General features: G+C 46.3%; 1 protein-coding gene and 1 long non-coding RNA gene across 2 annotated transcripts; both read right to left on the bottom strand.

The window, feature by feature from the left end:
- Window positions 1–32,423: 32,423 nt before the first annotated feature.
- Window positions 32,424–43,458, bottom strand: LOC128329337 (uncharacterized). The gene is made up of 3 exons (XR_008309620.1): window positions 43,367–43,458; window positions 39,110–39,320; window positions 32,424–32,633 (listed from the first exon to the last, which is right to left on the bottom strand). It is a non-coding gene; the product is annotated as an uncharacterized LOC128329337 (long non-coding RNA).
- Window positions 43,459–45,264: 1,806 nt separating this feature from the next.
- On the bottom strand, window positions 45,265–106,025 carry LOC128331346 (uncharacterized). Its single transcript, XM_053264688.1, has 11 exons — window positions 105,426–106,025; window positions 105,201–105,323; window positions 105,065–105,097; window positions 104,812–104,868; window positions 104,650–104,709; window positions 104,455–104,562; window positions 103,570–104,065; window positions 98,059–98,300; window positions 49,474–49,712; window positions 47,939–48,043; window positions 45,265–45,402 (listed from the first exon to the last, which is right to left on the bottom strand). Exons 1-11 carry the CDS (start codon window positions 105,556–105,558, stop codon window positions 45,265–45,267), a joined length of 1,734 nt encoding a protein of 577 aa, XP_053120663.1. The 5' UTR covers window positions 105,559–106,025.
- Window positions 106,026–130,782: the final 24,757 nt, after the last annotated feature.

Raw genomic sequence — 130,782 nt, 5'->3', positions numbered from 1 at the left:
AGAGGGCGCCACCTGCCATCTCTTCCCCAGTTGCTCAGTCTCTCTCTCAACAGCATAGTGGGGAAGACGGTTTTCTCTCCGGGAAAAGAGAGGGCAGGAGTGTGGTCAAAGGAACCTACTCTTACTCTCTGCAGTACAATTCCTGGTTTGGCAATCAAAGCTGAAAAATAATGAGAGTCCCAGGAAGCTGACCCCCCCCCGAAAAGGATAGTAAGGGCCTCTAGAAAGTATTACCCTTACACTTTCAGAGGTCACTCTGCACAAAGTAGAATCATGGAGGAAGGATACATATTTTGGACCAAGGGAAGGACTCCAGAAATCAAAGCAAAGGTCCAAAAATCACTTTATCCCCAAAAGGAGACATTTGCAGACCTACTTTGATTTCTGTGCAGTTTGCATCATTGCCATTTGAGGTCTTCTTTCTTAGTACATTCTGCCGATGAGCTCATTTTGCAACAGGTTTTCCCCTGCTTAGAGGGGAAATCGTGAAATGCTCTTTAACATTCAAAACAATACAGAATTTCATCAACTACTACTAGCCTACCGCAGAGAGTTTCCTTTGTGGTACACGTGTCGGTGCAGTCCAACTTCATCGTATCAGACAAAACTTCAATGTCATCCTTCAGATGGCAAAGACAGCAGAACACCTTGTTAGGCAAGATGCTGTGAAGGAAAAAGACAGAACTCCTCACAGCTTCTTGGCATTTCTTGCAGGAGAGGACAGTAACTGGCAACCCCCACAACCAATCCAGTCCTTTCAGGAGGGTGCCATGCCGACCCACACTTTGGGGGCTCTCCACATATCCCCCACATCTCTTCAGAAAATGTTTCTAACTCAAAACTGCCCTATGAAGGGATATTCCCATCTCCATATACTGAGGAAGATTGAGCTGACTTTGCTGTGAGGGAGATAATGGAGATTATCTTCCTCCCTTTGCTGTGAGGGATATCATAGTCTCCCTTTGCTGTGAGGGATAATAATTTCTGATGAAATTATTACTTGCCGAAGAAGTAGGAAGCTGCTTGATACTGTGGCAAATCCTTGGCCCCTTGAGTTCAGTGCTTTCTAACTCTTACTGGCAATGGTTTTTCAGTGCTTCAGAGGGAGGTCTTTCCTAGCTCTGTTCCCTGAGGTTATTTTAACTGGAAATGCCAGAGAGTGAATCTGGGAGCCTGCATGTGCAGAGCACTGTCATTAAGCTATGGCCCCACTCCATTTGTGTTTGAGTGCTGGTGAGGGAAAGCATACAGCCTGTGAAGGAAAAGAAGGAAGAAAGAAAACCTTTTTTTAATGAAGGGCTATTTCCGGAGAAGATGGAACTGGGAGATGTCTCAAAATGATGCCCAAAGATACTCATGACTCTAGCTAAGTGTTTTTCAGACTTTTTACCATCAGGGAATCTTTTCCGTGTTTTTTGTCTCCTGCAGACTCCCTGCATATCTGCCACTTCCTGTCTCTTGCAGAGGATTCTGGGGAATGTTCCTGCACTCCTTCAACCCACACAGGGGGCATGCCCTCACCATTGGTCCACACGAACTGAGCGTACAGCTTGGAACACACCCAACAGTCCTGTAGCTCCATATTTCAGTGGGAAGTTGGGTAGTGGTAGACAAGCTTCAGGCAGTGATGTCACTGCAAATGCAGAAGTGCAGCCACTCTCCATGGCAGCCCCCATGGCCATGCACACCCCAACAGTCAGAGAAGCCGAGAAGTACCTGCGCTCCGTCCCTGCGCTCCGTCCCCTCCTTGTCTGTCATTTCTGACCACCTCGCTGAGAAGCCCCTGTAACGGGTCTGAGGAATGCCTGTTCCCTCAACCACCACTCTAGCATGACTTCCATTCCCACAGCAAAGCCTGATAGCATGTTGGGCAAGAAGTGTGGGTTGGCTAGCAACTTGGTAGCAGTGTGAGTATTGGTCAACCGTCCTCCTGTCCTCCTCGCAGGGAAAACTACAGCCTCTGAAGTTGCCCCTATCGACCTACTTAGAGGGCTGAGGAGGAGGAGGGGGTTAGAACAAGGCTGACTCCCCGTTTCCACTTGTCTCTTTTCTTCTCTCCTTTGGCAACCAGCAAAAGGAAAAGGGTGTACATAGTACTTACAGAGTCTTCAATTGCAGGGAGGTCTGGATCAGGTCCTCCAATATCTTTGGGGTCATTTCTGTAGAACTAAGGTTTCTGAAATAAGGAGAGAGACTTTTTGCAATGCAGGATACCAAAGAGAAAGAGAAAGCCAGTGTGGTGTAGCAGAAATAATGTCTAGGGAGACCCGATTTCATGAAGCTTGTTGGGTTTGCTGCTTTCGAACCACACAACTCCACATCAGGCAGAATAGAAAAGGGAGAAAGCATCATGGCTTAGCTCTGGAGTCTTAGCTCTGGAGTACTGTTTATGTTGGAAAGTTAAAGGACTTTGCGCTGTCTCTTGCCTCAGACAGTGGAGGACAGACTAGTAAGTCAGAGGTCTAGAGGGTCAAGACATTTGTCATCACTTCTCCACTGCTCTGATGCTATCCCTTTGATGTGTAGATTGCTAATCTCAGGGACTTCCTCCTTCCTCTCTCTCTTGCTACCTGCCCGCCTACCTTGCAACATGGCAAGGTTCTCTCCCTGCACCATTTGTGCAGAGAGGATGCAGAATCCATTTGCATCTAGTTAGATAGATAGATTAGAGATCCTAAATCCTCACTTTCCTATCTAGATTGGAGTTCCTTAATAAATGCCTTTTATATTAATTTGAAACTATGAATTGGCTCCAAGTTACTTTACTCTCAGCACATACGCATGCCTAACTAATCTACCGCTGTGTTGTGCCTCTGTGCACTCTGCTATATTGAGAAAGGGATTCTCTCACCACAAGAGAATCTCCAACAGTTTAGTCAACAGTACAGTTTAGTCAACAGTGTATTTTTCTCACCACTGAGTAACTAGCTTCAGCCTGCCCTGAAATCATGCCTCCAACCAGCAAGCTGGACCTCCAGTACCAAATGCATGAGAACTGATCAAGTTTATTCAGTGATGACACAAAAGCAGCCTGCACATGATCAAAGGAGCTTAATTCGTTATCATTCATTCTTATCTTGCAGGCACAAAATCTTGGCTCAAAACACACTTGGCAATCTGCACATACTCCAAGAAATTCTCTTCTTCTTCTTCTAATTCTATCATGCATTTTAGAGTTGAAGCCCTGCATTAAAAACAGGATACAGGGAAATGCCCTATACTCTGCATATACTCAGAGGCACTTTCACATAGTCAGAAACGTACCCTCAGAGTTTACCATCACCAAAAAAAAAAAAAAAGAAGAAGAAAAAGACGAAGAAGAGGAAGAAGAGGAAGAAGAAAAGGGGAAAGTCTGATGAGTTCTTCTGGACCACCCAGTGGCCCTGAAGAAGAGTGTCCGTCTAAGATGCAGAAAAACCAGTGATCACGGTAATAACTAATTCATTTCAGGTACTTATAGAAGCTTCAGTGAGGGAAGCCTGTAAAAACTGGCATCATCAGTGACTTTCAGCGGATGATGGTTGAGAAGCCTGCCGTGGGGAGGAATTAGACCCACTGGTTACAAGCTGAGCAAAATGCAGGAAGAAGCTCCAGGAGGCAGGGGCGGATTAAGCTATTTGCCACCCCCTCCTTCCGCGCAGGAGAGAGGAAGAAAGCACCCAGCTGACAAAGAAAGTGCAGCCTGGGAGCAGGCAAGGCACCACATGCCCCCCCCCCCAGCCACATGCCCCCGCCCTTCCCAGAGCTAGCATGGTCCCTGTGTCAGTGTGCATCTGACGCTGATACAGGGGGCAGGGCTGGCACATGTGCAAGGGCAGCAGCCTGTCCCTGAGCCACCAGCAAGCTTCCAGCTCTACTGATCGTCCCAATCTGGATTGCACTATACACACACAAACACACACATGGTATTTGCCTCCCAGTGTCTCTGAAGACACTGAGGAGAGATGTTTGACCTGCACAGTGCATCAAATTTCCAGCCCTGGCATCAGCGGTTAATAACTTCTCAAAAGAGAGAAGCACTGGAGGAAGCCTCCTTTAAAGCCGTAGCTTCTTTTCATTACACACCACCTAGAGATAGACATATCTCTATCTTATCTATCTATCTATCTAATATCTGTATACCTGGAGATATACATATCAGGCAGTATAAAAATATGATAGATGAATGAATGGATGGATGGATGAATGAATGAATGAATGAATGAATGAATGAATGAATATAACCATATGCTACATCTTCTAGGGTTGAACTCTGCCATTCAAAAGAGTTGGGGGGTGGGTTGAACCTTCCCGGGGGTCAAAGAAAGTACCTTACTCTGCAATAACAGGTTGACTCTTTTCACATTTGCATTCACTTACGTCTTGATAAACTGTGTTCCATTCCTGACCTCGAATGACCCATGAGTGAGATTCTCAGTGAGATTGCTGCTGAGGTCTCTGGAAACAAGCATTGTGCACAGGATTTTGCATGGTACAAAATAATTTTTTCATGTCCAAAGACTCTTTCCTAACTCCCTCATCTAGTGGTGCTAATTCATCTCTTGTCTGAAGCTCCAGTGCCTATTTCTAAGATGAAGAAGAGTGCCATTGTTTAAGCTGGCCTGGAAGCCACGCTCTCAGACTCTGGCAATCTTGGGCTCACGCCACGCTCTTTCAACCCTATCTTGGAGATGCCAGGGAGGGAACTTGGAAGCTTCTGCTCTTCCCAGAGCGGCTCCATCCCCTGAGGGGAATCTCTTACAGTGCACACACTTCTAGTCTCCCATGCATATCCAACCCTGCTTAGCTAAAGGGGACAGGTCATGCTTGCTACCACGAGACCAGGTACCAAGTGAGCCTTCTTGCAGAGAGATTTCTAGAAACAAGGCATCACATATGAGAATCGATTCCAGGACTGAGATCTGGCTCAGCCTTGCTTTGAGAACTCTGTGTGCAGTCCAGAAAAATGGAAAACAGTTCTAAAGAAGCACATGCACAGTACACATCGCTCAGCAATGAATAACCCAACCCCATACAGACCCGGAATTATGGGTCAAAGCTCCCACAATCAGAAACGGTGGCCCCTAGCAGCAGGCCTGACTCCCAGAACCCTCTTGGAGGGAAACTGCTTCTAGGGCAGAAGCTTGGGAGATATAGGACCAGAACCACAGGGTGGAAACTTAACCCATCCGTGCTCCCCCACCCCATCCCCATTGATGGTTTTGATGCTTAATGACTTACATAAACTGCACAAACAGGACAGCTTCACATGAATTCGTCTCAATGGTCTGGATTGTATTACTTGACAAGTCCCTGTTTAAAAGAGCACATAGCAATGATGAAATTAGGGAGACTACAAAGGTGTGTCCAACCCCACCTTTCTCTCTCAGCTTATCTGTTTTGTCTTTTCTCAAGCTTGGGAGATGTAGGGCCAGAACCACAGGGTGGAAACCGAATCCATCTGTGCTCCCCCACCCCATCCCCATTTATGGTTTTTATCATGGACGTAATTGGGGGCGGGGGCAGCCAGGGCACGTGCCCTAGGCGCCACTGGGGTGTGCCATGCCAGTGCCCGCAACCCCCACCCCATTGCCCACCTGCCCCGCCCCAAGGCCCCTCAGCCACTGGCCATCTTGCTTGCCTTGCCCTCCGGCCTAGGATCGGCCATAGGGCTTGGATATAGGAGGTGGGGGGGAGACTGAGAAGTCTCTGAATATTTAATTTTTTAAAGATTGGAAAATTTGCTGGCTTTGAAAACAAAAACTATCTAAAAAGGCCTATAAGTGGCTTGTTTCAGGGCAGAGAATTACAAAAGCTTCTGGAACAATACTACATTCATTTATTCATTCATGCATGCATGCATTCATTCATAAATGCATTTATGTTCGAGTTGTTTTGCAACCCTGGAAGGGGCGGAGCCACCACTGGGCCAACGGGTTCAAAGGAGGCAGGGAAGAGTCGCTCCTGGCTGCGCGCTGCAAACGCAGGGCCAGCATCACTAGCTCCCGAAGGGGCTGCGCGGCCCTTTCAGGAGCTAAGACTGGTGCTGCGTTCGCAACACAGCCCAGGAGCAGCTCTTCCCTGCAGGGAAAGAGAAAGCAGCACCAGCCTTCTTCTAACTGCCAAAGGGGCCGCGCGGCCCCTTCGGCAGTTACAACTGAGCGGACTCCCAGGCCACGCCCCCTACGTCTGACGTCAGACGCGGGGGGGGGGGGGTGGCTATTCCCTGGGTCTGACGTCAGACGCAGAGTGCGGGGCTATTGGGGCGTCCCCACGGCCGCACATGGGCCGCCGGCAGGCTAGCTACGCCCCTGAACCCAGGAGGTCTGAGTGAGAACTGTGAAGCATGTGTTGTGCTTCTATTTTATTTTATTTTACTTGCATATTAACTGCTGCCCAATAACTCTCAGGGACTGAAGGGTAAATCTGGCCAACATGTGAATGCAGCACCTCTATTCCAGAGGAGATGTGTGTTAAAGGGCTTTAAAAGCCTGGTGTGAACAACCTCCTGGAATCAAACTTGACTGAATTTGTTCAGAATTCTGAGAAAACATACATAGGCTCATACTGCATGGCTGAAAGTCTCCTTGGCAGCGACGGGGCCATTTTAATCATTAGTGTTCCTAGTGTGTTCTAGGCATTAAAAGTAGCACAAATATATAGTACTCCATGTATATCACTATATATTGTGAAGTGTGCGTGTGTGTGTTCAGTGAAATGCATTTCCAGGCAGCATACTTATTTTGAAAGATCTGACTTAAATCCTTGGGGGCCTGTGGTGTGTGGAGGCCCTGGACTTTGAGGGGCTGGGGGCCCATTGTGAAATTTTGTCTCTGGACCCATTCCAACCTCGCTATGCCCCTGGAGGAATAGTTACATATCTATTGATCACTACACATGGGTTTCTGCACAACACCTGCACAGAAGAAACTTCCATGTAGAAAATGTGTCTCTTGTAAACTGACCCTGAATTTTCCATCCATGACTGGGATATCTGAGAGTTAGAGTCAATAATAGAGTCAACAGCACACTGCTTGTGACAGGAAGGGGCAAATTACAAGGATTTCTTAGTCTGGCAGGGGCTGGTTTGGGCCCTGGCAGAACTTGTCTGTCTGCTCCTGTTGCAAATTCCTCTGTCTAGTGTGGCAAACTAATGTATCCTCCTCCCTCCTGGTGTCAAAGTAAGCACTAGAATGGTGAGGGCACATATACCCCATGTTGGAAGTGAAGGACTTTGCACAGTCTCTTGTCTCAAAGACAGTGGAGGACGGACTAGTGAGTTAGAGGGCAAGAGGGTCAAGACATTGGTCATCCCTTCTCTACTGCTCTGACGCTATCCCTTTGGAATGTAGATTGCTAATCTCAGGGACACTTCCTCTCTCTTCTCTTCCTGTTCCTTCTGCCTTGCAACATGCAAGCCAGCTCCTCTTCCTGCACCATGTGTGCAGAGAAGGTGCAGAATCCATCTGCATCCAGCTAGATAGCTAGATTAGAGATCCTAACTCCACACTTTCCTATCTAGAATGGTCTAATCAATGCCTTATATATTGATTTAAATCTATGAACTGGCTCCAAGTTACTTTACTCTCAGCATACACGTATGTCTAACTAAATCCGCTGTGTTGTGCCTCTGTGCACTCTGCTAGAATGAAAAAGAGTTTCTCTACCAGAGAGAATTCCCAACACCCCATCATAAGCCCACAGTCATCACAAGACAAAGACTGACAGGAATCATTCACTGGTTTATAGGCTCCCCCACCCCCTCCCTGTCACCTTCTTCTCTCCCTCCCCACCCCTCATTTTGCTAGTGCCTATTTGAACAGGTGATCCTCTAGGACAAAGTCATGTTTTTTAAAAAGCATGAGTTAAGAGGGAGAAAATGACACTTGGAATCTTCACATAACTCCTGACTGTTGTTCTAAGTCTTGAATAGAGATGGCTCATGTTTTCAGGTTTGGATCAACAACCATGTCTAGATGGTACAGTGTTCCTTTTCAGAGGGATTTCCAGATATTGTTGACTACAAGTCCCATCATCCCTGATTGGATAGGGGCACAATTTCAGTGCTTGCCCTAGGCGCCATTTTCCCTAGATACGCCTCTGGTTTGGATGCTTAGTGACTTACATAAACTGCACAAACAGGACAGCTTCACATGAATTCGTCTCAATGGTCTGGATTGCATTACTTGACAAGTCCCTGTTTAAAAGAGCACATAGCAATGATGAAACTAGGGAGACTACAAAGGTGTGTCCAACTCCACCGTTCTCAATCAGCTTCTCTGTTTTGTCTTTTCTCATCCAGTGCCCCTGGCCTGGCCTGGTCAGCTTGAAGAGAGGACAAGAATCTACCAGCAGTGGCTAGTGAAGCGCCATTGGGGGGAAGGCGGGAGGCGTCTTTAAGGGGAAAGAAAGTCACTTCTTACCTCCACAGTGTGTCTCCCAGCAGCCCCTGCGGCAGGGAATCGCCACCACCACTCACCTGGCTGCTGGCGGGGGCTCGGCTCCATTTACACCAGGTGAGTGGCGACGGCGATTACCCTGCTGGGAGGCACGCTGCCGAGGTAAGCAGCAACTTTCTTTCCCCTTAAAGATGCCTCCCGCCCCCCTCCCAGGGGCGCATTCACGAGCCGCTACTGGAATCTACACAACCCCAAACGGAACAGATCTTCCATGCTCCTGCTCAGAACTGCATGTATGGGTGTCCAGTTTGGCTCTGAGGCTCAGCAAACAAGGCATTGCTGGAAACTTGGGAGCTTGGTGTGAGAATGTAATTCTCCCTGAGTTTGTTTCAATTCTGCTCTGTAGCCTCAATCCAAATAAAACGATTTGCACACCTCAGTAGTGTTGAAATCCTCACTGCCAACTGACCTTGGCCTCCTCTCATACTCTCAATAGCAGCTTGGTCTGCAGAAATTAGCAGGTGAAGCATTTAATGGCATGGGGACAAACAGCATTACCTGCAAGGTCAGCAGTGCAAGCACTGAGGCTCTTCACACGGGCTGGTGAGTTCGGGGGCCACGTGGCCCCTGGAAGCTCCAGCATGCCCGGCGCGAGCTGGCAGGGCATGCTGGCGGGACCCCCAAGCCGGGAGGCTGCTTTTCAGCTTCCCGGTCAGGGGTCTACTCATGATTTTAAAATCTGGGTTTGCGGAGCACTCGCTCCGCAAACTCGCTTGAAGGGGAGGCTTGTTTTGGTGGGTTAACCGCCTGGAGGCCACCGGGCTCGCCTGCCAACCTGGTGGTTCTCGCGGTCAGGAGAAATCGGGCTAAGTTCCCCTAGCCCGATTTCTCCTGATCCTGGGAATAGCCTCACTGTTCAAGGCATAGGAGCAAGGGCCACTAAGAAAGCTGTGCACTCTCTCAGATATCATTTGGAGTAGAGTTAGACCCACTGATTTCAAACAGAGCTAGGCATGACTGTCAGGAGGGTTGATGTTAGCAGTTACAAAGGAACTAAAGGGAAGGGGCTGTAATTCAGATTCTGACGAGAATCTATTCACCCTTGTTTCTGTTCCTCAAAAAACAAAACAATTCCATGAGTTATGTTAAAATAAATAAGACCAGTAAGAGATAATAATCTCTCTTGGCCTCCCACAATTAGCCAGCTCCCCAACAGGACATCCAACACAGGACATCCCCAACAGCTCACAATTCTTCCATTGGTTCTTGTCAATTGTAATCATATATGTTTGGGTTGAAATCTTAACCTCTGAAACATTTTGGCTCGGGGGATCGTTTCGGCGCTTTAGCACCGGGGGGGGGGTAGTCCTTTAAGGGCGGGGGAGGGTCCACTCACCCCTCCCGCCGCATTTCCCCCACCGGCAGCGTTCCTCCCTGCCATCCCGTTGTCGTTGTCGGCCGGAACAGGCACACGTACGCTTGCTACTTTGGGCCACTTCCGGCCAATGACGACAATGGGCCGGCAGGGAGGAACGCTGCTGCCCCGATGGGATTAAAAATAACAGAGCGCCAGTGGGGGAAATGCAGCGGGAGGGGTGAGTGCACCCTCCCCCGCCCTTAAAGGATTACCCCCGCCGGTGCCGAAGCAACTTTGTGCACAAGCCTTGTATGTATGGTCTCATTTACCCTCATGATGACCATGTCAGGGTGGGTCACTGGCAATCCCATTTGCTGACTTCATTGAACTAGCAGGAAAGCCAAGCCAAGAGTAACTTGCCCAAGGTCAAACAGTTCATTTGTGCCAGAGCTGCATTTTCTAGATGGAAATCCAGAGTTCTACAATGCAGGATTACCCTGTCTAAGCGGGAAGGGACCAACTTCTATATTCTCAAGGGCCAATCTATTCTCCAGGTGGCAGTCAGTATGGTCGGGGAAAATATGAAAGTGGGAGTGTATTTTCCTGCACAACCTGATCCCATCATGAGTGGGCAGACTCCAAAATAAAGCTGATGTATCTATCAGAAGAGGCTCCCTAGTTATGAAACCGATGCATTCAGACACAATCTTGCAATCTAACACCTTGCAATGTAACATTCATGCACACAAGAACTGCACAAAGGTAGTTGCACAAAGTGGAAAGAATGGTTGTCAATTGCACAACCGTGTTTGCACAATTCATGCATTTAGTGCTCAAGTGCTCTTGTGAAACTGCTCAAACATTACACAGGAAAAGCACATAAATCAAAATAATAATAATAATAATAATAATAATATAACCTTGTGCAGTATGTCAACTACTAACGTGTTCTAGACATGCTACATCCAAGATCAGAGACAGATGTAATTGCATAGAAGAATTCTGTTCCTTATGAGTTGGAAATATTGTTATTTTCGTTATACACGAAACTGTCAGCAAACCTTTTATCACCCATTGATTAAAATATTGTAAGGCCACATAAAAATTGCCCTGGGAACTGGCAAGAGTTCCAGTTGGCCATCCTTGGTCTAATAAGTATAGTCAACATATTAGCCACTTTACATGACATTTTGAAATAGCTGTGTCCTGAGCTGGATCAAGACCACAGTAAGGGAGGGGGCTTAGCCCATTCCCCCTATGCTGACAAAGATCTGCCCCGCCGCCATTCACCCCGGGGAGAAAATCACATATGGGTGCGCAGATTTGACCCAGAGAGTCAGCAATCACCGTACTCCTAGAAACGAGAACTTACCGCCGATGCGTAAGTGAAAGTGAGCCCTCCTGAAGTTTGCTCAAACTGTTGCCATGGAAAGTCCTGGAGAGGTGAAGGGAAGTTTGAGAACATCGCACAGCCAGGATCACAGCCTCTCTTTCTGTCTTAATGGATTGGGCATAAGCATGATACTTTCATCCTGCACTCCAATTCCAGTCCAGCTGCAGTCATGAGCAACAAGTCTGGACAGAGATGTGCATCCCCTTCCACAGACAACAAAAGGCATCTAACCAGTACCAGTTCAATATCCAGCCTGAGTAAGTGTCACAGTGTGAATGCACACCTCCTTCCATGTCAGTTGCGCATGCAGAAGGCTGCTTACAGGGATCAATCTCCTTTGCTGAATTGTGATGACAATCTTTACCACCCATCCATATATCTGAGGTCTTGGAAATTGCATGCTTACATAATAACACCCCATACAAAACCTGAGATTTAAGCTTCTCCATCTCATCTTGAAGTCCCTACCCCTGTCCCATTTTGAATGTATATCTAATTCAAAATGAACAAAGATATTTAAGAATCGGCATTCATTCTTAAGGTATTACCAAATGTATCCCCCACCCCAAGCTCAAACTCTCTGTCTTGCCCATGCTTTGAAAACTTTATCAATCTACTTGGCAGATGCAGATCTAGTCATCTCCTCAGCATTCTGGCAAGAAAATATTAGTTCTGAGCTATCTGCCCACTTAGGTTTAGCAAAAGTTATCATGGTGAACTTACAAAATTGTTGATAATATAAAAGGAGTTCTCCCAGCAGTCCAGCTTTGTTTTCCAATCGAAACAAGGTTCCCAGTGGAATCCCTAGGGGGGAGAAACAGATGGGGGCAAGGGAATGATGTTGAAATCGATATTTCTAAGTGGGATGCCTTCAAGTGGTGATTCCCAAGAGTCAGACAAAGTTTGATTTTGTGCTTCTGTGCATCTTATGTGTTTCCACCAGCCTCTAACAGCCCCGGATTCCTCTTGAGGAAGGTCATCTGTGCCAAGGGTCTCCACCCTTAGGTCTCTAGATGTTGTTTGACTACAACTCCATTGTGTTGGCCATAATGGCCTTCACCATGGTGGCCTGGGGACGATGGGAGACAACATCTGGGGACCCAAGGGTGGGAACCCCTCGATTTAGGCTGCCCTGGTTTGTTTTCTCTTGGAGGATTCTGGGAAGGAAGCCCTCATAAGGCACGGACGCCATAAGCCAGGGCTCTTCAATTTTGGCCCTCCAGCAGATGCTGGCCTACAATTCCCATAACCCTTGGATATTGGCCACTGTGCCTGGGGATGATGGGAACTGTAGTCCAAAAACAACGGGCGGGGGGTGGGGCCCTAAGGCCTACCATAAGCCAAGCGGCCACCACAAGGTTGAGGGATGAGAGTGCTGAAGTAACATCTGAGAGACTCCCTCCCTCCCCACCATCTCCAGCAACTGCAACTGCCAGCACCAGCTTCTCAGTGTCCCCCCCCCCCCCAGGCCCTAACAGCCACACAATCCCTCTTGAGAGGAATGATCTGTGCTGCCTAGTTCATTTTGTGTAGCAGTGTGTGTGACCCCAAAGGGCAAAGCAGCTAGCACCCACCACCAGCTAGAAGACTGGCACGAGAGTGGTGGACTAAAATGTGTAGACCAAACAAGTCAAGGCATTCAATGTGTCTTCATCAAGTTAGGGGCTTACATCTATTCACAAAGAGCAGCTTTGTGGAGCTGCAAATTGTATCAGGACCATGGCTCAGAGCTAGGGGTGTTTCACCTATTCTTTCTGCACTAACAAAAATGCACCCCCATGGCTATCTAACTCTGAAAACAGCCACTGAGATATATCATTTTAGACCAGAAAAGGGCACAGAAAGGGTTAAACACCCTCTACATCCACATCCTGGTCCCAATACACATTATGGCCCTGCAGAGCTGCTACTTGTGAGTAAATTCAAGCCCCTATCTAGACAACGATGCCTTAAAGGACATCAAGCTGATAAAGTCCTGAACGTTGCCCCCTCCCCTCACCGCACGCGCGCGCGCGCGCACACACACACACACACACAATTACAATGACTTATGTTGTATCTTCTGATGGATTTTTCACATTAAGCTGTTTTTGCAGGGTAAAAAATAAAAAATAAAATGAAAATGAAAACAAGCCTAGGGCTACAGTAATGCAAAAAAGTTCCCGTCAAGATTTCTACCAGTTGCAGCTGTTAAAAGGCAGAGGACTCCTGCCGGGGGTGGGGGACAAAACACACGGCAACCCTACTGTGCAGCCTCCCCAAAGTTCTGCAAAGGTTGCCTGGTTTCTCTGTGCTGGTCCGGATAGGGGGTGCCAGAGAGCCTAAGCGACACACGGAGCAGCAGCACCAGCTCCATCGGTTGTCATTCCAGGCAGGGCAAGGCAGGACATCTTGATGTGGCAGCGTATTCGGGGTCATGCTGCTCTCACTCTGTGCAGGAGGCTGGCCACCTCAGAAACAAGACAAGAGCCCTGGTTTGTACACTTCTTCCTGTGCAGGCACAATGCAAGTCGTGCTGCTCTAGGTGCATAGGCAGAACGGGGGGGGGCAGGCAGGGCAGGTGCCCTGGGTGCCACTGAGGTGGGGGCGCCACACCAGTTCCTGCCACCCCCACCCCATTGCCCCCCTGCCCAGCCCCAGGGCCCCCCAGCCACTTGCCTCCAGCTCCGGCCTAGGATCGGCAAGGCCTGCAAACTGCAGAGCTCTTCTCTCCCCGCCTCTCAGCTGATTGGTGGGTGGGCGGGGCTTCCAGAGAGGCCTCCCAGTAGGCCTCCCTGAAGCCTGAACTCAAGTAGGCTCCAAGCAAGGAAGGAAGGAAGGAAGGAAGCAGGCAGAGCTCTACAAAGCAGCAGCAGCAGCAGCCCCCCTGCCCAGACCATCCAGAACAGCTATTGCTAGGTAGGCTGTGAATTCCTTTTTGGGGTCCCCCCACCCCTATAGGAATCTGCTTGCCATAGGGCTTTGATATGGGGGTGGGTGGGGGGGCGAGACAGAGAAGTCTCTGAATATTTAATTGAAAACAGACTGGAAAATGTGCTGGCTTTAAAAACAAAAACTATCTAAAAAGGCCTATAAGTGGCTTGTTTCAGGGCAGAAAATTACAAAAACTTCTGGAACAAGTATATTTTATTTATTTTCATTCAACCATTCATAAATGCACTTATGTTCAAGTTGTTTTGCAACCCAGAAGGTCTGAGTGAGAACTGTGAAGCATGTGTTGTGCTTTTATTTTATTTTATTTTATTTTATTTTATTTTATTTTATTTTTCTTGTGTGTGAACTGCTCCCCAATAACTTGCAGCAACTTCAGGGTAAATCTGGACAACATGTGAATGCAGCACCTCTATTCCAGAGGAGATGTGTGTTAAAGGGCTTTAAAAGCCTGGTGTGAAAAATCTCCTTGTATCAAACTTTTCTGAATTTGTTCAGAATTCTGAGAAAACAAACATTGGCTGACCCTGCAGGGTTGAAAGTCTCCTTTGCTAATCCGCAGAGAGGGGGCCATTTTAATCATTAGCGTTGCTAGTGTGTTCTAGGCATTAAAAGTAGCACAAATATCTAGTACTCCATGTATATCACTATATACTGTGAAGTGTGCATGTGTGTATTCAGTGAAATGTATTTCCAGGCAGCATACGTATTTTGAAAGATCCGACTTAAATCCTTGGGGGCCTGTGGTGTGTGGAGGCCCTGGACTTTGAGGGGCTCTGGGCCCATTTTGAAATCTCATCTTGTCCCATTCCAACCTTGCTATGCCCCTGGTGGTCACTACACATGGGTTTCTGCACAGCACCTGCACAGAAGAAACTTCCATGTAGAAAATGTGTCTCTTGTAAATTGACCCTGAATTTTCCATCCATGACTGGGATATCTGAGAGTTAGAGTCAATAATAGAGTCAACAGCACACTGCTTGTGACAGGAAGGGGCAAATTACAAGGATTTCTTAGTCTGGCAGGGGCTGGTTTGGGCCCTGGCAGAACTTGGCTGTCTGCTCCTGTTGCACATTCCTCTGTCTAGTGTGGCAAACTAATGTATCCTCCTCCCTCTTGGTGTCAAAGTAAGCACTAGTGTGGTGAATGCACATATACCCCATCATGAGCCAACACACACACACACACACACCACCACCAGCTTCTTCTTCCCCTATTTTGCTAGTGGCTATTTGGGCAGGTGATCCTCTAGGACAAAGTCATGTTTTTTAAAAAGCATGAGATGAGACAGAGAAAATGACACTTGGAATCCTCGCATAACTCCCGACTGTTGTTTGAAGTCTTTTCCTGAGATGGCTCATGTTTTCAGGTTTGGATCAACAACCATGTCTAGATGGTACAGTGTTCCTTTTCAGAGGGATTTCCAGATATTGTTGACTACAAGTCCCATCATCCCTGTTTGGATAGGGGCGCAATTTCAGTGCTTGCCCTAGGCGCCATTTTCCCTAGTTACGCCTCTGTCTAGGCGAGTGCCTAGTCAACGTGTATGCCTGAATCAACCTGGGCAAAGGAAGGGGTGACGTTACTTGTTGGAATCCCTGTTGTACCTTTTCCTCCATTGCCTGCTCGTTTGGCTATATGGTTCTGCTGAATGCTCTTTCGGGAAACATCTGAAGTGCCTGTTCAGTGGCTATGAAACACTCTAGGCATTGGGTCCTTTCCCCCCTTTTTAAACAGAGCAGTGGGATCCCTGTTTCCTTCACCCCTTTGGCTCCTCTTCCCCATCTATGGCCCTTTTTGTGCTTCATACCATTTATAAGGCTGTTCCCATTTCTTTCTTTTTCGAAATTGTTATTATTGAGTTGTAAACTGCTCTGGTTCCTTTGGATGAAAAGAGGGGTATCAAATCTTTTTTTAAAAGGGATCAGCTAAGCTACCTCGAAATAAGAAGTATCTTATCCCACCTACATCACTCCTAATGAAAGGCTCTCCCTAAAAGGGTTCGATCCTCCGAGTTCTGGAAGTGAGGTTGAAGTACTCACAGGTGGAAAGCCGCACTGGGAGGTGGCACACGGTGGAGTCTAGGAGGTCTGGTGACTTTCCAAAGCTTGAGGACTTCTACGGTGCTACGGCACGGGTTGGAGTAATTCCCTATGGCTGCTGCACCCAACCTATGGCTGCGGTGCCCAACTCCCATAAATAAGTCCAAAAAGATCATGAGCAGCAAATTGCAGTTGCTGTTGCTGTTGCTTGCAACAGGGACCATACTACAGAGCTGAACCATTCCTGCCATCTTTTGATCTCCAACGTCGGTTGGACATCAGAGTCTGCACCCTGAGCATTCCACGGCAGTGACATCATTTTTGCAGAACTCCGAGCATGACTGCTATGGCAACAATGTAGGCCCAAACGCACAGACAATCAGTTGATGGGCTTGAGATGTTTGGAGCTGTTGGCTCTGTGGAGAACTGAATGTGAAACTAATACTTGTTGACTGACATACAGGGATCTGGATTGCATAAAGTGATTAGTGCGGTTGCCATAAAGTGATTAGTATGGTTGCCTGTGGAGCTGGTTTTGAGAATGCAGATTTCCTAGGCAATTCTGGTCAACCCACTGTGGTTAACTCACATTGAACCAGGATCTGACAGCGGGAGACCAGTGAGTCCTCTCTCTGTGGCTCCAAGCATCTAACATTCAGCCCAGCTATCTCTGGCTATCTTCAGTCTACCCGCCCCCGAGGAACCTGTCCGTCCTTGGTCTAAGCACCTGACGGGAGAGGAGAGCTGGTCTTGTGGTAGCAAGCATGACTTGTCTTCATAGCTAAGCCGGGTCTGCTCTGGTTGCATCTGAATGGGAGACTAGAAGTGTAAAGCACTGTAAGGTATTCCCCTCAGGGGATGGAGCCGCTCTGGGAAGAGCAGAAGGTTTCAAGTTCCCTCCCTGGCTTCTCCAAGATAGGGCTGAGAGAGGCTCCTGCCTGCAACCTTGGAGAAGCCGCTGCCAGTCTGTGAAGACAATACTGAGATAGATAGACCAATGGTCTGACTCAGTATATGGCTGTTTCCTATGTTTCCTATAAACATACAGGTAGCCCATTGAATTTAAAAGTCCATGCATTGAAATGAGAGAGAATGCTCATTCCCTACTCACTCCTCCCAACTCATGAAGCTAAGATGTTCAAGAGCTGAGCTTGCTAGGTCATAGCAAGATGAGGCTCATCTGCGAATGATGAGATGAGGCTTCAATTTACCTGGATGAGACCTTTCAGTTCCTCTTCTGTTAAACTGTCAATGGGGTCTTCCTGGGGAGAGCTATACTCCACTGCCACTTTCCCATTCTCTGAAACAGACAAGTTAACAAGGCCAAGTTTTAACAAAGGAATAATTAGAAGTAAAATCCTTTTGTCTATTATTTTGTAACATTCCTCACCTTTATTCAAGGTTTGGAATGAAATGATGATTTTAATGTTAGTCTTTCTAAAGAGTCCATGACAGCTATTTGGTGTTCTACATGCAGCAAAAAGAAGACACGTGCCCTGATCTCAGGCTTACAATCCAGAGTCCAACTAGATAGGACACAAGAGATCTGGCAGCAGGAACTCCTATATCACATCTGGCTTGGCCCTCAGGAAGGCTAGGCACACAAGGGAAGGGGAGTGGAGGAGGGCAAAGGCAAACGTGCAACAACCATTACAAAATGTCGGTGTAGTCAAGAGTTTTTATTAGGAAGAAGGGCAGTCAGGAGGGCAGGAGTTTGAATAATAGGGTAGAACACAAGTTGATGGGCAGAGTCCTAGGAACATAGGGAGCTGCCTCTACCCGACCATTCTCCATCTAGCTCAATATTTTCTACACTGACTTGCAGCCACTTTCCAAGGTTCCAGGCAGGAGTCTTACCCACTTCTACCTGGAGATGCCAGGGATTCAACTTGGGAACTTGTACATTTAAATTCTTCCTTTAAATGGGAAAGCATTTCTACAGAGCAGATGCTCTGTAGAGATGTAGACGGATGATCTACCACAGGACTACAGCCCCAACCCAAAGGGGAGTATTTGACCCTTACTAGGAAGCTGCCATATACTGAGTCAGACCATTGCTCTATCTAGCTCATTATTGTCTTTGCAGTCTGGCAGCGGCTTCTGCAAGGTTGCAGGCAGGAATCTCTCTCAGACCTATCTTGGAGAAGCCAGGGAGGGAACTGGGAACCTTCTGCTCTTCCCAGAGCGGCTCCATCCCCTGAGGGGAATATCTTACAGTGCTCACACTTCTAGTCTCCCATTCATATGCGACCAGGGTGGACACTGCTTAGCTAAGGGGACAAGTCATGCTTGCTACCACAAGACCAGTTCTCCTCTCATAATGCTCACTCATCCAAATACAAACCAAGGTCAACCCTGCTTAGCAAACAGGACAATTCATGCACGCTACCACAGGACCAGCTTTCTACCCCAAAGAGTTGGGGCATGGGGGATTTTATGGAGACTGAAGGTATCAGATGAGTGAAGAGAGCATGGAGGGGCATGGAGGGAGAACAAGCAACTGAAGGCATCTGAAAGTCAAGTCAATGTTCGTTTGTTTCCCCCCCCCCAGACAGTTTAGAACATCATCTCTTGTCACTTCTATCTGACTCAGTTCTTTAGCCTCCATCCCCGAAAAGCCTGGTTCAAGAACAGCCATATGGTCAGTATCCTCTGCCATGAAGACAGACGCAAAGAACTCATTGAGCTTCTCTGAAACCTCAATATCCTCCTTAATAATTCTTTTCACTCCCTCATTGTCTAATGGGCCAACCGCCTCCCTGGCAGGTTTCCTGCTTCTGATGTATTGAAAGACGTTTTTCCTATCCCCCTTGATACTTCTAGCTAAATGTTCCTCAAACTCTCTTTTTGCCTCCCTTATTGTCACCTTGCATCTCTTTTGCCAGAGTTTGTGTTCCTTTCTGTCCTCTTCGTTTGGACAGGCCTTCCAATTTCAAAAGGAAGTCTTCTTCCCTTTGATGGCTTCCTTGACAGTACCTGTTAGCCATGCTGGCATCCTCCTGGACTTAGTGGTACCTTTCCTCCTTTGGGATATACAATCTAACTGGGCTTCAAGTATTGTGGATTTCAGTAAACTCCATGCATTCTGGAGCAAAGTGACTCTCCTGATTTTCCCTTTCAGTTTTCTTTTCACCATACTCCTCATTTGGGAGAAGTTTCCTCTTCTGAAACGCAAAATGTCTGTGTTAGACTTCCTTGGTGATTCTCTCCCAGCACGTAGGCTGAATTTGATGGCACTATGGTCACTGTTCCCTAAAGGGTCGATGACACTGACATCACGCACCAGGTCCTGGGTGCCACTCAGGATTAAGTCCAAGGTCGCCTTCTCTCTGATTGGTTTCAAGACCAACTGTTCTAGGGCACAGTCATTGAGTGTATCTAGAAATTTGACCTCTCTGTCATTACCTGACTGAATTTAGCCAGTCTATGTGTGGGTAATTGAAGTCACCCATTATTACAGCCCTGCCTTTTCTTGACACCTCCCTGATTTCCCCCTGCAACTCCCAGTCACTGTCAGCGTTTTGATCCGGAGGGCAATAGCATGTCCCCAGTAGCACGTTTCCTTTCATGCCTTGTATTGTCACCCACAGGGTTTTGTGGAGGACTCCAGTCCACCTCGGTTTTCTAGCTTGTTAGATTCTATCCCTAACATACAGTGCTACTTCACCTCCAAGGCGCCCCTTCCTGTCCTTTCTATCGAGGATGGGATGGCATTTGCCAAACCAGATACTGCCCAGCTCCCGTCAGCATCACGATGTGTGATGTACGCAACCTTCACACCAGGCAGGCAAGTCACCGTGCAGTCAACACATGGTCACAAACCCATCTATCTATACCTCTAATGATTGAATCACCCACTACAAAGAGGCCCCGCCCCGCAGGAGTATCCCCTGTGCAAAAGGATATGAGCTCACTTTCCAATGAAGGGGTCCGTTCTAAAGGAGCATTTCCCTCTTCCTCAGACCAATGTCTTCCTTGCCAGAGACCTTCATTCTCCCTGACAGCAGAGGAGCTATCAGCCCTGGAGTGGGATGCCTCTACCGTGTCCCTGAAGGTCTCGTCCACATGCCTCTCTGTCTCTCGGAGCTTCTCCAGATTCACCACCTTGGTCTCAAGGGAATAAATTTGTTCCCTGAGAGCCAGGAGCTCATTGCACCGAGCACACACCCATGACTTCGGCCCATGGGGCAAATAGTCATACATGTGGCACTCTGTGCAATACACTGAGAAGTGCCCACTCCCCTGCTGACTTTCTGTCTCCGTACCGCTTTTGTTGGCTGTTTGCAGTATTTAGAGATAGTTTATTAGGATAGGTCGCAGCTCTACTGGTCAGATATTTAACTGTCCAAACAGCCTTTCTCAAGAATATGATGGAGGGATTCGTACTTACATTCCCTTCTCCTCTGCGCTTCTTGTGATCACGGGGGCTTGTTCCAGCCTCCTCCGCACACTTCCTGCTAAACAACTGCAAAATGCCAACGTCCTGTTTGCTATCCCTGTTCACTATGCTCTGTTCGCTATGTTCTTGGGCCTTCACTTCTTATGTCGGGAGTAGGCTTCCAACTGAGGCACAGGATGTGGGTCCAAGAAATGTCAAAGGAATGTGGGGTCTCCCACAGCCCTAGCTGACTATGCCCCCTCCAGGTCGGGACAAACAAAAACACTGGGGTTTGCTAGCCTTGGCAAATGCTAGCTCTGGCAAATCACACACACACACACACACACACAGAGTCCTTAAAGAGAAACCAGCCCCTCAAAATCTCCCCTCCTCCTGTTAGTTGGTTTGAAGGGGGGAAGGCTAGTTGTTCTGTTTAGAAAAGCCTGCTCACCTCCTCAAGCTGTGTCTGCTCCTCACAGAGTAGGCTTCTGACTCTTTGTTGCCACTGCTTCTCTTGCTCCAGTAGCTGGATCTGTTTCCTTCTTGTTCTCTTCTTCGTATGCACAAGTCTCCCCTGCTGATGGAGTTGGTGGGAGAGAAGCAGCTACTGTAGCTAGCAAAGCAGAAGCAATGAGGAGAGGCCACCACTCTATGCTAGAAGCACCATTTTCTCTGTCTCCACTGCTGACTTGCAGTTTCATACAGTGACATGCCCAGAAGAGCCAGCATAGTGTAGTGTTTAGAGTGTTGGACTAGGACCAGGAAGACCCGAGTTTGAATCCCCTTTCCACCATGAAACTCACTGGGTGACTCTGGGCCAGTCATATATCTCTCAGCCTAAACTACCTCACAGGGTTGTTGTGAGGATAAAAAAAGGCATGTACACCACGCTGAGCTGCTTGGAGGAAGAGCGGGATCTAAATGTCAAAATCAATTAAAATAGATTAAATAAATTTTCTAAAGATAAGGCACCTGGGCAATGGAGAAGAGGTAGAGACCACTGTCTGCATCAGGAGCGGGGCCAGGATAAAGGGGAGGACACCTGAAAGGAGGGTGACAGAGTGTAGAGGAGCTGGTGGGAGGCGGTGGTAGCAGGCAGGTGAGACTACACCTCCAGAGGGGCAGGGTGCCTACACTTGCCATCCTAGGGCATAAGTGCCGCCTGAGACTGTCACCTCACCTTGCCTCATGGGGGAGCCATTTCATCTGGATGAAGAATGCCTTAGCCCACTCTTTGCTGCCCTTGGCCTTCGTCACCATGCATTTCTGGATGGCGAGTCTCCTCCTCCACAATTCCCACCATCGTTGGAGAAGATCCCAAGCTTTAAAGCCAGTAACTCGTGTCTCTGCTCTTCCACCTAGGACTCAGAAAATGGTCTGGGAGAAACTCCGCTAAGCAGGTGAGGATCTGATCCGTCCTGTGGATGGAAACCACTTGGAACCCCAGGTAAGAGTGGGACAGAAGCAGGATTTTAAAAATGTGTTTTTATTTTTAAAAGGAAAAGGCCTTGCCTAGAACAACAAGCAGGATCTTTCGAAATGCGTCCGAGAGTGCTTGATGTGCTGCAAGCTTTTGGATTTCTTGGCGGCCATAAGAAACTCTGAAAGACAATACCTTTCTGTTATAAGAAAAAGAGATTGGTCTGAGATATATAGGCATGTCTTAGTTTTAGTTGAGTTGAGTTTATTACTGTCAATGCATATAAAGATAGCTGTTATCCAACATCCTAACCGAGCCAAGAATCTAGAAGACTGGACAGGATGATCTAGGCATGTCAATTTGTTGCTGAAAATGATTGAGCTAATAATCAATGCTAGCTGGGTGAATGTCTAAAGAATGCTGTATCTTGGGCCTGAAAATCAATGGGACTGTTCTCATGACCAGCCTAAAGCGGGCAAGGGCAGCCCAGCTGATGTTAGGCCGGGATCTCCATGGATCCCGATGCTTCTCACCTACCTAACCCTTCAAACCAACCCAGCTGTTAGCTAAGATTTTGCAAGCGCACCCTTAACCTGGCTGCCGGTTATTGTGTGTCTCGTTGGGCTGAGTTCAGCCCTAGGAGATACAGAATCTGACAGGCAAATCCCCCATTGCATTGTGCATGTAGTGCATTGTAGAATATTTATTTATTTATTTATTTAACATGCATCCTCCCAAAATAGCAAATAAGCATGTATCTATTCTTTATATGCGGATGATATGGAAATCATGTCCCAAACCCCAATTGGTTTGAGACGTGCTTTGTGCCTCCTTTCAAAATTTTGTTCCCAAGAGTTCATTGAGATAAATTATGGAAAAACTAAAGTCCTAGTCTTTGCAAAACGACCTAGGCAATATTGTTGGTCCATCAATGGTCATAGGATTGCACAGGTCCAGGGATTAAGCTAGTGCGGGGCCTGTAGCATATGTTATAAAGGGGCCCTAAATTTAAAAAATGCACATAAATATTAAAACAAATTATTTACTATTTTATGCAAAGTAAAATAATTCCATATTTGCATTTGCTATAATAGTCGACTTTCTTTTAAAAAGCCCACCCCTTGGCTTTTTCATGAGAACCAACCCGCCCTAAAACAACTGACTTGAAGTAATGCCTATTTATTTCGCTCCAACCTTTCCCAAATTGAGGATTTGGAGACAATCACCTTACCGACTCCAGCCTGGAATCCCCTCCAGCCTATTGGTGTCAAGATGGTCATTTTCCGCTCACAAGATAGTATAAGACAGAGTTAGAACCTCTCCCTTTGCCTCGTGGTTTTCTGCAAATCTCCATGAATCTCCTTGTTATGCCACACCCATGTTTGTCCTTATAGAGACCTTTTATAGAGAATTTGGACCAGGGAAGGAACAGCCTGAAAGGATACCTATTGCTAGCATCCCATGAGAGTACAAAACTCCCTCCCCCCGGTCTGAGCCGGCCTGCAGCTGGAGCGTGGTGAGCAGCGCTGCTAGAGCTCCTATGAGCTGCTGCTGCTGCCCATACCAGACGGAGCTGGGAAGCTCCAAGGGTGCCGCGAGAGGGAGGAGGGAAGTCACGCAGCACCTCCTTAGGAGCTAGGCATGTTTGCTTGCTGCGAGAGAATATGACCCGACAGCAAAAGTCAGGCTCCGAGTGCCAAACAGGGCACAGAATTTCCTTCCCGGTGGGGTTTGGCTGACTGCAGAGGGAGGCATGTGTGCAAAAAGTGCGTACAAGCGGCGGCAACCCGCTCCGTGTTTGCTGCCAAGCAGAACCTCCCATCTCGCACCACTCAGCTGCGCTCACATTACAGCGCAGACTGAAAAGCAGTCCCGGTGCATCTAGCTAAACGCCCAGTTCTCCTTCACTCCACGCCACCGTCAGGCAGACAAACGCCCTGCTCTTGGCTGTTTGATCTGCTGTCGCCCCCCGCCCCCCTTCCTTCCTTCCTTAGTTCCTTCCAAAAGGCAAACATTTGCATCTCTTTTGCAAGGGAAACAGACTTTTGGCAGCAGCAGGCAGCGAGGACGGAGAAGCGGCACCAACTCAGTCGAGAGCAGAAAGAAGAAGGGGCAGTTCAAGCTGGGCATGCGGGGCCCTCAGAAACGCGGGGCCCGTAGCAAATGCTACATTTGCTACTCCGTTAATCCGGCTCTGCACAGGTCCACTCCTTTAAATACCTAGGAGTGGTTTTCCATTCATCAGGCTCACGCAATGCCCACCTCAAATCTACTTTGTTGACGGCACAGCTAACTACGAACCTTATGACATCTTTTCATTTCTCGAGGGGGGCTTCTTATATCCCCGCTGCAGTTAAACTATTTGTATCCAAAGTCCACTCTCAAGTGCTGTACGGAGCCCAAATAGGACCTGTTAGCAACTTCACGGCTTTAGAAGCCCTGCAGTCTACATTTCTGAGATCTATATTGTTAGTCCCCCAATGCGTGCCTAATGTTGTGTTAAGACGAGAGGTGGGTATGATTAGATTGGAAACTTGTTATTGGAGGAATATCATATTATTCTGGTTAAAATTTGTCTTCTCTTGTCTAGGATTGGCCCCCCTTATTAAGACTGATTGTTTCAGATTGAAGTGGAAGACCCAAATTATTGACAAATTGGCTCATTGTGGTTTCTCTCAGGATGAGATGATCAAAATGGGATATGATCGAGCCAGGATTGAGATCAAACAACGTATCATGGACATGGAACTGCAGGAAGAAGTTGATTCCTTGCCTAAGAATGTCTTTTTGGGGGATCAAATGTTTAACATTCAACCAGCTAGCTTTTTGAGTCTAATTACCATTCCTAAATTTAGACGTGCTTTGACGCTCGCCTGTCTAAATGCACTTCCATCTGCTGTTATGGAGGGAAGATTTAAAGGTACCCCTTTCTCTACTCGACTTTGCCCTTGCGGGTCTGGTCAAGTGGAGACAAGTGCGCATGCCATTTTATAATGTCATTTCTATAGGGACGCCCGCTTAAGATTAGTGTCCCCTTTGCTGCAACGTTTCCCTGGGCATTTGGATGACTTCTATTTGAAGTATTTACTGTCCAGTCTTGATGACGACCTAATTTGCAAAATGGCAAGGTACTGTTATATCATTTGTAACATCCGCTTAGGTTTTCATTAATGTTTTGCCTTCTGTTTTCCGTGATTCCTGTTTTATGATTGTAATGGTGGGTGCTCTGCTCTCTTGGGCTTTCAGTAAGATCTATCTGGAGTTCACCACAACTGTCTTAATTTTAACCTGTCAATATTACAATCTGTTTGATTTATTATGCTGAGTTTTTTGTAAGTATGTATGTTTTACTAAGTATTGGTCTATGACCGCAATAAAGGATGACTGACTGACTGACTGACTGAAACTGTTCAAATTGGGATTTTGAGAGCAATAGAGGGAAAGGCAGAGCCAGCATGGTGTAGTGGTTAGAGTGCTGGACTAGGACCGGGGAGACCCGTGTTCAAATCCCCATTCAGCCATGAGACTTGCTGGGTGACTCTGGGCCAGTCACTTCTCTCTCAGCCAAACCTACTTCACAGGGTTGTTGTGAAAGAGAAACTCAAGTATGTAGTACACCGCTCTGGGCTCCTTGGAGGAAGAGCAGGATATAAGTGTAATAATAATAATAATAATAATAATAATAATAATGATAATAGAAGTCCCACTACTTCCATCCATCCCATCCTTCCTTTCCCACCCTCATCCCCCTCAAGGTACTCTGTGAGGCAGGTCACATGGCTGTGATTAGAACAGACATATGTTTCTTCCTGCCTGGGTAAAGTGCTGGGTATGAGAGCTGGGTAGGAAGGCACTCTCTGACTCGGCTCCTCTCCCCCAGAAATCACTTCTCTCTCTCCAGCCTTTTACTTTCACACAATCCTAAAACAGGAGCATTGTGTGAACTGCCTTTATATCTCAACGTTTTGCAGGTCACCATGAGTGACTAGGAATATTTCCGGCAACAATACTGTAGGCGATCACAAAATGAGAGCCTCCTCTCAACTCCTGAGTTCTCCACACACTGGGAATTTGGAGGGGGGAGGAGTCTGGCTTTGTGTCGGGCAAGCAGAGATCCCTGGGGAGGAAGTTGGCAACTATGAAGAGCTGGCTACCAAAGCCAATCCACATCTGTAGACACAATACATTTACAGTGGAGAGCTGCTTACATATTAGATCAAACTAGTTCATCACTTCTCCGAGGTAGTGAATTCGCAGACCATTTGGTTATAGAAGTGATTAGCAATTGGCAGACTTCTGTCTACGCTCAGCACACAATGAGCTACTGGCTTGCTCTCTCACCTACCCATGGAGGTAGGTCATGACACTTAAATGAAGCATACCTGCAGACTTGGTATGAAAGCTTCTTTTCACTGAAATGACAGTGAAAACAGCAGGTCATCCTTACCGTAATGAGGCAACTAGACCAGCCATTGAAGCCAAGATAGTGATTGGTTACGTTTTGCCATTGGTAGCTGTGCAGACTTGCTGTGGAAAGGGCCTCTCTCTGGTACAGATGGAAACCTGGATATGAATTAAAAAAGAACTCTCTGTATATGGAACAGGAGTTCCCAACAGGGGGTACTAGTACCTCTAGTGGTACTTGAAGGGCTCTCGGGGCTATGCAGAGACCTCCTGCCACGCGATGTGTTCCTCATCTGAGGACTGCCGGCTGGAAGCCAACATGTTCTCAGCGATGTATCTATTGTAGAAGGGGAGGGAGGAGGGTGAAGCCTCTCTTCCTGTGCTTCTGACTGGCTGGCTACGTGCAGAAGCTCAGCGTACTCCATCCCTCATCCTGACCGACGGAATATCAGCGCCAGGTTTTAATGCTACAGTCATGAGGCAGGCTATTCCAGCCACAGACTTACATCCAGAGCAAGTTAGTCATCAGCAGTCTTCTTGAAATTAGTGGGACAAGTTGATTAATTTCAGTGGGAATACTCTTGAGTAACTGAGTCTGGATGTAAAGCCAGTGACTGGAGTAAGCTGTTTCATAACTGTAACTTTTAGATTTGTGTGTGCATAGATACACAATAGACTGCGCTACACTGATGACACCACTCTGAGAGCTGAGAATGGGGCTCTAGTAATGAAAGTGAAGGAGCACAGTGAAAAAATGGGACTACAATTACATGTAAAGAAGACTAAACTAAAGACAAGAAAGGGGTACAGCAACCAGCCTCAGAATAGACACTGAAGACACTGAAGTGGTGGATAGCTTCTCCCTTTTAGGATCGACTGTCAACGGTAAAGGATTCAGCAGTCAAGAAATACGCCGCAGACAAGCACTTGGTAGGGTTGCAATGAAGGCCTCAGAAAGGATATTTAGATGCCTTGAGGAGTCTACACCTACAAAGATTAGAATCGTTTGGACAATGGTTTCCCCATGACACTCTGTGGATGTGAAAGGCGGACTCTGAAGAAACAAGATAGAAAAAGCATTGACGCTTTTGAACTTTGGTGCGGGAGTAGACTCTTGAGGATACCATGGTCAGCCAGGAAAACAAACCAATGGATCATAGAACAAATCAATCCAGAATTTTCACTCGAGACACAAATGACGAGACTCAAACTATCGTACTTCAGACAGATTACGCGAAGACCCAGCTCCCTTGAGAAGTCTATAATTCTGGGGGGAGTTGAAGGAAAGAGAAGAGGACAACCAGCAACAAGGTGGATGGACTCAATTATGACAGCAATGAATGCATCACTGAGAGACCTGAGAGATCACCCTGGAGAGAATCTATCTATGTGGTGGCTAAGAGTTGACACCTACTTGACGGCACTTAATCAATCAGTCAATCCATCCACACACACACACACACACACACACACACACACACACACACAATCTCTACAGGGTATCTGAATTGAAGGACTGGTCTGTGAGCAGAAAAGGTATGCTTTTCTGGTTGGGAATCCTGTATTAGAAGATTAGAAGTAAAAAGGTTGGGAATCCTGTATTAGAAGATTTGCACAAACTTCTTCTCCCAGGGGTGGGGATGGAAGGTGAGCTTCAATCCTGCCTGGAACATGGCATGGATGTGGGTGTGCTTGGGCACACCCATCGGAGATGCTTTGCTGGCATGATTGGAGCTACTGGAGTGTGGCTCCATCTTGTTCTACAGAGGTCATATGAGGCATTACATCAAAGCTGTGTTTGGATCCAGCAGGCCAACGGCTCCACTGCCAGAAGTCTATGTACTCCCTGATTCTACCGTTGCATTGCACAAGCACAGTATTTTGAAAGAAATTCAGCGTCCTGAGACATTTTCCTCCAAAAGAAGATCTACAGTCCTCAAGGCTGTAATAATAGTCTTGAAAGGTATGTCTAGTACCTGGTGAAATCTCAGAAATGTGGGGAGGAAACTGGGGGTGCTGAATAGTAGAGGCTGGCAGGGATGCTGGTGTTATTTCTGTTTGTAAGTGCTTTTGTTTTGCATCTGAAGATTGGATTGTAGATTAAATTTTCTGTAATTTGAAATTGTAGACTAGGTAGAGAGGCAGGTGGCCAAATGATAAAGAGACCATTTTCATCATCTTAACACAAATGTAAGAATTGCTTTGCTGGATTGCATAGATGCATCTAGTCCAGCATCCTGTTTCCAACAGTGGTAAGCCAGGTGATTCATGAAAGCCCACAAGCAGGACATTAAGACCGCAGGCCTGCCCTGTTGTTTGTCCCCAGGACTTGCTATTCAGGCTCATCCGGGGAGATATTACTCAATGGCTTTCACTCTTATACAGTTGGAGCTGTACCTGGGGCAGGCTGTGGCAGATGCAAAGGTGGCCTAGGTGTGCTTGTTGCCACCTCTCTACACGCATCCTCGAAGCTGCTTCCACCGCTCAAACAATATGCTATGACAGTTTTGATTCAATTCGGCTGCTGCAGTCTGCTGAAAATTAACATCTATCTCTCTCCGATACGGAGGAAGCCTCTGGTCAGATCAATGTGGACTGAACTGGAAAACTACGTAGGAGATCTCCTCCTCTCCATTCCGAATACATTTGTGGTAATGGGTGGTGATTTAAACGCTAGGCTGGGCCCTGATGACCATACTTCATACACTCAACAGAGGACTTATCCACCCAGTCCCGAGGCAGACGGGCTCCTTCTTATCCATCTTTCAAAGGACCAAAGGTCAAGTTATGCAGGTCTCTGCTTGAGTCTAATGACCACCAGACTTAATCTCTGCATTCTGAAGGACTCGCTTGAAAACGACCATCCTGCCAACTTCACCTATCTGGCCTTCTCTGGGATGTGTCTGATTGACTACTTTATCGCCTCAGGGAACCTTCTCCCTCTGGTGGAGGGTTTTGAGGGTTGTCTCCAAATTTGACAGTGATCATCTCCCCATCTCGCTCCTTCTAAAGCCTTTCATCTATCAGTCCCATATGGAGAACCATGATCATCCCACCATATCCTTGGTGGGAGGAGCATATTGCCGTGCTAATGGGTCTCCACAACTGGATCAAGCACTAAGTGAGCTACTCGCCTCTGACCACCTGCAGTGTATTCAATCAACCTCTCTAACTAACAACCCTACTTCTGCACCTTTTGAGTCCTACAATGCCCTCGTCCAGGAATAACAGCAGCTCTTCTCTCGCAAGATCTGTGAGCTACGTGCACAGTGGCAACAGGCCTCCAAGCAGTGGTTGGATAAGGACTGTGCTAAAGCCCCAAAAGCCCATCCCTACACCTATCAAGTCTATAAAGCTAGTTCTGGACAGTTGGCTGCACAGAATCTCCTTCTGCAGAAAAGACAGCACAAACTTCTGCTGCTTCGTAAGAAAAGAGATGCCATGAAAGATGCCTGGATGGGTCTCATTCAGGCCATTAGAGCCAAAGATTCTGCCATGTTCTGGCTTCTTTACAAAGCACTCTCCCACTTATGATCCAAATCACCTGAACTGTCATCTTCATCCAGAGATCTGGGAGAACTATTTTCATGACCTATACAAAGAGCCTGCTGCTGTTTGCAGAAGTTCCACCTGTGCCATTGAAGACACTCCAGCGTGGGCACCAGTGTCAACCTCAGAGATTCACAGTCTAGTCACCCAGTTAAGACTGGGGAAGGCTCCAGGCGAGGACCTTATTCCACCAGAGGCCGTAAAAAATAAGCTAGACTGGTGGGCCCCTGTCCTGGCTTCTCACTTCGCCTATGTTGACACGAGTGGCCAAATTCCCAAGAACTGGGGGGGGCAGTGATCATTGCCTTATATTTAAAAGGGGCAAGAAGGATGACCCTGCCAATTACAGACCCATCACTTTGCTGAATACAATCAGCAATGAGAGACACCTATCTGGGAAGCTTAAAGATGGATTGGAACAGGAAAATCATCTTGCTGAGGAACAAGCAGGATTCAGGGAATGGCGCTCGACCATCGACCAGTGCCTAGTTCTACAGCACCTTATCGGGAAATACTCTTCCTGCCGGGTGACCTCCCTCTATGCCGCCTTCATAGACCTTAAGGCAGCATTCAACTCCATCTCACGTGTCAAATGAAGGGAGAAGCTGGAAGCCTCCTGCATTGACCGGCGCCTGCTATACCTTCATTGCACCCTGCACATGAACACATCACTCCAGGTGAGATGTAGCCCCTGAGGCCACCTCACAAGAGCTGAAGGGCATCAAGCACGCTGGGAGATACATTGCCATCCTGTTCTACGTGGCTGATACAGCCATTCTCTCAAGGACCCCCATTGGCCTTAGAAGAACACTGAGGGCCCTGACGCTGCACTGCAGGGAGAACTGCCTGGAAATCAATGATAAGAAAACTAAAATTATGGCCTTTGTCAGGAGGCCCAAGATCCACTCTTGGCACATTGAGGGGCATAAGATTGAGCAAGCTGCACACTTCAAAGACTTGGGAGTACTTTTCCATTCTGGTGGCCAAGTCACTAGCTAGCTTCTCGATGGTGCCCAATTGGGCCCCTTCCCCAACATTGTGGCTCTGGAACTTGTACAATCTAAATTCCTGCGGGCAGCGCTCTAAGTACCGAGATGTGTCTCCAGTGCCTCTCTGTTATGCTCCAGTTAGTCACTCAGTGGGCCAGAAACTGGGAAGAAACAAAGCCCTGGTAACAGACAGTCTATTACTGACTTGGCATCAGAAAGTCCTATACAACTAGCACGAGAAAGCATGTTTCATGTTTAGCATGTGCCAGGCTCTCCTTTTGATCCTGTGGCAGCAGGGCAAGTCAAGGCATGGCGCTAGGGGATAACTCTGAGGGACAAATTACTCTGCCAGTGGTCAGAGGTGTTGTGAACACTTGATACCTCTAAGGCAGACCTGCTCAACTTAGGCCCCCCAGCTGTTTTGGGATAAGAACTCTCATAATCCCCAGGCACAGTAGCCAATAGACAGGGATTATGGGAGCTGGAAGCCAACATCTGCAGGAGGACCAGAGTTGAGCATCCCTGATCTAAACTCAGCTTACTCTTCCGGGACTTTCTCCCTGCCAAGTAGGAGCAGACCCAGCTTCTTGCTCACCTGAGGAAAGCTATGACAGCCTCACACCTTCCACAGCATTTAAAGGGGCACAGATTGAGGAGACTGTTTCCTAGTTGGCAGCCTTTTCTCATTACCTTGGCCACCTTTCTGCTGGAAGTGAAGGACTTTGCACAGTCTCTTGTCTCAAAGACAGTGGAGGACAGACTAGTGAGTCAGAAGGCTAGAGGGTCAAGACACTGGTCATCCCTTCTCTACCGCTCTGACACTATCCCATTGGAATGTAGATTGCTACTCTCAGGGACACTTCTTTCCTTCCAGCCACTTCCTTTCTCTCCCCCTTCTCTTCCTTTTCCTTCTACCTTGCAACATGCAAGCTCTTCTCCCTGCACCATGTGTGTAGAGATGCAGAATCCATCTGTATCCAGCTAGCTAGCTAGATTAGAGAGCCTAACTCCTCACTTTCCTATCTAGAATGGAGTTCTTTAATAAATGACTTTTATATTGATTTGAAACTATGAACTGGCTCCAAGTTACTTTACTCTCAGCATACACGCATGCCTAACCAAATTCCGCTGTGTTGTGCCTCTGTGCACTCTGCTGTAATGAAAAAGGGATTCTCTTACCAGAGAGAATTCCCAACACTTTCAAGACTGGCAACTGTGGGCTGGGCAAGAAACTGCTGCCACCAAGCAGCCTCCTCCCCTTAAGCCCGTACACCAAAGCCTTTCACAAGTTACTACCAGAGGCAGTAGGTGGTGGGGTCAGTGGGGGGCCTGCAGCAGAGGCAGCAAATGGTGGGTGAGCAAGTCCTCAGCCGAATCTGCCCCTGCTGCTGCTAGAGTTATGATAGTCAAGTAACTGAGGGAGAGGAGTATTCTTCCTACCCTAGAGGCACGCACGGTGCACAGGTCTCCCGATTTCAGAGCAGGAACCAGAATGCTCTACAAAACCTCTGAAGCTTCCAAATGTTGTTCTGTACATAAGCAGAACTCTTGCTGTAGAGACCATGGAGGAGGAGCAGAGGTGTGTCTTTCAGAAGAATATATTTATTATCAATAATAATAATAATAATAGTAATAATAAATAATAATAATAATAATAATAGTAGCAATAATAAAAAATAACACTATTTACAAAAATAACCAAGGTTGGTCTTCTCCAGATCCACTTCCTCCCCGCTCAGTTGCTCTTCTTCCACCTTCGCTTTCTCCCCCCTCGCTTCCTGCACCCGAACTTCTGAAAATATGAAGTAGATACAATCATTAAATTAAAATGCTCTCAGTAAATTGGGTTTCCCCCAGTGAATCTGGGAGACATTTCTTTGTTGCCATTACAATGGCAAACTAGAAACTGTGGGCTGGTTTCCACAATTGCTTTTCCATAACCTTCAAACCTTGCTTTGTGGTTTGCCAGCACAGCCCAATTCTGGCTCTCACAGATCTTTGACAGGATTGCAGGTACACAGACAAGGTGTCTTGCAGCATTCCCGCTCTAAACCTGGTCTTCTACGGACTGAAATGGTTGCAAAACCGTAATTCCTCATAGTGGGCTGGTTTATACAATTCTAATGAGAGTAGGAGACGGGTCCTACCCAGGTTTGGGAGCTGTGTGCGCTCCCGTTTCCCTTCATAACTAAAGACATGTCAGAAAAATATTTTGCAAAAGCAGATGTCTCCTTCAGATCCCTTCCTAGATCTGGTGCTCAGGTCTGAAAAACGGAAGGCTGTTCAGGTGCTAGAAATGCAGCTCTGGATTCCACCCCACAAATTTTGTTTGAGAATCCCATCACAGAGACCAGGTGTGTAGGGATGAAATGGAGTAGGGGGGACTGCCCCTCGGCCGTGGGCCCCACCTGGGTGCAGCCACCCCCCAGGGAACCCTTCCCCCCCCAACTGCTACCTGATGATGCACCTGTCTCCTTCCCTGTTGTGACATTGCCCCAGAGGCGTAGCTAGGGCAAATAGCGCCTAGGGCAAGCACTGAAATTGCGCCCCACCCCCAAATATCTGACACTCATCTTTCAGATAACTTCACCAGAATATCACCTCAAAAATAAAAGTCAAGCTTGTTCATCTTTTAATTAACAAATGATGGCACTAACTGAACATTAAAACTGCACCTTACATGCTTTCAGTGATTCAAATTGCTGAGGCAGCACAGATACAGCCTTCTTCAGAAAGCAGGAATCACCACAGCTATCAGCTATTCAGAGAGGTACTGGAGACTGGATGGAGTCCTTACATTCCCTGATCAGCATGTTCATTGCATTCCAAATCCAGCAGTGTGTATTAGCAACCCCCCTGCCCTCCCCGCCCCGCCAGCTGCTATCTGCCAGCAAGCAGCAGCATTCACATTTTTTCTATCCCGCTCTTCCTCCAAAGAGCCCAGAGCAGTGTACATACTTCAGTTTCTCCTCACAGCAACCCTGTGGAGTAGGTTAGGCTGAGAGAGAAGTGACTGGCCCAGAGTCACCCAGCAAGTCTCATGGCTGAATGGGGACTTGAACCCGGGTCTCCCCAGTCCTGGTCCAGCACTCTAACCACTCTCAAGGCAGTGTGCGCACACCTGCATTCAGAGTGGGGCCTTACAGCCTCAGTGCCTCCTCCAAAACACAAGTCAGCCTACATGCACATACAGCTACAACATGCAATAAAACAAACAAAAAACCCACTCCATCTTCAGAGTAAGATACACAAAATGAGCAGGCAGGGCTACTGCTGGGCAATCTCAAGGTTAGGGCAAGGAAGAGAGAGAAACTAATACATTAATTCATAAGGGGTACACTTAGGAACAATTCTGGAATGTTAATCCAACTGTCCCCTCCTTTCCCCTTCCAATCAATCAGAGCAAACAGCATAGGAAGAGAGATTTTGTTCATCCATGTGCCTATTTTTTTAAATTTATATTTACACTTATATCCCGCTCTTCTTCCAAGGAGCTCAGAGTGGTGTACATGGGGTTTTTTTATCCTCACAACAGCCCTGTGAGGTAGGTTAGGCCGAGAGATACATGACTGGCCCAAAGTCACCCAGTGAGATTCATGGTTGAATGAGGATTCAAACTCAGGTCTTCCCAGGCCTAGTCCAACACTCTAACCACTACACTATGCTAGCTCTCAGGAAAAGTCACAAAGAAATCCATCAATTACACTTGTACTCATCAGCCTCATAGAAGCAGTCTCTGCATATTAAGCTTTTTCAGGTTTCTTTTGGTGACTGCATTGTTTATGCACCTTAATACAAGTCTGTTTCTACATTGGTGTGCATGCCTGGCAGTAAATAAAAAACTTATTGTAAATTCTAGAAAGTGTCTTCAACTTTCAGATGTAGAACCACCTTTTGCACTTACGTTTACAATTACAACCCTTTTTCAATTACACATGATTTACTGCACATTTTAATAGTCAACTCTTTTCAAAGACAAGACTTAAATCACAAAATCCATTTTTAACAAACTAAAAGTGCTATCATTAGCTTCCAGCATATTTCCTTTTTATGACCTTTATATTTAAATATATTTATTCTTCTCAACTTACCATATTTTGATTTTGCATTTATTTTCATAAACATGCACCACCACAGGCTACTGCCAATTACTGAATAAGCCTCCCCTCCTTGATGGAATGGGGGCTGCCTTAATAAAGCACATAAAGAAATGAAGTTGCGGACAAGGTGCAGAACCCCAGAAAGCCATCTGTAGTCCATATGCCCCCCTCAGGGGCGTAACTATTATTAGGCAAGGGTAGGCAGCTGCCTGGGGGCCCCCACGCCTTGAGGGGCACCCCAGAGGCAAGTCACATGACTATCTATTGTGAAGTGTGTGTGTGTGTGTGTGTGTGTGTGTGTGTGTGTGTGTGTGTATCAGTGAGGGGCCCATTTTAAAATGTTGTCTCTGGGCCCACTCCAGCCTTCTTACGCCCCTGCCCCCCCTCATGGTTTTACCTTGTAGGAGAAGCCTTAGCCCTTTCTAATTACCTCAGAGATCTGGTGGAGTGGTAAACTACCCACTCAACACCCCCTGGAGTGTTGGGGCACATGTACCCCAACCTTAGACTCAGAGGTACCAACCCAGAAATATATGGAATTCAGGCCTGTGTCTGATTTCATTTTATATTAAGAGTTCAATTAAATGCCTGAACTTGAGGTGAAGCCCAGATCTCATGACTGCCCGGTAAATGATTTGTAAAGGCAGGGGTAATCTAGCATTGGTTAACAGTGTTTGTGGAACTCACAAGAGACTCAATGGGTCAGGCTTAATGACCAGTCTCACACTGCTGAAATTATCCCTTTTCCTCACTGACAGGATGCTTCTGCCTCAGTCAAATATATTGATTAACTCATCTCACTCATGTACCCCTTTTTATGTTACTTTAAATATTCTCTTGTTATAATTACACACTAGATAGAGGTACACAAGAAATAATGTCATTGCTGTCTCACACAAATAGAACTAATTCTCTCACTAACTCCTGACCTTTAACACCTTTTGGGATCAGGCTAGCAAATCTGGGACAAGAGAAGGGGCCCATTTGCAACTCAGAGATGCAGATTTGATTTGGGCAATGTCCCCTCCTCAAGATAGCAGTTAACAGAAGATGAGCTTGAGATCTCTCTGGACTGGCTGAATAATTAAAAGATGATATCCAGAAGATAACAGCAAGTTGTCACCTTTTTGGGGACCCAGGGAAAGATGAGGAGATTTGAATAGACTCTATGAGAGATCAAAGGAAAATACCACTATAAAGAACAGGCTTACTGGAAAGAGAACTAGCAGTCTTTTGCCTACAGGCAGTCTTGTGCCTACACGCAATCTTGTGCCTACAAGCAAGATCTGCTCATGAGCAATCCAAGGGTTTTGCTGCCCAAGCCGCGGGACTAGAGGCAGGAACTCTGTCCATGGGCAGGAACTGTCTGTGACTTCCACTGCGCAGTGAGAAGTCAAGACTTCCCCAGCCATGGTGCTCTGACTATCAGCCGTGCTCTGAGCAAACTGCATGCTTGATCCAAAAGCTCTTGTCTCCAGCCAACAGCTTCTCTCCTTCAGCTGAAAGATCCATCGCTCTCAAGCCTCTGATCCTGGTAATATGTTGCCTCTACAAGCCTTGGATCCTTCCATCCTTTCCCCTTCTTCTCCATTCCCCTCGTCCCTCTAATTCCTGATGTCCCCAAACCATGCCAGTCCTCAGCCTTCCTTACCCCCCCCCTTTTTCCATCTCTATCTGAGTTGTATTAGGCTCTAGGAAGATTTAATACACACACATGTGTTAGTTAGGAACACTGGGTGAATATTGTTGCTGGTTAGGGTTGAAATACTGTTAGTAATATTGATAGAATGTTCTGCTTTCTGCTCAGTTAGATTGATGTTGTTATTCTTTTATACTCAATAAAGCCCATTGAATCATTTAGGTTTGGTTTGATCTCTTTTCTTCCTTGCGTCCAGATCCTACATGGTCACTATATAAAAGAACTTGGTCACTTGGTGACACTATGAGACAGGCCTCATTTTGTATGCTAGCTAATGAGCATATTCAGTATATAAATCAGGCCTGGACCACAACAGGAGGAAGCAGAACACAGTGCTACAATCCAAAAGGAAAAAAGAAAGCGTTGCAGAGCATCTATAAGTGTCAACAGTTGCACGCTGAGAACGGTTAGTTGCACTAACAGCACTACAGTGGAACAGGGAGGCAAATCAACATTATGCAATAGATGCAGGTACCAGTCACCTCAACTGTTTTGCTTTTTTAATTAAAATCAGCTGGTGAAAAACTATACGTCTGAGCAAAGGGACAAAAAGCAAAGGATCATGATATTTCCCCCCAGCAGTTATTTTTTTCCTCCTTAATGTTGCCCTCTCAAGGCTCCTTTTCCATCCATGTGAGAAAAAAGCAGCCAGAGGTAAAAAACACTCCACCCATTTCTCTGCTGAAACTCGCAACTGCCAGTGGCCATGTGTAATTCGAATCACAACCACCCACACCCGAGAGAGTATTACATGTGTCTATTGTAGAAGGCACATCTTAGCCCTGAGACTGCTTCTACAGCTAATCTGTGGAATGAAGAAGAAAAAAGCCCACTAGCATGTCACCATCAACTGTTGACTGTCTGGACAAACACAGAAAAAACCCAGTGCAAAAAACTAAATACAGTTTTATAATACATCACTAAAGATGAACCATGACCACTACTGGCATAAGAGTTATGCCTTCTACAAAATAATTCAAAGCAATTTATTTTTGCAATTCCCTATTCCACGAAAGCAGACAGCAAAGCTATTACCCATGAGCTGCTGGAAGGGCAAACCAGCACAGCTAAGTACCTACTCTCTTCTGCCCCCCTCCCCTCTAACCCCCTCCAACAACAGAGCACAGAGAAAAGCCCACCCAAAGAAAGGAAGATAGGATTTGAGCTGGATGTGGAGAGGGGTTGCCTGCAAAATTTTGTTTACTGAATAAGGAGCACACCTTGGAGTGAAGAGGTGCTTTCACGCAGCAAGCCTACCCTGAAATGAGACTGAAGAGCTCCCTCCGGCTCTTTAGAGCTCTAGGCCACGCCCTTTTGCATGTGAAGTATCACATGATGACATCACATGCAAAGGAGTGTGGCCTCGAGCTCTAAAGAGCTGAAGAGAGCTCTTCAGTCTCATTTCAGGGCAGGCTTGCTGCCTGAAAGCATCTATTTTCCCCCTCTGGAGGAAGAGAAAGGGGAATAGATGCTTTCAGGTAGCAAACGCTCCCTAAAAATAATCGGAAAGTCAGTTCTCTGTGGGGGTAGGGGCGGGGGCGCAGGCTCTCTGCCGGGACTCAGATCTCTGTTGTGCGACTTTCGCGGCTGCGTGAGTGGGGGTGGCAGCAGGCACCCAGCAGGGGGGGATTTTCCAAAACAAACAAACCAACCCTGAAAAAAAACCACACAACTGTGATGGTTGGGTGCGGGGCATGGCAAGCACTTGGCGCTCCCCTGCAACTGGCGCCTAGGGCACGTGCCCTGCCTGCCCCACCCTGATTATGTGTCTGCATGGCCCATTCAGTCGGCGAGTGCTTTCTGCACTGGCCCAGTAGGGTTCTTCCTTCATCTCCCTGGCAAGCAGGGCAAAGAAGCCCCCAGCTGGGCCAACACAGAATGCACTCTCCAGTTGGATGCGCTACACATGCTGCTCAGCCCCAGAAACGCCTCCAGCATTGGTGTCCTGACTCAGGGTGGAAGGGGTATGGCTGGCCGGGGACAGCACAGCCGGGGACAAGCCTGCCATCAGAGGAGGAGGCAGCGGCAGTAGCAGTATGTGTGTAGGGAGACCCAGTGCTGGCAGAGGAGACCTCGTTGCGTGGCGGGGGGTCCGGCCTGGCAGCATTGGCAGGAAAAGGGCAGGCACCTGCCTGTCCAGGGTTGCTGCCAGCCATCCTACGCCCCGGACAGAGACCGGGAGTGGGTGAAGTACTCCAAACAGGGAACTGATTCATTTGTGATTGTTTTAAGCCTAAGTATATAGCAATGCATGCAGAGCATCCTATATTAAGTCTGCTCAAAGGGGGAGTGGATGGTTCATGTAGGGTAGAGTCAACTGGTATGAGTAAAAGGTTGTGCAAATTAGCTACCATGAAAAAAATGTATCTGACAATCGTACTTTGTACTAGGCTGTCTTACAGACCAGCTCTAATATGACGAGGTTAATGAAAGGAAGAAGCAGGCGCAGATTACTCTACATTTACTTACCCCATGTAAAGGCAGAGGTGCAGATGGAGGTACGGACTGATGTACGGATGGAAGTGCGGATGGAGGTACAGACCGATGTCCGGATGGAGGTGAGGATGGAGGTGCAGATAGAGGTACAGGTGGAGGTGCAGATGGAGGTATAGACTGATGTACGGATGGAGGTGAGGATGGAGGTGCAGATGGAGGTGCAAACAGGGTTGGTGTTGTGGACCTGACAGAATGAAAACAGACATTAAAGAGAATCTGCTGCATCTAGGCCAGCCTGAGCACATTTGCTTACAGCACTACACAAACCAACCACATACACCTTTACTCCAAACAGTCTGTGCTCTATCAGAGGCAAAGTTGCACCTAGGTAATTTTGGAGCCTGGACCTAAAGGTTTCTGGAGCACCCCACCCTGCAACTTAAGCATCATGCCCCTACACACACACACACACACACACACACACGAAATATTTTTAATAGGTGGGTTCTTGAGGGCACAAACAGCAACTGAACTCACAAGAATGTAAGAATATAAAACAGTTACACTTATGCAGATATGCACTAGCAGAAATGTTTCAACACACAACTTAACATATTCCCATCCCACATATCTCCCCCCCACTCCCCCCTCTGTCTCTAAAGCACCTGAAACAGGTCACAGTTATACTTGAGTGCCTGGTCCATTGAGGGCCAGTAGAGACCACACCACCCAAAACAAACTAAAAAGGATTTGGGGGCCCCCAAGGGGTTTGGAGGCCAGTGTTGCCTCTAGCAGGGATTTCCAGATACTGTTCACTACAACTCCCAGCAATAGCCTTTGGCTGCAATGGCCTTTGGCTGGGGATTCTGGGAGCTGTGGTCAACAACATCTGCGAATCACTGTTTGAGAGAACACTGGTGGAGGCCCTGGACTTCGGCCCCAAAGTTCAAAGTGCCTTGCTCCATATGTCCCAACCAGGACCTTAAGTTCTTCTTCAGAGGCCCTCCTCTGAGTGCCCTTGCCAAAGGAGGTGAAGTGGGTGGCTACTAGGGAGAGGGCCTTTTGGGTGCTGACACCCCATTTATGGAATAGCTTCCTGAGTGAGCTTCGACTGGCTTCCTCACTTTGTTCTTTTAGATGCCACCTAAAGACCTTTTTGTTCTGTCGGACTTTTAAAATTTTGATTTTCAAATTTGATTTTTTAAAACTGATTTTTAAAGAGTTTTAAAATGTCTTTGTATTGCATTTTGTATTTCCTCTCCCCACTCCCACCCCTGCCCCTTTTGGTCTCTTATGATTTAATGTGTTGTATGTTTTCATTTCATGTTTTAATTTCATGTTGTCAGCCGCCCAGACAACAATTTGTTATGGGATAGCTAACAAAGTTGTTCATCACCATCATCGTTATCATCATCATCATCATCATAATCATCATCATCATCATCATCATCGCCACCTTAAATTTATTAAAGGCTGATATCCAGAGCAGCAACCAGAAAATCTGCTCCTAACTCAGCCAGATTGTTCCAGAGCGGAGGGCAGAGGCGGATCCAGGGTGGGGCAGCCAGGGCACGTGCTCTGGGCGCCCCCTGAAGAGGGCATAATTTCCATGCCCCACCATCACAAGATTCAACCAGTGGGCGCCGCCGGAGGGTCCCGGTATCTCCGGATCCCAGGTGGCCGGCGAGCGGACCAGTGGCACCTGAACCACCCCCCCACTCACTCTCACAGGCTGCAGCAGCACACTCACACGAGATCTCTGGGCAGCGTGGGACGGGGGCGGCGGGTGGGTACTCCCATTGGATGGTGGAGAGCGCAGGCCAGGCCCGAGAGCTGTCTGGGCCACCCGGACCAAGCAGGGTCCACGTGGCAGGGAGACTCGCAGCAGCAACTGCTGGGTGTTTTCATGCTGCTGTTCCGTAGTTTGTGTGCTGCTGTTTGTTGCCCAGCAGGCCACACAGCGTCTGCCTGCCCTGCTGGCTGCCTGCATTCTTGCATCAACTGCATACAGATTCTTCATAGGAAGGTAAAGAGCACTGATGGGGGCAGGAAAGAGCAGCCAGAATTGCTCCCCTCCCCCAGGGGCGTATCTAGGGCAAAGAGCGCCTAGGGCAAGCACTGGAATTGCGCCCCTGGGGTTTCCAGGAGTCAACACCGACTTGACGGCACACTTTACTTCTCAGCAAGGTTCAGAAGTCACATGAGGGAGAGACATCCATGGATGGCAGAATGTCCATCAAGTGTTTTGAAATATCAGTCTCAAAGTTGAGACATACCTACAATCCGGAAAGTACATCCTTCCAGAAATCCCTCAGGGACCTCTTTTTGCAGGCAATGGATAATGACAGAGGCAGGGAGAACAGTGAACATCGCTCCTCCCTCCTGCTGCATGCACACTCTGCTGCTTGGGAACGTTCTGGATGAGTTAGCAGCAGCCTCTTGCTGCTCGGGATGTCAGCCACTCTTTGCCATTCGATTGGCTGCGGTGCCTTCCCACTGCGCCCTCTCCTCCCTCTTAAAGAGAGGCCTAAACATAGTTACATAGGAAGTTGCCTTCCACTGAGTCAGACCATTGGTCCCTCTAGTTCAGAAACTTAATGGGGTTCGAGGCGGCATTCTTCTCCTCCCTCGTCATTTGGTCATCACTTGGCAATTACTTCTCAAAGACAGAAGCTTTTTCAAAGTCGCTCAGCTGTAGCGCTAGATCCAGTGTCAGCTCCGGTGCCGATGCTGCCCGAGGTGAGGTCCATGCGCTGCTGGCCACACCCTTGGCACTGACGGCAGCATCCGGGGACAAGGCCAGAACTGCCTCTTTCATGCCCCCATTCCTCTTCACTGCCATGCAGAGGGACTTTGAACTGCAGATCAGCAGTGTGGGAGGAACAAGCTCCCTTTTCACCCTCCTCACTGCTGAACCTGCAGTTCAAAAACCCATCCCCAATGGGGAAGAGCGAAGGAGGTCACGGAGACAGGGAGGGAAGGTGGCGGGGAGCCAGAAGTGGCTGGCAGGTGAAATGACATCTGGCCGGCGAAGGGCAGGGCACTCAAGCGGGACTGTTATTCTGCAAGCAGAAGCCTTTGCTGTCATTATGCTTGAAATGCAGAACTGATTCCAAGTGTGTGAACAGGGCGCTTTCCAGATTGCACGCTATCACACTGTCACAAAGGGTCCCTTCAGTGTGCTTCTGTGGAGCCTGTGTTTTGACATCACAGCCCCTGTGTTGTAAGGAAGGTGCCTTTCCTATTTCTGACACCGCCTTTTGGATTTTATTGCTGTGTCACAGCCCTATAATGTTGCATCTGCATTGCAAAAATAAAATAAAATAATAGCTGTGTCTGCCCGTTGTAGGAGGCTTTCCCCCTTATAATGGCTCTCTAATGTCGGTTGAATTTGGCACCACAAAACGTTGCAGTTTACACCGCTTTCTGCGGTGCACGGCTCACAATCTGGAAAGCGCCCTGGTGACCAAATGATGGCCAACCTGCACATGACCTGAGAGCCATCATTAGAAGACAAGTGCAACCTGGAAGCAGACCCTTTGGACTCTCAGTCACAGGGGGCCCCAATCTGGGAATGTGTTGTGCAGCGAGGGGCAGAGTCAAGACTTTCCTACTGTGCTCTATCCATGTGAAAATTCGCCCCACCATACCAAAGCGGCCATTTGCCCCCAAAGTGGTGATTTGGCATTCAAAACGTTTTCAAAATGGCATTCAAAAGGTAAAGAACGGGGGAGCAGTCTCACAAAAATAAAAGTAAAGTAAAGTGTGCCGTCAAGTCGATTTCGACTTCTGGAGTCCACAGTGTCCTGGGGTTTACTTTGGCTAAAATACAGGAGGGGTTTACCATTGCCTCCTACCACGCCATATGAGATGATGGCTTTTCAGCATCTTCCTATATTGCTGCTGCCCCATATAGTACCTGCGGGGATTCGAACCAGCAACCTTCTGCTTGTTAGCAGGATGACCCACGCGAGTGTATGGAGGAATCCTGGGGAGACTCCCGGGATCAGAAGGCTTGTTTGAGCCTCCCGGCGGAGGTCTCCTGGTGTGTGGCTGTGGCACGGAGCCATGCCAAGGCGCCACACGATCAGAAAACCCGGGTTAGTGGAGCACTCACTCAGCTGGGTTGAAGGGAGGGCTACATTGGCGGGCTAGCTGCCAGAGAATCACTGGGCTCACCCGCAAGCCTGGTGGGTCTCACGAGGATGGAAAACAGGGCTGGGCTCTTTTCGCCCGGTTTTCCTCCATCATGAGAATAGCCTCATTGGATAGAATACAACCATTACTTACATTCTTCTTGAGTTGGGCCTTCTTGGAGGCGATTGTTCTACCGCTGGCGGGCTTGGTGTACCTGGCGGGCTTGGTGGCGCTGGTGGAACTCTGACAAAGAGAGAAGAGCCAAAGTTATGTGGCGCTTGCAGAGCAATAATAGGGTCTCCAATGGTTTCACAACTGGGTATCATGTCTCCAAGACTGTTTGGCTGTTATGAACCTGGCTGTCTTAGCACAGCGACACTGCACCAATTTGCCCTGAAAAAGTGGTTCCCATCATGGCCAAGATTGTGTTAGTGGTCGAAAAGAGAGAGCCTTAGCGATGAACCGCTTGTATCGAGAACAGGGTACTGGCTACACTTTTAGAAAGAGCAAATCCAAATGGTGTGCTAAGTAAGGCAAAATCCTGCAACAGGAATCAATGACGTACATGAAAGAGTATGGCATCATGTCTTTCCAGGTTTGCACAATTCCTCCGGCTTCTACAAGCCAGGGGGAGGGCACAAAGATCTATGCCCAGTGCCGAAGTCCCACATTTGATTCAGCTTTACAGGTGAATGACAGGCAAACTGTTCCAATGGGGAAGCCATTAACTGTCTCTTGAAGCGAAGAGAATACCAGGGCAAAACAACATGAACGGGGTGGGGGCTTAATTGTTCTTGTCTTCTCGACAGTGTCTCCCGCCCTCTTCCACCTCCAGATCCAGCTTGGGCAACAGAAGGCAGATAGAATCGCCCCCCTCCCGCAACAGCAAGACAGAGCTCAGCAGCGATCCAAACCATTCTTCTCGGCGACCTCAGCCTGTCGGGGAGGAGGAAGCTTCGCCAAGGGGAAGTTTGCTTCTCTCCCACCTTCCATGACCTCGGGCTCCCAGCAGCTCCCTCTCCCTCTCGCAGGCACGCTGCATGGGAGAGGGAGCAGGGAGAGCGATGGCAGGCAGGCAGGCAGGCAGCTGCCTTTGCGCTCCCTTGCAGGCATGCTGCACGGCAGAATGGAGAGGGCGAGGACTGGCCGGGGGGCCCTCCGAGGCTGTGGGCCAGGAGGCACTCGTCTCCCTTTGCCTCATTAGCGGGACGCTCCTGGACATCAGAAACGAGAGCGGCACCTTGCTGACAGCGCAGGGACCGTGATGCCGAAACACAGGCAGGACGGAAGCACACTGAAGGGGCAGTAGTGACACGGTTGTCGCATGTAATCTGGACAGTGCCTAGGCTATGAAAGCGGATATTAAGCACAGCCCATTCCCACGCACGTCTACTCAGATTGAAGTCAATCCCCTTGCGTTCGATGGCATGGACTCCTACATATATGTAGGGAGGGGATTAATGCAGAGGGCAGCTGTTTAAATTCAGCATGAGTTCGGGAGTCAGGAAAAGCTCATTTGCAGGCTCATTCTGGGAAATGGTGGGAGAGAGGCATGGCAATCCACCCTATCAACCCCATCATTTTGTCCTCCATTTCCCAAGTTTATTTATGTTCTTGCACATTAGAGAAAGGTTTCATTTTAAAAACAAAAAATAAAACAATACTAAGCTGCCCCAAAGAGTCCCTCAATGCAACTTCCCACATCAGCACCTCAAAGCTGGCAAACCTCTATTGAAAAACAATTGTGGAAGAGACATTGCAGGACATATAGTGGCCACCAGGGCCAGGAAATGGCAGAGCATCATAATCAACCACGTTGTCATCAAACCACTCCTCATGTGCCTCAATAATGCAATGCTTGTCCACCGGGGGGGGGGAGACAGGAGGGGGATGCGGAAAACATCGGAACGCAACAGGCTAGCAATGACGTCGTCTAGATTCTCTGTAACAAGTGAGTGAATGAAAGAGAGTGATTCTGAAGGAAAGGGCTAGTGTGGGAGCAATCAGAGATAGGATGTTCTGTAACCCATGCAGATCTGAGAATATTCCTTTCATTTATACCTCTCCCGGCTGAATATAGCCTTGTCTCCTGAGGAGTCCTCATCATGCTGTTTCTTTCCCCCGACTTTATCCACACTCTCCTTGAGCCGAAGAGGCTTACCGAGCACTGGAGAACCTGCACTGGAAGACTGAGCAGAAGAAGGGGTCAGTGGGTCACAATCTCGTGACAATGAGTCCCAACAAACCAACTTCAGGGTTTGGGGTGGCTATCATGCCATTATTTAGAGGTTTTCTAGATGACAGTAAAATATGCTACAAACGGAGCTTGCCAATGAATATCAGCTGAGAGTGCACAGAGAATCCAGAGCCTCCTGCAGATGGTTGCTTTTTTCTTCTGGCATCTGATGGGGAGGTCACATGGGAAGGAGGCTGCTGGTGCGATTTTCACTGCGCCCCCTGCTGGCCACCTCTTGCTTCTCGTTATTAACCCACCCCTTTTCAAATTCATTTGCTGGTGAATGTGAGCTAATCACCAAAAGCAAGGAGTGGCCAACAGGGGGGTGCAGCAAACATTGCACCAAGGGCCTTTTCCCCACGTGACCTCCCCATCAGATCCCAGGAGAAAAATCAGCACCAATCTTGGGGAGGGTCTGGATTCTCTGTAAACTCTCAGCTTGTATTGATTTGCAAGTTCTATACAGAGCATCTTTGACTGCCGTCTAGAAAACATCCTGGATATATGATCGTAATGCCCACCATTTCTTGACATTAGAATGCCAAAGGGAAGAACCCAGATTGGGGCCATACAGAGGAAGAAATGTGCCTCTGTGGGCAGGAGGAGGAGTCTTCATCGCGGGGACAAGGAGCAGCTTTAGTTCTCGTCATCAAATAGTTTCTAAGTGGACATAACATTCACTTTCACAGAAAAGTGAATGGAAGATCGCCTCCTTCAGAAAAAAGGTCAAGTGAAGAATACTGCTGTGGTGAGGACAAAAATGTCTATTTCTAAAATTTCTGTTTGGATACTTGAAAATCATATGAGGTACAATGAAGGGAAGTTAAGATGGTGTAGAGTGGTTGGTTTTTTAAATCAAGAACTTGCATAATCAGATCAAATAACTTGCAAAATGAGATCTCAGTCTATTTAGGGCATCAGGAAAATTTCTACAGTATTTATTGGCTTTTTGGGCAAAACCACCCCCACAAATATTCAGCAAATGAGGAGAAATTTGCTTGGGAAATTTTTTCAGATGAATTGCCAACAAAGGTTTCCAGAAAATCCATATCTCTGTTGACGATGGGAGAACATAAGCTATCTCCTTACCTGTTTTGCACCTTTCTTCTTTCTGCCTAGAAAGGGCCTTTGAATGAGAATAAAAAGAAGAAATTGACACCCAGGCCTGATCATTGCCTTGGGATGCTTATTTATTTAGTTATTATTCATTGGATTTCTATACTGCCCTTCCGAAAATGGCTCAGGGCGGTTTACGCAGAGATATAACAAACAAATAAGATAGATCCCTATCCCCAAAGGGCTCACCATCTAAAAGAAACATAAGACAGAGACCAGCTACAGTCACTGGAGGCACTGTGCTGGGGGTGGATAGGGCCAGTTACTCTCCCCCTGCTAAATAAAGAGAACCATCATGTTAAAAGGTGCCTCTTTGCCAAGTTAGCAGGGGAGATGGAGGAGGGAGAGAATGGAACAAACTGAATGAAACGTTCTCTCAAAGAAATGGGTGATATGTGTTTTTTAGTGGTAGTCACAGCTGGCGTACCAATTTTCCCCTACATGAAAAGGGTTGTGCAAATGGGGCACATGGGATAGATTTGTACCCTGAAATGTCAAAAATGGAGAAGGCATAATGACACTAGGAGGAGAGGTTTTGGAATATGAAGTCTGGGAGTGTGTGGGTAGCTGAAGAACATGGCCAGAGACTTCTGCAGCACACAGAAGTTCTGCCCACTGAACACTGGAGGATCGGACAGACACTGTTTGCATCCTTTCAACTTTTCATCCACTGCCTTAAGGCCTAAAAAATGGTTTTCTTTTTTTAACATGGAAGTGGACACCCAAATCCTGAGCTTGAGACCAGGTCCTGTGTGTAGAGTCCCAAGACTGCAGAATCACAGAAGACCAGGCATTCCTGAGCAAGGCTTACCGTTTCCTTTGAGGGGTGCCATCCTTAATTGCAGAAAGCTGAGAACAGATCTGTTTGTCAAGAAAAAGAGAGGAAAGACCATGAGCAACCAACCACCACGTAAAGATTTCCTGCAGCGGGCCAGAGCCAATGATTTGGGTGGTCAACCAAGAAATTGGTTTGTTAGCATTCCTGTCATGATAGTGCTCCTAAAAAAGAGAGGTGTTGGAGCTCATTGTTGATTGGATCTCCCAACTCTAATCCCTATTGTGAGGAAATGCCTGTGGGTATTCAGGGGTGAGGGAAAGACACTGAACGTGCTCAGAGGCCCTGCTGTCTTTGCACGCTTCAGGTCCGAGCTCTGGGATTAGAAACAGCAGCTGAGTTCACCAGAGGTAGAGGCAGGATGAACTCTGGCTCAAATGAAAGCTCTCTACAAAGCATGAGTATTTGGCATATCCCGTGTGAAAGTAGTTCTTCCTCAGTTGGGGGGGACTGTGTCTTTGTGGGACATTCGCTTCCCACCCCAAGCCCTTGGATATGGCAGTTCATAAATCCAACTTAAAAATGCATTTTAGCTTACCTCAAACAGGCAAATTACTGCCATGATCATCGTTATCACTGCAGTCACTGAAATAGCAAACAGCCTTTTGCCATAGCCATATTCTGAGATTCCCTGGCTTGCAATCTGCAAGGTGGGACAAAGGAAAGGGAAAGGGAAAACAGGCTTTTTTGTCTTTCTACCTTTTTCTCCCCCCACCCCGCTCAGAATAAAAAACACCACTTGTACTGCTCTCTATTGAACTTGCTCTCATATGGACATATGCAATTGTCTTCTACCAAGTCAAACATTGGTCCATTCAGCCCAGTACTGTCTACTCCTTTTTACAGCTGCTCTCAGCCCTGAAGCCTTAACTAAGAGGCTAGAGATTAAGCCTGGACTCTCCTGAATGCAAGACATGGGGTATATTGCCAAAGAGAGAACAACTCTATTTGAAAATGGAAGTTTACACAATTTCTCCAAGGGGTGATCTGACGGGTTTGTTGGCCATTGTGAAATTTGACAGCATTACCTGCTGACCATTTGCTACCAATCCATGATGGGAATCAAGTCTTTTGAGACCATCAGAGATTGGTAGCAAATGGCCAGCAGATGGTGCTGTGTAATTGTGTGATGGTTAGTGACATCATCCGAATGGATCATGGAGAAATGGTAACAACCTCCATTCACATCACAGATTGGTAGCAAATGGCCAGCAGATGGTTTCACCTCATCACCTCCATTCCCTCCCAACCTTGCCATTCATCTCCCCACCCACATGATCGCCACTGCGATGAGCAGCAGCGCAGCAATCTGGAGGCTGGGGAAGCAAAGCCTGGCCTCCAGGAATCCCACAATGCAGCACCACACCAGCAGCATTGTGCATGGAGAAACCCTAGAGGCTGGGTTGCTCCTTCCCTTGGCATCTATCATTAAAATGGTTGCCAGCAGCCTGAAGGGAGCTGCCAGCACCCCAGCTGCCCACATGACCAGATGGTGAGGGAGGAGGCTGCATGTACACCCTCCTACCTCACCTGGACTACCCAGTCGAGGAGTGCCGGGATTGGGACCGATCCTGGCAGTTCTCATGAGCAGCTCTGCCCAGGTGGGGCTGCACTAGCATGGCTAGTGCTGGTCGTGAGAACGAATGCATTGTCGTTCTCAAGTGCAATGGATATCGTGGTACTTATTTTACAGACAGAAGTGAGAGATTGATATTATTCTGCATGAAATATATTCTGCAAAAGAGTGTGATCTTTTCTGTGTGAAATATATTTAAATTAATTCAAAACCAATTCAAATGGCCTGAATCGGTTACCCAACCACTTTTTAAAGGCCATGTCTCAATCGGAACAGAGTTTATTGCAATTTGAAAAGAAAGCATGAACGACAAACCCAAATGTTTCATGGGTTGACTCTATGCTTTCAAGAAGCCAGTGCCAGGTGAACTCCCATTGCCTCCCCTTGTTCACGCCCAGTGAGCCACATCCAGGTCAGCTGATTGTTGCCCAAGCTCCTCCTGACAATGCATTAGTAGGCTTGACAACCCCTCAGGCTTGACAAGCTTTGCCCCTTACCTCAGGATTCACCCGTTTTCTTGGATTTCCTGTGGCCAGGTTGGCAACATTCTTCATAGGCCGGCAGTATGACTTCCACAGGGAGGACGTCTCCTTGACGTATTCTCTCTCACTGAAGAGGTTCAGCAGCATCGTGAGCCTGGAAATCATCTTAGCACAGGCCAGCTGGACCTTGGACTCTGTGCAGTCCACTTTGAGCCTACGGATCACGTGGGCTAAGCGGCTCCTCACTAGCGTGACTGGGATAAGGGAAGAGCGCCACTTGTTGAGGTCAGCCTCATCATGGTCTCCCTCAAGCCAGGGAGTTTCACCATGAGCTCCGCCATCCAGGATGATGGTAGCTGTCGACCAGGGGATGCTAGGTGTGGACTGCATAACAGCTTGGTCGGACCTGTGCAGCGACGCTGTCCTTGGCCTGCCCCGTGTACTGCTGGTCTTCAGCTTCCTGATTCCCAACACCCTCATTACTTCTTTTTGCATCCTATTCAAAGCCTCATCTTTCTCTGCTCAGAAGCAAGAAGAAAAGAACAGGATCATCCAATGTCCAAAAGCACCTGATGCTCAGATCATTAGCAAGTTGCAAGAAGAGAAGTTGTAAAGGGACAAATGTGTGACTGCATTTCATCCTGTCAAGGACATGCAGAGCAAAGATGCACCAGTTAGCAAGTTAGCAACCTAAGGTGGCGCTGAGAAAATAGCACAAGGTCTCTGATCAGTGCGTGGCCAGAGAAGAAGCAGCAGCATGGAAGCCGATGGGAGTCTGTGTAAGCAAGACTCCACTGAAAGTTGCACAATTTATTGCTGCTGGAAGCACCATACATCTCGGCTTTATTTTTTTAAAGGAAGTTTCTAGCTGTTTGAAAGTCTAGAAGTGTGACTGACAAAATCACAGCAACAAAGAGCCTTGTAGCTCCATTAACACAATGTCCTGAGTTTTTGTAGGCAAGAATCTACTTCATCGGAGGCATGAGGTGGACGATGAAGGATATTTGGCAACACTGTGTTGAAGGACTAATTACAGTCTCCAGTAGAGGCATTTCCTGATCTATCCCCAAGGCTTTCTCCTCGTGACAAACTTGTATCCGTTTGTACCACCTGAACTGTCGATTAGAGACCCTTAGCTTCCACCCACTTTTCAAAATTCTATCAGGGTTCCCTCAGAAGGGGGAAAGTGACTCTGCTTTAAACCACTTTAAAGTTGTGCCGTCGAGTCGGTGTCGACTCTTGGTGACCGCATAGCCCTGTGGTTTTCTTTGGTAGAATACAGGAGGGGTTGACCATTGCCATCTCCCGCGCAGGATGAGATGATGCCTTTCAGCATCTTCCTCTCTCGCTGCTGCCCGATATAGGTCTTTCCCATAGTCTGGGAAACATACCAGCGGGGATTCACACCTGCAACCTCTTGCTCCCGAGGCAAGTTGCCTACCCGCTGCGCCATTAGGTGGCTTGAAACCACTTTAAAGGTGTAGACCAATAAAATAGAATAAGCAAGCTTAGACCACGTTCAAGGCACAATGAGCCTCTTTTTATAATAAGTACATGGGCCTGTAGTAGAGCAGTGAATCACACACAGGTCTATCCCTCTTGCTCCACTGGCAAGCAATCCCATCGCCTCTGCCCCCTCCTCTCCCTCTTTCAGGGCCATGAATTCATCTCAGGCACTTGGCTGCAGAGTCCCTTTCTTCTCTCTCCCCACTCCTGTCCCTTGCTTTCCCAGCAGGCAGAAAAGGAGGCAGCAGCAAAAGGAGGCAGGTGAGCCAAGGTGAGCCCAAACTGCACCAAGTGTCCCCGAGAGAGAAGCAGTCCAGCCTTCCTTCCCGCTGCATCTCAGGCAAGGGGCTGCAGCAGGTGGTTTAGTCCCTACGCAGGAGGAGGGAAGGAGGAAGTGGCAGTGGCAGGACTGCCAGCCAGCGCAGAGGAGCAGGATGATAGACCAGTATTCTGGCATGCTCCTTCCACACATACATTAAGAAGAGGAACCCGTTTAGAAATTGCCTCTGTATGGCTCCCGCTCTGTTGTGTGGTTATGCCTGAAAGTCAAGAGCAGTCAGAGCCACCTTAAGTGGCGCAGCGGGGAAATGCTTGACTGACAAGCAGAAGGTTGCCGGTTCGGATCCCCGCTGCTACTATATTGGGCAGCAGCGAGAGAGGAAGATGCTGAAAGGCTTCATCTCACACTCCACTTTCTACCAAAGAAAACCAGGAGTCAAAAAAGTGGCACACTTTACCTTTAAACGACAGTTACTGATATGCATTTCTTCAGGTTCCCCACAAACATCTTTTGCTCTAGGGATGGGATCTTCCTCCTGTAACCCTTTTAGGCAGCTCTCATTCCAGTAAACCAATGAGGGAGCTAGAATTTGAGCTGGAATTTGAAAAGAGCCCACCTTCCATGGGAGGGGGTCAACTAAAATAACGAGGCACTTGAGGGGGAGAGTGAGAAAGAAATGAGGCTGTTGCTTAACAGTCTCAGTGACAAACTGTACGCTATGTTTTCTGCAGGAAAGGCATGCGTGCTGCTCTGAGAGTGCTCTTACGAAGGCTTTCCTAACAAGGACGGGGGCAGGGCTGCCGCCCCAAAATCTTCACTTAACGCTACAGCGCCGGAGGGGGGAGAGCGGTGGGAGGGGTAAGTTCTACCCCCCCCGCACTTAAAGGGAGACCCCCCCTCGGTGCTGGACCGCCTCTTACATGGCCTCCGGACCGGTTCGTGCACACCCCTATGAGCAAGTAGCTTGTAACCAGGCAAAGGCGTTTCACTCAAGCTCTTTTTGAAAGATGACTAATGATTGCCCCTGAAGAGCTCTGAGGCTGAAAGGCATTGGGCTTCAATCAATGCTACACAGCGAGCCCCGTGAGATGCGGTCTCCTTTTTTGCTTGTGTGTCCCAATAGCCACACTCCTCCTCAGAGGGCAGGCAAGGAAAGGAGGCAGCCTCTCCTGACTCTGGAGAATGGGGGCCGTGCTGTCTCCTGGAGCTTGTTGGTCCTCTCTGTCTCTCCAAGATGCCTGACAGGGAGTCTTCAACCCTATGGAACTGCTCAGAAAACGCAAGCCGAGTCACCGCTGTCCATTCGCTCGCCCTCCCTCCTCTCTGGGTGGTGCAGCAGGAGAACATGGGGACTTTGGAAGCTGCCTTTGAGGGAGTCAGACCCTTGGCCCATCTAGCTCAGTATTGTCTACACTGACTGGCAGCAGCTCTCTGAGGATTCAGGCAGGAGTCTTTCCCAGACCTATCTGGAGAAGCCGGGAAGTGAACCTGAGCATGCAGATGCTCTTCCACTGAGCTATGACCCCATTCCCTAAGGGGAAGATCTCACCGTGCTCACATGTAGTCACCCAACCAAGTCCAAGCCCTTCTTAACAATGGGGACAATTCATGCTCACTACCTGAAAACCAGCTCTCCTCCCCCATCCCTACCACTGTGATGACCAAAGATGGAGTGTGCAAGTGGCCTGCTCATGCAAGGAGCTGTTGCCTCGATTGCTTGCCTGCTCCCTCTCCCTCTCGATGAAGCCCCATTTCTCCTACTTCATGAAAGAGAGAGAGAGAGAGAACAGGAACAGGAACAAGCAGAGGCGATCTCTGCCATCCGCCCCAGCTTCCTTTCGGTCAGTTGTTCATTCAATCTGTGAGGGAGCAGATAGAGCCTTCAAGAGGGAAAGCGTAAGTGAGTGCTTGGAAGCAGCGGTGGCTGCTCATTCGCTTGCCTTCCTTGCTGCTTAGAGACAGCGTGGCAGGAAGGCACTCCTGATGGCTGCTCCTGCAAGGTGATTGTTACCAAGAGCAGCTGCCATAGTTTCTGATCCGAGGGAGAGTACACAAGAGTGGGTGAAAAGATGAGGTTGCTCCTTCTACAAGCAGCTGCCTCTATTGCAGGGCTGCTCACCTTTGGGCCTCCTGCAGGTGTTGGCCTACAAATCCCATAATCCCTGACTCTTGACCACTGTGGCTGGGGATTATGGGAGTTGTAGTCCAAAAACAGCTAAGGGCCTAAGTTGAGCAGGCCTGATCTATTGGTATATCTGTCTTTTCTCTCTAGACAACATGTGGCGGGGATTGGGTCCAGCAAGCCCAATCTTCCCCACTGCCCCACCCAACAGGCAAGGGGGTAGAATTTGGTAGCTTGCATTCTCTCTAGGGGCAGCGCCAGTAGTCCAATCCTTCTCACCATCACAGAGAGAGAGAGAGAGAGAGAGAGAGAGAGAGAGAGAGAGAGAGAGAGGGCGCCACCTGCCATCTCTTCCCCAGTTGCTCAGTCTCTCTCTCAACAGCATAGTGGGGAAGACGGTTTTCTCTCCGGGAAAAGAGAGGGCAGGAGTGTGGTCAAAGGAACCTACTCTTACTCTCTGCAGTACAATTCCTGGTTTGGCAATCAAAGCTGAAAAATAATGAGAGTCCCAGGAAGCTGACACCCCCCCACTCCGAAAAGGAGAGTAAGGGCCTCTAGAAAGTATTACCCTTACACTTTCAGAGGTCACTCTGCACAAATTAGAATCATGGAGGAAGGATACATATTTTGGACCAAGGGAAGGACTCCAGAAATCAAAGCAAAGGTCCAAAAATCACTTTATCCCCAAAAGGAGACATTTGCAGACCTACTTTGATTTCTGTGCAGTTTGCATCATTGCCATTTGAGGTCTTCTTTCTTAGTACATTCTGCCGATGAGCTCATTTTGCAACAGGTTTTCCCCTGCTTAGAGGGGAAATTGTGAAATGCTCTTTAACATTCAAAACAATACAGAATTTCATCAACTACTACTAGCCTACCGCAGAGAGTTTCCTTTGTGGTACACGTGTCGGTGCAGTCCAACTTCATCGTATCAGACAAAACTTCAATGTCATCCTTCAGATGGCAAAGACAGCAGAACACCTTGTTAGGCAAGATGCTGTGAAGGAAAAAGACAGAACTCCTCACAGCTTCTTGGCATTTCTTGCAGGAGAGGACAGTAACTGGCAACCCCCACAACCAATCCAGTCCTTTCAGGAGGGTGCCATGCCGACCCACACTTTGGGGGCTCTCCACATATCCCCCACATCTCTTCAGAAAATGTTTCTAACTCAAAACTGTCCTATGAAGGGATATTCCCATCTCCATATACTGAGGAAGATTGAGCTGACTTTGCTGTGAGGGAGATAATGGAGATTATCTTCCTCCCTTTGCTGTGAGGGAGATCATAGTCTCCCTTTGCTGTGAGGGATAATAATTTCTGATGAAATTATTACTTGCCGAAGAAGTAGGAAGCTGCTTGATACTGTGGCAAATCCTTGGCCCCTTGAGTTCAGTGCTTTCTAACTCTTACTGGCAATGGTTTCTCAGTGCTTCAGAGGGAGGTCTTTCCTAGCTCTGTTCCCTGAGATTATTTTAACTGGAAATGCCAGAGAGTGAATCTGGGACCCTGCATGTGCAGAGCACTGTCATTAAGCTATGGCCCCACTCCATTTGTGTTTGAGTGCTGGTGAGGGAAAGCATACAGCCTGTGAAGGAAAAGAAGGAAGAAAGAAAACCTTTTTTAATGAAGGGCTATTTCCGGAGAAGATGGAACTGGGAGATGTCTCAAAATGATGCCCAAAGATACTCATGACTCTAGCTCAGTGGTTTTCAGACTTTTTACCATCAGGGAATCTTTTCCGTGTTTTTTGTCTCCTGCAGACTCCCTGCATATCTGCCACTTCCTGTCTCTTGCAGAGGATTCTGGGGAATGTTCCTGCACTCCTTCAACCCACACAGGGGGCATGCCCTCACCATTGGTCCACACGAACTGAGCGTACAGCTTGGAACACACCCAACAGTCCTGTAGCTCCATATTTCAGTGGGAAGTTGGGTAGTGGTAGACAAGCTTCAGGCAGTGATGTCACTGCAAATGCAGAAGTGCAGCCACTCTCCATGGCAGCCCCCATGGCCATGCACACCCCAACAGTCAGAGAAGCCGAGAAGTACCTGCGCTCCGTCCCTGCGCTCCGTCCCCTCCTTGTCTGTCATTTCTGACCACCTCGCTGAGAAGCCCCTGTAACGGGTCTGAGGAATGCCTGTTCCCTCAACCACCACTCTAGCATGACTTCCATTCCCACAGCAAAGCCTGATAACATGTTGGGCAAGAAGTGTGGATTGGCTAGCAACTTGGTAGCAGTGTGAGTATTGGTCAACCGTCCTCCTGTCCTCCTCGCAGGGAAAACTACAGCCTCTGAAGTTGCCCCTATCGACCTACTTAGAGGGCTGAGGAGGAGGAGGGGGTTAGAACAAGGCTGACTCCCCGTTTCCACTTGTCTCTTTTCTTCTCTCCTTTGGCAACCAGCAAAAGGAAAAGGGTGTACATAGTACTTACAGAGTCTTCAATTGCAGGGAGGTCTGGATCAGGTCCTCCAATATCTTTGGGGTCATTTCTGTAGAACGAAGGTTTCTGAAATAAGGAGAGAGACTTTTTGCAATGCAAGATACCAAAGAGAAAGAGAAAGTCAGTGTGGTGTAGCAGAAATAATGTCTAGGGAGAACCGATTTCATGAAGCTTGTTGGGTTTGCTGCTTTCGAACCACACAACTCCACATCAGGCAGAATAGAAAAGGGAGAAAGCATCATGGCTTAGCTCTGGAGTCTTAGCTCTGGAGTACTGTTTATGTTGGAAAGTTAAAGGACTTTGCACTGTCTCTTGCCTCAGACAGTGGAGGACAGACTAGTAAGTCAGAGGTCTAGAGGGTCAAGACATTTGTCATCACTTCTCCACTGCTCTGATGCTATCCCTTTGATGTGTAGATTGCTAATCTCAGGGACTTCCTCCTTCCTCTCTCTCTTGCTACCTGCCCGCCTACCTTGCAACATGGCAAGGTTCTCTCCCTGCACCATCACCTCCCTGCAGAGAGGATGCAGAATCCATTTGCATCTAGTTAGATAGATAGATTAGAGATCCTAAATCCTCACTTTCCTATCTAGAATGGAGTTCCTTAATAAATGCCTTTTATATTAATTTGAAACTATGAATTGGCTCCAAGTTACTTTACTCTCAGCACATACGCATGCCTAACTAATCTACCGCTGTGTTGTGCCTCTGTGCACTCTGCTATATTGAGAAAGGGATTCTCTCACCACAAGAGAATCTCCAACAGTTTAGTCAACAGTACAGTTTAGTCAACAGTGTATTTTTCTCACCACTGAGTAACTAGCTTCAGCCTGCCCTGAAATCATGCCTCCGACCAGCAAGCTGGACCTCCAGTACCAAATGCATGAGGACTGATCAAGTTTATTCAGTGATGACACAAAAGCAGCCTGCACATGATCAAAGGAGCTTAATTCGTTATCATTCATTCTTATCTTGCAGGCACAAAATCTTGGCTCAAAACACACTTGGCAATCTGCACATACTCCAAGAAATTCTCTTCTTCTTCTTCTAATTCTATCATGCATTTTAGAGTTGAAGCCCTGCATTAAAAACAGGATACAGGGAAATGCCCTATACTCTGCATATACTCAGAGGCACTTTCACATAGTCAGAAATGTACCCTCAGAGTTTACCATCACCAAAAAAAAGAAGAAGAAGAAGAAGAAGAAGACGAAGAAGAGGAAGAAGAGGAAGAAGAAAAGGGGAAAGTCTGATGAGTTCTTCTGGACCACCCAGTGGCCCTGAAGAAGAGTGTCTGTCTAAGATGCAGAAAAAACCAGTGATCACGGTAATAACTAATTCATTTCAGGTACTTACAGAAGCTTCAGTGAGGGAAGCCTGTAAAAACTGGCATCATCAGTGACTTTCAGCGGATGATGGTTGAGAAGCCTGCCGTGGGGAGGAATTAGACCCACTGGTTACAAGCTGAGCAAAATGCAGGAAGAAGCTCCAGGAGGCAGGGGCAGATTAAGCTATTTGCCACCCCCTCCTTCCGCGCAGGAGAGAGGAAGAAAGCACCCAGCTGACAAAGAAAGTGCAGCCTGGGAGCAGGCAAGGCACCACATGCCCTCCCCCCCAGCCACATGCCCCCGCCCTTCCCAGAGCTAGCATGGTCCCTGTGTCAGTGTGCATCTGACGCTGATACAGGGGGCAGGGCTGGCACATGTGCAAGGGCAGCAGCCTGTCCCTGAGCCACCAGCAAGCTTCCAGCTCTACTGATCGTCCCAGTCTGGATTGCACTATACACACACAAACACACACATGGTATTTGCCTCCCAGTGTCTCTGAAGACACTGAGGAGAGATGTTTGACCTGCACAGTGCATCAAATTTCCAGCCCTGGCATCAGCGGTTAATAACTTCTCAAAAGAGAGAAGCACTGGAGGAAGCCTCCTTCAAAGCCGTAGCTTCTTTTCATTACACGCCACCTAGAGATAGACATATCTCTATCTCTATCTTATCTATCTATCTATCTAATATCTGTATACCTGGAGATATACATATCAGGCAGTATAAAAATATGATAGATGAATGAATGAATGGATGGATGAATGAATGAATGAATATAACCATATGCTACATCTTCTAGGGTTGAACTCTGCCATTCAAAAGAGTTGGGGGGCGGGTTGAACCTTCCCGGGGGTCAAAGAAAGTACCTTACTCTGCAATAACAGGTTGACTATTTTCACATTTGCATTCACTTACGTCTTGATAAACTGTGTTCCATTCCTGACCTCGAATGACCCATGAGTGAGTTTCTCAGTGAGATTGCTGCTGAGGTCTCTGGAAACAAGCATTGTGCACAGGATTTTGCATGGTACAAAATAAGCATTACATTTTAATATGTTTTTTAAAGGTAGATGGGATAGGAAAAACTATCTTTCCTTTGAGATTCCTGTCTGATGGTGGGAGTCGAATTGCCACATGAAGCCCCTGCAGCAAAGTATGAAGGTGGTGTCCTTTCCAGTGGGGCAGCTGTTTCCAGGATGTTATTCAAACAGCAAGCTTTACCATGAGGCTTTACTGTGAGTTTAAGGTTGCCCCTCAAAAGGTGCAAAAAGTGGATTCATTTTTTCATGTCCAAAGACTCTTTCCTAACTCCCTCATCTAGTGGTGCTAATTCATCTCTTGTCTGAAGCTCCAGTGCCTATTTCTAAGATGAAGAAGAGTGCCATTGTTTAAGCTGGCCTGGAAGCCACGCTCTCAGACTCTGGCAATCTTGGGCTCACGCCACGCTCTTTCAACCCTATCTTGGAGATGCCAGGGAGGGAACTTGGAAGCTTCTGCTCTTCCCAGAGCGGCTCCATCCCCTGAGGGGAATCTCTTACAGTGCACACACTTCTAGTCTCCCATGCATATCCAACCCTGCTTAGCTAAAGGGGACAGGTCATGCTTGCTACCACGAGACCAGGTACCAAGTGAGCCTTCTTGCAGAGAGATTTCTAGAAACAAGGCATCACATATGAGAATCGATTCCAGGACTGAGATCTGGCTCAGCCTTGCTTGGATAACTCTGTGTGCAGTCCAGAAAAATGGAAAACAGTTCTAAAGAAGCACATGCACAGTACACATCGCTCAGCAATGAATAACCCAACCCCATACAGACCCGGAATTATGGGTCAAAGCTCCCACACTCAGAAACGGTGGCCCCTAGCAGCAGGCCTGACTCCCAGAACCCTCTTGGAGGGAAACTGCTTCTAGGGCAGAAGCTTGGGAGATATAGGACCAGAACCACAGGGTGGAAACTTAACCCATCCGTGCTCCCCCACCCCATCCCCATTGATGGTTTTGATGCTTAATGACTTACATAAACTGCACAAACAGGACAGCTTCACATGAATTCGTCTCAATGGTCTGGATTGTATTACTTGACAAGTCCCTGCTTAAAAGAGCACATAGCAATGATGAAATTAGGGAGACTACAAAGGTGTGTCCAACCCCACCTTTCTCTCTCAGCTTATCTGTTTTGTCTTTTCTCAAGCTTGGGAGATGTAGGGCCAGAACCACAGGGTGGAAACCGAATCCATCTGTGCTCCCCCACCCCATCCCCATTTATGGTTTTTATCATGGACGTAATTGGGGGCGGGGGCAGCCAGGGCACATGCCCTAGGCGCCACTGGGGTGTGCCATGCCAGTGCCCGCAACCCCCACCCCATTGCCCACCTGCCCAGCCCCAAGGCCCCTCAGCCACTGGCCAGCTTGCTTGCCTTGCCCTCCGGCCTAGGATCGGCCATAGGGCTTGGATATAGGAGGTGGGGGGGAGACTGAGAAGTCTCTGAATATTTAATTTTTAAAAGATTGGAAAATTTGCTGGCTTTGAAAACAAAAACTATCTAAAAAGGCCTATAAGTGGCTTGTTTCAGGGCAGAGAATTACAAAAGCTTCTGGAACAATACTACATTCATTTATTCATTCATGCATGCATGCATTCATTCATAAATGCATTTATGTTCGAGTTGTTTTGCAACCCTGGAAGGGGCGGAGCCACCACTGGGCCAACGGGTTCAAAGGAGGCAGGGAAGAGTCGCTCCTGGCTGCGCGCTGCAAACGCAGGGCCAGCATCACTAGCTCCCGAAGGGGCTGCGCGGCCCTTTCAGGAGCTAAGACTGGTGCTGCGTTCGCAACACAGCCCAGGAGCAGCTCTTCCCTGCAGGGAAAGAGAAAGCAGCACCAGCCTTCTTCTAACTGCCGAAGGGGCCGCGCGCCCTATCTAGAATGGAGTTGTCTAATCAATGCCTTATATATTGATTGGAAACTATGAACTGGCTCCAAGTTACTTTCCTCTCAGCATACACGTATGTCTAACTAAATCCGCTGTATGGTGCCTCTGTGCACTCTGCTAGAATGAAAAAGAGTTTCTCTACCAGAGAGAATTCCCAACACCCCATCATAAGCCCAGAGTCATCACAAGACAAAGACTGACAGGAATCATTCACTGGTTTATAGCCTCCCCACCCCCACCCTGTCACCTTCTTCTCTCCCTCCCCCCCCCCCATTTTGCTAGTGCCTGAGCAGGTGATCCTCTAGGACAAAGTCATGTTTTTTAAAAAGCATGAGATGAGAGGGAGAAAATGACATTTGGAATCTTCATATAACTCCTGACTGTTGTTCTAAGTCTTGAACAGAGATGGCTCATGTTTTCAGGTTTGGATCAACAACCATGTCTAGATGGTACAGTGTTCCTTTTCAGAGGGATTTCCAGATATTGTTGACTACAAGTCCCATCATCCCTGTTTGGATAGGGGCACAATTTCAGTCCTTGCCCTAGGCGCCAATTTCCCTAGATACGCCTCTGGTTTGGATGCTTAGTGACTTACATAAACTGCACAAACAGGACAGCTTCACATGAATTCGTCTCAATGGTCTGGATTGCATTACTTGACAAGTCCCTGTTTAAAAGAGCACATAGCAATGATGAAACTAGGGAGACTACAAAGGTGTGTCCAACTCCACCTTTTGCACTCGGCTTCTCTGTTTTGTCTTTTCTCATCCAGTGCCCCTGGCCTGGCCTGGTCAGCTTGAAGAGAAGACAAGAATCTTCCAGCAATGGCTCGTGAAGCGCCATTGGGGGGAAGGCGGGAGGCGTCTTTAAGGGGAAAGAAAGTCACTGCTTCCCTCCACAGTGTGCCTCCCAGCAGCCCCCGTGGCAGGGAATCGCCACCACCACTCACCTGGCTGCTGGCGGGGGCACGGCTCCATTTACGCCAGGTGAGTGGTGGCGGCGATTCCCCGCCGCAGGCGGTGATTACCCTGCTGGGAGGCACGCTGCCGAGGTAAGCAGCAACTTTTTCCCTTAAAGATGCCTCCCGCCGCCCCCCTCCCAGGGGCGCATTCACGAGCCACTACTGGAATCTACACAACCCCAAACGGAACAGATCTCCCATGCTCCTGCTCAGAACTGCATGTATGGGTGTCCAGTTTGGCTCTGAGGCTCAGCAAACAAGGCATTGCTAGAAACTTGGGAGCTTGGCGTAAGAATGTAATTCTCCCTGAGTTTGTTTCCATTCTGCTCTGTAGCCTCAATCCAAATAAAACGATTTGCACACCTCAGTAGTGCTGAAATCCTCACTGCCAACTGACCTTGGCCTCCTCTCATACTCTCAATAGCAGCTTGGTCCGCAGAAATTAGCAGGTGAAGCATTTAATGGCATGGGGACAAACAGCATTACCTGCAAGGTCAGCAGTGCAAGCACTGAGGCTCTTCACACGGGCTGGTGAGTTCGGGGGCCACGTGGCCCCTGGAAGCTCCAGCATGCCCGGCGCGAGCTGGCAGGGCATGCTGGAGGGACCCCCGAGCCGGGAGGCTGCTTTTCAGCTTCCCGGTTGGGGGTCTACTCACGATTTTAAAAACCGGGTTTGCGGAGCACTCGCTCCGCAAACTCGCTTGAAGGGGAGGGTTGTTTTGGTGGGTTAACTTCCTGGAGGCCACCGGGCTCGCCTGCCCACCTGGTGGTTCTCGCGGTCAGGAGAAATCGGGCTAAGTTCCCCTAGCCCGATTTCTCCTGATCCTGGGAATAGCCTCACTGTTCAAGGCATAGGAGCAAGGGCCACCAAGAAAGCTGTGCACTCTCTCGGATATAATTTGGAGTAGAGTTAGACCCACTGTTTTCAAATAGCCCCCGCACCGGCGGGGGTAGTCCTTTAAGGGTGGGGGAGGGTGCACTCACCCCTCCCACCGCATTTCCCCCACCGGCAGCGTTCCTCCCTGCCGTCCCGTTGTCGTCGTCGGCCGGAAATGGCCGGAAGTAGCAAGCGCGTGTGCGCACGCACCCATCTGCCATGTACGCGTGCGCACACAACAGGCGCACGTACACTTGCTACTTCGGGCCACTTCCGGACCATGACGACAACGGGGCGGCAGGGACGAACGCTGCTGCCCCGATGGGCTTAAAAATAACAGAGCGCCTGTGGGGGAAATGCAGCGGGAGGGGTGAGTGCACCTTCCCCCGCCCTTAAAGGATTACCCCCGCCGGTGCCGAAGCAACTTTGTGCACAAGCCTTGTATGTATGGTCTCATTTACCCTCATGATGACCATGTCAGGGTGGGTCATTGGCAATCCCATTTGCTGACTCCATTGAACTAGCAGGAAAGCCAAGCCAAGAGTAACTTGCCCAAGGTCAAACAGTTCATTTGTGCCAGAGCTGCATTTTCTAGATGGAAATCCAGAGTTCTACAATGCAGGATTACCCTGTCTAAGCGGGAAGGGACCAACTTCTATATTCTCAAGGGCCAATCTATTCTCCAGGTGGCGGTCAGTATGGTCGGGGAAAATATGAAAGTGGGAGTGTATTTTCCTGCACAACCTGATCCCATCATGAGTGGGCAGACTCCAAAATAAAGCTGATGTATCTATCAGAAGAGGCTCCCTAGTTATGAAACCGATGCATTCAGACACAATCTTGCAATCTAACACCTTGCAATGTAACATTCATGCACACAAGGACTGCACAAAGGTAGTTGCACAAAGTGGAAAGAATGGTTGTCAATTGCACAACCGTGTTTGCACAATTCATGCATTTAGTGCTCAAGTGCTCTTGTGAAACTGCTCAAACATTACACAGGAAAAGCACATAAATCAAATTAATAATAATAATAATATTAATAATAATATAACCTTGTGCAGTATGTCAACTACTAACGTGTTCTAGACATGCTACATCCAAGATCAGAGACAGATGTAATTGCATAGAAGAATTCTGTTCCTTATGAGTTGGAAATATTGTTATTTTCGTTATACACGAAACTGTCAGCAAACCTTTTATCACCCATTGATTGAAATATTGTAAGGCCACATAAAAATTGCCCTGGGAACTGGCAAGAGTTCCAGTTGGCCATCCTTGGTCTAATAAGTATAGTCAACATATTAGCCACTTTACATGACATTTTGAAATAGCCGTGTCCTGAGCTGGATCAAGACCACAGTAAGGGAGGGGGCTTAGCCCATTCCCCCTATGCTGACAAAGATCTGCCCCGCCGCCATTCACCCCGGGGAGAAAATCACATATGGGTGCGCAGTTTTGACCCAGAGAGTCAGCAATCACCGTACTCCTAGAAACGAGAACTTACCGCCGATGTGTAAGTGAAAGTGAGCCCTCCTGAAGTTTGCTCAAACTGTTGCCATGGAAAGTCCTGGAGAGGTGAAGGGAAGTTTGAGAACATCGCACAGCCAGGATCACAGCCTCTCTTTCTGTCTTAATGGATTGGGCATAAGCATGATACTTTCATCCTGCACTCCAATTCCAGTCCAGCTGCAGTCATGAGCAACAAGTCTGGACAGAGATGTGCATCCCCTTCCACAGACAACAAAAGGCATCTAACCAGTACCAGTTCAATATCCAGCCTGAGTAAGTGTCACAGTGTGAATCCACACCTCCTTCCATGTCAATTACGCATGCAGAAGGCTGCTTACAGGGATCAATCTCCTTTGCTGAATTGTGATGACAATCTTTACCACCCATCCATATATCTGAGGTCTTGGAAATTGCATGCTTACATAATAACACCCCATACAAAATCTGAGATTTAAGCTTCTCCATCTCATCTTGAAGTCCCTACCCCTGTCCCATTTTGAATGTATATCTAATTCAAAATGAACAAAGATATTTAAGAATCGGCATTCATTCTTAAGGTATTACCAAATGTATCCCCCACCCCAAGCTCAAACTCTCTGTCTTGCCCATGCTTTGAAAACTTTATCAATCTACTTGGCAGATGTAGATCTAGTCATCTTCTCAGCAATCTGGCAAGAAAATATTAGTTCTGAGCTATCTGCCCACTTAGGTTTAGCAAAAGTTATCATGGTGAACTTACAAAATTGTTGATAATATAAAAGGAGTTCTCCCAACAGTCCAGCTTTGTTTTCCAATCGAAACAAGGTTCCCAGTGGAATCCCTAGGGGGGAGAAACAGACGGGGGCAAGGGAATGATGTTGAAATCGATATTTCTAAGTGGGATGCCTTCAAGTGGTGATTCCCAAGAGTCAGACAAAGTTTGATTTTGTGCTTCTGTGCATCTTATGTGTTTCCACCAGCCTCTAAAAGCCCCGCATTCCTCTTGAGGAAGGTCATCTGTGCCAAGGGTCTCCACCCTTAGGTCTCTAGATGTTGTTTGACTACAACTCCATTGTGTTGGCCATAATGGCCTTCACCATGGTGGCCTGGGGACGATGGGAGACAACATCTGGGGACCCAAGGGTGGGAACCCCTCGATTTAGGCTGCCCTGGTTTGTTTTCTCTTGGAGGATTCTGGGAAGGAAGCCCTCATAAGGCACGGACGCTATAAGCCAGGGCTCTTCAATTTTGGCCCTCCAGCAGATGCTGGCCTACAATTCCCATATCCCTTGGCTATTGGCCACTGTGCCTGGGGATGATGGGAACTGTAGTCCAAAAACAACGGGCGGGGGGTGGGGCCCTAAGGCCTACCATAAGCCAAGCGGCCACCACAAGTTTGAGGGATGAGAGTGCTGAAGTAACATCTGAGAGACTCCCTCCCTCCCCACCATCTCCAGCAACTGCAACTGCCAGCACCAGCTTCTCAGTGTCCCCCCCCCCCCCCAGGCCCTAACAGCCACACAATCCCTCTTGAGAGGAATGATCTGTGCTGCCTAGTTCATTTTGTGTAGCAGTGTGTGTGACCCCAAATGGCAAAGCAGCTAGCACCCACCACCAGCTAGAAGACTGGCACGAGAGTGGTGGACTAAAATGTGTAGACCAAACAAGGCAAGGCATTCAATATGTCTTCATCAAGTTAGGGGCTTACATCTATTCACAAAGAGCAGCTTTGTGGAGCTGCAAATTGTATCAGGACCATGGCTCAGAGCTAGGGGTGTTTCACCTATTCTTTCTGCACTAACAAAATGCACCCCCATGGCTATCTAACTCTGAAAACAGCCACTGAGATATATCATTTTAGACCAGAAAAGGGCACAGAAAGGGTTAGACACCCTCTACATCCACATCCTGGTCCCAATACACATTATGGCCTTGCAGAGCTGCTACTTGTGAGTAAATTCAAGCCCCTATCTAGACAACGATGCCTTAAAGGACATCAAGCTGATAAAGTCCTGAACGTTGCCCCCTCCCCTCACCGCATGCGCGCGCGCGCACACACACACACACACACACACACACACACAATTACAATGACTTATGTAGCATCTTCTGATGGATTTTTCACATTAAGCTGTTTTTGCAGGGTAAAAAATAAAAAATAAAATAAAAATAAAAACAAGCCTAGGGCTACAGTAATGCAAAGACGTTCCCGTCAAGATTTCTACCAGTTGCAGCTGTTAAAAGGCAGAGGACTCCTGCCGGGGGTGGGGGGACAAAACACACGGCAACCCTACTGTGCAGCCTCCCCAAAGTTCTGCAAAGGTTGCCTGGTTTCTCTGTGCTGGTCCGGATAGGGGGTGCCAGAGAGCCTAAGCGACACACGGAGCAGCAGCACCAGCTCCATCGGTTGTCATTCCAGGCAGGGCAAGGCAGGACATCTTGATGTGGCAGAGTATTCGGGGTCATGCTGCTCTCACTCTGTGCAGGAGGCTGGCCACCTCAGAAACAAGACAAGAGCCCTGGTTTGTACACTTCTTCCTGTGCAGGCACAATGCAAGTCGTGCTGCTCTAGGCGCATAGGCAGAACCGGGGGGGGGGGCAGGCAGGGCAGGTGCCCTGGGCGCCACTGAGGTGGGGGCGCCACACCAGTTCCTGCCACCGCCACCCCATTGCCCCCCTGCCCAGCCCCAGGGCCCCCCAGCTACTTGCCTCCAGCTCCGGCCTAGGATCGGCAAGGCCTGCAAACTGCAGAGCTCTTCTCTCCCCGCCTCTCAGCTGATTGGCGGGTGGGCGGGGCTTCCAGAGAGGCCTCCCAGTAGGCCTCCCTGAAGCCTGAACTCAAGTAGGCTCCAAGCAAGGAAGGAGGAAGCAGGCAGAGCTCTCCAAAGCAGCAGCAGAAGCAGCAGACCCCCTGCCCAGACCATCCAGAACAGCTATTGCTAGGTAGGCTGTGAATTCCTTTTTGGGGTCCCCCCACCCCTATAGGAATCTGCTTGCCATAGGGCTTTGATATGGGGGTGGGTGGGGGGGCGAGACTGAGAAACCTCTGAATATTTAATTGAAAGCAGACTGGAAAATGTGCTGGCTTTAAAAACAAAAACTATCTAAAAAGGCCTATAAGTGGCTTGTTTCAGGGCAGAAAATTACAAAAACTTCTGGAACAAGTATATTTTATTTATTTTCATTCAACCATTCATAAATGCACTTATGTTCAAGTTGTTTTGCAACCCAGAAGGTCTGAGTGAGAACTGTGAAGCATGTGTTGTGCTTTTATTTTATTTTATTTTATTTTATTTTTCTTGTGTGTGAACTGCTCCCCAATAACTTGCAGCGACTTCAGGGTAAATCTGGCCAACATGTGAATGCAGCACCTCTATTCCAGAGGAGATGTGTGTTAAAGGGCTTTAAAAGCCTGGTGTGAAAAATCTCCTGGGATCAAACTTTTCTGAATTTGTTCAGAATTCTGAGAAAACAAACATTGGCTCACCCTGCAGGGTTGAAAGTCTCCTTTGCTAATCCGCAGCGAGGGGGCCATTTTAATCATTAGCGTTGCTAGTGTGTTCTAGGCATTAAAAGTAGCCCAAATATATAGTACTCGATGTATATCACTATATACTGTGAAGTGTGCATGTGTGTATTCAGTGAAATGTATTTCCAGGCAGCATACGTATTTTGAAAGATCCGACTTAAATCCTTGGGGGCCTGTGGTGTGTGGAGGCCCTGGACTTTGAGGGGCTGGGGGCCCAATTTGAAATCTCATCTTGGCCCATTCCAACCTTGCTATGCCCCTGGCGGTCACTACACATGGGTTTCTGCACAGCACCTGCACAGAAGAAACTTCCATGTAGAAAATGTGTCTCTTGTAATTTTGTAACCCTGAATTTTCCATCCACGACTGGGATATCTGAGAGTTAGAGTCAATAATAGAGTCAACAGCACACTGCTTGTGACAGGAAGGGGCAAATTACAAGGATTTCTTAGTCTGGCAGGGGCTGGTTTGGGCCCTGGCAGAACTTGGCTGTCTGCTCCTGTTGCACATTCCTCTGTCTAGTGTGGCAAACTAATGTATCCTCCTCCCTCTTGGTGTCAAAGTAAGCACTAGTGTGGTGAATTCACATATACCCCATCATGAGCCAACAGTCATCATAAGACAAAGGCTGGCAGGAATCATTCACTGGTTTATACACACACACAAACACACACACACACACACACACCACCAACTTCTTCTTCCCCTATTTTGCTAGTGGCTATTTGGGCAGGTGATCCTCTAGGACAAAGTCATGTTTTTTAAAAAGCATGAGATGAGACAGAGAAAATGACACTTGGAATCCTCGCATAACTCCCGACTGTTGTTTGAAGTCTTTTCCTGAGATGGCTCATGTTTTCAGGTTTGGATCAACAACCATGTCTAGATGGTACAGTGTTCCTTTTCAGAGGGATTTCCAGATATTGTTGACTACAAGTCCCATCATCCCTGTTTGGATAGGGGCGCAATTTCAGTGCTTGCCCTAGGCGCCATTTTCCCTAGTTACGCCTCTGTCTAGGCGAGTGCCTTGTCAACGTGTATGCCTGAATCAACCTGGGCAAAGGAAGCGGTGACGTTACTTGTTAGAATCCCTGTTGTACCTTTTTCCCCATTGCCTGCTCGTTTGGCTATATGGTTCTGCTGAATGCTCTTTCGGGACACATCTGAAGTGCCTGTTCAGTGGCTATGAAACGCTCTAGGCATTGGGTCCTTTCCCCCCTTTTTAAACAGAGCAGTGGGATCCCTGTTTCCTTCACCCCTTTGGCTCCCCTTCCCCATCTATGGCCCTTTTTGTGCTTCATACCATTTATACGGCTGTTCCCATTTCTTTCTTTTTCAAAATTGTTATTATTGAGTTGTAAACTGCTCTGGTTCCTTTGGATGAAAAGAGGGGTATCAAATCTTTTTTTAAAAGGCATCAGCTAAGCTACCTCGAAATAAGAAGTATCTTATCCCACCTACATCACTCCTAATGAAAGGCTCTCCCTAAAAGGGTTCTATCCTCCGAGTTCTGGAAGTGAGGTTGAAGTACTCACAGGTGGAAAGCCGCACTGGGAGGTGGCACACGGTGGAGTCTAGGAGGTCTGGTGACTTTCCAAAGCTTGAGGACTTCTACGGTGCTACGGCACGGGTTGGAGTAATTCCCTATGGCTGCTGCACCCAACCTATGGCTGCGGTGCCCAACTCCCATAAATAAGTCCAAAAAGATCATGAGCAGCAAATTGCAGTTGCTGTTGCTGTTGCTTGCAACAGGGACCATACTACAGAGCTGAACCATTCCTGCCATCTTTTGATCTCCAATGTCGGTTGGACATCAGAGTCTGCACCCTGAGCATTCCACGGCAGTGACATCATTTTTGCAGAACTCCGAGCATGACTGCTATGGCAACAATGTAGGCCCAAATGCACAGACAATCAGTTGATGGGCTTGAGCTATTTGGAGCTGTTGGCTCTGTGGAGAACTGAATGTGAAACTAACACTTGTTGACTGACATACAGGGATCTGGATTGCATAAAGTGATTAGTGTGGTTGCCATAAAGTGATTAGTGTGGTTGCCTGTGGAGCTGGTTTTGAGAATGCAGATTTCCTAGGCAATTCTGGTCAACCCACTGTGGTTAACTCACATTGAACCAGGATCTGACAGCGGGAGACCAGTGAGTCCTCTCTCTGTGGCTCCAAGCATCTAACATTCAGCCCAGCTATCTCTGGCTATCTTCAGTCTACCCGCCCCCGAGGAACCTGTCCGTCCTTGGTCTAAGCACCTGACGGGAGAGGAGAGCTGGTCTTGTGGTAGCAAGCATGACTTGTCTTCATAGCTAAGCCGGGTCTGCTCTGGTTGCATCTGAATGGGAGACTAGAAGTGTAAAGCACTGTAAGGTATTCCCCTCAGGGGATGGAGCCGCTCTGGGAAGAGCAGAAGGTTTCAAGTTCCCTCCCTGGCTTCTCCAAGATAGGGCTGAGAGAGGCTCCTGCCTGCAACCTTGGAGAAGCCGCTGCCAGTCTGTGAAGACAATACTGAGATAGATAGACCAATGGTCTGACTCAGTATATGGCTGTTTCCTATGTTTCCTATAAACATACAGGTAGCCCATTGAATTTAAAAGTCCATGCATTGAAATGAGAGAGAATGCTCATTCCCTACTCACTCCTCCCAACTCATGAAGCTAAGATGTTCAAGAGCTGAGCTTGCTAGGTCATAGCAAGATGAGGCTCATCTGCGAATGATGAGATGAGGCTTCAATTTACCTGGATGAGACCTTTCAGTCCCTCTTCTGCTAAACAGTCAATGGGGTCTTCCTGGGGAGAGCTATACTCCACTGCCACTTTCCCATTCTCTGAAACAGACAAGTTAACAAGGCCAAGTTTTAACAAAGGAATAATTAGAAGTAAAATCCTTTTGTCTATTATTTTGTAACATTCCTCACCTTTATTCAAGGTTTGGAATGAAATGATGATTTTAATGTTAGTCTTGCTAAAGAGTCCATGACAGCTATTTGGTCTTCTACATGCAGCAAAAAGAAGACACGTGCCCTGATCTCAGGCTTACAATCCAGAGTCCAACTAGATAGGACACAAGAGATCTGGCAGCAGGAACTCCTATATCACATCTGGCTTGGCCCTCAGGAAGGCTAGGCACACAAGGGAAGGGGAGTGGAGGAGGGCAAAGGCAAACGTGCAACAACCATTACAAAATGTCGGTGTAGTCAAGAGTTTTTATTAGGAAGAAGGGCAGTCAGGAGGGCAGGAGTTTGAATAATAGGGTAGAACACAAGTTGATGGGCAGAGTCCTAGGAACATAGGGAGCTGCCTCTACCCGACCATTCTCCATCTAGCTCAATATTTTCTACACTGACTTGCAGCCACTTTCCAAGGTTCCAGGCAGGAGCCTTACCCACCTCTACCTGGAGATGCCGGGGATTCAACTTGGGAACTTGTACATTTAAATTCTTCCTTTAAATGGGAAAGCATTTCTACAGAGCAGATGCTCTGTAGAGATGTAGACGGATGATCTACCACAGGACTACAGCCCCAACCCAAAGGGGAGTATTTGACCCTTACTAGGAAGCTGCCATATACTGAGTCAGACCATTGCTCTATCTAGCTCATTATTGTCTTTGCAGTCTGGCAGCGGCTTCTGCAAGGTTGCAGGCAGGAATCTCTCTCAGACCTATCTTGGAGAAGCCAGGGAGGGAACTGGGAACCTTCTGCTCTTCCCAGAGCGGCTCCATCCCCTGAGGGGAATATCTTACAGTGCTCACACTTCTAGTCTCCCATTCATATGCGACCAGGGTGGACACTGCTTAGCTAAGGGGACAAGTCATGCTTGCTACCACAAGACCAGTTCTCCTCTCATAATGCTCACTCATCCAAATACAAACCAAGGTCAACCCTGCTTAGCAAACAGGACAATTCATGCACGCTACCACAGGACCAGCTTTCTACCCCAAAGAGTTGGGGCATGGGGGATTTTATGGAGACTGAAGGTATCAGATGAGTGAAGAGAGCATGGAGGGAGAACAAGCAACTGAAGGCATCTGAAAGTCAAGTCAATGTTTGTTTGTTTTTTCCCCCCAGACAGTTTAGAACATCATCTCTTGTCACTTCTATCTGACTCAGTTCTTTAGCCTCCATCCCCGAAAAGCCTGGTTCAAGAACAGCTATATGTTCAGTATCCTCTACCATGAAGACAGACGCAAAGAACTCATTGAGCTTCTCTGAAACCTCCATATCCTCCTTAATCATCCTTTTCACTCCCTCATTGTCCAACCGCCTCCCTGGCAGGTTTCCCGCTTCTGATGTATTGAAAGACATTTTTCCTATCCCCCTTGATACTTCTAGCTAAATGTTCCTCAAACTCTCTTTTTGCCTCCCTTATTGTCACCTTGCATCTCTTTTGCCAGAGTTTGTGTTCCTTTCTGTCCTCTTCGTTTGGACAGGCCTTCCAATTTCAAAAGGAAGTCTTCTTCCCTTTGATGGCTTCCTTGACAGTACCTGTTAGCCATGCTGGCATCCTCCTGGACTTTGTGGTACCTTTCCTCCTTTGGGATATACAATCTAACTGGGCTTCTAGTATTGTGGATTTCAGTAAACTCCATGCATTCTGGAGCAAAGTGACTCTCCTGATTTTCCCTTTCAGTTTTCTTTTCACCATACTCCTCATTTGGGAGAAGTTTCCTCTTCTGAAATGCAAAATGTCTGTGTTAGACTTCCTTGGTGATTCTCTCCCGGCACGTAGGCTGAATTTGATGGCACTATGGTCACTGTTCCCTAAAGGGTCGATGACACTGACATCACGCACCAGGTCCTGGGTGCCACTCAGGATTAAGTCCAAGGTCGCCTTCTCTCTGATTGGTTTCAAGACCAACTGTTCTAGGGCACAGTCATTGAGTGTATCTAGAAATTTGACCTCTCTGTCATTACCTGACTGAATTTAGCCAGTCTATGTGTGGGTAATTGAAGTCACCCATTATTACAGCCCTGCCTTTTCTTGACGCCTCCCTGATTTCCTCCTGCAACTCCCAGTCACTGTCAGCGTTTTGATCCGGAGGGCAATAGCATGTCCCCAGTAGCACGTTTCCTTTCATGCCTTGTATTGTCACCCACAGGGTTTTGTGGAGGACTCCAGTCCACCTCGGTTTTCTAGCTTGTTAGATTCTATCCCTAACATACAGTGCTACTCCACCTCCAAGGCGCCCCTCCCTGTCCTTTCTATCGAGGATGGGATGGCATTTGCCGAACCAGATACTGCCCAGCTCCCGTCAGCATCACGATGTGTGATGTACGCAACCTTCACACCAGGCAGGCAAGTCACCGTGCAGTCAACACATGGTCACAAACCCATCTATCTATACCTCTAATGATTGAATTACCCACTACAAAGAGGCCCCGCCCCGCAGGAGTATCCCCTGTGCGAAAGGATATGAGCTCATGTTCCAATGAAGGGGTCCCTTCTAAAGGAGCATTTCCCTCTTCCTCAGACCAATGTCTTCCTTGCCAGAGACCTTCATTCTCCCTGACAGCAGAGGAGCTATCAGCCCTGGAGTGGGATGCCTCTACCGTGTCCCTGAAGGTCTCGTCCGCATGCCTCTCTTTCTCTCGGAGCTTCTCCAGATTCACCACCTTGGTCTCAAGGGAACAAATTTGTTCCCTGAGAGCCAGGAGCTCATTGCACCGAGCACACACCCATGACTTCGGCCCATGGGGCAAATAGTCATACATGTGGCACTCTGTGCAATACACTGGGAAGTGCCCCCTCCCCTGCTGACTTTCTGTCTCCGTACCGCTTTTGTTGGCTGTTTGCAGTATTTAGCGATAGTTTATTAGGATAGGTCTCAGCTCTACTAGTCAGCTATTTAACTGTCCAAACAGCCTTTCTCAAGAATATGATGGAGGGATTCGTACTTACATTCTCTTCTCCTCTGCGCTCCTTGTGATCATGGGGGCTTGTTCCAGGCTCCTCCACACACTTCCCGCTAAACAACTGCAAAATGCCAACGTCCTGTTTGCTATCCCTGTTCACTATGCTCTGTTCGCTATGTTCTTGGGCCTTCACTTCTTATGTCGGGAGTAGGCTTCCAACTGAGGCACAGGATGTGGGTCCAAGAAATGTCAAAGGAATGTGGGGTCTCCCATAGCCCTAGCTGACTCTGCCCCCTCCAGGTCAGGACAAACAAAAACACTGGGGTTTGCTAGCCTTGGCAAATGCTAGCTCTGGCAAATCACACACACACACACACACACACACACACACACACACACACACACACTCCTGAAAGAGAAACCAGCCCCTCAAAATCTCCCCTCCTCCTGTTAGTTGTTTTGAAGGGGGGAAGGCTAGTTGTTCTGTTTAGAAAAGCCTGCTCACCTCCTCAAGCTGTGTCTGCTCCTCACAGAGTAGGCTTCTGACTCTTTGTTGCCACTGCTTCTCTTGCTCCAGTAGCTGGATCAGTTTCCTTCTTGTTTTCTTCTTCCTATGCACAAGTCTCCCCCGCTGATGGGGTTGGGGGTAGAGAACCAGCTACTGTAGCTAGCAAAGCAGAAGCAATGAGGAGAGGCCACCACTCTATGCTAGAAGCACCATTTTCTCTGTCTCCACTCCTGACTTGCAGTTTCATACAGTGACATGCCCAGAAGAGCCAGCATAGTGTAGTGTTTAGAGTGTTGGACTAGGACCAGGAAGACCCGAGTTTGAATCCCCTTTCCACCATGAAACTCACTGGGTGACTCTGGGCCAGTCATATATCTCTCAGCCTAAACTACCTCACAGGGTTGTCATGAGGATAAAAAAAGGCATGTACACCACGCTAAGCTGCTTGGAGGAGAGTGGGATCTAAATGTCAAAATCAATTAAAATAGATTAAATAAATTTTCAAAAGATGAGGCAGCTGGGCAATGGAGAAGAGGTAGAGACCACTGTCTGCATCAGGAGCGGGGCCAGGATCAAGGGGAGGACACCTGAAAGGAGGGTGACAGAGTGTAGAGGAGCTGGTGGGAGGCGGTGATAGCAGGCAGGCGAGACTACACCTGCAAGGGGCAGGGTGCCTACACTTGCCATCCTAGGGCATAAGTGCCGCCTGAGACTGTCACCTCACCTTGCCTCATGGGGGAGCCATCTCATCTGGATGAAGAATGCCTTAGCCCACTCTTTGCTGCCCTTGGCCTTCGTCACCATGCATTTCTGGATGGCAAGTCTCCTCCTCCACAATTCCCACCATCGTTGGAGAAGATCCCAAGCTTTAAAGCCAGTAACTCGTGTCTCTGCTCTTCCACCTAGGACTCAGAAAATATTCCGGGAGAAACTCAGCTAAGCAGGTGAGGATCTGATCCGTCCTGTGGATGGAAACCACTTGGAACCCCAGGTAAGAGTGGGACAGAAGCAGGATTTTAAAAATGTGTTTTTATTTTTTAAAGGAAAAGGCCTTGCCTAGAACAACAAGCAGGATCTTTCGAAATGCGTCCGAGAGTGCTTGATGTGCTGCAAGCTTCTGGGCTTTCTTGGCGGCCATAAGAAACTCTGAAAGACAATATCTTTCTGTTATAAGAAAAAGAGATTGGTCTGAGATATATAGGCATGTCTTAGTTTTAGTTGAGTTGAGTTTATTACTGTCAATGCATATAAAGATAGCTGTTATCCAACATCCTAACCGAGCCTAGAATCTAGAAGACTGGACAGGAAGATCTAGGCATGTCAATTTGTTGCTGAAAATGATTGAGCTAATAATCAATGCTAGGTGGGTGAATGTCTAAAGAATGCTGTATCTTGGGCCTGAGAATCAATGGGACTGTTCTCATGACCAGCCTAACGCGGGCAAGGGCAGCCCAGCTGATGTTAGGCCGGGATCCCCGTGGATCCCGATGCTTCTCGCCTACCTAACCCTTCAAACCAACCCAGCTGTTAGCTAAGATTTTGCAAGCGCAACCTTAACCTGGCTGCCGGTTATTGTGTGTCTCGTTGGGCTGAGTTCAGCCCTAGGAGATACAGAATCTGACAGGCAAATCCCCCATTGCATTGTGCATGTAGTGCATTGTGGGGGGGAGATATATCTATCTATCTATCTATCTATATATATATATATAACACATTTGTGTTAAATAGCCAGGATACTTCAGACATTGGCTCCTGAGTGAAGACCTCACTTCCTCCTCTTTGTTCTACTCCTCTTCAAAACTAGATATATTCTGAAATTGTTCAAATTGGGATTTTGAGAGCAATAGAGGGAAAGGCAGAGCCAGCGTGATGTAGTGCTTAGAGTGCTGGACTAGGACTGGGGAGACCCGAGTTCTAATCCCCACTCAGCCATGAAACCAGCTGGGTAACTCTGACTTCCGGTTGGGACCGCCAACGCAGTGGCTGCCTCTCTGACAAGGGAGGACTGAGCAGGAAGAAAAAGAGGATTTTGAGTCTTCAAAATCCTCCCTTCATCATCCTAGATCAAAGGCTTGATTCAATATAACCCACGTCTTCTAATATGCTGGTAATTTGATACATGGATCGGGCTTAAGAGCACGATTTATTGTCTCAAGTTCACCAGCAGGGAAAAGGGGTCCATCTTTGCTAATCTCCTGCTCAGGAATTTTAAAGCTGCCGAGCGGACAGTCTCTTTGGCTTGGATATAATTAATGTGAAAAGTTCAAAGAAGTTCACCTCTTTAGTGACTCAGTGATTGATGAATTCTCCTGCGTTTCTGGGAAAGCCGTCGCAGATAAGCCTGTAAGTTCTCTTTTGGATTACAATTAAAGAAAGGACTTTCTCTCTTTTTTCCCCCCTTCTCCTTCCTTCTTCTTCTGTTTGTTAACTACTAAGATTGGAAACTTCAGTTGCTGGTTTTAATATCTGGAAAGAATTCTATCAGTGGGGATTGTTGTTCTTCAAGTTTAAAGAAGAGACGTTCTGCTGTCTTTTTTTTTTTTTTTTTTTGATACTCCACGCTACCGTGAGAAAGTTTTGACGGCCACTGATATGCTGCAGAATTGTTTATATTTGAGTACAAGCTCAGGTTTTTACTTTCTGTTTTGAGATCAAGGACAAACATACTTGGGCAAAGAATTTTCTTCTTTAACTCCTTCATGTCATTATGAAAGGCAGGGAGAAACCTCATCTAAGCCAGACACATCTACAAGCAAGGAAACTTTCACTTCCAGATACAAGTGCAGAGGAAGTTAAAGTAGCTGCAGCCATGGACCAGACGTTGATTGAGATGAAACAAATTTTGCCGTCAAACGCAATTGCCTTGGCATCAAATGCCACCGACCTCAAACAGGTCATTTCTGATGTAACCCAAATGAAGCAAAATATGGCTGAGATAAATGATAGGACCTCAAATATTGATGAGACTGTCAAAAAATTGGCACAGGACAATAAAGAATTTAAATTAAGGGTTGATGTTGTAGAAAAAGATGTGCAATCACTGAAAGATGACAGAGAAAAATTACTGGATCAAATGGCTTTGTTAGAATTAAGACAAAAAGAGAGATTTTTACGGTTCAGAGGAATTCCTGAAATTCCTAATGAGAACATTAGGAAATTACTTGGAGTGGAACTTGCATCACTTTTGGGAATTACGGTTGTTGAGATGGATGCCCAGATTGAGACAGCCTTTCGTGTAAACTTGGATTTTGCAACAAGAAATAAATTAATCAAAGACTGCATAGTACATTTCCCCACCAAATCAATAGCAGAGAAAATCATTCAGGCTCACTTTACTACAACCTTAACAATTCAAACTCATCAGATAAAGTTTTTGAAAAGGATTCCAGCCAGAATTCTAAGAAAACGTAAGGATTACAAATTTTTGGTTGATGCATTAACTGCTAAAGGAATACGTTTTAGATGGGAATTACCAGAGGGAATCTCCTTCTTCTACAAGAGCAAGAGGAATAGATTCACTGAGCTCCTGAAAGCACAAGAATTCTGGCGGAAATACAAAAAAGACTTATCTTCTGAACATTCTGCTTCATAAACATATAACTTAAGTCACTCTATATAGATTATAAACAAATTTACAGATTTTTATCTTGGAATATAAATGGTCTGAATTCAAAAATTAAGAGAAACAGGGTTTTCTACTTTCTTAAGAAACAAAATTTGGATATAGTGTGTTTACAAGAGACTCATATTAGAAAACATGATCGGAAACTTTTGGTAAATAGAGCCCTGGGACAAGAATTTGTTTCTTCAGATAAGAAAAAAAAAGAGGAGTAGTATTTTATGTCAAACAACAATTTGAACCTAAATTGATTTTTAAAGATGAAGAAGGTAGGATATTAGCATTGGAAGTTTTAATATCTGGAATTAAAACAGTGATAATTGGAATCTATGCCCCTAATGAAAGGAAAGTTGAATTTTATAACTATTTGGATCAAAAGATGGCAGATCTATCAAATGCTAATTTGCTTTTATTGGGAGATTTTAATGGAGTTGTCTCGACAGTTTTGGACAGAAAATCTGATTTATCGGAAAAGAATTTACAAGGTAAACTTCCTAAAGCATTTTTTGAATTAGTAGATCATATGGATCTCTATGATCTATGGAGAATTAAAAATTCAAATGCAAAAGAATATACCTACTTTTTGGAAAGATATCAGTCACATTCCAGGATAGATATGGTCTGGACATCCCAAACCATTATAACTCATATGAAAACAATGGACATTCTACCTAGGACATTTTCAGATCATAATCCGATTTGTTTTGCATGGAAGAAGGAAGGAGCGACCTCATTTAGGTGGAGACTGAATCAATATCTTTTGAAAAAACCAGATGTGGTTGAGAAAGCCAAAAAGAAGTTAAAGGATTATTTTGAATTGAATTTAAATCAAGGATTGGACAACAAAATTGTTTGGGATGCAAGCAAAGCGGTTATGAGAGGTTTTTTCATACAGCAAAATGCATATTTTAAAAAACAAAGAGGATTGAAAAGAGAGGTACTACTGATGCAGATTTCCAAAAAGGAAAGAGAATTGATATGGACTAATGATAAGAAGAAGATCTCTCAAGCTATTAAGATCTTACAACAACAACTCTCTATGCTAATAGCAAATGAACTTGAGCAAAATCTGAAGTATATCAAGCAAAGATCATTTGAATTTGCAAATAAACCAGGCAAGTTGCTGGCTTGGAAAATTAGACTTGAGAGGAAGAAAATTTTTTTATCTAAAATATTAACTAAAAATGGGCTCTCTTATAATGGAAAGGAAATAAGGATGGAATTTTTAAAATATTACTCGGAATTATATCAAGGCAAAATAGTAGAAGATAAAAAAATTAAGCAGTTTCTTAGAACTAAAAATATTCCAAAACTTTCTCTTCAACAAATAGAAGTCATGAATGCTCCAATAACAGTTATGGAAATAATAGAAGCAATAAATCAAGCTAAATCCAACAAGGCCCCTGGGCCAGATGGACTCTCAGCTTTGTATTACAAGTCACTCAAAGATCAAATTTTACAACCTCTTCAATGGACTACGAATGACATTTTACAAAAAGGGATTATGCCAGATTCGTGGAAATATGCAAATATTACAATAATCCCAAAGCCAGATCAAGACTTAACATTAGTCAAAAATTATAGGCCAATATCACTTTTAAATAATGATTATAAACTTTTTGCTGCGGTTTTGGCAAGAAGACTGAAAGTGGTACTACGAGACTTTATTCATGAGGATCAAGCTGGCTTTTTGCCAAAGAGACAACTGAGAGACAATGTTAGAACAGTTTTGAATGTATTGGAGTATTATGAAAAACATAATGAAAAACAGATGGCGATGATTTTTTTGGATGCAGAGAAAGCTTTTGACAATATTTCGTGGCAGTTTATGTGGGGTTTATTAGAGGAAATAACGGCCGGTGAACATTCATTAGAGCAATTAAAACTATCTACTTGGAACAATATGCCAAGATTATTGTAAATGGAGAATTATCAGACAATTGTAGAATACAAAAAGGGACTAGACAAGGTTGTCCACTTTCTCCATTGCTTTTTATATTGGTTTTAGAAGTGCTTTGTAGATCTGTTAGGGAAGATGATGAATTACATGGTCCCAAAATCGGGAGACAAGAATACAAACTGAGAGCCTTTGCAGACGACGTTGTGTTATTTTTAGAGAATCCAATCGATAAGATTGAAAGACTTTTGGACAAGATACAGCAATTTGGCCAGTTGGCAGGATTTTACATAAACAAGACTAAAACTAAGGTTCTGACTAAAAATATTGATCAGGAAAGTAAAGATAGATTTGGTGAAATAAGTGAGTTAAAAGTGGAGAAGAAAGTGAAATATTTGGGAGTTTGGTTAACAAATAATAACTCTGTGCTGTTTTCAAATAATTATGTTAAAACATGGAACTCAATGAAAAGAGATTTGCAAAGATGGTCTAAAATGAATTTATCTTTGATGGGAAGAATTTCAGTGGTGAAGATGAATGTTTTGCCTAAAATGTTATTTCTCTTTCAGACTACTCCTATAATTAATAACTTGACTTGTTTTAGGCAATGGCAGAAGGATATAGCTAAATTTGTTTGGCAAGGGAAAAGACCAAGAATAAATTTTAAGAATTTAACAGATGCAAAGGAAAGGGGTGGTCTTACCTTGCCAGACCTAAGGTTGTATTTTGATGCTGTATGTTTGACATGGCTAAAGGAATGGATAACATTGAGAAACCCTAGAGTCCTTGATCTGGAGGGATTTGATAGAAGGTTTGGATGGCATGCTTATCTATGGTATGAAAAAACTAAAGCACATAAAGATTTTTTGAATCACTGTGTAAGAAGGAGTTTAATGAGGGTATGGTTAAAATATAAAAATTGGTTGGAACCAAAAACTCCGTTATGGATATCCCCGATTGAAGCTTTATCATGTAAAGAAGTAAATATGCAGATGTCTGGGGGTACATATAGAGATCTGTTGTATTTTCAGGGAAACGATTGTAAGTTAAAATCTTTAACTGAATTACAAAACTTGGATAGAGATTGGTTTCAGTACTATCAGTTAAATGAGGTGTATAAGAAAGACCTTAAAGTTGGATTTGAAGATCAGATTTCGAATTTTGAGAAGGGATTATGTCAAGACGATGAAAAATTAATCTCTAAAATGTATAAATTACTACTTTTGGAGGAGACTAGAGAGGAATTGGTTAAAACAACTATGATAAAATGGGCTCAAGATGTTGGACTTAATATAGAAATGGCAGCGTGGGAGAAACTATGGAAAAGTGATTTAAAATTTACTGCTTGTTATGCTTTGAAGGAAAATTATTACAAAAGGATGTATAGATGGTATCTAACGCCTAAAAAACTGGCATTAATGTATAAAAATGTTTCAAATAAATGTTGGAAGTGTGGGCATACTGAAGGTACTTTTTTTCATATGTGGTGGACCTGTGGGAGGGCCAAGGCCTATTGGGACATGATATATAATGAATTGAAGAAGATATTTAAAGTGACATTCCCTAAGAAGCCAGAATTCTTCCTGCTAGGAATAACACAAGGAGCAATTTCTACAAATAATTTAACTTTTTTTATGTATGCTTCTACGGCGGCCAGAATATTATATGCACAGAAATGGAAGACTAACGAACTGTCTTCAAAAGAAGATTGGCTGATAAAAACTTTAGAATATGCAGAAATGGCAAAACTTACAACACTGATCAGAGACCAAAGTTTAGAACGCTTCAAGGAAGATTGGAAACCTTTTTTGGTTTATTTAAAGAATTATTTTCCTACTATGGATCTTACAGCAGGATTTGAAATTTGAAATGCAGGTTGGGCAGATTAATGGTGGTGGAAGGTTTAAATTTGTGTTTTTCCTTTTTAATTAATATTACAATAAGGGTAAAATTTATTATTGGTATCACGAAAAGAGGTGCGCGGGAAGTCAACTTGTAACTGTGTTTATTATGATTGTTATAGTTACTGTTATTGTTAAAAGTTAATAAAAAATTGAAATGAAAAAAAAAGAAAGAAACTAGCTGGGTAACTCTAAGCCAGTCACTTCTCTCTCAGCCTAACCTACTTCACAGGGTTGTTGTGAAAGAGAAACTCAAGTATGTAGTTCACCGCTCTGGGCTCCTTGGAGGAAGAGCGGGATAGAAGTGTAATAATAATAATAATAATAATAATAATAGAAGTCCCACTACTTCCATCCATCCCATGCTTCCTTTCCCACCCTCATCCCCCTCAAGGTACTCTGTGAGGCAGTTCACATGGCTGTGATTAGAACAGACATATGTTTCTTCCTGCCTGGGTAAAGTGCTGGGTATGCGAGCTGGGTAGGAAGGCACTCTCTGGCTCAGCTCCTCTCCCCCAGAAATCACTTCTCTCTCTCTCCAGCCTTTCCCTTGCACACAATCCTAAAACAGGAGCATTGTGTGAACTGCCTTTATATCTCAACGTTTTGCAGGTCACCATGAGTGACTAGGAATATTTCCAGCAACAATACTGTAGGCGAGCACAAAATGAGAGACTCCGCTCAACTCCTGAGTTCTCCACACACTGGGAATTTGGAGGGAGGAGGAGTCTGGCTTTGTGCTGGGCAAGCAGACATCCCTGGGGAGGAAGTTGGCAACTATCAAGACCTGGCTACCAAAGCCAATCCACATCCGTAGACCCAATACATTTACAGTGGAGAGCTGCTTACATATTAGATCAAACTAGTTCATCACTTCTCCGAGGTAGTGAATTCCCAGACCATTTGGTTATAGAAGTGATTAGCAATTGGCAGACTTCTGTCTACGCTCAGCACACAATGAGCTACTGGCTTGCTCTCTCACCTACCCATGGAGGGAAGTCATGACACTTAAATGAAGCATACCTGCAGACTTGGTATGAAAGTTTCTTTTCACTGAAATGACAGTGAAAACAGCAGGTCATCCTTACCGTGATGAGGCAACTAGACCAGCCATTGAAGCCAAGATAGTGATTGGTTACGTTTTGCCATTTGTAGCTGTGCAGACTTGCTGTGGAAAGGGCCTCTCTCTGGTACAGATGGAGACCTGGATATGAATTAAAAAAGAACTCTCTGTATATAGAACAGGGGTTCCCAACAGGGGGTACTAGTACCCCTAGTGGTACTTGAAGGGCTCCTGGGGGTATGCAGAGACCTCCTGCCACGCGATGTGTTCCTCATTTGAGGACTGCCGGCTGGAAGCCAACATTTTCTCAGTGATGTATCTATTGTAGAAGGGGAGGGAGGAGGGTGAAGCCTCTCTTCCTTTGCTTCTGACTGGCTGGCTACGTGCGGAAGCTCAGCGTACTCCTTCCCTCATCCTGACCGACGGAATATTAGCGCCAAGTTTTAATGCTACAGTCATGAGGCAGGCTACTCCAGCCACAGACCTACATCCAGAGAAAGTTAGTCATCAGCAGTCTTCTTGAAATTAGTGGGACAAGTTGATTAATTTCAGTGGGAGTACTCTTGAGTAACTGAGTCTGGATGTAAAGCCAGTGACTGGAGTAAGCTGTTTCATAACTGTAACCTTTAGATTTGTGTGTGCATAGATACACAATAAGCTGCGCTACACTGATGACACCACTCTGAGAGCTGAGAATGGGGCTCTAGTAATGAAAGTGAAGGAGCACAGTGAAAATATGGGACTACAATTACTTGTAAAGAAGACTAAACTAAAGACAAGAAAGGGGTACAGCAACCAGCCTCAGAATAGACACTGAAGACACTGAAGTGGTGGATAGCTTCTCCCTTTAGGATCGACTGACAACAGTAAAGGATCCAACAGTCAAGAAATACGCCGCAGACAAGCACTTGGTAGGGTTGCAATGAAGGCCTCAGAAAGGATATTTAGATGCCGTGAGGAGTCTATACCTACAAAGATTAGAATCGTTTGGACAATGGTTTCCCCCATGACACTCTGTGGATGTGAAAGGCGGACTTTGAAGAAACAAGATAGAAAAAGCATTGACGGTTTTGAACTTTGGTGCGGGAGAAGACTCTTGAGGACACCATGGTCAGCCAGGAAAACAAACCAATGGATCATAGAACAAATCAATCTAGAATTTTCACTCGAGGCACAAATGACCAGACTCAAACTATCGTACTTCAGACAGATTACTTGAAGACCCAGCTCCCTTGAGAAGTCTATAATTCTGGGGGGAGTTGAAGGAAAGAGAAGAGGACAACCAGCAACAAGGTGGATGGACTCGCTTATGACAGCAATGAATGCATCACTGAGAGACCTGAGAGATCACCCTGGAGAGAATCTATCTATGTGGTTGCTAAGAGTTGACACCGGCTTGACGGCACTTAATCCATCCATCCATCCATCCATCCATCCATCCATCCATCCATCCATCCATCAATACACACACACAGAGAGAGAGAGAGAAACACACACACACACACAGTCTCTACAGGGTATCTGAATTGAAGGACTGGTCTGTGAGCAGAAGAGGTATGCTTGTTTTTAAAAAGGTTGGGAATCCTGTATTAGAAGATTTGCACAAAGTTCTTCTCCCAGGGGTAGGGATGGAAGGTGAGCTTCAGTCCTGCCTGGAACATGGCATGGATGTTCCAGGCAGGACTGAAGCTCACCTTCCATCCCTACCCCTGGGAGAAGAACTTTGTACAAATCTTCTAAAACAGGATTCCCAACCTTTTTAAAAACAAGCATACCTCTTCTGCTCACAGACCAGTCCTTCAATTCAGATACCCTGTAGAGAGAGAGAGAGAGAGAGAGAGTGTGTGTGTGTGTGTGTGTGTGTGTGTGTGTGTGTGTGTGTGTGCGCATCGGAGATGCTTTGCTTGCATGATTGGAGCTACTGGAGTGTGGCTCCATCTTGTGCTACAGAGGTCATATGAGGCATTACATCAAAGCTGTGTTTGTATCCAGCAGGCCAACCACTCCTCTGCCAGAAGTCTATGTGCTCCCTGATTCTACCGTTGCATTGCACAAGCACAGTATTCTGAAAGAAATTCAATGTCCTGAGACGTTTTCTTCTAAAAGAAGATCTACTGTTCTCAAGGCTGTAATAATAGTCTTGAAAGGTATGTCTAGTACCTGGTGAAATCTCAGAAGTGTGGGGAGGAAACTGGGGGTGATGAATAGTAGAGGCTGGCAGGGATGCTGGGTGTTATTTCTGTTTTTAAGTGCTTTTGTTTTGCATCTGAAGATTGGATTGTAGATTAAATTTTCTGTAATTTGAAATGGTAGACTAGGTAGAGAGGCAGGTGGCCAAATGATAAAGAGACCATTGTAATCATCTTAACACAAATGTAAGCATTGCTCTGCTGGGTTGCATAGATGCATCTAGTCCAGCATCCTGTTTCCAACAGTGATCAGCCAGATGATTCATGAAAGCCCACAAGCAGGACATTAAGACCGCAGGCCTGCCCTGTAGTTTGTCCCCAGGACTTGCTATTCAGACTCATCCGGGGAGATATTACTCAATGGCTTTCACTCTTATACAGTTGGAGCTGTACCTGGGGCAGGCTGTGGCAGATGCAAAGGTGGCCTGGGTGTGCTTCTTGCTACCTCTCTACACGCATCCTCGAAGCTGCTTCCACCGCTCGAACAATATGCTATGGTAGTTTTGATTCAATTCTGCTGCTGCAGTCTGCTGAAAATTAACATCTATCTCTCTCCGATACGGAGGAAGCCTCAGGCTTCCAGTCCCGAGGCAGACGGGCTCCCTCTTATCCGTCTTTCAAAGGACCAAAGCTCAAGTTATGCAGTTCTCTGCTTGAGTCTAATGACCACCCGACTTAATCTCTTCATTCTGAAGGACTCGCTTGAAAACGACCATCCTGCCAACTTCACCTATCTGGCCGGCTCTGGGATGTGTCTGATTGACTACTTTATCACCTCAGGGTACCTCCTCTTTCTGGTGGAGGGTTTTGAGGTTGTCCCCAAATTTGACAGTGATCATCTCCCCATCTCGCTCCTTCTAAAGCCTTTCATCTATCAGTCCCATATGGAGAACCATGATCATCCCACCATATCCTTGACGGGAGGAGCACATTGCCGTGCTAAATGGTCTCCACAACTGGATCAAGCACTAAGTGAGCTATTCGCCTCTGACCACCTGCAGCGTATTCAATCATCCTCTCTAACTAACGACCCTACTTCTGCACCTTTGGAGTCCTACAATGCCCTCGTCCAGGAATAACAGCAGCTCCTCTCTCGCAAGATCTGTCAGCTACGTGCACAGTGCCAACAGGCCTCCAAGCAGTGGTTGGATAAGGACTGTGCTAAAGCCCCAAAAGCCCATCCCTACACCTATCAAGTCTATAAAGCTGGTTCTGGACAGTTGTCCGCACAGAATCTCCTTCTGCAGAAAAGACAGCACAAACTTCTGCTGCTTCGTAAGAAAAGAGATGCCATGAAAGATGCCTGGATGGGTCTCATTCAGGCTATTAGAGCCAAAGATTCTGCCATGTTCTGGCATCTTTACAAAGCACTCTCCCACTTATGATCCAAATCACCTGGACTGTCATCTTCATCCAGAGATCAGGGAGAACTATTTTCATGACCTATACAAAGAGCCTGCTGCTGTTTGCAGAAGCTCCACCTGTGCCATTGAAGATACTCCAGCGTGGGCACCAGTGTCAACCTCAGAGATTCACAGTCTAGTCACCCAATTAAGACTGGGGAAGGCTCCAGGCGAGGACCTTATTCCACCAGAGGCCGTTAAAAATAAGCTAGACTGGTGGGCCCCTATCCTGGCTTCGCACTTCACCAATGTTGACACGAGTGGCCAAATTCCCAAGGACTGGGGGGGCAGTGATCATTGCCTTATATTCACCCTGCACGTGAACACATCACTCCACGTGAGATGTAGCCCCCAAGGCCACCTCACAAGAGCTGAAGGGCATCAAACAAGGATGCATACTGGCTCCACTCCCCTTCAATTTCTACATTAACTGTATGATGGGCCAGCTCAGCAACCCAGATTTCCACCTTCCAAAGCGCGCTGGGAGGTACATTGCCATCCTGTTCGACGTGGCTGATGCAGCCATCCTCTCAAGGACCCCCATTAGCCTTAGAAGAACACTGAGGGCCCTGACGCTGCACTGCAGGGAGAACTGCCTGGAAATCAATGATCACAAAACTAAAATGATGGCCTTTGTCAGGAGGCCCAAGATCCACTCTTGGCACATTGAGGGGCATAAGATTGAGCAAGCTGCACGCTTCAAAGACTTGGGAGTAGTTTTCCATTCTGGTGGCTCTAGGAAAGGCCATGAAGAACACCTGGCTTTAAATGTCCAGAGAAGTGCCTCTGCCATTCTCAAATGCCTGCCGACAAGAGGAGGCCATTATGTATCCGCGGCCCTTGAACTGTTCACAGCCAAGTCACTAGCTAGCTTCTCGATGGTGCCCAATTGGGCCCCTTCCCCAACATTGTGGCTCTGGAACTTGTACAGTCTAAATTGCTGCGGGCAGCGCTCCAAATACCGAGATGTGTCTCCAGTGCCACTCTGTTATGCTCAAGTTAGTCACTCAGCGGGCCAGAAACTGGGAAGAAACAAAGCCCTGGTAACAGACAGTCTATTACTGACTTGGCATGATGAAGTCCTATCCAACTAGCACGAGAAAGCATGTTTCATGTTTAGCATGTGCCAGGCTCTCCTTTTGACCCTGTGGCAGCAGGGCAAGTCAAGGCATGGCGCTATGGGATAACTCTGAGGGACAAATTACTCTGCCAGTGGTCAGAGGTGTTGTGAACACTTGATACCGCTAAGGCAGACCTGCTCAACTTAGGCCCCCCAGCTGTTTTGGGATGACAACTCTCATAATCCCCAGGCACAGTAGCCAATAGACAGGGATTATGGGAGTTGGAAGCCAACATCTGCAGGAGGACCAGAGTTGAGCATCCCTGATCTAAACTCAGCTTACTCTTCCGGGACTTTCTCCCTGCCAAGTAGGAGCAGACCCAGGTTCTTGCTCACCTGAGGAAAGCTATGACAGCCTCACACCCTCCACAGCATTTCAAGGGGCACAGGTTGAGGAGACTGTTTCCTAGTTGGCAGCCTTTTCTCATTACCTTGGCCACCTTTCTGTTGGAAGTGAAGGACTTTGCACAGTCTCTTGTCTCAAAGACAGTGGAGGACAGACTAGTGAGTCAGAGGGCTAGAGGGTCAAGACACTGGTCATCCTTTCTCTACTGCTCTTCCACTATCCCATTGGAATGTAGATTGCTACTCTCAGGGACACTTCTTTCCTTCCAGCCACTTCCTTTCTCTCCCCCTTCTCTTCCTTTTCCTTCTACCTTGCAACATGCAAGCTCTTCTCCCTGCACCCAGTGTGCAGAGATGCAGAATCCATCTGTATCCAGCTAGCTAGCTAGATTAGAGAGCCTAACTCCTCACTTTCCTATCTAGAATGGAGTTCTTTAATAAATGCCATATATATTGATTTGAAACTATGAACTGGCTCCAAGTTACTTTACTCTCAGCATACACGCATGCCTAACCAAATTCCGCTGTGTTGTGCCTCTGTGCACTCTGCTGCAATGAAAAAGGGATTCTCTTACCAGAGAGAATTCCCAACACTTTCAAGACTGGCAACTGGGGGCTGGACAATCAGAAACTGCTTCCACCAAGCAGCCTCCTCCCCTTAAGCCCGTACACCAAAGCCTTTCTCAAGTTACTACCAGAGGCAGTGGTTGGTGGGGTCAGTGGGGGGCCTGCAGCAGAGGCAGCGAATGGTGGGTGAGCAAGTCCTCAGGCGGATCTGCCCCTGCTGCTGCTAGAGTTATGCTGCTAGAGTTATTATTGTCAAGTAACTGAGGGACAGGAGTATCTTCCTGTCCTAGAGGCACGCACAGTGCACATGTCTCCCCATTTCAGAGCAGGAACCAGAATGCTCTACAAAACCTCCGAAGCTTCCAAATGTTGTTCTGTACATAAGCAGAACTCTTGCTGCAGAGATCATGGAGGAGGAGAAGAGGTGTGTCTTTCAAAATTATGTTTTTTTTAATAATAATATAATAATACTAATACTAATAATAATAATAATAGTAGTAGTAGTAACAATAAAAACAACAACAATAATAGGAATAATAATAATAATTTACAAAAATAATCATATTTACAAAAATAACAATGGTCAGGCTTTTCCAGATCACGTTCCTTCCCGCTCAGTTTCTCTTCTTCCAGCTTCGCTTCCTCCCCCCTCGCTTCCTGCACCCGAACTTCTGAAAATATGAAGTAGATAAAATCATTAAATTAAAATGCACTCAGTAAATTGGGTTTCCCCCAGTGAATCTGGGAGACATTTCTTTGTTGCCATTACAATGGCAAACTAGAAACTGTGGGCTGGTTTTCACAATTGCTTTTCCATAACCTTCAAACCTTGCTTTGTGGTTTGCCAGCACAGCCCAATTCCGGCTCTCACAGATCTTTGACAGGATTGCAGGTACACAGACAAGGTGTCTTGCAGCATTCCCGCTCTAAACCTGGTCTCCTACGGACTGAAATTATTGCAAAACCATAATTCCTCATAGTGGGCTGGTTTATACAATTCTAATTCGAGTAGGAGACGGGTCCTACCCAGGTTTGGGAGCTGTGTGCGCTCCCGTTTCCCTTCATAACTAAAGACATGTCAGAAAAATGTTTTGCAAAAGCAGATGTCTTCTTCAGATCCCTTCCTAGATTTGGTGCTCAGGTCTGAAAAACGGAAGGCTGTTCAGGTGCTAGAAATGCAGCTCTGGATTCCACCCCACAAATTTTGTTTGAGAATCCCATCACAGAGACCAGGTGTGTAGGGATGAAATGGAGTAGGGGGGACTGCCCCTCGGCCGTGGGCCCCACCTGGGTGCAGCCTCCCCCCAGGACACCCTCCCCCCCCAACTGCTACCTGATGCTGCACCTATCTCCTTCCCTGTTGTGACATGGCCCCAGAGGCGTAGCTAGGGCAAATAGCGCCTAGGGCAAGCACTGAAATTGCACCCCACCCACCCCCCAAATATCTGACACTCATCTTTCAGATAACTTCACCAGAATATCACCTCAAAAATAAAAGTCAAGCTTGTTTATCTTTTAATTAAGAAATGATGGCACTAACTGAACATTAACACTGCACCTTACATGCTTTCAGTGATTCAAATTGCTGAGGCAGCACAGATACAGCCTTCTTCAGAAAGCAGGAATCACCACAGCTATCAGCTATTCAGAGAGGTACTGGAGACTGGATGGAGTCCTTACATTCCCTGATCAGCATGTTCATTGCATTCCAAATCCAGCAGTGTGTATTAGCAACCCCCCTGCCCTCCCCGCCCCGCCAGCTGCTATCTGCCAGCAAGCAGCAGCATTCACATTTTTTCTATCCCGCTCTTCCTCCAAAGAGCCCAGAGCAGTGTACATACTTCAGTTTCTCCTCACAGCAACCCTGTGGAGTAGGTTAGGCTGAGAGAGAAGTGACTGGCCCAGAGTCCCCCAGCACGTCTCATGGCTGAATGGGGACTTGAACTCGGGTCTCCCCAGTCCTGGTCCAGCACTCTAACCACTATCAAGGCAGTGTGCGCACACCTGCATTCGGAGTGGGGCCTTAAAGCCTCTGTGCCTCCTCCAAAACACAAGTCAGCCTACATGCACATACAGCTACAACACGCAATAAAACAAACAAAAAACCCACTCCATCTTCAGAGTAAGATACACAAAATGAGCAGGCAGGGCTATCGCTGGGGAATCTCAAGGTTAGGGCAAGTAAGAGAGAGAAACTAATACATTAATTCATAAGGGGTACACTTAGGAACAATTCTGGAATGTTAATCAAACTGTCCCCTCCTTTCCCTTTCCAATCAATCAGAGCAAACAGCATAGGAAGAGAGATTTTGTTCATCCATGTGCCTATTTTTAAAAAATTATATTTACACTTATATCCCGCTCTTCTTTCAAGGAGCTCAGAGTGGTGTGCATGGGGTTTTTTTATCCTCACCACAGCCCTGTGAGGTAGGTTAGGCCGAGAGATACATGACTGGCCCAAAGTCACCCAGTGAGATTCATGGTTGAATGAGGATTCAAACTCAGGTCTTCCCAGGCCTAGTCCAACACTCTAACCACTACACTATGCTAGCTCTCAGGAAAAGTCACAAAGAAATCCATCAATTACACCTGTACTCATCAGCCTCATAGAAGCAGTCTCTGCATATTAAGCTTTTTCAGGTTTCTTTTGGTGACTGCATTGTTTATGCACCTTAATACAAGTCTGTTTCTACATTGGTGTGCATGCCTGGCAGTAAATAAAAAACTTATTGTAAATTCTAGAAAGTGTCTTCAACTTTCAGATGTAGAACCACCTTTTGCACTTACGTTTACAATTACAACCCTTTTTCAATTACACATGATTTACTGCACATTTTAATAGTCAACTCTTTTCAAAGACAAGACTTAAATCACAAAATCCATTTTTAACAAACTAAAAGTGCTATCATTAGCTTCCAGCATATTTCCTTTTTATGACCTTTATATTTAAATATATTTATTCTTCTCAACTTAACCATATTTTGATTTTGCATTTATTTTCATAAACATGCACCACCACAGGCTACTGCCAATTACTGAATAAGCCTCCCCTCCTTGATGGAATGGGGGCTGCCTTAATAAAGCACATAAAGGAATAAAGTTGCAGACAAGGTGCAGAACCCCAGAAAGCCATCTGTAGTCCATATGCCCCCCTCAGGGGCGTAACTACTATTAGGCAAGGGTAGGCAGCTGCCTGGGGGCCCCCACGCCTCGAGGGGCGCCCCAGAGGCAAGTCACATGACTATCTATTGTGAAGTGTGTGTGTGTGTGTGTGTGTGTGTGTGTGTGTGTGTATCAGTGAGGGGCCAATTTCAAAATGTTGTCTCTGGGCCCACTCCAGCCACCTTACACCCCTGGCCCCCCTCATGGTTTTACCTTGTAAGAGAAGCCTTAGTCTTTTCTAATTGCCTCATAGATCTGGTGGAGTGGTAAACTACCCACTCAACACCCCCTGGAGTGTTGGGGCACATGTACCCCAACCTTAGACTCAGAGGTACCAACCCAAAAGTCTATGGAATTCAGGCCTGTGTCTCATTTCATTTTATATTAAGAGTTCAATTAAATGCCTGAACTTGAGGTGAACATGATGCCCAGATCTCATGACTGCCCGGTAAATGATTTGTAAAGGCAGGGGTAATCTAGCATTGGTTATCAGTGTTTGTGGAACTCACAAGAGACTCAATGGGTCAGGCTTAATGACCAGTCTCACACTGCTGAAATTATCCCTTTTCCTCACTGACAGGATGCTTCTGCCTCAGTCAAATGTATTGATTAACTCGTCTCACACATGTACCCCTTTTTATGTACTTTAAGGAATATTCTCTAGTTAGAATGACACACTAGCTAGAGGTACACAAGAAATAATGTCATTGCTGTCTCACACAAATAGAACTAATTCTCTCACTAACTCCTGACCTTTAACACCTTTTGGGATCAGGCTAGCAAATCTGGGACAAGAGAAGGGGCCCATTTGCAACTCAGAGATGCAGATTTGCTTTGGGCAATGTCCCCTCCTCAAGAGAGCAGCTAACAGAAGATGAGCTTGAGATCTCTCTGGACTGGCTGAATAATTAAAAGATGATATCCAGAAGGTAACAGCAAGTTGTCACCTTTTTGGGGACCCAGGAAAAGATGAGGAGATTTGAATAGACTCTATGAGAGATCAAAGGAAAATACAACTATAAAGAACAGGCTTACTGGACAGAGAACTAGCAGTCTATTGCCTACAGGCAGTCTTGTGCCTACAAGCAAGATCTGCTCCTGAGCAATCCAAGTGTTTTCTGCCCAAGCCGCGGAGCTACAGGCAGGAACTCTGTCCATGGACAGGAACTGTCTGTGACTTCCACTGCGCAGTGAGAAGTCAAGACTTCCCCAGCCATGGTGCTCTGACTCTCAGCCGTGCTCTGAGCAAACTGCATGCTTGATCCAAAAGCTCTTGTCTCCAGCCAACAGCTTCTCTCATTCAGCTGAAAGATCCACAGTAGTATAGGGGCATACCTGCTGTCAAAAACCATGTGGTTTTGTTTAGAAACAAAAGCACGTGGCTGGAGGATGACATCACAGTGACGTCACGGGGGCAGGGCCTTGCAGCTGTCAAAATGCGCTTACGTCACCAGAAATACGTCATCAGAAGGTGCTGAGGAGACCTCCACGTGACAGGAAAGGGTCAGAAGTGGGGGACGCCGTTACCCCCAGAAGTCTGGCACCTACCCTAACACGGCTACCCCAGAATATGTCCAGACATGTCCGAAGGTGGGCATGTGACCCCTCTACGAACACGCCTAGTCAGCCTGGACCAATAGGAACAGTTTCAGGCTCCGGAGAGGCCCGAGTGAGCGGGTGTGATAATGGTCGGGCGGCCATTTTGTGCAACTTTATTGGGCGAAAAGGCGCAGAGGAGGCCCCTCGTGGTCGGAAAGGGTCAAAAGTAGGGGTATGCCCTCACCCCGGAAATATGGCACCCACCCTACTACCCCTACCCCAGAATATGTCCAGACATGTCCGAAGGTGGACAAGTGACCCCTCTACGAACACGCCTAGTCAGCCTGGACCAATAGGAACAGGTTTCAGGCTCCGGAGAGGCCCGAGTGAGCGGGTGTAATAATGGTCAGGTGGCCATTTTGTGCAACTTTATTGGGCGAAAAGGCGCAGAGGAGGCCCCTCGTGGTCGGAAAGTGTCAGAAGTAGGGGTACGCCCTCACCCCGGAAATCTGGCACCCACCCTACCACCCCTACCCCAGAATATGTCCAGACATGTCCGAAGGTGGACAAGTGACCCCTCTACGAACACGCCTAGTCAGCCTGGACCAATAGGAACAGGTTTCAGGCTCCGGAGAGGCCCGAGTGAGCGGGTGTGATAATGGTCGGGCGGCCATTTTGTGCAACTTTATTGGGCGAAAAGGCCCAGAGGAGGCCCCACGTGGTCGGAAAGGGTCAGAAGTAGGGGTATGCCCTCACCCCGGAAGTCTGGCACCCACCCTACCACCCCTACCCCAGAATATGTCCAGACATGTCCGAAGGTGGACAAGTGACCCCTCTACGAACACACCTAGCCACCCTGGACCAATAGGAACACGTTTCAGGGTCTGGAAAGGACCGAGTGCGCAGGCGTGATAATGGTCGGGTGGCCATTTTGTGTAACTTTATTGGGTGAAACGGGGTCAAGTGACCCCTCTACGAACAGGGTTAGGGGTGGTGCGTTTACAGGGAAGCCATTTTACAGCTGTACAGAGACGATGGCTGACGCTAGGACTCCACCGCGTGCCACAGACCTATCATCGCCACAGGCACCCACGAAGATTAAGCCTATACAAGCGCGGAGTCTGTCTTTCCCTCCTATGAGTATGAAAACCCCTCAGAGGGCTGATCTTATTGCTGGTGAGGTTCCAGAGACTAACTTTGCAGCAGGGCCCTCGGATGAGGGTGGTAGACTAGAATGTGATTGCGGGCGCTGTGACACCAGCCTTCTAACCACCATGGAAACTGGAGATGAAGAGCCTCCAACTACCATCTCCAAAGTGGGAAACGTGTGTTCCTCAGATTCTGAAACAGAAGAGCCTGTGAAACAAAAGCGGCTTAGGAAAAAGAGAAAATGGGTGAAGAGCAGACCCCAATTTGATTGGTGCGACGAGAGGTGTTGTGATAGCTCATGTGGAGAGTATACTTATTCAGATGAGTGCGGGTGCGAATCTTACTTGTCATCCCGGTCAAGGGTCGTCTATTGCGAGCGTAAGTGCTGCAGATCGAGCGAAGACTGGTCATCTTGTGACTGCCTGACCCCAAGCCCCACCGATCCATGGTCCGATTACTGTAGGGCTGTGTGCTTTACTTCATCATCTGAAAGCGGTGAGGAGGAGGAAACCTTGGATGGCCTTGTGGTTACAAAGCCTGAAGAACCAGACCCCAATGCGGAAACTGGCAAGCTGGTGAGGTATTCACCACTTTGTCACCAACAACGATGTCAAAGCTGCTCTTGTGGAGAGACTGAACCGAACCTTGAAAACACGTATGTGGAGGTATTTTACTGCTCATAACACATTCAGGTATATTGATGTCCTGCCTCAACTCCTAAAGAGCTATAACCACAGCTTTCTCACAACCATACAATGCAGGCCGGTAGATGTCACAACCAGCAACGACCTGTCTGTTTGGAGAAGAGTCTATGGAAGCTGTAGCCATAAAAAAGCAAAGTCTCCAGTGTTAAGAAAAGGAGATCACGTCAGGATTTCAAAAATTAAAGGGGTTTTTGAGAAAGGTTATGAACAGAACTACACCACAGAATTGTTTATAGTGGACCGAGTCATCAGAAAAGCTGAACGCCCGGTCTATCTGGTAAAAGACTACATGGGTGAGCCAGTTATTGGGAGCTTCTATCATGAAGAATTACAGAAAGTTAAAGCAGGAGAGGACAAATTGTACAGGATTGAAAAAATTCTAGCTACAAAAGGCCGTGGCAAAGTAAAACGACATTTAGTGAAGTGGGTGGGGTGGCCTGACAAGTTCAATAGCTGGGTACCTGCTTCAGACCTCTGCAATGGGTGATAGGGTTTTTACATCACACTCCCTAGTAACGCCAGCAAGAAGGCCTTTCCACAGAACGCTAGCTCAGATTTCACCATCCAACTAGCCGGGCCACTGGATCTTCCCGGGGAGTGGGAGGTGGGGCTCTCAGAGATACAGTACCCGTGCACATGGGACACCATCACGACAGACACCCCCTTTCAATATAGCAAGGGGTTAAAGAAATGGACCTTCTACTTACGAAAGGGATATTACTCCAGCATAAACGATTTGCTGCACGATATGAATGAAATCACCAGCACCCAGAAGGCTCTAGAGGGGACTACCCTGCTTTATGACTCTGTTACTAGATATATACAGATTATGAGTCCTAACAATGCATACACCTTTTCTGCCGGGGCAGAATTAGCACACATATTAGGACTCCTCCCTGACACACACCCAAAAGAGCTGTCTTACCCATCAAGCATAGCCAGTGGGGTCAAAACTCTGTTTGTTCATGATACAGCAGGCAAAGGTTTCCCTTTTCCTGCAGATATAACAGGGGGGTTCAACACTCTGTTTGTTTATACAGACATTGTAGAGTATCAGATCGTGGGAGACCACCATGTACCCCTTTTGCGAAGTATCACCGTGAAGGGCCTGAACGGTGAATGTGTTAACATTGTTTATGATAAGCCACACTACATCTCTGTCAGCAAGCACCATATTAGCAATAGCAATAGCACTTACATTTATATACCGCTTTATAGCCAGAGTTCTCTAAGCGGTTTACAATGATTTAGCATATTGCCCCCAACATTCTGGGTACTCATTTTACCGACCTCGGAAGGATGGAAGGCTGAGTCAACCTTGAGCCCCTGGTCAGGATCGAACTTGTAACCTTCTGGTTACAGGGCGGCAGTTTTACCACTGCGCCACCAGGGGCTCTTGATCGTATATTGATACGATCACGGTCCAGATAAAGACGGATCAGGACAAATGTGTGCCATTCCGTTTTGGCAAGGTTATTGTGAAGCTACACTTTCGCCCCAGAAGAGGCCTACAACTTTAAGGGGAAAGAAAAAATGCCAATTCTGAAAACTTATGGCGACCCCGCCCTTTACAAGAACTATTACAGGGCCCAAGCCGGAAGCGCTCTTCCTGGCTTCATGGGGGCCCCTGTCATGTATGGGGCTGGAATTGGGGGTATATTTAGGATCCTTTTCAGGAAAGCTGTACCTCTTTTGAGGCGGGGGCTGGAAATCATTAGGCCACACATCAAAACAGCAGCGCGAGGGATTCCCAAAGTTGTAGTGGGCCATGCCTCCCAAGCAGTTCTGAACAGGATGGATCAAGCTTCTTCCTCACAAGGGGGGTCAGGACTGATGTATATCAAAAGAAAACGAAAAGCAGCACGTGTGCAGCTATCAGGACCTCCCCAACCTCTTAAAAGAAAAGGGGTGAACCTGAAAAAGCCTCAGAAGCATCGAAGGCATCCCAAGGGGAAGAGGAAACGTGCTCCCGGTGACATCTTTTAAGTCATAATGGCTTTTATACATTGCAGCTCCGAAGAATGCATGAAATCGGAACTGGACCTTTTCCAAATCGCACCAACACAAACAAGTATCGAGAGAAGCGTATATGTCGAGGTTCCACCGCTTACAGCCCTGACAGACACAGCCCCTCTGGACTTTTTCATTGCGGGGTCTGGAGATTTTTACCTGGATTTGAATAACACGCTTTTATATGTGTGTTGTAAAATTGTCAAGGAGGATGGGACCAACTTGGCACAGGACTCTGCTGTGGGGTTTGTGAACTACCCACTAGCAGCCATGTTTAGCCAGGTGGATGTGACCCTGGGAGACCGTCTTGTCAGTCAGAGCAGTAGCACCTACCCCTACAGGGCTTTCATTGAAGCGATGATGAATTACAGTGAGGCCACTCTATCTACACAGTTTTCAGCAGGATTATTTTATAAGGATGCCCCGGGCTTTCATGAGATAACAGCTTTAGATGGGCAGAATTTAGGATTTTTAGACAGAGCAGCGTTCACATCTGAAAGTCGGAAGGTGGACCTAATGGGGCATCTACACACAGATATTACGTTTCAAGAAAAACTGCTTTTAAACGGTGTAGATGTGAAAATTAAACTAACGCGCAACAAGGACACGTTCTGTCTGACGGCAGGTGGAGCTAACCCCCGCTACAAGCTGCAAATACTATCGGCATCCCTCTTTATCAAGAAATGTTCCCTGAACCCTTCTGTGCGGTTAGCACATGCGGAGGCGTTGCTCACAGCCAATGCAAAATACCCTGTGGATCGTGTGAGTATGAAAGTATTCAGTATCCCCGCTGGAAGCCGTGTCTGCAACCAGGAAAATTTGTATTTAGGGCAGTTGCCAAAAACTGTCATCATTGGTTTTGTGGATAACGATGCATTTAGTGGTTCATATACCAAAAATCCCTTTAATTTCAAGCATTATGACATTAACTTTGCCTGCCTCTATATGGATAGTACTCCCGTCCCTATGAAGCCTTACCAGCCAGATTTTGCAGCGCGTAACTATATCCGTGAGTATGTGGGGTTGCTACAGGTCACAGGCAAGCATCTAGAAGACAGACCCCTGCTCATTAATAGGGAAGAATATGGGAAAGGCTACACACTGTTTGCTTTTGATCTAACGCCCGACCAAGAATGCGGGAGCCACTATTCCCTGATTAAGACAGGGAATCTGCGGGTCGAGATACGTTTTGCCAGACCGCTTCAACTGACCATTAACATGATTGTGTATGCGGTATTTGACAATCTCATCGAGATAAACCACAGACGGGATGTACTGTTCGACTATATGTAATATGGATAGCATACAATTAACACGCGTACTGTCTGCCAGCCCCTGCACCCGAAAGACGTTCTTTGGAGTTTTCCCTAGTGACTGGTTGCCTAGAAAGAGACTGCTACAAAGACCTGTGGGATTAGTAGTGAACACACACACCCATAAATTCCCGGGAGAACATTGGTTAGCCATCTACCTGCCAGAAGACAACCAGGCAGAGTTTTTTGATTCTTATGGACACCCCCCAAATCACCCACGTTTTCCCAAAGCGATAATGAATTTTTAAAGAAAAAATGCCTCTAAGACTGTCTTTCAACCCCGACAGCTCCAAGCTCACGACTCTGTGACCTGCGGCTACCACTGTTTGTTCTTTCTACTGCAGAGGGGTAGGGGATTAACATTTAAGCAGATTCAAGAATTGTATTCTGGGGATTTAGAAAGAAATGACCAGATGGTCGAACTGTATGTTAAGAAAAAGAAATGCATGCCTAGGCATGTCACAAATTGTTTTCAAAACACGCAAGGTTGTGGATCTTGTACTGATTTTCACAGAACAATAAAGTAAGCCTTGAGTCTTTAAAAAGTATACGTGTGTGTGCTTGTATCATTCTTACCCGCAAAGCAGCAACTACCACCCTGTAAAATATATTTCAGAGAGAAAATTTATTTGACACTTTTACATGTTTTAATATCTATGTAGCAGGTTACAATTGGAGCCAGTGAGTTCTCACGGGTATTTTAGAAGTCCTGGGTGTAGGTGTTAAGGTTAGAGGGCTAGCTGCAGGGGTAGGATTCTCCATATGCTCCAAAAACTCCCTACTGGTCTGGTTTCCTGCCACAGAGGTAGGCACATTTAACTCTGCCAAACCGTTCATGAACAAATCCCAGCCTTTAGGGAAGCGTTTGGAATGCAGGGTATGAACTTGAGTGAATGCCTTGATCAGATCCACCATGTTGGAACCGTCAACAGCCGTCCCCTTATAGACAAAACGCCCCCGCTCATCCCACGCTGTAACTGCAGCATTCTGCCTCAGCTTGTTTAACAAAATCTTTGCCGAGTTCCTAGAACGCACAGGGAGAGTGTCCAAGATTTCCTGAAAGGAGGGATCAGAGCTGTGTGTAGCTTCAGCAGCTGGCATCTCAGGCTGTGGTAGAAACAGGTTTAGTCTTCCCTTTTCGGTATCACCCATTCTCACATGTGTTAAATATTTTTGAAGTAGGCCCTCATAAAGTTTAGCCTTTTCATATTCTGTTAAGTCAGACCTCTGAAGAACACCTTGCATTTCAGTGTCTAAAGCGTAGATTGTAGCAGCTCTGATGTTTTCCTCCTTAGGAGGGTTCCCTTTTAGCAGATCTAACTGGTGTTTGGGGACCATGTACATCTTTTCCGCATACTCCATTATTGTTTGGTTAAAAGGCTTGTTATCAGAGGAATTGCAATTCCTAACAGCGGCGCAAGAAACCCTCCAGACTGCTTGAGCAAAAGCTTCTTCTTTCTCAGAGATACGCGCTTGTTACTCAGTTTTTTAATTAATCCACGCTTTTTTCTTAGCACACGCATCTGGTGCGGAGACAATGGAATATTTCCTTTTAAGGTGTTTAGGGCAATCTCGGATATGGCTGGTATTAAATCATCAGAAGCTGCACATAGTATGGCTTTCCTCTGCTGTGGAGAGGCATTAATAAGGAGTTTTAAGAGGGCTAAGTTTCTCTTCACGCGGGTAGACATGGCTCTCAGAGCAGTGGGGTAACAGGAATACCTGTGAAAGCATCAGTGTGACCCCCTTTTGTATCCCCCCTTTGATTTTTTCTTGATGTACACGACAGGCCATTTGGGAGGGAAAAGACCCGTTCTGACCCTATAATCCTCAGGAGTTCTAGGGTTTAAATCCACAACTAGATAACCATAAGGCTCCCGTGTGGCATCGTGGTAGGCCTCTGTGAAATACTTGACATCCCCGGGGAAAATCTGACGCGCCAAATTAATGATCTGTAATTTATCCCTTGGGTTTTTAAAGAGCACCATATACTTGGCATTAAGGCTTATGGTGCGGGCCGCTTTTCCTTTGTAGAAAACATTCTGTGTGATGAGAAAAACGCTCAGATTCCTGTGGTGAACAAACTCAGTGAAAGCGCGTTCAATTTGCTGGCTGTCAGATGAAGCACTCATCAGGTCATCCAGAACAAGAAAACAGATTTTATTGGGGGGTAACAAGTCATCATCATCAATTTTCTCAGGCATACCTTCTACAAATTTTATCATAGGGTATTTACAGAGCAATTGTTTGTACAAAGGTTACCAACAAGAGTAACACCATACGATTTTTTCAGGCATCACAGATAGCACACTGTGTGCATTGTCCAGCATTCTTTTAAGGAAAAACGTTTTTCCGCTATTGCTTGGTCCCGCAAGGATAGCGGAGAAGGGGTGTTGCCATCGAACATCCATTTTAATACCCGTAGGGTATAGTCTTAAAACCCTCAATGATGACGCGCTTATCAAACGCCACTCTCTGTGTCTTCCTCAAAAGACGTGTTTCTATCTCCCATCTCCTCTTATTTCTAACGATGCCATTCTGCTCTACCACAATCTCACGTGTTGGGTTCTGGTCCAAAACGTAGGCAAAAACCAGATTTTTCAGACTGTCAAAATTAATTTTTTGACAATTAGAAAAGTTCAGAGTAATTCCCTTGACTTTAATACACGATTTACCCCCTGACAGCTTGTAGCCGTAAGATTTAGGACCTGTGCTCACAAACCCTGTTATGTGCTGGTCTGCCGGTAGTTCGTTTGTCAGCTCCCCTAAAAAGTTTCCAAGGGGTGGGTTGTACTCCCCCTCACGAGACACATAGATCACAGAATCTGTGTCATGGTACAGGCACCGTTCCCCCAGCTTCTCCATGATAGAGTACAAATGCAGGCGTGCATAGGCGGTTGTAAAGCAGGCTAGAAAAACATTTGTGTGACCTGGCAGAACAATACGTTCTTTTGCATCTTTCCAAGACACACAACATGTATCATCATCATCAAGGAATTCACACATAGAGACCTCATAGCTATCTGAAAAGAGGTATTGGGAAAGCTCATTAGGGCTTTTTACTATGGATGTCCTAGGAAGGTTTGACCTCTGAGCAAATTTCCCCCACAAGGAATTTAAGAAAAGCTTGGCTATCTGGCGTTTAGCAGGATTTGATTCAATCATCTTGGGGCGTAAACACACACCTTCTTTCTTATAATACTCAGCAATGTATTTCTCCCTATCCTCCCTGCTGACATACTCTGCTGGGTAGCCCGAAGCCTCTTGCTTCTGCCTGAGAAATGTTTTGACGTACTCTGAAAAGAGGCTGCCAGAACTCCTTTCAAAATGCCAAACCTCATAGATCTGTGCCACCCTGTAACCTTTAGCCACAGCAACATTCAATTCTACAGTGCACCATGTACCCACTAAAGCCCTTTCCTCATCATTGTGCCTGCATTGCTCCAACTGCTGTGAGTCTGCACAGAGACTGCACAGCGGAAACATGAGCTTCCCGTTCACTTTGACAGGGAGGACAGGGAAAAAGAGACGGCGTGGTGGGTATACCTTCACCTTGGCAATTCCAAAAGATTCAGAGAGTGGTCTAAAATCGTCATAAATTACTTTAGGGTGTCCTATGGGAAACTGGCGATTTCGCATGATAAAAGGATAGAGAGAGGTAAAATCTGACTAGTGAATCTGTTCTCCCTCCTTCGCCTCATAATACAGACGCACACAGCCTGTCCTGCCCCCAAACAATGCATCTCTAGGTTCCAGAGGTTCTGGAAATCCCTGCTGCTTCAGAAAATCTACCACCTTCTGATCCCCCTTGACCATGTCACGCCACTCATGCTCCCATATACAACGGACTTCAAACCCCAAGGGTTTTAAGACATCTGCTTTCCTCTCACTAGCATTGTAGAGAAAACCATAGGTTTCCGACAACATGGGGTGCTGTTTGTGTGCTGAATAACAGGTTACACACCCGTGATAAAAGCAGCCATTAAATTCAAAAGCACATTTCTTTCCCCCATTCACAGAATAACCATCTAAATAATATGCCTTAACACCCCCCGACGCCTCCTGAAGCTCCTGAGGAATATCAACCTTAAACTCACCCCCTTTCAAAGCGTGTTGAATATGTATGTTTTCCCTGTGGGCTATGTATTCCAACCATTGAATGGACATAGTTGAGAATCTTTTGCACTGATGATGGTAGTTATCTGGGGCCGGTATGGCGATCTCTTCATCTTTCAGATACTTGTAGCGGTACATTCTTAAGCACACACTAGCAAGCGTAGGGTATTGGAAGGGGTCGATACCCACAAGAACCCTGGCATTTTTCCTCCCCATAGGTTTATCAACGACATCCCATGTCATCTCAACCAATTCATGTCTATATTTTGTACAGGCCTGCATCAGGATGTCTACATCTTTCTGACAGTAATAGGCCAATTCCTTCTGCATATCAAACATTTTTGATTTGTTTTCCTCATACCACTTCATGAATTCTTCCCTATCTGCAGGCTTCATAGCATCCACACCATAGTCCTGGGGGTCTGGCATATTCCCAACATAACTCTCATTTTCTTTTTTATTAAAGAAATGTGGGAAATAGCCCTTGCAGCCCTGAAAACCCATAGCTTTGGGGAGTTTTGCTAGAGCCATGGGTAGGTGGCATAGGGAATCTATAAATTTTATGTCATTTTTTGTAACTGTTATACACAGTAGTTTTCCCCCCTGTGTGAGCAGCTCTACATCGAGACCTTCATTGATTAGCTCTCTCAGTATCAAAATGCCATCGTAGCTCCGCGAGTTGTGAGCCAGAAAAGTGCACCCCATAAACTTATTATCTGATGTAAAACATAATACAAAGTCATTCAGACATTTATCTCCCTTAAATTCCCAATAATCCCCTTGGGGCCCCCACTTCTCCCAATCTTTCTGCTTCTCTTGATATGCTTTAGCAGGCTCCACAGTCTCCCCATCAAAGGCCCTGGCATAAATATAGTTTGGGACGTGGATCCCATCCTCCTGCCTGCATTCGCAGTCATAAAACACATATTTTACTGATATCTCGGGGTACTGTAGACGTGGAATGTAACACGCGTGTTCTACCCCGGGGGAAAGGTACTCATAACATACATGGCACTGCTTTCCCCTACAGACGCTTTCAGCTTCATGACCCGCCTCGACATAGCGGAAGCACTTTTCACATAGGTCACGCGGGATGCATTCTACCCGCCCCATGGCGGCGAGCTTCATATGCTTTCCTAGACACTCATGTGATCTACACTGCATCTTGCATTTGGGGCATCTGATTACACGCCCCACATGTTTTACACAGCCAGCCTCTAAACAGCGGTGGCACCTCATCAAACAGTCGTGTGTGTGTCTGTAGGGCGTGTAGCAGACATAACAAAAATTTCTGGTCCCAAAAAACCCCTTGATGTTCTTAACCCCATAATAATGATCCTTATGAAGTAACAGAAAACAGGTTTTGAGGTACTTCTGTTCAGGAGTTTTTAAAATACTCCATCCAGAAGTTCCCCATTGCACAACAACAATATTGACCTTCATATGTGTCTCTACGATTTCCACGTCTGCAAAAGACACCTGTTTCTGCTCACTCCACCCAAGATCCTGGTACAACTTTTTTGCTCCCTTTTTTATCTGTGTAGCGGTGGCTCTCAAATCTAGAACAGCCATGAGACTCGCTGCAAAACAGAGGGCTGTGTTAGGCATGGGGACATCTATCAGATGCAGCCTCTTTTTCTGTATAATGCTGCTATAGGGTATTGATTTTATATGCCTGCGACCGGCTCCTCGTGGGGGGTGTGATGACAATCACAGCCAGTGTTAATACACCATCAGCTAAAATTTGTGCATAACTTTGAAGCAGGTTAGATATAGCGCTTAGGAATGCCTCAGCGTTCAGATGGCCTGCCTGTCTCCTTGCTGAGTAAAGGGGGTTTGAAATCCCTGGCGCTCGCAATCTGAGCTGTACAAAGTCCCCTGGTTCTATATGGTTGTTTATATTATCCAGAACCCTTTGAATAGCAGAATGCATCCCAGATAGCGCATCACAAAAGGAGTGTACTCTGTCCAAATTCACAAACTTGAATTCGTAATACATTTCAGTTCCATTAAAGCGTGCATAGCTCCTATTATAACGCTGTATAAACTGAAGATCCACAGGTGGGGTTTCTTCAGAAATGCCTGCTGCTTCTTCAGAAGAGAACTGTTGGGAACCAGCTGCAGGTCCAACATCGAACGCCAAGCCTCCTCGAGAAGCTCCACTGTGGGTAGCCCGCTCTTTGGGGGTGGCATTCGGGCCAACATCTGAAGCCTCACTTAGAGAGGACCCATTCTGGGTTTCACACTGTTCAGTAAAAGCATTCTGAGGACCGGGGCCACTAGGTGACTCCTCGGATGGTTCAAATTCGTCTGAAGAATCAGAAGCATTCCTATACCCTCCTGGCTGGTGGCTAGATGCGGACCCTCCCCCCACCTGTATGCAGACAGGGTATGGTTGATCTTTTTTATTTCTGTCTACGAAATCACACACAGGGTTTGCACGTGTCTTTAGACATTGTAGCTGTTGTGAAGTATCACTAATCACGGCCATTTCTTTACGTATGATGCGTTTTGCTTGCTCAATGTGTTGCTCAGCTTCGGCCTTGCGTTCAAAAGCCACAGCCCTAGTCCTTATCAATGTCTCTATGTGTTCTGTAACACGTGCCATGCTGGCCAAGAACTCGTTATCTTGGAAGTTCAGCTCTTGGACATCACGGAGCCCCGGTTCATGTTCTGAAACAGATAGATCGGGGGGGGGGGCAGGGGGTCACCATGTATGTCTGGAGTAAATCACCCACAGCTAGTAGGTTTGAACGTGTGTGTGTGTTGTGCCATGGGGGGGGGGGGGTAGACTTACCAGACTTCTGAAAGGGTCTCTGGGTGTCTTGTGGTTTTGCCCGCTCCTAGGGCTTCCGGGTCAGCTGTCGTCGGGTAGTAGAGGGAACATCTTCAGGAATCCACGCAGACAAGGGGGGTCCTCCCCAACATGACACACAGGTGTGTGCATGATGTGTGAGCGTGTTTGTGTCATGCGGTGCAGAAATGTCTTACCCCCATGGTACAAACATGTGTGTTACTGAAGTATGTTGCTGTTTGTGTCATGTAGTGTGGAAATGTCTTACCAGGTTCCAGGATAGCCCTTCTGGGTTTTTTGTAGGCTGGCTGCACCTCCACGTTGGAGTCCCTGGGCGCCATGTGTCCGGGTTGATGCTGTTCATGGGATACTACATCTGCAGACAAGGGAATCATACGGTTTTATCAATAAAAGCTATACATAAATAAAATAGTTAAAACATTTCATTCTTTCTTTCTCCTACCCTTACTCTTTGCTTTTCTCTTCAATCTGCTTAGACGTGTGGGGGCTGGTTCAGGTTCTTCTGTAGGGGAAAAAAGGGGGGGCATGTTAGATAGAATTAGTCTGAGGTTTCCACACAGCGTATACATTTGCAGGGATGCTTTTAAAATAAAAGCTATTTTACCCTCTAGAGCACTCTCAGTCAGATTCCGCAACCCGTCCTGGGTATTTGTCAGGTCCACTGTGAACAACATAGGCATGTATTAACCATAATTATTAATAATTCTATTTGTATACCCCCCCCCGGCCTTCCAAAATAAATAAATAAATAATAAAAAATGGCTCAGGGCGGTTTACACAGAGAAATAATACACAATTTGTTGAATTTTAGAATGAGATATTACAGAGAGATTTGGGGGGGGGGACCCTGTTCTTACCTATGTTATCATCACTTCTCTGCCCTATGCCATCTACAATAAAAAGAGAGAGAGAGAGAGAGATGATCGTACTCAGAAAAACCCTTCAAAACAGTACTCATCTAGAATTTATTTTAAATTTTAAAATGTAATTTACCAGGTACTCTGTTTCTAACAGCCTGTGATGTGAAAACCTCATCCTTTGGAATGAGATATGGGTCCGAACTCTTTGAGAGCGAAAAAGTGGCTCTCCCAGGCCGAGGGGGTTGAACAACAGTTTCTGTAGAACATCAAATATAAATCAGGCATTTGTATATCTTCTTAACATTTTAAAACAATCTAAAAAGGGGTGGGGGGTGGGGAGAGTAGAATATAGCCATACCCATATCTTGAGAGATATCAAGAAGATTGCTCATTTCATCATCCCTTATGCTCATCTTCTTTGGTGGTGTTTTTCTTTGTTTGTTTTTTGGTGAGTGCTGTTGAATATATACAAAATACCCAGCCAGGGACATGCTCAGACATATCCTCCCCAATCAGAACCTAAACGGGCAGCAAGATGGAATATCGGCATGTTTATTCTCTTGCTATGGGGTGTATTCGGCAGGCCTGTGGAAAACCAGAAGCGGTGGGGATAGGCCCCTTGCTACTTAAAATGGAGGCCGAGCTAAGCCCCCACATGGACTCTCTTCACCCTAACAGTTTGCTAGATATTGAGAACTATTTCACATCTGTGATGGCTGCAGAATTTGCAGATGGGAAAATCAATAAGGGCAGATTTTTAACTATTTTTCTGTTCGGTGGTTTGCTTACAAAAAGTCTTACAAAACGTCTATGCCCTGCGGTGAGCCAGCAAATCATGGACAAGATGGCCCTTTTTATTACAGATTACATTGTGAGGAGTGGCTGGCATGAACATGTGTGCTGGGTGAGTTTATTTAATTTAAACCATTTACAGGATTGTGAGTTGTGCATGCATGACCCTGTTTTATTTATTTGTTGCAGGAGAGCTGTTTTGCAGAGAACAGAAACGGCCCTTGGAATACTAGATTGCTACAGATGTTGAGGCGTACATCAAAAATGCTGTATATAATACTGCCTGTGTAAATATAGGTTTTAAGAATAAAATTTTAAAAACAACAAGGGTCAGGGTTCTCTCTCTTTTTTTTTTTAAAAGACCCTGGGGGTAAGATTCAAATCATTCCTGACCCTAAAACATGCTCTCCAGATATAAAAATAAGCATTTACTAAGGAAGCAGGCAGATTCAAACCAGACCGCATGGCGTAGAGAGGAAAAAATGAGAGAAAAGGGGGTAAATTACTAAAGTTACATGCACTTTTAAACCATACAAGGCCCTAAAAACAGGCTCTCCATATATAAAATAAGCATTTACTAAGGATTCAGCCAGATTCAAAATCAGGCCGCATGGCTTAGAGAAAAAATGAGAGAAAAAGGGGTAAACTGCTAAAGATTCATGCATTTTAAACCAATCCTGGCCCCTAAAACATGCTCTCCATATATAAAATAAGAGCATACTAAAATATCAAAAGATTCCAAAGATATCAAACAGATTCAAAACCAGGCCCCACAGCATGGTTTAGAAAAAGCAAGTTATAAAATGGTGGTAGCCATACCTTAGACTTGTTTCTCTACAGGGTCCTGCTTTGGGGAGTTCTCCAGGGGTGAAAGAGAAAGACTTCCTAATTCAAACTAGTTTTATCAACTTGAGTCCTATGCCCACATGGTCTTGCAAGACCTTTCTGATTGGTTGACCTCATGCATGCTGCATGAGGGGTGTGGTAAAAGATTCATGCTGGCTGATGGCTTTATCTCCCCACTGCTAAGGGACCCATTGTCTGATGAACGCATCATCATCCTCTTGTCGGACCCCAACCTACTACAGAACCCTCAGGGCTGGTGAAGTTCCTTGTAAAATATATCTGTAATAGGGTATCCCCAGCAAAAAATAAAGCAGTCATTTGTTTAGAATCAGGGCCATTTTTTTATTTTATGAAATGATACATAATAATATAGTATTTTAAGAGACATACAAAAATACAGTCAGTATTCTAGGAAGAATGTATTAACAAAAAAACAAAGCAAAAACACATACCACCAGAGGGCAGCCGTGTACAACAGTTCCATTAGACTTTTGCGAGGGAATTTATTCAGGTATCTCTGGAACAAGAAACTGTCTGTATCCCCTTTTTTTCGAGGACACAGTTCACAAAAGAGAGCATTCTGGAATCCTTCTGTTGTGGGATAGCTTCTAACACAGCCTGCGGGTCATCAGAACCCTTAACCCTGCTGATGAGGTTTAGAGTCTGATTCACGGTATCACTAGATAGCAATAACATTTTCAAGCTGTAAGCAATTATAATAATTATGTGGAGCACTGCTTTCACACACATCCTTGATGACAATATTCTAATAAATCTGGAAACATTTCTATCGGTCCAAGTAACACATTCATGGGAGTCTTGCCCCCCTGCTTGAACCATACACCCGTAGCATGAATCATACATGTAATTCTTCAGGCAGTATTTTAAAATTCCATATACCCCCGCTCTGACAAGGCCTTTCATAGCAGAACGTCTTTTCCTTGCTGGTATGTAATCTGAATCATCCACTTGTAGTCCTAGGAAATTCTGCATAGACACATGGCTGGGTTGATGCGTTCTCACAGCGGGAGGATTCTGTAGGATGGGGAAGGTATGCTGTTATTACTATTTCTTTCTATCTTTCTTTTAAAAGAGATATCCCCACCCCTAAATTCTCCATACGCACCCTGATATGCATGTTCCCGGGCTCTGTATAGTTCCATATTGCTAAAGGCAGTGTGTCAAGCCCGCGGTCCTCACCCTCTTGGGAAAACATTAAAGAACACAGTTTTTATGTTGCAGCCCTGGGAACTCTCACATACTCCCCAAGTCTGTAACGCCAACAGTGTTTATTTACCTGAGCTCCAAAAGATTCTGCAGCTGCATCTTCCAAGATTCCCTGCCAGATTTCATAAAGTTCTTGGTCTTCTTCTTCGGGACGCTTAGCAGGTGGGAATTTCTCATCATCAGAACTTGTACTAATATACCGCTTTCTCGGGGTAGGGTTTACAATTGTTTCTTGTAAAATATCCTCCAAGGATCTCTCTGGGGAACCCATGATCGCTCAAACCGTGGGTCTGCAAAAACAAAGTGGCTCAGAGAGAAACGGGGTATTCCTATTGAATCAGAATGGCCAGGCGTGTTCGTAGAGAGCTCAATTGACCCCAATTCGGTCAATAAAGTTGCACAAAATGGCCGCCCGACCATTATCACGCCTGCACACTTGGGCCTTTCCGGAGCCTGAAACCTATTCCTATTGGTCCAGGGTGGCTAGGCGTGTTCGTAGAGGGGTCACTTGTCCACCTTCGGACATGTCTGGACATATTCTGGGGTAGGGGTGGTAGGGTGGGGGCCAGACTTCCGGGGTGAGGGCGTACCCCTACTTCTGACACTTTCCGAGCACGAGGGGCCTCCTCTGGGCCTTTTCGCCCAATAAAGTTGCACAAAATGGCCGCCCGACCATTATCACACCCACTCACTCGGGCCTCTCTGGAGCCTGAAACCTGTTCCTATTGGTCCAGGCTGACTAGGCGTGTTCGTAGAGGGGTCACATGGACACCTTCGGACATGTCTGGAAATATTCTGGGGTAGCCGTGTTAGGGTAGGTGCCAGACATCCGGGGTAAGGGCATCCCCCACTTCTGACCCTTTCCTGTCACGTGCGGGTCTCCTCAGCCCTTTCTGATGACGTATTTCTGGTGACATAAGGGCATTTTAACAGCTGCAAGCACCCGCGCCCCGTGATGTCACTGTGACGTCATCCTCCAGCCACGTGCTTTTGTTTTTAAACAAAACCACATGGTTTTTGACAGCAGGTATGCCCCTATACTACTATCCACCGCTCTCAAGCCTCTGATCCTGGTAATATGCTGCCTCTACAAGCCTTGGATCCCTCCATCCTTTCCCCTTCTTCTCCTTTCGCCTCGTCCCTCTACTAATTCCTGATCTCCCCAAACCATGCCAGCCCTCAGCCTTCCTTACCCCCCCCCCTTTTTCCATCTGTATCTGAGTTGTATTAGGCTCTAGGAAGATTTAATACACACACATATGTTAGTTAGGAACACTGGGTGAATATTGTTGCTGGTTAGGGTTGAAATACTGTTAGTAATATTGATAGAATGTTCTGTTTTCTGCTCAGTTAGATTGATGTTGTTATTCTTTTATACTCAATAAAGCCCATTGAATCATTTAGGTTTGGTTTGATCTCCTTTCTTTCTTCCGTCCAGATCCTACATGGTCACTATATAAAAGAATTTGGTCACTTGGTGACACTATGAGACAGGCCTCATTTTGTATGCTAGCTAATGAGCATATTCAGTATATAAATCAGGCCTGGACCACAACAGGAGGAAGCAGAACACAGTGCTACAATCCAAAAGGAAAGAAGAAAGCGTTGCAGAGCATCTATAAGTGTCAACAGTTGCACGCTGAGAACGGTTAGTTGCACTAACAGCACTACAGTGGAACAGGGAGGCAAATCAACATTATGCAATAGATGCAGGTACCAGTCACCGCAACTGTTTTGCTTTTTTAATTAAAATCAGCTAGTGAAAAACTATACGTCTGAGCAAAGGGACAAAAAGCAAAGGATCATGATATTTCCCCCCAGCAGTTATTTTTTTCCTCCTTAATGTTGCCCTCTCAAGGCTCCTTTTCCATCCATGTGAGAAAAAAGCAGCCAGAGGTAAAAAACACTCCACCCATTTCTCTGCTGAAACTCGCAACTGCCAGTGGCCATGTGTAATTCGAATCACAACCACCCACACCCAAGAGAGTATTACATGTGTCTGTTGTAGAAGGCACATCTTAGCCCTGAGACTGCTCCTACAGCTAATCTGTGGAATGAAGAAGAAAAAAGCCCTCTAGCATGTCACCATCAACTGTTGACTGTCTGGACACACACAGAAAACACCCAGTGCAAAAAACTAAATACAGTTTTATAATACATCACTAAAGATGAACCATGAACACTACTCGCATAAGAGTTATGCCTTCTACAAAATAATTCAAAGCAATTTATTTTTGCAATTCCCTATTCTACGAAACCAGACAGCAAAGCTATTACCCATGAGCTGCTGGAAGGGCAAACCAGCACAGCTAAGGACCTACTCTCTTCTGCCCCCCTCCCCTCTAATCTCCTCCAACAACAGAGCACAGAGAAAAGCCCACCCAAAGAAAGGAAGATAGGATTTGAGCTGGGAGAGGGGTTGCCTGCAAAATTTTGTTTACTGAATAAGGAGCACACCTTGGAGTGAAGAGGTGCTTTCACGCAGCAAGCGTACCCTGAAATGAGACTGAAGAGCTCCCTCCGGCTCTTTAGAGCTCTAGGCCACGCCCTTTTGCATGTGAAGTATCACATGGTGACATCACATGCAAAGGGGGCATGGCCTCAAGCTCTAAGGGGCTGAAGCGAGCTCTTCAGTCTCATTTCAGGGCAGGCTTGCTGCCTGAAAGCATCTATTTTCCCTTTCTCTCCCTCTCTGGAATAGACACTTTAAGGCAGCAAACGCTCCCTAAAAATAATCGGAAAGTCAGTGCTCGGGAGGGGGTAGGGGCGGGTGCGCAGGCTCTCCGCCGGGACTCAGATCTCTGTTGTGCGACTTGCGCGGCTGCGTGAGTGGGGGTGGAAGCAGGCACCCAGCAGGGGGGATTTTCCAAAACAAACAAACCCTGAAAAAAAACCACACACACACCTGTGGTGGTTGGGTGCGGGGCATGGCAAGCACTTGACGTCCCCCTGCAACTGGCGCCTAGGGCACGTGCCCTGCCTGCCCCACCCTGATTACGTGTCTGCATGGCCCATTCAGTCGGCGAGTGCTTTCTGCGCCGGCCCAGTAGGGTTCTTCCTTCCTCTCCCTGTCAAGCAAGGCAAAGAAGCCCCCAGCTGGGCCAACACAGAATGCATTCTCCAGTTGGATGCGCCACACATGCTGCTCAGCCCCAGAAACGCCTCCTGCATTGGTGTCCTGACACAGGGTGGAAGGGGTATGGCCGGCAGGGGACAGCACAGCTGGGGATGAGCCTGGAATATTACATGGAACCAAGAAGACAAGGATTGTAGAATAGAACAATATCGGACCTCTGAAAAGTATACAGTGTACTGTGCTTGATTGGCCAGCAAACTCGCCTGACCTGACCCCATAGAGAATCTATGGGGCATTGCCGAGAGAAGGATGAGAGACATGAGACCAAACAATGCAGAAGAGCTGAAGGCCGCTAATGAAGCATCCTGGTCTTCCATAATACCTCATCAGTGCCACAGGCTGATAGCATACATGCCACGCCATATTGAGGCAGTAATTGCTGCAAAAGGGGCCCAAACCAAATACTGAATACATATGCATGCTTATACTTTTCAGAGGTCCGATCCTACTACAATCCTTGTCTTCTTGGTTCCATGTAATATTCTAATTTTCTGGGGTTGTGGATTTGCGGTTTTCATGAGCTGTACGCCATGATCATCACAATTATAACAAATTAAGGCTTGACTTATCTTGCTTTGCATGTAATGCGTCTGTCTCATATATCAGTTTCACCTTTTAATTTGCATTACTGAAATTAATGGACTTTTGCACGATATTCTAATTTTCCGAGTTTCACCTGTATGCACTAGTAGAAATGTTTCAACACACAACTTAACATATTCCCATCCCACATATCTCTCCCCCCTCTGACTCTAAAGCACCTGAAACAGGTCACAGTTATACTTGAGTGCCTGGTCCATTGAGGGCCAGTGGAGACCACACCACCCAAAACAAACTAAAAAGGATATGGGGGCCCCCAAGGGGTGTGGAGGCCAGTGTTGCCTCTAGCAGGGATTTCCAGATACTGTTCACTACAACTCCCAGCAATAACCTTTGGCTGCAGTGGCCTTTGGCTGGGGATTCTTGGAGCTGTGGTCAACAACATCTGGGAATCCCTGTTAGAGAGAACACTGGTGGAGGCCCTGGACTTCGTCCTCAAAGTTCACTGTGCCTTGCTCCATATGTCCCAACCAGGACCTTAAGTTCTTCTTCAGAGGCCCTCCTCTGAGTGCCCTTGCCAAAGGAGGTGAGGCGGGGTGGCTACTAGGGAGAGGGCCTTTTGGGTGGTGACACCCCATTTATGGAATAGCTTCCCGAGTGAGCTTTGCCTGGCTTCCTCACTTTGTTCTTTTAGATGCCACCTAAAGACCTTTTTGTTCTGTCGGGCTTTTAAAATTTTGATTTTCAAATTTGATTTTTTAAAACTGATTTTAAAAGAGTTTTAAAATTTCTTTGTATTGCATTTTGTATTTCCTCTCCCCACCCCCACCTTTTGGTCTCTTATGATTTAATGTGTTATATGTTTTCATTTCATGTTTTCTTTTCATGTTGTGAGCCGCCCAGACAACAATTTGTTATGGGATAGCTAACAAAGTTGTTCATCACCATCATCGTCATCATCATCATCATCATGGCCACCTTAAATTTATTACAGGCTGATATCCAGAGCAGCAACCAGAAAATCTGCTCCTAACTCAGCCAGATTGTTCCAGAGCGGAGGGCAGAGGCGGATCCAGGGTGGGGCAGCCAGGGCACGTGCTCTGGGTGCCCCCTGAAGGGGGCATAATTTTGATGCCCCACCATCACAAGATTCAACCAGTGGGAGCCGCTAGGGGGTCCCGGTATCTCCGGATCCCAGGTGGCTGGCAAGCGGACCAGTGGCACCTGAACCCCCCCCCACTCACTTGCACAGGCTGCAGCAGCACACTCACACGAGATCTCTGGGCAGCGTGGGACAGGGTGGCGGGTGGGTGCTCCCATTGGATGGTGGAGAGCGCAGGCCAGGCCCGAGAGCTGTCTGGGCTGCCTGCACCAAGCCGGTTCCACGTGGCAGGGAGACTAGCAGCAGCAACTGCTGGGTGTTTGCATGCTGCTGTTCCGTAGTTTGTGTGCTGATGCTGTGTGCTGCTGTTTGTTGCCCAGCAGGCGACACAGCGTCTGCCTGCCCTGCTGGCTGGCTGCATTCTTGCATTAACCGCATACACACACACACACACACACACTCCAGACAAAGTAAACTGCTGCTCTGCTCAAATCTCTCTCTCTCTCTCTCTCTCTCTCTCTCTCTCTCTCTCTCTCGTGTGTTTGTGTGTATGTCTCGCACGCGCCCTACCCTGCAGTGCATAGAGGCTCGAAAAGCAGATTTGGAGCGGAGGGAGGCGGCCACCTCTCAGCAGGAGCAGTTCTCAAGGTGCTTCTACAGGGAGACGTGGGTGGGCAGGTTGGGGGGGGAGAAATGAGACCCTTCTTTCACCAAGCACCCCCATGGCTAACATAAACATCGCGGGGGGGGGGGGAATTGGGAACATAAATGACTAGGGAACCCTAGCCCTGCACCACAGCATGGGACTCTTTCCCCCTTGGCTCCTTCTCTCAGAACTTGTGGCAGCAGGATGATCACGAGAGAAGAAGATTGTGTGCAGGTGTGGGGGGGGGTTGCCTTTGGTCAGAAGGGGAAAATAGACAAATGCGATTTCCCCTTCCAACTTTGTCTGTAATGACTTTGTGGTACTACCTTTGTTTTATTTTATTTTTCTCTCTCTCTTCTCTTTCCATGGGGTATATGTGTGTGTGTGTAAATCTGCAAGGAGCCCCTGGTGGCGCAGTGGTAAAAGTGCTGCCCTGTAACCAGAAGGTTACAAGTTTGATCCTGACCAGGGGCTCAAGGTTGACTCAGCCTTCCATCCTTCCGAGGTCGGTAAAATGAGTACCCAGAATGTTGGGGGCAATATGCTAAATCATTGTAAACCGCTTAGAGAGCTCCGGCTATAGAGCGGTATATAAATGTAAGTGCTATTGCTATTGCTTTTGCTAAACCAACACCTGGGGCGGGGGGGGGATCGAGGTTAGCGGAAAGGCAAGAGCAGCCTGCTCTCCCCTCACTCAGCAGCAGCAGCCACCGCCGGGGCTTCTGGCTCAGCCTGCCTGGCCTGGTGAGGTGTTTGGGACGCACACGGGGGCTGCTCTGCTCTGCCTCCCCTTCTCTCTCACAGCCACTCAGTCAGTTGGGGGTCCGTGCGACTGCCCACACCGCTCTGCCTGCCTGGTGTGATCACATTGGGGTGCGCAAGCAGGCAGGCAGCCGGCAGGCATGCTGAGGAGGCGAGAGGATGAGGAGGAGGAGGAGGAGGACAGCGGCTGGAGACGGAGACGGAGACTGCTGCTGGAGCCTGGGGAGTGGGGCTGCAGGCCGAGACGGCGGGGTTCAGTGTGTGTGTGCTGCTGGCCAGAGGCAGGGAGACTCTTCTTCAGTACTTTTTCTCCAAAGGAGGTCTGTTGTTGTCTCTCTCTGTTTAATTAAGGATGTTCCTACCTTCTCCCAGGGGATTTGGGAGAGAGAGAGTTGCACTTTGCATGTGCTCATTTGTTTAAACACATATTGTAAAACTAGTCAGAGACTGAGCTTAGCTAGAAGCCAGAAACAAAAAGAAACCAGAAAAGCCAGCAGGGTGCAACAGGAAAAGAGCTGCTGATCTTTGTTTAAAGCCAGCAGAGCCAGAGGAAATGTAGATTCTTTTCCTGAGGCATGTGTATTGCCCTGAGCCTGCCAGCTCCCCCCTTCCCTCTTGCCCTGGGCTCTGATGCTCTCACTTGTCTGTGCTGAAGACCGAAGAAAAGGCATACAAGAGATCTAGCAACCTTCTAGTAAGCTGCCTTTTTCCGAGTCAGCCCATTGGTCCAGTCCATCCTTCTAACTATTGTCCACACAGACTGGTAGCAGCAGGCTAGAAAGCTGGTAGCCAGGCAGCTCTGGAGTGTGTACTTTCACTGAGGAGCTGGTGAGAGAGAATTTCCACACACACCCCACCCCCAGGCCCAGAGGCCTAACCAGGGAAAATGGCACCTAGGGCAAGCACTGAAATTGCGCCCCTGTCCAAACAGGAATGATGGGACTTGTAGTCAACAACATCTGGAAATCCCTGTTAAAAGGAACACTGTACCATCTAGATATGTTTGTTGATCCAAACCTGAAAACATGAGCCATTCAGAGGCATAGCAAGGTTGGAATGGGCCAAGGTGAGATTTTAAAATGGGCCCAGAGCCCCTCAAAGTCCAGGGCCTCCACACACCACAGGCCCCCAAGGATTTAAGTCGGATCTTTCAAAATACGTATGCTGCCTGGAAATACATTTCACTGAATACACACATGCACACTTCACAGTATATAGTGATATACATCGAGTACTATATATTTGTGCTACTTTTAATGCCTAGAACACACTAGCAAGGCTAATTATTAAAATGGCCCCCTCGCTGCAGATTAGCAAAGGAGACTTTCAACCATGCAAGGTGAGCCTATGTTTGTTTTCTCAGAATTCTGAACAAATTCAGAAAAGTTTGATTCCAGGAGGTTTTTCACACCAGGCTTTTAAAGCCCTTTAACACACATCTCCTCTGGAATAGAGGTGCTGCATTCACATGTTGGCCAGATTTACCCTGAAGTCCCTGCAAGTTTATGGGGAGCAGTTCACACACAAGAAAAATAAAATAAAAGCACAGCACATGCTTCACAGTTCTCACTCAGACTTTCTGGGTTGCAAAACAACTTGAACATAAGTGCATTTATGAATGAATGTGATGTGTTTTAGAAAACCAAAGTAACTCCATTTTACTTAGAATACCTCACTCTAACTTAAAGTAACCCCAGCCCAGCTCAGGCCAGCTCAAGGACACGGCCTCACATGATCAACGTCATTTCTCCACTAAATTGTATCTAAAGAAACTTGGTTCGCAACAGATGAATGCTCACTGTTCTTTGCTGACAGTTAAAGAAAACAGGATGTAACCAAATAAGGAGTGATCACCAGACGAACAATGAATCTTTTGCATGCGTACTAGATACTTAGTCCACCATTTTGTTGCCAAGTATACTATGTCTAGGGTGTCAACATCATTCAGATTGTCTGTATAAATGTAAGATGCACCTATAACCAATTTGTATTTCAATGCAGAGCAATAGCCCATTGATTTACCTTGCTGGCTGCAGCAGCAAATAAAATTGCCTCTAATTGATCCCCACTGAGTCTGTTTGATTGGCAAAAAGACGGACCCAGGGACGAACCGGTATTCACATCAACTGAATGAAAATAAATAAAATATACTTGTTCCAGAAGTTTTTGTAATTTTCTGCCCTGAAACAAGCCACTTATAGGCCTTTTTAGATAGTTTTTGTTTTTAAAGCCAGCACATTTTCCAGTCTGCTTTCAATTAAATATTCAGAGATTTCTCAGTCTCGCCCCCCCACCCACCCCCATATCAAAGCCCTATGGCAAGCAGATTCCTATAGGGGTGGGGGGACCCCAAAAAGGAATTCATAGCCTACCTAGCAATAGCTGTTCTGGATGGTCTGGGCAGGGGGGCTGCTGCTGCTGCTGCTGCTTTGGAGAGCACTGCCTCCTTCCTTCCTTCCTTCCTTCCTTGCTTGGGGCCTGCCCAGTTCAGGCTTCAGGGAGGCCTACTGGGAGGCCTCTCTGGAAGCCCCGCCCACCCGCCGATCAGCTGAGAGGCGGGCAGAGAAGAGCTCTGCAGTTTGCAGGCCTTGCCGATCCTAGGCCGGAGCTGGAGGCAAGTGGCTGGGGGGCCCTGGGGCTGGGCAGGGGGGCAATGGGGTGGGGGTGGCAGGAACTGGTGTGGCGCCCCCACATCAGTGTCACCTAGGGCACGTGCCCTGCCTCCCCACCCCTAGTTCTGCCTATGCGCCTAGAGCAGCACGACTTGCATTGTGCCTGCACAGGAAGAAGTGTACAAACCAGGGCTCTTGTCTTGTTTCTGAGGTGGCCAGCCTCCTGCACAGAGTGAGAGCAGCATGACCCCGAATACTCTGCCACATCAAGATGTCCTGCCTTGCCCTGCCTGGAATGACAACCGATGGAGCTGGTGCTGCTGCTCCGTGTGTCGCTTAGGCTCTCTGGCACCCCCTATCCTGACCAGCAAAGAGAAACCAGGCAACCTTTGCAGAACTTTGGGGAGGCTGCACAGTAGGGTTGCCGTGTGTTTTGTCCCCCAGTCCCGGCAGGATTCCTCTGCCTTTTAACAGCTGCAACTGGTAGAAATCTTGACGGGAACTTCTTTGCATTACTGTAGCCCTAGGTTTGATTTTATTTTTATTTTATTTTTTATTTTTTATCCTGAAAAAACAGCTAAATGTGAAAAATCCATCAGAAGATACAACATAAGTCATTGTACTCCACCGCTGACTTGCAATTTCATACAGTGACATGCCCAGAAGAGCCAGCATAGTGTAGTGTTTAGAGTGTTGGACTAGGACCAGGAAGACCCGAGTTCGAATCCCCTTTCCACCATGAAACTCACTGGGTGACTCTGGGCCAATCATATATCTCTCAGCCTAAACTACCTCACAGGGTTGTCGTGAGGATAAAAAAAGGCATGTACACCACGCTGAGCTGCTTGGAGGAAGAGCGGGATCTAAATGTCAAAATCAATTAAAATAGATTAAATAAATTTTCAAAAGATAAGGCAGCTGGGCAATGGAGAAGAGGTAGAGACCACTGTCTGCATCAGGAGCGGGGCCAGGATCAAGGGGAGGACACCTGAAAGGAGGGTGACAGAGTGTAGAGGAGCTGGTGGGAGGCGGTGGTAGCAGGCAGCTGAGACTACACCTGCAGGGGGCAGGGTGCCTACACTTGCCATCCTAGGGCATAAGTGCCGCCTGAGACTGTCACCTCACCTTGCCTCATGGGGGAGCCATCTCATCTGGATGAAGAATGCCTTAGCCCACTCTTTGCTGCTCTTGGCCTTCGTCACCATGCATGTCTGGATGGCGAGTCTCCTCCTCCACAATTCCCACCATCGTTGGAGAAGATCCCAAGCTTTAAAGCCAGTAACTTGTGTCTCTGCTCTTCCACCTAGGACTCAGAAAATGGTCTGGGAGAAACTCAGCTAAGCAGGTGAGGATCTGATCCGTCCTGTGGATGGAAACCACTTGGAACCCCAGGTAAGAGTGGGACAGAAGCAGGATTTTAAAAATGTGTTTTTATTTTTAAAAGGAAAAGGCCTTGCCTAGAACACCAAGCAGGTTCTTTTGAAATGCGTCCGAGAGTGCTTAATGTGCTGCAAGCTTCTGGGCTCTCTTGGCGGCCATAAGAAACTCTGAAAGACAATATCTTTCTGTTATAAGAAAAAGAGATTGGTCTGAGATATATAGGCATGTCTTAGTTTTAGTTGAGTTGAGTTTATTACTGTCAATGCATATAAAGATAGCTGTTATCCAACATCCTAACCGAGCCAAGAATCTAGAAGACTGGACAGGAAGATCTAGGCATGTCAATTTGTTGCTGAGAATGATTGAGCTAAGCTAGGTGGGTGAATGTCTAAAGAATGCTGTATCTTGGGCCTGAGAATCAATGGGACTGTTCTCATGACCAGCCTAACGCGGGCAAGGGCAGCCCAGCTGATGTTAGGCCGGGATTCCCGTGGATCCCGATGCTTCTCGCCTACCTAACCCTTCAAACCAACCCGGCTGTTAGCTCAGATTTTGCAAGCACACCCTTAACCTGGCTGCCGGTTATTGTGTGTCTCGTTGGGCTGAGTTCAGCCCTAGGAGATACAGAATCTGACAGGCAAATCCCCCATTGCATTGTGCATGTAGTGCATTGTGGGGAATATAGATATAGATATAGATATAGATATAGATATAGATATAGATATAGATATAGATATAGATATAGATATAGATATAGATAGATATAGATATAACACATTTGTGTTATATAGCAAAGATACTTCAGACACTGGCTCCTGAGTGAAGACCTCACTTCCTCCTCTTTGTTCTCCTCCTCTTCAAAACTAGATATATTCTGAAATTGTTCAAATTGGGATTTTGAGAGCAATAGAGGGAAAGGCAGAGCCAGCGTGATGTAGTGCTTAGAGTGCTGGACTAGGACTGGGGAGAAACGAGTTCTAATCCGCACTCTGCCATGAAACCAGCTGGGTAACTCTGACTTCCAGTTGGGACCGCCAATGCAGTGGCTGCCTCTCTGACAAGGGAGGACTGAGCAGGAAGAAAAAGAGGATTTTGAGGCTTCAAAATCCTCCCTTCATCATCCTAGATCAAAGGATTGATTCAAGATAACCCACGTCTTCTCATATGCTGGTAATTTGATACATGGATCGGGCTTAAGAGCACGATTTATTGTCTCAAGTTCACCAGCAGGGAAAGGGGGTCCATCTTTGCTAATCTCCTGCTCAGGAATTTTAAAGCTGCCGAGCGGACAGTCTCTTTGGCTTGGATATAATTAATGTGAAAAGTTCAAAGAAGTTCACCTCTTTAGTGACTCAGTGATTGATGAATTCTCCTGCGTTTCCGGGAAAGCCGTCGCAGATAAGCCTGTAAGTTCTCTTTTGGATTACAATTAAATAAAGGACTTTCTCTCTTTTCCCCCCCTTCTCCTTCCTTCTTCTTCTGTTTGTTAACTACTAAGATTGGAAACTTAAGTTGCTGGTTTTAATATCTGGAAAGAATTCTATCAGTGGGGATTGTTGTTCTTCAAGTTTAAAAAAGAGACGTTCTGCTGTGGTTTTTTTTGTTTGTTTTGTTTTTTTTTTATACTCCACCCTACCGTGAGAAAGTTTTGATGGCCACTGATATGCTGCAGAATTGTTTATATTTGAGTACAAGCTCAGGTTTTTACTTTCTGTTTTGAGATCAAGGACAAACATACTTGGGCAAAGGGTTTTCTTCTTTAACTCCTTCATGTCATTATGAAAGGCAGGGAGAAACCTCATCTAAGCCAGACACATCTACAAGCAAGGAAACTTTCACTTCCAGATACAAGTGCAGAGGAAGTTAAAGTAGCTGCAGCCATGGACCAGACGTTGATTGAGATGAAACAAATTTTGCAGTCAAACACAATTGCCTGGCATCAAATGCCACCGACCTCAAACAGGTCATTTCTGATGTAACCCAAATGAAGCAAAATATGGCTGAGATAAATGATAGGACCTCAAATATTGATGAGACTGTCAAAAAATTGGCACAGGACAATAAAGAATTTAAATTAAGGGTTGATGTTGTAGAAAAAGATGTGCGATCACTGAAAGATGACAGAGAAAAATTACTGGATCAAATGGCTTTGTTAGAATTAAGACAAAAAGAGAGATTTTTAAGGTTCAGAGGAATTCCTGAAATTCCTAATGAGAACATTAGGAAATTACTTGGAGTGGAACTTGCATCACTTTTGGGAATTACGGTTGATGAGATGGATGCCCAGATTGACACAGCCTTTTGTGTAAACTCGGATTTTGCAACAAGAAATAAATTAATCAAAGACTGCATAGTACATTTCCCCACCAAATCAATAGCAGAGAGAATCATTCAGGCTCACTTTACTACAACCTTAACAATTCAAACTCATCAGATAAAATTTTTGAAAGAGATTCCAGCCAGAATTCTAAGAAAACGTAAGGATTACAAATTTCTGGTTGATGCATTAAATGCTAAAGGAATACGTTTTAGATGGGAATTACCAGAGGGAATCTCCTTCTTCTACAAGAGCAAGAGGAATAGATTCACTGAGCTCCTGAAAGCACAAGAATTCTGGCGGAAATACAAAAAAGACTTATCTTCTGAACATTCTGCTTCATAAACATATAACTTAAGTCACTCTATATGGATTATAAACGAACTTACAGATTTTTATCTTGGAATATAAATGGTCTGAATTCAAAAATTAAGAGAAACAGGGTTTTCCACTTTCTTAAGAAACAAAATCTGGATATAGTGTGTTTACAAGAGACTCATATTAGAAAACATGATCGGAAATTTTTGGTAAATAGAGCCCTGGGACAAGAATTTGTTTCTTCAGATAAGAAAAAAAAAGAGGAGTAGTATTTTATGTCAAACAACAATTTGAACCTAAATTGATTTTTAAAGATGAAGAAGGTAGGATATTAGCATTGGAAGTTTTAATATCTGGAATTAAAACAGTGATAATTGGAATCTATGCCCCTAATGAAAGGAAAGTTGAATTTTATAACTATTTGGATCAAAAGATGGCAGATCTATCAAATGCTAATTTGCTTTTATTGGGAGATTTTAATGGAGTTGTCTCGACAGTTTTTGACAGAAAATCTGATTTATCGGAAAAGAATTTACAAGGTAAACTTCCTAAAGCATTTTTTGAATTAGTAGATCATATGGATCTCTATGATCTATGGAGAATTAAAAATTCAAATGCAAAAGAATATACCTACTTTTTGGAAAGATATCAGTCACATTCAAGGATAGATATGGTCTGGACATCCCAAACCATTATAACTCATATGAAAACAATGGACATTCTACCTAGGACATTTTCAGATCATAATCCGATTTGTTTTGCATGGAAGAAGGAAGGAGCGACCTCATTTAGGTGGAGACTGAATCAATATCTTTTGAAAAAACCAGATGTGGTTGAGAAAGCCAAAAAGAAGTTAAAGGATTATTTTGAAATGAATTTAAATCAAGGATTGGATAACAAAATTGTTTGGGATGCAAGCAAAGCGGTTATGAGAGGTTTTTTCATACAGCAAAATGCATATTTTAAAAAACAAAGAGGATTGAAAAGAGAGGTACTACTGATGCAGATTTCCAAAAAGGAAAGAGAATTGATATGGACTAATGATAAGAAGAAGATCTCTCAAGCTATTAAGATCTTACAACAACAACTCTCTATGCTAATAGCAAATGAACTTGAGCAAAATCTGAAGTATATCAAGCAAAGATCATTTGAATTTGCAAATAAACCAGGCAAGTTGCTGGCTTGGAAAATTAGACTTGAGAGGAAGAAAAAATTTTTATCTAAAATATTAACTAAAAATGGGCTCTCTTATAATGGAAAGGAAATAAGGATGGAATTTTTAAAATATTACTCGGAATTATATCAAGGCAAAATAGTAGAAGATAAAAAAATTAAGCAGTTTCTTAGAACTAAAAATATTCCAAAACTTTCTCTTCAACAAATAGAAGTCATGAATGCTCCAATAACAGTTATGGAAATAATAGAAGCAATAAATCAAGCTAAATCCAACAAGGCCCCTGGGCCAGATGGACTCTCAGCTTTGTATTACAAGTCACTCAAAGATCAAATTTTACAACCTCTTCAATGGACTACGAATGACATTTTACAAAAAGGGATTATGCCAGATTCGTGGAAATATGCAAATATTACAATAGTCCCAAAGCCAGATCAAGACTTAACATTAGTCAAAAATTATAGGCCAATATTACTTTTAAATAATGATTATAAACTTTTTGCTGCGGTTTTGGCAAGAAGACTGAAAGTGGTACTACGAGACTTTATTCATGAGGATCAAGCTGGCTTTTTGCCAAAGAGACAACTGAGAGACAATGTTAGAACAGTTTTGAATGTATTGGAGTATTATGAAAAACATAATGAAAAACAGATGGCGATGATTTTTTTGGATGCAGAGAAAGCTTTTGACAATATTTCGTGGCAGTTTATGTGGGGTTTATTAGAGGAAATAACTGCCGGTGAACATTTCATTAGAGCAATTAAAACTATCTACTTGGAACAATATGCCAAGATTATTGTAAATGGAGAATTATCAGACAATTGTAGAATACAAAAAGGGACTAGACAAGGTTGTCCACTTTCTCCATTGCTTTTTATATTGGTTTTAGAAGTGCTTTGTAGATCTGTTAGGGAAGATGATGAATTACATGGTCCCAAAATCGGGAGACAAGAATACAAACTGAGAGCCTTTGCAGACGACGTTGTGTTATTTTTAGAGAATCCAATCGATAAGATTGAAAGACTTTTGGACAAGATACAGCAATTTGGCCAGTTGGCAGGATTTTACATAAACAAGACTAAAACTAAGGTTCTGACTAAAAATATTGATCAGGAAAGTAAAGATAGATTTGGTGAAATAAGTGGGTTAAAAGTGGAGAAGAAAGTGAAATATTTGGGAGTTTGGTTAACAAATAATAACTCTGTGCTGTTTTCAAATAATTATGTTAAAACATGGAACTCAATGAAAAGAGATTTGCAAAGATGGTCTAAAATGAATTTATCTTTGATGGGAAGAATTTCAGTGGTGAAGATGAATGTTTTGCCTAAAATGTTATTTCTCTTTCAGACTATTCCTATAATTAATAACTTGACTTGTTTTAGGCAGTGGCAGAAGGATATAGCTAAATTTGTTTGGCAAGGGAAAAGACCAAGAATAAATTTTAAGAATTTAACAGATGCAAAGGAAAGGGGTGGTCTTACCTTGCCAGACCTAAGGTTGTATTTTGATGCTGTATGTTTGACATGGCTAAAGGAATGGATAACATTGAGAAACCCTAGAGTCCTTGATCTGGAGGGATTTGATAGAAGGTTTGGATGGCATGCTTATCTATGGTATGAAAAAACTAAAGTACATAAAGATTTTTTGAATCACTGTGTAAGAAGGAGTTTAATGAGGGTATGGTTAAAATATAAAAATTGGTTGGAACCAAAAACTCCGTTATGGATATCCCCAATTGAAGCTTTATCACGTAAAGAAGTAAATATGCAGATGTCTGGGGGTACATATAGAGATCTGTTGTATTTTCAGGGAAACGGTTGTAAGTTAAAATCTTTAACTGAATTACAAAACTTGGTTAGAGATTGGTTTCAGTACTATCAGCTAAATGAGGTGTATAAGGAAGACCTTAAAGTTGGATTTGAAGATCAGATTTCAAATTTTGAGAAGGGATTATGTCAAGACGATGAAAAATTAATCTCTAAAATGTATAAATTACGACTTTTGGAGGAGACTAGAGAGGAATTGGTTAAAACAACTATGATAAAATGGGCTCAAGATGTTGGACTTAATATAGAAATGGCAGCGTGGGAGAAGCTATGGAAAAGTGATTTAAAATTTACTGCTTGTTATGCTTTGAAGGAAAATTATTACAAAACGATGTATAGATGGTATCTAACGCCTAAAAAACTGGCATTAATGTATAAAAATGTTTCAAATAAATGTTGGAAGTGTGGGCATACTGAAGGTACTTTTTTTCATATGTGGTGGAACTGTGGGAGGGCCAAGGCCTATTGGGACATGATATATAATGAATTGAAGAAGATATTTAAAGTGACATTCCCTAAGAAGCCAGAATTCTTCCTGCTAGGAATAACACAAGGAGCAATTTCTACAAATAATTTAACTTTTTTTATGTATGCTTCTACGGTGGCCAGAATATTATCTGCACAGAAATGGAAGACTAACGAACTGCCTTCAAAAGAAGATTGGCTGATAAAAACTTTAGAATATGCAGAAATGGCAAAACTTACAACACTGATCAGAGACCAAAGTTTAGAACGCTTCAAGGAAGATTGGAAACCTTTTTTGGTTTATTTAAAGAATTATTTTCCTACTATGGATCTCAACAGCAGGATTTGAAATTTGAAATGCAGGTTGGGCAGATTAATGGTGGTGGAAGGTTTAAATTTGTGTTTTTCTTTTTTAATTAATATTACAATAAGGGTAAAATTTATTATTGGCATCACGAAAAGAGGTGCGCGGGAAGTCAACTTGTAACTGTGTTTATTATGATTGTTATGCTTACTATTATTGTTAAAAGTTAATAAAAAAATTGAAATGAAAAAAGAAAGAAAGAAACTAGCTGGGTAACTCTAAGCCAGTCACTTCTCTCTCAGCCTAACCTACTTCACAGGGTTGTTGTGAAAGAGAAACTCAAGTATGTAGTTCACCGCTCTGGGCTCCTTGGAGGAAGAGCGGGATATAAGTGTAGTAGTAGTAGTAGTAGTAGTAATAATAATAAAATAATAGAAGTCCCACTACTTCCATCCATCCCATGCTTCCTTTCCAAACCTCATCCCCCTCAGGGTACTCTGTGAGGCAGTTCACATGGCTCTGATTAGAACAGACATGTGTTTCTACCTGCCTGGGTAAACTGCTGGGCATGCGAGCTGGGTAGGAAGGCACTCTCTGGCTCAGCTCCTCTCCCCCAGAAATCACTTCTCTCTCTCCAGCCTTTCCCTTGGACACAATCCTAAAACAGGAGCATTGTGTGAACTGTTGGAAGGAAAGGACTTTGCGCTGTCTCTTTGCCTCAGACAGTGGAGGACAGACTAGTAAGTCAGAGGGCTAGAAGGTCAAAGACATTTGGTCATCACTTCCTGCTGCTCTGATGCTATCCCTTTGAAATGTAGATTGCTAATCTTAGGGGATTCAACTTCCTTCCTCCTTCTCTCTCTTCCTACCTGGCTGTTGACCTTGCAACATGGCAAGTCTCTTGCCCTGCACCATATGTGCAGAGAAGATGGTGAATCCATCTGCATCCATTTAGATAGATAGATTAGAGATCCTAAATCCTCACTTTCCTATCTAGAATGGAGTTCCTTAATAAATACCTTTTATATTGATTTGAAACTAGCAATTGGCTCCAAGTTACTTTACTCTTAGCACACATGCATGCATAACTAAATCCGCTGTGTTTGTGCCTCTGTGCACTCTGCTATATTGAAAAAGGGATTCTCTCACCACAGAGAATTTCCAACATGAACTGCCTTTATATCTCAACGTTTTGCAGGTCACCATGAGTGACTAGGAATATTTCCGGCAACAATACTGTAGGTGAGCACAAAATGAGAGACTCCTCTCAACTCCTGAGTTCTCCACACACTGGGAATTTGGAGGGAGGAGTCGTCTGGCTTTGTGCTGGGCAAGCAGACATCCCTGGGGAGGAAGTTGGCAACTATGAAGACCTGGCTACCAAAGCCAATCCACATCCGTAGACCCAATACATTTACAGTGGAGAGCTGCTTACATATTAGATCAAACTAGTTCATCACTTCTCCGAGGTAGTGAATTCCCAGACCATTTGGTTATAGAAGTGATTAGCAATTGGCAGACTTCTGTCTACGCTCAGCACACAATGAGCTACTGGCTTACTCTCTCACCTACCCATGAAGGGAAGTCATGACACTTAAATGAAGCATACCTGCAGACTTGGTATGAAAGCTTCTTTTCACTGAAATGACAGTGAAAACAGCAGGTCATCCTTACTGTGATGAGGCAACTAGACCAGCCATTGAAGCCAAGATAGTGATTGGTTACGTTTTGCCATTGGTAGCTGTGCAGACTTGCTGTGGAAAGGGCCTCTCTCTGGTACAGATGGAGACCTGGATATGAATTAAAAAAGAACTCTCTGTATATAGAACAGGGGTTCCCAACAGGGGGTACTAGTACCCCTAGTGGTACTTGAAGGGCTCTCGGGGCTATGCAGAGACCTCCTGCCACGCGATGTGTTCCTCATCTGAGGACTGCCGGATGGAAGCCAACATGTTCTCAGCGATGTATCTATTGTAGAAGGGGAGGGAGGAGGGTGAAGCCTCTCTCCCTGTGCTTCTGACTGGCTGGCGACGTGCGGAAGCTCAGCGTACTCCTTCCCTCATCCTGACCGACGGAATATTAGTGCCAAGTTTTAATGCTACAGTCATGAAGTAGACTACTCCAGCCACAGACCTACATCCAGAGAAAGTTAGTCATCAGCAGTCTTCTTGAAATTAGTGGGACAAGTTGATTAATTTCAGTGGGAGTACTCTTGAGTAACTGAGTCTGGATGTAAGCCAGTGACTGGAGTAAGCTGTTTCATAACTGTAACCTTTAGATTTGTGTGTGCATAGATACACAATAAGCTGCGCTACACTGATGACACCACTCTGAGAGCTGAGAATGTGGCTCTAGTAATGAAAGTGAAGGAGCACAGTGAAAATATGGGACTACAATTACATGTAAAGAAGACTAAACTAAAGACAAGAAAGGGGTACAGCAACCAGCCTCAGAATAGACACTGAAGACACTGAAGTGGTGGATAGCTTCTCCCTTTTAGGATCGACTGTCAACAGTAAAGGATCCAGCAGTCAAGAAATACGCCGCAGACAAGCACTTGGTAGGGTTGCAATGAAGGCCTCAGAAAGGATATTTAGATGCCATGAGGAGTCTACACCTACAAAGATTAGAATCGTTTGGACAATGGTTTCCCCCATGACATTCTATGGATGTGAAAGGCGGTCTTTGAAGAAACAAGATAGAAAAAGCATTGACGCTTTTGAACTTTGCTGCAGGAGTAGACTCTTGAGGACACCATGGTCAGCCAGGAAAACAAACCAATGGATCATAGAACAAATCAATCTAGAATTTTCACTCGAGGCACAAATGACGAGACTCAAACTATCGTACTTCAGACAGATTACGCGAAGGCCCAGCTCCCTTGAGAAGTCTATAATTCTGGGGGGAGTTGAAGGAAAGAGAAGAGGACAACCAGCAACAAGGTGGATGGACTCGCTTATGACAGCAATGAATGCATCACTGAGAAACCTGAGAGATCACCCTGGAGAGAATCTATCTATGTGGTTGCTAAGAGTTGACAGCACTTAATCAATCCATCCATCCATCCATCCATCCATCCATCCATCCATCAATACACACACACACACACACACAGACAATCTCTACAGGGTATCTGAATTGAAGGACTGGTCTGTGAGCAGAAAAGGTATGCTTGTTTTTAAAAAGGTTGGGAATCCTGTATTAGATGATTTGCACAAAGTTCTTCTCCCAGGGGTAGGGATGGAAGGTGAGCTTCAGTCCTGCCTGAAACATGGCATGGATGTGGGTGTGCTTGGGCACACCCATCGGAGATGCTTTGCTTGCATGATTGGAGCTACTGGAGTGTGGCTCCATCTTGTGCTACAGAGGTCATATGAGGCATTACATCAAAGCTGTGTTTGGATCCAGCAGGCCAACCACTCCTCTGCCAGAAGTCTATGTGCTCCCTGATTCTACCGTTGCATTGCACAAGCACAGTATTTTGAAAGAAATTCAATGTCCTGTGACGTTTTCTTCTAAAAGAAGATCTACTGTTCTCAAGGCTGTAATGATGGTCTTGAAAGGTGTGTCTAGTACCTGGTGAAATCTCAGAAGTGTGGGGAGGAAACTGGGGGTGCTGAATAGTAGAGGCTGACAGGGATGCTGGGTGTTATTTCTGTTTTTAAGTGCTTTTGTTTTGCATCTGAAGATTGGATTGTAGATTAAATTTTCTGTAATTTGAAATGGTAGACTAGGTAGAGAGGCAGGTGGCCAAATGATAAAGAGACCATTTTCATCATCTTAACACAAATGTAAGAATTGCTCTGCTGGGTTGCATTGATGCATCTAGTCCAGCATCCTGTTTCCAACAGTGATCAGCCAGATGATTCATGAAAGCCCACAAGCAGGACATTAAGACCGCAGGCCTTCCCTGTTGTTTGTCCCCAGGACTTGCTATTCAGACTCATGCGGGGAGATATTACTCAATGGCTTTCACTCTTATACAGTTGGAGCTGTACCTGGGGCAGGCTGTGGCAGATGCAAAGGTGGCCTGGGTGTGCTTGTTGCTACCTCTCTACACGCATCCTCGAAGCTGCTTCCACCACTCAAACAATATGCTATGGCAGTTTTGATTCAATTTGGCTGCTGCAGTCTGCTGAAAATTAACATCTATCTCTCTCCGATACGGAGGAAGCCTCAGGCTTCCAGTCCCGAGGCAGACGGGCTCCCTCTTATCCGTCTTTCAAAGGACCAAAGCTCAAGTTATGCAGGTCTCTGCTTGAGTCTAATGACCACCAGACTTAATCTCTTCATTCTGAAGGACTCGCTTGAAAATGACCATCTTTCCAACTTCACTTATCTGGCCGGCTCTGGGATGTGTCTGATTGACTACTTTATCGCCTCAGGGAACCTTCTCCCTCTGGTGGAGGGTTTTGAGGGTTGTCTCCAAATTTGACAGTGATCATCTCCCCATCTCGCTCCTTCTAAAGCCTTTCATCTATCAGTCCCTTATGGAGAACCATGATCATCCCACCATATCCTTGGCGGGAGGAGCATATTGCTGTGCTAAATGGTCTCCACAACTGGATCCAACACTAAGTGAGCTATTCGCCTCTGACCACCTGCAGCGTATTCAATCATCCTCACTAACTAACGACCCTACTTCTCCACTTTTGGTGTCCTACAATGCCCTCGTCCAGGAATAACAGCAGCTCCTCTCTCGCAAGATCTGTCAGCTACGTGCACAGTGCCAACAGGCCTCCAAGCAGTGGTTGGATAAGGACTGTGCTAAAGCCCCAAAAGCCCATCCCTACACCTATCAAGTCTATAAAGCTAGTTCTGGACAGTTGGCCGTACAGAATCTCCTTCTGCAGAAAAGACAGCACAAACTTCTGCTGCTTCGTAAGAAAAGAGATGCCATGAAAGATGCCTGGATGGGTCTCATTCAGGCCATTAGAGCCAAAGATTCTGCCATGTTCTGGCATCTTTACAAAGCACTCTCCCACTTATGAACCAAATCACCTGGACTGTCATCTTCATCCAGAGATCAGGGAGAACTATTTTCATGACCTATGCAAAGAGCCTGCTGCTGTTTGCAGAAACTCCACTTGTGCCATTGAAGACACTCCAGCGTGGGCACCAGTGTCAACCTCAAAGATTCACAGTCTAGTCACCCAGTTAAGACTGGGGAAGGCTCCAGGCGAGGACCTTATTCCACCAGAGGCCGTTAAATATAAGCTAGACTGGTGGGCCCCTGTCCTGGCTTTGCACTTCACCAATGTTGACACAAGTGGCCAAATTCCCAAGGACTGGGGGGGCAGTGATCATTGCCTTATATTTAAAAGGGGCAAGAAGGATGATCCTGCCAATTACAGACCCGTCACTTTGCTCAATACCATCAGCAAACCTAATGCGAGACACCTATCCGGGAAGCTTAAAGATGGATTGGAGGAGGAAAATCTTCTTGCTGAGGAACAAGCGGGCTTCAGGGAAGGGCGTTCCACCATCGACCAGTGCCTAGTTCTACAGCACCTTATCGGGAAATACGCTTCCTGCCGGGTGACCTCCCTCTATGCCGCCTTCATCGACCTTAAGGCAGCATTCGACTCCATCTCACGAGTCAAATGAAGGGAGAAGCTGGAAGCCTCCTCCATTGACTGGCGCCTGCTATAACTTCATCGCACCCTGCACGCGAACACATCACTCCAGGTGAGATGTAGCCCCCAAGGCCACCTCACAAGAGCTGAAGGGCATCAAACAAGGATGCATTCTGGCTCCACTCCCCTTCGACTTCTACATTAACTCTATGATGGGCCAGCTTAACAATCCAGATTTCCACCCTCCAAAGCACGCTGGGAGATACATTGCCATCCTGTTATACGTAGTTGATGCAGCCATCCTCTCAAGGACCCCCCATTGGCCTTAGAAGAAGACTGAGGGCCCTGACGCTGCACTGCAGGGAGAACTGCCTGGAAATCAATGATCACAAAACTAAAATGATGGCCTTTGTCAGGAGGCCCAAGATCTACTCTTGGCACATTGAGGGGCATAAGATTGAGCAAGCTGCACGCTTCAAAGACTTGGGAGTAGTTTTCCATTCTGGTGGCTCTAGGAAAGGCCATAAAGAACACCTGGCTTTAAATGTCCAGAGAAGTGTCTCTGCCATTCTCAAATGCCTGCCGACAAGAGGAGGCCATTATGTATCCGCGGCCCTTGAACTGTTCACAGCCCAGTCACTAGCTAGCTGCTCGATGGTGCCCAATTGGGCCCGTTCCCCAACATTGTGGCT

This window comes from Hemicordylus capensis, chromosome 6 (genome assembly GCF_027244095.1).
Source record: "Hemicordylus capensis ecotype Gifberg chromosome 6, rHemCap1.1.pri, whole genome shotgun sequence".
Lineage (NCBI taxonomy): Eukaryota > Metazoa > Chordata > Lepidosauria > Squamata > Cordylidae > Hemicordylus > Hemicordylus capensis.
The sequence above is the reverse complement of the archived record's forward strand: the minus strand, read 5'-3'. Positions and strand labels throughout refer to the sequence as shown.

Excerpts from the sequence above, each read along its gene's own strand:
- LOC128331346 (XM_053264688.1), bottom strand. The coding sequence starts at position 105,558 with ATGTCCCTGGCTGGGTATTTTGTATATATTCAACAGCACTCACCAAAA. Across the intron at positions 104,563-104,649 it reads GAGAAAAGCAAAGAGTAAGG|ATGTAGTATCCCATGAACAG; the intron begins GTAGGAGAAAGA and ends CCTTGTCTGCAG. Across the intron at positions 45,403-47,938 it reads CAGTAATTTGCCTGTTTGAG|TCTTCCAGTGCAGGTTCTCC; the intron begins GTAAGCTAAAAT and ends TCTTCTGCTCAG.